This window comes from Ammospiza nelsoni, chromosome 4, assembly GCF_027579445.1.
Source record: "Ammospiza nelsoni isolate bAmmNel1 chromosome 4, bAmmNel1.pri, whole genome shotgun sequence".
In the NCBI taxonomy this organism is placed as follows: Eukaryota; Metazoa; Chordata; class Aves; order Passeriformes; family Passerellidae; genus Ammospiza; species Ammospiza nelsoni.
This window is the reverse complement of record NC_080636.1, coordinates 51315024-51454912: the sequence shown is the minus strand read 5'-3', so window position 1 is coordinate 51454912 and position 139889 is coordinate 51315024. Positions and strand designations below refer to the sequence as shown.

Genomic DNA, 139889 nt, shown 5'->3' with positions numbered 1-139889 from the left:
AACATGACCCAACTTGTCATGAAATGAAGTGACCTTTATGTTAGTAAGGCTAGTTCTGTGATAAAATGGCATTATGCCTTGAAGTTCCATTGTGTTGTATAATTGAAATTCGTGGTGGCTTGGTTCATAAGGGCTGTAGAGCCATTGCCACTAATCCCTCAGGTATTTTCTGCCAGCTAATACAGTGTCTAGTGTCTCTGGTGCTTCATGCTATGGATCACAGTAAATAATTTTCCAGGCTGTGCTGTTACACTGAGACACACAATTTTGAGGAAGCCACTCAGATTTTTTTTATTTCTTTTCCAGTCCTGGCCTCTTCTTTCCACCTTTGCAATGCAGCTTTTGCACCACCTACTCAGTTATTTCACCACCGGTGTCCTAGAGTCAGATTATAAAATGGACCCCCTCAAATAAGAATCACACTAAAAGCAAAATGACCAGCCCTGAAATGAAAGAAGTTTGTCTACAATGACAAGCACTCCAGAAATTTCAGCACATCCTATTCCCAGGTCTCAAAGTCAGTTCCAAAAGTCCTCCACTGAAAATCCACTGTGACTGCATATTAAGGAGAACCACTATTCCTTTCTAGATTAATCTGTTGAAACATAGTAAAACAGCACAATAGATGTATATTGGGAACTATCTTTGATTCAGAGAAGAAATAAAGACAAGCAAATAAAGGAGGACTCCAAGGAGCTCTCAATGTGTAACATAATTTCCCTTAAAGCTCTGCTTAAAGAATAAAATGTGATTTTTGGTATCTTCAGAAGGGAGGCAATCAGTTGCCTGAACTTCTGCCACTTGGCTTATGTTTCCTACTGTCAAAAAATCACATAAGTACTCAAAAAATGTGTTTAAAAATCAAATTGCTTTGCTCTTATGCCTTCTGCTCCAGACACATGCTTTTCATCTGCATTTTCTTTTGGTAAATGATTACCATTATGTTTGGCATTTCCTTTTGGAATAGGCTGTGAAAAGGATAGGACATGCAGTGGCTTATAAAGGATTGCAAGGATTACTTTCAGAGTGCTCTGGGATGAGTTCAGACCATGACACACAACTTTGTAAACAGGGATCACAAAACACCCAATCCAGAAAGTGCATGATAAAAAATTCTACTGTGACAAAGAGCTTTGGACAGGATCTGACTGTCCATCATGGCAAGATTGTTTACACCAGGACAACAAGGAATACAGCAGCTTTTTCATTCTGAGTGTGCATTTCAGGGTTTTGAAGGTGGATAAATGGAGCCTATCTTGAAAATGGACATAAAAGACAAAAAATTTTAATGAGGATGAACAGACACACTCCAGAGTTCATTTTCTGCTTCCTGTCCAATTCTGTACCTTGAAACTGAAGCTTTATTACTTGAAGTTTATAATAAGTTTACTGCAAGCTGAAGTGTGATCTGTAGCTATTTCCCACACCTCTATAATGTACTTCAGGAACTTGTGTGAAAGGTGAACAGTGACGTTTAAGCCAACAAGTGAACATCCTGCTCATCTTGCAACATAAGCTGGAAGGAAATTGTTTTCAAACTTTAGTTAAGTAACTGTTCTTTGATCAAAACCACTGTCACATAACTCTTACTAAAGTGCAAACCAAATCCTGATGTACCAATAATTATGCACCACCACTGCTACAGGCCTGGTAATTGCTGTTTATGACACTATTGCCTGAAAACTCTTTGTGTCCCAGCTGTAGGAGCTTCCTAGACCTGCTATGCTCGTGCCGACTTTTGTCACTTATCACACTCCACATGCAATCAGCAACCAAGGTGCACCCACCTATTGTTACAAGAGTAACAATAAAGCCCCTGTGCAGTAGGAGAAGAGTTGGAGCCACTGTGTCAATGTGCTGTGAGAGAATTAGTGGATTTGATGGGACAGAACTTGGCTAAATGGCTCAAGTAGAACAGTAAAACTAGAATACATGGGGAAAACCTTTTCAGGAAAGAATCTTTAAAACCTTACATAAGCCAAAAAGTAGATGAAGCATGAAGTCTAACCAAGAAGAACTGCTCCTAGGTGTTATGAATTTCATATTTACTCTCTGACAGTCTGTGAGAAACTCTTCTGGAGGATATCTTACCAGCCAAGGAGTTTCTGTCCTCTAAGGCTGCTGAAATAATGGGGGTTTTTCAGGAGATACAGAAATGTTCTCTGAAGAATATGTGTGATTGGTGGCATGAACCATATGAAAGGCTGCCAGCTGGCATGCAGTCACGCATGCCACTTCAGAAATGAAAATGATAAAACAGTGGCTGGCATCAAAGCCCATAATGACTCCTAGCAGTTTCCAAGCTCTCTGGTGGTTATTGCACTTCAGAGGAATGGGGAAGGGATATGGTTTTCTATTGGGTGAGTAAACATTCGGCTCTGTGCCCTGTGCTCATAATGGATAGTTTCCTGATTAATTGTGCTGGGATTGGATACCTCAGCTGGTTGGACCTAACAAACAGGTATTGTCAGACCTCCGGGAAAAAGGTGCTGGGGAAAATCAAACTGCCTGCTGCGGGTTGATATCCGTGATCTACATTAGATATTCAGATGTCTGAGTTTGGTATTGACTACTGATGTTCTGTCATACAGCAATGCAGGTCTTCATGCTAAATAAAAGTGGGTTAATTCCTGACTTCTAATCACATTCCTTCATCTAAGGAAATTAACTCAGGCCTGAAAGTAGGAGAAACAGTGGCATACAAGAGTAATTTCCACATTCCATTGAATCCAAATGACAAATACTTTTCCTAAAATGAAGAGGAGGATATGCCTTTAGTGCAAAGAGAATCCAAGCCCAGAAATAACAAACACTCAGCCCCAATACTGAAGAGAGGGTAGGTTGGGAATAGCAGAAGGACAGTAGAACTTTTCCAAGTTCAGAACAAACCTTAGGAATTGCTAAAGGTATAAACACATTTGGAGTTCTAACAGTGAGTGTCCAAGCCAGCTGAGATCTTGGCTGATGGTGGTTAGGCAAACATCAGGTCCAGGGACATGAGTCGGACATACAGAGAAAGGATCTTCCTCTGAGGAAGAAGATTGATCTGGGTGGGAAGTGATTACAAATCACTACTTCAAAATGTCCAGTCACTTTCTTCTGAAGAGTTAAAGATTAGCTTCATCCTTTTCTCCCAAAGCACCAGGGTGAATTGCAAGCACACTAGGAAGTTAGTGTGCAGAGGAGATATGATTCAGTGTATAAATATCAAGAGAGTTAGGCAGAGATTTACACTCCTGAACAATGGTATTTTAAATGTTAAGTCCACAAAATCCAAGATGCTTTATACCCGTATTGTATTGCTTTCCAAAAGTGCTGTAATTCTTTAGGCAAGCTACAGAGGCTTAAAACAATATGAATTCTGTCTTTGTACCACAGGGTCTTTAAAAATCTAGAGAGCTACTTGTGAGTGCTTGAAAAAATCCAAGGTGCAAGTTCCCAAACTCTCCCTGTCACACAAGTATTCTGATTTGCTGTTACATATCTGTGAGGAATGGGAGAGGGCAAACAGGCCATACCTGAAGCATTTGTTTGACCAGCTGCTAACTCATGATTAGTGTTACAAACTTCACTGGAGTTAAAGGAAGTTCTCTATGGCAGGAATTCCCAACAAATCAATATAATGTAAATTATTCCCTTTCCATTTCACATGGGAATGAAACAATGAAGGAAAGAAGAGAAAAATCCAGTGACAAGAAAAATCAGTTTGATTTCCCTATAAATCATTACCTTCCAGCACAGTGTTCCCAAGCAGGGAAAGCAGATGCTGGAATTTGAGGCCAATGCACCCACTTTGTCTCCTCATAGCTGTTGTGCTTTGCACCATCTCAGTGCCTCCAAGTTCAGGACCTTGTTCTCTTTAGATCTACATCCAGTGCTGAGGTGTGACTCCATTGATTTTAATTTATTCCCGATTTACACCAGTAGGGGGGTGATTAGAACTGCAATGCCCATGGAGTGTGCCATAGGGTTGCTAATTCTTCTTCACTTCAATTCTTGAAAAGATGATATCTTTGGGAAAGCTGTCATTATTTTATCCTTCCCTCCAAAGCAGGTAAACCCTAGAACACAAGCTTCTAGATTTGGGACAACTGAGGGGATACAGGCTGCTAAAGAGGAGGGGGTAAGGAAGGGAGCATAAGCAAGTGCTATACCCAAAGATCTTCTCCAGTCCTTTCCCTATTCTCAACTACTCTTCCTGCTCAGTCCTGGAAGTCTTGGCTTTGTCACACTGAATAAAATACTTTTCTGAGTAACTCTTGTTCATGCATTGTAATAGGTTTTCAGTTACATATGATGATTAATGAAAAAAGGTACCTATCTAATAGGAAAGACAATACATGGTGATACCATGTATTGCAATACTGCAATACTGGAAAGTCCCTGAGTAATCCTACTGCAATTGGTTTTTTCCTTAAAAATGCACTTAATGCAATTAAAATGGTCTCGTCTGTTCTTTGAAAAAGTTGCTGAGTAGCCTGAATACCCTGACAGTGTTTCAGGCACCATCCTGTCCATTTCTTCTTTTTCTTTTTTTTTTCCCCCAGTACTACTTCCCCTTCTGGAGATGATTTCATTTCCTATGCAGTTACTACATACATGGGGAAAACCCAGGAATACACAGATATTTTCCATCAAACTTGATCAGTAAATGGCTTTTGTTGTATTGTGAATCTGCCAAAGGGCACAGAAAGGAAGAACTGCAATTTTGGAGTCCTTCAAAGCTCTGAAAAATGTGAATCAAGTTCTGAGTCAACCACAAATACTCTGCTGGAAGCTCAGGGAGTGCTGAAATAGGGCTCAGCATCTCCATTAGTGAATTTTAGATGTGCAGCTGCAAGCGTGGAGTATTAAATGCATAGCACCAGGACCTAGAAGAGCCAGCAGGATTAACACTGGGAAATCAAGCTGGCTGACAGAAAATTCAGGAGAGAGAGAGAGAAGTGCTAGCAATGACTTTAAGTGTGTGATATGATTGTGTATTCCTGGAGCAGCTGCGTGTGCTGCAGGGACATCCACGTTCCGTGTGCTCTTGAGACAGAGATCTCATCAGCAGGGCAGGTGGAAAAAACCATTCACCAGCTGAGATGTTGCAACTGCGCTTCTCTGCAGCACGAATCACGGGCTGCACGGAAAATACAGGAATAGGGATCATCATCTCCTGTGCTCTGAGGAAGTAGTGCTGTGGTCCAGCAGAGCTCTGCCTCTCATCCTTGTTCTCAGAAGTCTGTGCAATTTTATGACTAATTAATACTCCTTCCTTAAATCACTTGCACAGTGACCTTTGTAACACCTGCCCAGTGCAGGACTTATTTGACAAAGACCCTTCACTCCATGCCCAGCACTTCTGGAAGTGAACAATTACTATTTCCATTTTTTAAAAATGAAGGTAAATATCAAACACAAGCAGTTTCAGGAAGTGGGGAGGCAGCCACAGAAATTTCAGCGAGCCTCTCCTGAGATGGAGGGCTCAGCAAAACAAATTTGGCTTGCAGAATTGCACATTAACTAAACAAAAGAGAATTAATATTTTTGCACAGGACTGATCAGACATTGCAGAAGCTCATAGGAGACAGATACTGAAAGTGAATCTCATGGTTACATTTCTAATTAGCCCTTTATTCTATATTTTTCATGTAAAAGTCATTCAGTGAGAAAGCTGGCAAATTTAAAATCTTGTGGAGTTTGCTGATGCCTAATTAAGGAATAGTAGTGGGGAAAGACATAGAGTTATGGCATTTGTAACTATAATTAATTCTTTGTTTGGCCCTCTCAAGTCTGTCAAGGAAAGGTTCACAGTAGAGACCATCTCACTGCTAAAACACACATGAAACTAAAGATCCCAAATGCCAGGAAAAAAACCACAAAGATGTTGAAGTATTTTCCTACTGCAGATCAAAAATATGAGGAGATTTTGCATACAGGGTCACAGAAGCGTAAGAAATTAAGAGGAAGAGTTTGCCTAAAGGAAATGTAAAGCAAAAGAGGACTACCCTTTCCTGTGGAACCTAACACTCTTTCAAAAAAACCCCATCAGGTCACAGGGACTGACTCAGCTGCTCAGCAATTTTAAAATCATCTTTTACATGTTTGGATGTAAAATTCCAGGCATGAGGCAGAATTACTAAAGATAGTAGTGAACAGTCATTAAGGGAAATGAGGACAGGGCACTGCAAGGATCCCCCCAGGGGAAAGAAATTCCTCACTGTTCATGTGGGCATAAGGAAATGTAAATTTCCTGGGCACTCAACCCACAGAAAATTATCTGAGAACTGCAGTATTTTCACTTGGGTATCTCAGCCTCTCTCCTGCCCTTTGTTTTCTATAGTATAACTGATGTGGAAGCCTTGATTAGTGGAATTACTGAATCCTATGCCTACTGTAGCACCTCCAGGTTGATCTGAACTAACCCTACATGTACCAGTTTGCCATGTGATTTGGAAAGGGACTGTTGGACCACACACCCGTGTCAGAAGTTGACACAGGACAGCCTGTGTGTCATATACTGCTGATAAGCATCAGTACTGAGAAATCTTATCACTTGGTAGCTGTTAAGGCACTCTCCTGCCAAGAAAGTAGAAGCTTGTCAATAACTGTATTCATGACCCTTACAACAAAAAGGTGTTTATACAGCTGGAGGATATCAGATATCATTTATGACACCCATATTTAAGGCTTAGCAATGGCTCTTTTCAGTCAGAGTGTGTGTGAACTAGATTCCAGCAGCTCTTAATTCACCCACCTCACATCTCCAAAACAAGATCCTTGAAATCAATTGGAACAGCATCCGCTTTCTTTGGACCAAATCACATGGTTTACAATAAAATGTGTAACCTTTTCATTCAGAGTTTATCTCTTCTGACTTCTCTCCGTAATCACAAGAGAGATTTTATCTTTGTGGACTGTGAGTTTTTGCAGGCCACTCCTGAGCACTCTGCTCCCTACATCATAGCTTACAAGTCAAAGCACAGCCTCCAGTGCTCAGTTGTCCCACTGCTCCATGTCAAGATTTGTTATGCTGTAACCATGATGTTGTCTCTGATAGATGTAAAACACCTAAGCCCTTTCTTTATATTTGAGTAAAATACACAGAGCCACAAACATCTGCTCTGTCTGGACCAAGAAAGCAGAAATGGCATTTCCTTAAAACCAAACAGGCAGAAGGTTTTGCACAAAGAGCATGAAGGATAAAAGCTTCATTGCATATAGAGTCCAGAAAGAATATCTTCTTACTTGGGATACAGAAAATAATTTGTGAAATTAAAGAGGAATAATAGTTTGTTGGAAATACTTGGGAAAAAAATCCACACTCCTTAGGCCCTGCAATTCATCCTCCCATTTTCCATTGATGCTCTAGCTTGCATTTCTGTAAACAGCTTGCTCTGCATGGAATTGGAGTGTGAGAGGAAAATAAAAAGTCCAGAGATAGGAACAAACGATCCAGTCTGTTGGACAGGACAACACTTGGTAAAAAGAGGTTAACCTGGAGACATGATAAAGCCTACAGAAGTATGAAGCTAGTGGAAATCAATGATAAGGATCAATATCTACTTCTTGTAATCCTGTAAAAGAATCAGGAGGCAGCAAACGAAACCAGAATCAGACTGCTAGGGATAAGTCTCAAAGACACTTAGTATTTTCTTACACAAGACACCTGCTGATTGCCATGGTTGAAGAGGACAATCCCCAGGCAGACCTCAGGTCAGACAAGCAAGGGCTGTGATGAGGGGTTTTTCTGTTTATCTCTTAACTAATCCAGCTGTATTCTGCACGTTGTAAAGTGACAAGGAAACCAGGTGCTTAATTCCATAGCTTCTGGAATAGCTACTGTTCAGATGATGTGCTCTAAGGCAATTTATAAACTACAGACAGTGATAGATATGGTAATAGGAACTGGAATTCAGTCTGGCATATGTAAATCTCTGAGACCTTCATGATCAGTCAGAGAAAAATAACCTGCATTCATTCATATTTGGCCCTATGTTTTGTTCCTTTGACTTCTCCATTATGTGGCAGAGGAACAGTAATGAGAGCCCTTATTGTTTAACCCAAATAAGGCCTAGTTGTATTATAGTATTTGTGTCTACTGTTGAAAGAAATGGTTGAACACCTCTGACATTGTCAGAATAATCCTTCTTCATGATCCCATCTTCAGTTTTCTTTATTTCCATCATAATCAGAAGAAATCTTCTCTTTACAGGGTCAAATTTAAATTCACAAAAGTGCCTCACTTTTTTCAGAAGCAGAATTCTACAGCAGCTTTTAGAATTTTCCTTTGCCCAAATTCAAAGCAGCAAAAAACTAAGAAGTTTTTGCTTCAGAAGAAGCAGTCATTCTCAAAAAACAAAATCTACCTTAGGTTAGACAAAGGAATTCATTGCATCATATTTATATATTCTGTGTGTTCTCAATGATTCTACAGAGTCTCAGTGGTACTATTGCTTATTTCAGTGAAACTAGATTTGAATTCATCAAAAGAATACTGTAAATATTTCTGGTAAAGTTATCTCAGCATACAAAACAGTTTTTTAAAAGGTACATGAATACAAGGACATGGAGAGCTACTATCTATAATTTCTAGAATTATTGGCTCCTACTTCTGTCATGTCTTAGAACAGAAAAAAATAAAAGTGAAGTCCAAAGACACAGAGATAGAAAATCACAGAGCAAATGCCTTTGAGCTGTGGTAGAAAGTCACAAGGAGGACACAAGTACACATAAAAATTATTCCAAGAAGAAATTACAAACTCTCTACAGACTGCAGGGCAACTCTACATGTCTTTACTTCATAAAGTGCTTTCTATGAGTGAGAAGCAGCTTTGTGGTTACCAAGGGAAAGGGGCTTACCCACTCACCTGTGACTCAGGGCTCAGCAGCATCTCGCAGGTTCGGAGTTTCCCGGGTATGACCCCCCCTCCCCGTGATGCCAGAGTGCCCAGCTGGCCAGGCAGGATATAAACACAGCCTGCCCCAGAACACAGGCACTTGTCACCCTGGGATCTGCCAGAGCTCACTCCACCACACAACCAGGCCCAGGCCACACCAGGAAGACACTCTCTTGCATCATGATTGGCAAGACTGCGGCTGCTGTGCTGATCCTGCTCCTGATATCAGCACTTGGAGCACAAGGTAAAGAAACCTTTCCTCGAGCTCTGCTGACTAGTGGCCAGAGGAAATGCTGGAGGGGAGACACTGTGCTGTCTTACCGGTGCAGCAAAGGGCTCTCCCAGTGCTGTCAGCAAAAACCCCCAAGCTGTGCTTCCTGTGAAAATAGTGAACCACTCCACTGCTTTTTTTTTCCAGGTGAGGCGGTGCCACGCTCAGCCATCGAACTCCGGTGCCAGTGCATAAGCACCCATTCCAAGTTCATCCATCCCAAGTTCATCCAAAACGTGAACCTCACCCCCAGCGGACCTCACTGCAAGAATGTTGAAGTCATGTAAGTGTTTTGCAAAACCTTCCTGATTACTTAACAAGAAGGAAGCAGATTTTGCTCTTGATAGGGTGCAAGAGTTCTGCGAGCAGTGTGAGCAGTCTGTCGAAGCAGCTGCTTAGAAAGCAGGACAGCAACATTCCCCGCTCCTACAATGTGCTACATGTTGGGAACTGAGTGTTGTTTTGCCAATCTCTACTTGTTGAACGCGTGCAATATTTTGACCTAAATTCGCAGTAATCAGGCAGCAAATAGCTTTCTAAAACTCTGAATTTCACTGGCTTGTGAAAATGCATGGAGCCATGCTGAGCAAGAGATAAAAATATACTTTTTAAGGACTAGGTCAAAAAAATGATCACACTTCTGCTCAAGTCTATGAAAAAAACTACCATTGGCATTCAAATCGTTCCAGTTACATTCCAGAACTTTTTCTGTAAGTAAACAAGTTCCTATGGACTGGTAGTTCCTTTGGACTGGGCAGTACAATTTCTGAATCAAGATGGAAAGATTTAACTCTTCAGTGAAAGACTGACACCAAGCCAGTTGGGGGAAAAAAACAGTTTTGAAGAGAGGGAGAGCCCTGCAGATGGTTTACTGCATCAAATAGATATGAGAATATACTAAACCAGTGAAAATGATCCCTTTATGTTAGGCTACAGCCTCAGTTTATACTGCCTAAAGTGGAACATGTCAGTGTATGCCTAGAATGATGTTATTATGAGAGAAAGGAGACATTGCCTTGGATTTCACTGAACAGCCCTTTTCCCTTCCTTTCTTCCCTGTTGCAGAGCTACCCTGAGAAATGGCAGAGAAGTGTGCCTGGAGCCCAGTGCTCCCTGGGTGAAGCTGATCATCAAGGCAATTCTGGACAAGTGAGTAATTTCTCCTCAATAAGCACAGCTTATTGAAAACCGGTATTTTAATTGAACTACCAAACACAGACGGGTGTGAAGGGCTCCAAAATTCTGTCTCCTCAGGCAGTTATTACCTTTGTGTTCACTAATTGTAACAAACACTGTGATTGCTTTGAGCCTTAATTACAGCATTAGCTATTGAAGCCTTACTGTGCCACACATCTCTGGAAAGGTTACCTTCCTCTCCCTTAAGGCAGAAGCATTTTGGAAACCTGCAGCACAAGTACTCAGAGAATCTGAGCATTAACTGACTGGTTTTCTCATGCTTGCAGTGGCAGAAAGCAGCAATCAGTTTTTCAAACTACTGGCACATAGATAAGTGGAGGGAAAAACAGGCTCCAGTTGTCAAGTGAAGCATCAAATGATGGAAATGCACTACTGTTGAATCATTTTGGGAATGTTATGACTTACCAGTGTCCATTGGGTTCTGTCATAGCTTTTCAGGGTCTTGGGTACAGAAGCAGAGAGTGGTGGATTTCAGCTGACGCCAGCAAGTCTTACCTGTTGTATGGTTGTTTTTAATAGCTTCCCTTTCCATCTTCTTTCTTTCTAGGGCCAACACCAACCCTGAGACAGAGTCCTAAAACACAGAAGAAAAATGTCCTGACTTCTCCAGCAAGGCAAAATAGGGAAGACACTCACCCAGCTTCTGACAGTTCACCTCCTCCTGCCTCCTACATTCACAATGTCACATCATTTAGAATATGGATTCCCTGGTCTGTAGTTAGTTGCCAACCATACTTTTAGTCTTTTAAATTGGTCTCATTATGCAGGAAAGAAACCACTGCCACCTCAACAAGAAGGCAGGAAAAATGTCTCGTGAAGGAATATGGAGATGATTCTGGAATAATTTTTGCTAGACACAGCTGTAACAGTGCAGTGCATGCTCAGTGGAACTTCCACTAAATGACTCATTCCCTTTGTGCTAACAGTTTAGAAAAAGACCAGAAACAATTTCTCCCCAGCAAAGCATGGACAAGTAACTTCAACTGCACCTGGGTCACTGGCACTCGCAGTGGGCTGCTGGCTGAAGAGGGGAGTTCCACAAATAACACATCAAAATTCTTGTACATTGGGTTTTGTGTCATAATTATTTATTGTGAATGAGTGTTGTGAAGGCATAAATATATATTTTAATGTCATCTTTTGGCCAGAAAAAAATATTATTTATTTATAGAATATTTATTTATTTATTTATTTATTTATTTATTTATTTATTTATTTACTTGTCTAAGATTTTTATGTTTACCTATCTAATAAACACTTGTTGAAATGTTTTTCCTTCAATTTTGTTTGTTATTAATTTCCTTGTTGGAACAGAGAACTGAAAAAAAGAGGAAGCCTTTTCTTTCCGTTTGTATCACATAAGGGGTTCCAAGAAGGGCAAAGGGAGGATCTGATTTGTGGGAGCCAGCAAACTGAAACAGCATATTGCTGCCTCTGTAAGGTGTAGATAATGAGAGGAATTATGAAAGTTATCTACTGTCTTCCTCTTTCCTGTCTGTGTTTCCAGAAGTCTGGATGATAAAATACCCAGATAGTAATGACCACATACTGGTTAGTCACAGAAATCACAAGGCCATAGCAGTGTGGTGCTCTGACAGCACAGCACCTGAGAACATGGCAGTGAACAAGGGGCTTCACTAGCTTAAAGAAACAGGGAAATCTGATAAACATTAAAGAAATCACTGAGCATCCTCCCTAACTCCAGTTAGGGGGGAGGACTACATGAGGGGAAATCCTAAGAAACAGAGGTCCAATTCTATGGCCTTATATCTACCTGTAGCAGAGCAATTTATAGAGGAATGTTGAAATTCAAGCAGCAAACACTTGTGAAGTGGGAAAGCTGAGCAAATATTTTGATATTTGTTTAGGTTTAGTCTTTTCCAACAAGAAGCCACTCCATATTCTGCACAATCATCTTATGTTTGCTCATGGTGCAAGACATAAAAGGAGTTTTTGGCAGTGTTTGAGTAAGTTCTTGTGCAAGAGGACAACTATTCTGACCACATTTTCCTCCCTGTCCCCATATTTTCCCCTGTCCCACTGCACAGCTTTGTACAGGCTGCTATTCCTCAGAATGCGAAGGAGTCAAGGTTTCTCAAGGAGACAGGTTTTGTTCAGACTTGTCTTACAAGTCTAAGCCTTCCTGTAAATAATCCTGAGGGATTTTTATAAGATATCTCCTTTCAGAGATGTAATTTGGAGATAAGGATGTTGCAAGTATCAGCCAAGAATGGGGAGAGGTTGGGAAAGACCACTTGATCTGCACAGCCATAAAAATCTGGGTGTATCCTAAAGGATTGACATCAGTTTTAGTGTAGTGCAGATAGGCATAACCTCTGCCACCAGCAAAATCCCAGTCAGGTTTCTGGGAGCTGAACCACAGCTGAGAAAGGGCTTTTCTCATCAGTTCTTCTGTCCAAAATGTCAGCAATGGCTGCACTTGTAGGACCCTGGGCAGAGCATCTGCACCTTCCTCTGTAGGCTCATTGGTGAGACGCTATTCCAAGGGTAAAAATTCCAACATATCACATCTCTGTTATGTGTGCAGTCGCAGAATACCTTCCTTGGAAGCACAACAACCACTCTCATGCTTCCAAAAATGTGTTTTGGTGCTCTTGGAGACTGCTAAGTGAAGCACTGTGGCTCTTCTGACTTGGTGTCTACCTTCACCAGACTGGGCTGCTCTTCCTTGTCAGTAGAAGTCACTTATGACATGTGTTTATCTGCTGTCTTAAACACCTGTGATTATTCTAAAAGCATGAGGTTAGAAAGAAAAACAAGCAACTTCCTAAGTGTTTATTTTAACCAAGTATCATTACAGCCCTTACTGCCAGATACTTTCTCCTTTCATATTATGAACAGATTAAAGTTTCAGAAGAGCTTAAGTGACTTTGGTGATGATGCCTCAGTCATTTTAAGCTCATCATTTCCTCCTTAATGACTAGAGAGACTTCTCAGTACAGAATAAAGCATCTAAATCCCTTTAGCCAAACTGAAAAAGACAAAATCCTTTCAGAAAGCAGGAGAAACTAGTTGAGTCTTGTCTTCATAAAACACTGACCAAATAATTTCATCCAATTCATATCAAAATATAGTGTGCAAGATTGGGATGAAAAGTTCTTGTAATTATGCTGGGTAAATGTTTGTGCACAAGGCACTTTAGCATAATGCAAAGAGCTGAACAGAAGTTCTATATGCACAGAGGAGGGGAAAAGTCTCTTTATTTTGGCTCAGAGAGACGTCTGGTAATGTTGCACTGATTTCCAAGTGCAAGCTTAGCATTGTTGACTAATGTCAATATTCCATGAAGAAGTGAAAACAGAAAGTGATGGATAACAACAATTTAAAGAATAATTGAAAATATACAGCAGCAAAAGGCAGGAAAGTTTGAAGTGCCACTGAATGGACTGTACAGAAGTTTGGGTTTCTTATGCAACGCTCTCCTGTGTTAGGAAACCTGCATGTGCAGATCCCACCTCTCAGTGCTCAGGCTGCTGGGAGTGCACCTTTCAGGTATAAAACCTGATGGGAAACAGCACCAGAGCAGGACCTCTGTCAAGAAGAAAATCTGCACAGCAATGGATGGCAAATCTGTTGCTGTCACTTTGGTTCTCTGCTTGGTCTCAATGGCAGGGTCAGAAGGTAAGAAAATTATTTATTAAAAATCATGTAAGCAATTAATCATTATACACATGCAAATGCAAGTGGGCTTATGCTATGTCCATGATGACTTTTTGCAAGAGAAGTGCATCCTCGGTAAACTGTCGTTCAGAAGCAAAAAGGATCATTTGTACCTCTTAGGATGCTGTGGATGTTTCCAGGAGTAAAATATGCTTCTGTCTGCAAATGGATTTATTCCTGTGCTACAATATATGCTTGTCTCTAGATTTTAATAAGTGCTTGAATTAAAATAGGACCTTTTCCCCTAAATATGTCAATAAAGGTCTTCCTTTACAATTGACAATTCTATCCTTTTTGCAATTTTATTCTTAGTAGGCAGGTTGATGACAGAGCAAGAATTATCCTGTTTGCAAGAAAGAATAAGGAATATCTTATTCTTATCTGCTATGATCAGATGATCATGGCAGAACCTTAGCAATCCAAGTTTAAATTCAAATGCACCTGCACATCAACAGCTCTGAAAACGCAGCTGCTGTGTTGTGCAGATGCAATTACTTTTATCTTAGCACGCAGCAAATCTGAGTGTCTGAGAAACAAGAATGAGGCTACAGGAGAGAATGCAGTTTGCTTTACAGGGGGGCAAATAAAAACACTGTTCATGTACCCAGAGATAACAGAATTTTGTTCCACAGGTAAGGCCCTGGAGAAGACAGATGAAAGAGGCTCCCAATGCCAGTGCATAAGCACTCATTCCAAGTTCATCCCTCCCAAGACTATTCAGGATGTGAGATTAAGCCAAAGAGGACCTCACTGCAAACATGTGGAAATCATGTGAGCACTTTTCCTCAACAGCACCTTGCTTCCTACAGGAGGAACCAACCCGGCATTTCTCCTCCTTTTTACTCAAGTACTTTGAGTGGCAGGATGTTTCCCTAGCAAGCCTCAGAGACATCAGGTATCAGGAATGAGGCCTTATGTCCAAAGGAATAAGCTATTTCCCAGCCAGTGTTACAAGCAGCTTCCAGACAGTATTTTAATTCTCTTTCTGTCATCTTACTTATGAAGAACATCAGAGGGGAGAATCAGATTCCACAACACAGAGCACAATTAATAACTTAGACATTGAAGAATCAAAGATACAAGCTTGATCCTCTTGACATGAATTAAAATGGTTTCCTCTGCATGTGGCAAAGTTTGAAAGGCCCCAAGTTATTTCTTGTGTCAGAATTTCATATGGAGCATTTCCCTGTTTGAGGAGTGGGGAATTTGGATTATACTCCATGTGGGTACGAAACAAAAGATACAGTAAGCTTCATTTAAAACCACTCCTGGAACTATTCACAGGAACCAGAGCAGTGCAGTCAGCAAACAGAAAGGCTCTGTCAGGCTTTTATACTTTCACTACGGTTTCTTAAGCAAATAATGGTTATACAATTATACCCTCTGTGCAGCACTGCATGGCATCCTGTTCCACCTCACTAGGCATTGGTAATTTAAGCCAGGCTTGGTTAAAAGAAATACTTTTAAAGGTAATTAAGTTCCCGAAAGATCTGCTAAAGAGTGGCCAGATAGAGAACTGAAACCAAATAGAAAATTCATTAGGTTCATCATAAGATTATAGCATAAACACCTGTACTGACATAATTCATTAAAAACCCCCAAACACATAAGACAAAACCAAACAAGTCCTTCATCTACTGGCTAAGAGAAATTTGCAGCCCTTAGCAGAAGTGTGAGGGACACACCTGGCCCTAACTCCTGTGCTCCTTTCCTGGCAGAGCTACGCTGAGAGATGGCAGGGAAGTGTGCGTGGAGCCCGCTGCGTCCTGGATCCAGCTCGCTGTAAAGACTCTGCTGGCCAGGTGAGCTGTTCCCTTTCCTGGAACACCTGCACCTAAAAGCTCATTTTAGAAGGCTACTTAAATTCTTGGCATGCAAATGTTCACCCTCTTCAGGCATAGGTAATTCTTTCCATCAGTTCTCTCTAAAGCAATATTTCTACATGCCTGAGGAGCGAAACAGTTTCCTTTGATATCTTCCTGGTGTGTTAAACAACCCAAAAGGCCATGGCTATGAAGGCCCTAAACATCTGCTGACAGACAGTACATTTTGTGTGTTTGATACCTCCAAAAACCAAGGTCTCAAAAACTCACTTCCTCTTTCTGGGTATAATTCAGACAGACAGCTGGCATTTCCAAGATCTTTCACTGCTGAAGACAGGGATAATCAAATCCCTACTTTGCACACAGGCAGATGAAAGTTCTTTCTGTGGGAGCGGTTCATGCAGGAACAGTTTTGGTTTTGGTTTTTTTTTTTTCTTTGCACAAATGTCCATTGGTTGGCACAGTAAAAATGAGTAACTAAAGATTGGTGAGCACTTACTGCTCTCCCTTAGCTTGTATTAATATTAATTGTTTCTTTAATTTCTGAATTTACTTTATACTTAATCTAATTACAGGGCCAGGGACAATGTTGAGTCACCAGTCAAAGAAAAGTCAAGGAAGAATAAACCTTGGATTTCTCCAAGGATGTGGAATGAGAGAAAGCATTGCTGCTGAGAATGCCATAATTTCTGATGAGAATGCCCCCTCTGCTAATAATCACTACAGTTGATTATTTTTCTTTCCCTGAGATGGTTGCTGATTCATGCTATTTTCTTTGCTGTCACTCTCTCTTAACTTCTGTCTGTGATAGATCAAGAAGCTCAAGGTTAATGAAAGTGTTTAAGTGTTGTAAGGATGAGAATAACAAGATGAAGTTAGTTACCCCTAAATGGTCTGACTGAAACAGAAACAGAATGGATACAATTTGCAAACACATGAATAAACACATAATAAAGAAGCATCTCTGTAGCTTTGAAGGAAATCATCTCTCACACACTTGTTGCAGTTTGAAGATGAAAACAAGACAGTATGGACAGATGTGAGAGGTCTCACAGGCAGAGCCAAACTGCCTTTCTGAAATGCTTTCACAGCCCTCACTAAACATTGGAAATAATGAGGCAAAGAAACATGTCTTGGAAATGGATAAGTAACAGATGAATACATGGAGATGAAGGGCAGAATGAAAAGATCAATTTATCAATTTTCACTGATGAAGGGACATCACCCATGGATTCTTATACCACATTGTGTGGGGTCCTGGTAGGTTTGGCCATCCCACACAGGAACTGGGAAGGTCATTTGCCATGAGCTGAAGTACTCTGGTGATGCTAAATGATGATGTGAAAACAAGGCTTATCTATGAAGAACTGCAGAAGGACCTTGGGAGAGTCACTGATTAGGCAACAAACTACTAGGAGAAATTCCCTGCAGGAAGTAGCCAAAGTGATTGACACAGGAAAAAAATTAGAACTCCTACAGAAGTAAAACATTCTAGGCTGACCTTCAGCACACAGGAGAGAGATCTCAGGGGATGCTGGGTGCACGATAGGAATACCAGATCAGGAATGAAGAGTGTTTGTAAGTGACTAAATGGGATATGACTGGGTGTAAGGAAGGTGCAAGCAAGCGTGGGCTGATACCTGAAATACCTCCTGTCTCATCAACAGTTCCAAGTCACTGTAAGCCTCAGGGTAAAGACTGCGAGCTCAGGGCTTTCAGAAGGGAGCAGCTAAAAATAGAGACACTACATAAAACTCTTGTTACTTCTGTTTGTTGTGCTGCAGTTTTCACTCACAGACAGGAAGATGCAGGCAGAAAGACACACATACACATATATACCAAGAGAAGTTTAGAAGTCATCTTTCCAAAGAAAAAACCCACATTATTTACTTCAATATAACAGAAAATATTAGGTCAATATTTTTCTCTCATGTTAGTTCACAGATTAGTCTGAGTTGGAAGGAACCCAGAAGGATCATCAAGTCCAGCTCTTATGTGAAAGTCCAATATGGGGATTGAACCAGTGACCTTAGCATCATGTTCTATCTGACACCCTAACAGACCACATTTTTTGTTATATAAAAGGATTTTGCAGCTTACATATTTATTCTGTGGTGCTTTTCCAGGGTCACGGTGAATGGTTATATGGCTTAACATTAATGTTGATGTGTCAATTCCCATTGATTTATTGTTAATTTTTTCTACAGTCAAAAAGATGTTTTGTCTTAGTGACTTGCTTCACACTGTTTATGGCTGGCCATATAAATCTGATTTCTGAGGTAGAAAGCGCTGAAGTGCAGATTCTAGCAGCGTTCATCAGACTAGGCACACATGGTGAGAGTGATGGAGGACTCAAAAATGCCATGAGTGCCCTGTGGGGGTCAGTTTTGTTAGCCCCAGGGTGGGCGGTGGGGTTTGAAGTTTGACCCCCAGCAGCCCCCTTGTGGAAGCAGCTTAGGACTCAGATGTGAATCCATGAGCTGACTGAACACCTCCACTGTTCCTTCCTGCAGCTGCACCACCAGGCTTTGGTGAGCAGCAAGGTTTTACCTGTCCATCAGCCTGAGATCCATTGGATCATCAAAGTTACATATTACAGCTTTTACACCAAACAGATCTCAGTAATGAGAGTCAGAGATGAGGGTGTGATGTGTGTTATGGCCACTGACCACCTCTAATTTAATCAAAAGTTCCTGGCACAAACTTCTTCAAGCTCACCATGTGTTTCCTCCTGCCACTTCCCGGTCCTACTTGCAGGGTCAGAAAATGCCTCTGGCCAAGCTGATGAGGGGCAGATGCAAGATAAGCAATAAATGCAGCCTTATAGGGCAGGTAAAGCCCAGGTGGTGGTGCCTAACAATTCTCTAGGTGGACTTAGTATCTCTTCTGTTCATAGCACATAGATAAATTTTATTTGTAGTAGGTATATTTGTTAATATTTTCTAGTATTTTATGTTAACACTACAGGTGATACTAATGCATCCTTTTCTTGTATTACTTTACACCTTATATTAATATTTTCAATGCATTTTCATGTTGAGTTAGAGCAAATGAAGCGTTTCATGGAATGCACAACAATTTTTTAAGTGGAAGTTACAATACAGAATTGAATCTTTTCAAGCACAGCTGAAACACATATCAAAAATGAATATGCAGTAACATACTACTGTTTTTATAAATACATACATTAAAAGGCAAATCAACCTAAAAGCTGTGCTGCTACTTTGTGATTCCAGAGCTATTCAGGAAAGTCCAGCACTTGCTGTGATCTGACTAAGGCTACATAACCATCTATATTTAAACATTTAAGTTTGAAAAAACTCCACAAGCTGTCCTAAACCTTTCTCCTTTCCTTGCTATCACTTCCCCCATAGCAATTCTGATGTCTAGCAGATATTTTGCTTTTTGGGTGTCTGTTCCCTAACCATTGCCTCATTGCAGACTTCCACAAGTGTTTGCACAACACTGGGCACAGCTTCTGAGCAGCGGAAGCGATTGTTTCCCAGCTCCTGTATTTGTCCCTTCAACCCTCTGCAGCTCAAGTAGAATGGCAGCTGAATGCCAAGGCCCTTGAGGACAAAGGAGGTAGTTTCAGAGGCCAGAGTGAGATTTTCCCTGGGTACAAGTGTAGCTGGAACAGAGGACACACAGGAGGCAGGAGTTGACAGACCAGCTGAAACCTCATTGCAGCAAAAGCTTGGCTCCTGGGCCTCTGGGTCTGTTTGCACAACTTCTCAAGGGAGAGGATGGAATTTGCCTAAAACAAGACAGACTCTTAACTTTCTCAGGGCAAATTTATCAGCTCAGGAGCTGGAGCATTCCTCTGGACCTGGAGCAACTCAAACAGTTATGGACTGAAGCTCAGCCTCAGTACACCAGAATCCCCCTTAGTGTGTCCCTTGTGCAGGGGCATCCTTTGCTACATGCAAAGACTAACGGGTCCCAGTCAAGATCCTAAAGATGCCCTTTTGACTTTTGTGCTTATTAGATAAGCTGATGAGTCACAACAAACCACTAGTTTCCATCCTGCAACATGGGGAACACAAGCTATATCCTGCCTTAGTACATAGGCACGGGAGGTATTTGCTTCCTTTTCAGCAGTCTTTCAGTAGTCAGACTGTTGTGTAAGCGCTGTTTTGTTCCCTGCCAGCGTGGTTTTTCAGGGTTTAGCCTGGAAGGAAGGTTTCTGCTCACGGCAGTATCAGCTCACTCAGTGACGCCATCCTTCCAAAGGAGCAGCAATTCCATTTGCACAAGTCATCTCTGATGGCTGGCAGGGAAATGAGCTGCCACAATCCCATAATGGATTTGCAGTTGCCATGACAAAAGCCTGGATGAGATCCTGGGCACAGTGCTGAAGGGATGTAGGGAGAGCTTGGGCAAAACATGGCACTCCCAGAAACACAGCCTAGGAGTGCCTGGCCTTTGGGCTCGATCTCATGCCTCAACGTTTTCATACCTCAGATTGTCTCTCTTACTCCCCCTTCACACAGTCCCAGTGAAACTGCAACTTTGGTGAAAAAGTGCAGGGATTTATATTCCATTACAAACATCTTGCTCTTTTAGACAGACACTCACTCTTAGTTCAGGGCAGGGCTTATCATAGGTGGAGCAGGCTCTTGGCTTCAGTTCTGCCCTGGGGATTTCTGCAGATCCGTTACTGCCACATGCAGGAAATAGCTGAGCCTGGTGGTCATGAGCACAAGCACTCACTGATTTCACTTGGGGATTTGAAGGGGAATTCTCTTTCATTTCCTCAGATATTGATAACATTTCAGCACACATCAAAATTATATAATAAGGCTGCAAGTAGTAACTAAGAAAAGTGTGATCTCAAATCAAATGTTAATTTAACCTCTGTGTGTGTGCATACATATGTGGAGACGCAGAGAGAACTCAAAGAAAAAAAAAACAGCAAAACCTTCCAAGTAAACTGGTTAAAACTCCAACATCTACAATCTGGCACCAGTGAAACCACACAACATATACATCATAACAACATCAGCAATAAAATACAACCCTAAGTTCCTAGCAAAACACTCTCCTGATTCACATCTTCAGAGAAGTAAATGTATTTTTCATTGAAGTTGTCTAAGAGACACAGCTAAGGAGCAGCACTATCAGGAGTCAGTATCTTTTGTCAACTTAATAGTCAGTAAGAGTTAGGAGAGACAAAGATGCTGGATCTTTTTCTGGCATAGCCCATGCAGTGATCGGAAACAAATTAATTTTTTATTACAAAGTTCCTCTTATCAAGTTAATGATAAGTGGTACTGGAAACTACAATAAATTATGGGCAAACAAACATTCTTACTGTAAATAAACTGCAATGCTTTACATGCTAAAGACGATTGAGTTTTTATGACGGCCCCGGATCTGGGGAGAAGTGCCTCATTCAATCCACAGATCCCAAAACCACAAAGCTTTGAGTCTTAAGACTACAAGCAGCAAAAGTCATCATGTCAAAAGGACGGTGTTTTTACTGCACGGAAACAGAAGGCTTTCTCCCAATCACACACATTCCAACTGGGTTTGAAAATACAGATCTTAATACAAGTAAAAGCTCAGCATTTGACCCCATCCTCCCTTGGAATTGTCTCCCTTGCAAACTATTATCCCCAGCCACAGCAAAGAGAAGCTCAGCATTCATACAACAAGGATCCCCAACAGAAAACTCTGTACAGTGTCATAGCTCTCACTCTTGTGTCCCTTTACTAGGACCTAGGGTTGCTGTCACTGAAAAGATTTCAGAAAATACTTATTAAATATGTCTGGAATTATGGAGGAAACAAAATCAGCTGTGTTCAGCAGGTCATGCTGTTTAGCTTGCATATAAAACTTCCTCTGTTTATCATCCATTAACACATGTAACAGGAAAAGTAGAGGCATGATTTTCAAATCCATTCAGAATTGAGCATCTGCTTCCAGCAGAAAGCTTTGAATACTGCAGCATTTATTAGACACAAAGAATTAGTGATAAATTTACTTTGAACCATGCCCCTTGAACAGAGGAAGAAAATAACTAAAATATTTTATGTCAAAATAGTGTTGAGGTAAAATCATGACTCAGTAAAGAGCTTCTCAGTAATTTCAGCACTGCCTGAATTCCACTCTGGTGGCTTGTATCAGGTAAGCAGAAGCTGTCACCATAAGTGGGAATAAGAAATTCAGTATCTCAAGTATAGACCTGATACATCTACAAAGAACAGTTATAACCCAGAAGAAAATAATAATAAGTGACAATCTATTATTATTATATTATATATTATAATATTATTTTGATAAATGTAACTGAAACCATTCTAAAGTTGCATTATTAAAGAAGGATATGCTTTAGAAAAAGCACAAAGTTTACAAGTCTACCAAAATAATTGGAATGTGTGACTATCATAGACATATTTTAATAAATTAATGTATTGTATTAATTGTATTTGCAGAATAATTCCTCGTCATCTAGGAAGAAGTTTCACAATAGTCATGTGACTCATTTTTACTGCATTTGGGAAATTCCTCTAACGCAATCTCTGTGCCAGCAGAGTACAGAGGCTGGGCACAAAACGGTATATAAGCAGGAATCAACAGTCCCCACACACAGCAGGAATCAACAACCCTTTGGGACTCCAGCTCGCAGAACCAGACCTAAACAGGCCAGCAAAAAGCTCCTGTCCAACCATGAACAGCAAACTCGTAGCTGTCCTGGCTCTTTTCCTGATCTCAGCAGCTGTGTCTCAAGGTAAGTAAAGCTTCCCAAAGTTCCCCTGGCTGCAGTTTTGCCGAGGCATCGACTGAGATGCTTGTCCTTGCAGGGTACCTTTCTATTTGTCTCACTAAGTTAGTCTCTTTTGAGAGATTTTCAGCACCTCTCTTCAGTCAGAAATCTACCATGTAGACCTCAGACTGAAGAGTTACTGACATCTTGTGGGAAATATATTAAGGGTGCAACTTGCATTTGCTTTATTTCTGTTTCTATTGAAGTGTATAACCTAGAGACAGGTTCTTCTGTGGCTAGAGACAGATTTTTGTTCTGGAGTGCTTTAATGTTTCTCTCCCTTCCCACACAAATAACAGTTTATCATCTCATATTTGTTGCTTAGTGACCATGCTGCCTCAAGCAAGTAATACATAGTTGGAAAGGGAGAGCAAACGATTTGAACATAGAACATGGGAAAACCTCCAAGTAATGACCAAATCTAGGGCTCTGTCTTCTGCAGAGTGGCCAAGATTTTTTATCCAGATATTAAAACAATGCAATTAACCATACTGTGCAGTCAGTATGGTTAGTAACTGCAAAATATGTGGGTTCATTCTTAAAAGATTAATTAATTTAGTTTCCAATGTAGTTGGGCATCAGTTCCCCTGGAACCCAAGTAACCCTCCCCATAAGATGAGGATTTAGGCAGCTTGGACAAATGCAGTGTTTTAACTGAGAATGTTGTTACAATAGAGCAGCTGTGCTTTACGTCTGATACATGGACCATAGGAGCACCTGCCAAACCCCAATGTGCCTTTTGTGCTCACAGGGAGGACCCTGGCAAGGATGGGAACCGAGCTGCGGTGCCAGTGCATAGCCACTCATTCCGGGTTAATTCCCCCAAAGTCCATCCAGGATGTGAAGCTGACACAGAGCGGCCCCCACTGCAAGAACGTTGAAGTCATGTAAGTAGCTCTGCAAGAGGTTCCCTCCCCTTCCCCTGCACTGCTGCCACTGCTGCTGGGCTTTCAGGCTTCACAGGCACCACAGTCAGCATGCTGACCTCATGCAGCCAGACTTGGCTTTTATTTTGGGAGGGATAGTTTTAAGTGAAACACCCTGTTTTTCACCATCACTATGACCTTACATATTGCTGAACTGACCATTGTTCAGCTGTCAGGGACATATGAAATATTTCTAGTAGTAGAATGTGAATTCCATGGACTTGTCAGCTCTTAGTATACAAGGTAATGATGTAGTTTGAATCCTGCATTTATTAGGCAGGCAGACTCAAGGAGAAAAACTGAATTCCAGTAAGCAGATTTAGGGAAACAGTGAACCAGCCTAACCTGGTCTGAACAGCGCAAAGGAACTAAAATGTTAAAATTTTTATTCTGCTCAAACAAACCTTTTCACCACTGGAGGTTTCAATAATTGTGTAAGAAAGCTTTAGTAACATAAATACATCTGAAACAGGTATTCATATATAGAGGGAAAGATTTTTGGGAATGCGTGTCTGCTTTGAGAGCAGACACAGAGACTCACAGCTCTGGATGGTTCTGGTCTCTTCAGTTGTATAAAGCAAAACAGCCAAATCTAACCTGGAGTAGCTGGGATTAATTGATACTATCTGATCTAAAAATGCAAGATTACATTCTGTGAGTAAAATAAATCCATATAGTAATTTCCTGACTTTTCTTTATTCCCTGTTTTGCAGAGCTACTCTGAAAAATGGCAAAGAGGTGTGCTTGGAGCCCACTGCTCCCTGGGTGCAGCTGATTGTAAAGGCAATAATGGCCAGGTAAGTCCCATTACCTTTCTGTCTGGGTAGCTGAGTGGCAAACCTCCCAGAAAACGCCAGTTTGTAGGATTCTATGGTGATACTTCCCATTCTTTCTTAACCAGATTTAAAGAACAGAGAAGCTTCCTGCTTAACTATAGAATCAGTCTTAGTTTTTCTGGCTGTGCTTCAGGGTCCTTGCTCAAGCTGATATGTCAGTACTAAACCTCTGACTACCAGCAACTCTGTCTGCAGGGAAGCACAGAAGTGTTTTTCTCCCTTTGAAAAAATAAGGCTTAAAAAAAGTCATCTTCCCCTTACTTAGTTGCTATTTTTAAGCTAGTGAGGTTCTTGCTGTCAGGAACTCCAGAAGCTTGTGCTGCAGAGCTTTCCCAGGTGTACACCAGGCATGCACACAGTGGGATTTCAGTAGTTGCTTTCGAAACATCAACTTTATTCTCCCTGTGCTTCAAGATAGCACAAAGAATGGGAAAGAGACTCCGCACCCTAAACTGTTTGTGCTATGCTAAGCAGTGGTAACTTGAACCTTCTTTTAAATTATCCTCTTCTCTCACCTCTTAACAGGGCTCAAAAAAATTCTGACTCTCCTCTCTAAGAAACGCCAGCACAGAAAAAATCTGGGAACTGCTTCTGCTCCTTAGTCAAGAGAAATATTTGGGAAGAGCGTCATTGAAGCAGTGTACAATCTTCCACATGCTGCACCCGTGTTATGATGTCAATGCTGGATGGTTTTATTTATTTATCTATTTATTTAACTGTGTGTATTTAAGGAAGTCTCACTTTGGTCAGTGTTGTCCATGGGACATGCTGCCCTGACACTGAAGGAAAAGTGGTTTGCTGAAGGACATGGAGAACCCTCGGCAGCCACTTGAGCCAAACATATGCAGTGAGGTGCAATGCACCTGCAGCACAGCTTACTCACACTAAGCCTGATCATTTTGCTATTTCACCAGCAAACTGATGAATCCTCCTGCTCCCCTGGAGCGCACCAGTATGTTGTGTCAACAACAGCTTCCTGAACCACAGTCAGCCTGTGGCCAGACTGTGAACTGTAATGTCTCACTTGAAAAACCTAACATACAGAATGTGTAACGCTCTATTTGGTATTTATGGATTGTGATTTCCGTGGTATTTATAAATGTATTTATTGAGCAGTTTCTATATAAGAAAGAGAAGTTATAATTTATTTAATTTTTACTGGATTTTTCATTCCTGCTATCTGTTTGTGGAGAAATATTCACAATCTCATTACTCTGTACTTGATTATATGTCTAATTAGCTACTCCATCAGCTAATGGAAAAAACTGTATTTTACATACCTAGAGTTTGATTATGAGAGTGTAATTATTCCCAAAAATGTACTATTAAAAGTTTTAAATAAAAAAAAAATTGGTTTTCTGCTTGATCTTTTAAATCTTCATTTGCTTTATTTGAAAATTCTACTTTATTTTTGCCAGCCTGATTTCTGAAACTTAAATGAAAATTTTTAAGTCCATGGTGCCATAACTTTCCCTGTTATGGAAGCCTAGCACTCCTGACTACACTAACACAGACTCTTAAGGTGGGCTAAGTAGCTCACTCTCCTCTCTTCAGGCTGTTCCCAATCCATGGGGACTAGTGGGCTCTAGGGCAAGGCCCCTTCTTTAATTCCCTTGCAGATAAAAGTTTTACTCCCAGATGCCTAAACACCACTAAGTGTCCACTTCAACCTCACACTTGTAACTACTACAACAAAAGGCCCCTATCTGACCATCAAAACAGGGATTTGCCACCTTTACTTTGGGTATACAAAGAGCAAGCACTTGTCCTGGTGTAACAACTGCTTCCTGTTCTGGTCCCTGATATGCAGTGTGCTGAGCACGTGACTCTTCCCTCTCTTAAAAACTTCCCAGAAGGAAACAGGGAATAAGAGAGAAAGGGCATAAGTTTAAAGACTATTGTTTATAACTAGAGTATAACTGGTTTTTTTGAGGGATGTACACTCTTATCTCACTTTTATCTATAATCTAGATAGTAGTAAAACAGCAGAGAGATTTTTGCTGGGTAACTTTGTGATCATAAAATAAGACAGCTGTCTCTGGCTTGTTTTTTCTTGAAGACCCTTCTCAGTAAGCTTGATGCCAGTCCTCTCCTTCACCATTGTTATTTTGGCATCAGCCAGAAGAGTTCTGCCACTTTAAACAATGTGTCCTGTGGCCCTCCAGCTATCAGGCCATGCCGAAGCCACGGGGGAGAAGTGCACACTTTGGAGACATGCAGAGCCTTCAATCAGTGTCTGTCTGGGTACATGTGCATGTGTAACACAGCAGGCAGCTGGCCAGCAGGTGATTAAGGGTCAGATGTTTGCACCACAGGGAATGGATGGACCATTTCCCTGCAGCTAACTACATGCTCTTGTCCATCTCCTCCTTTTCCCAATCCCATGAAAGTTTCTGCTCCCCTCGGTCACTTCATTTAGCATTTAACTGTCTTTCTACAAGACTGTCAGAAGACCATTCCACTTTCCAGCTGCTGTGTGCATTCATCACCTCCCTTTCATTTCAGTGCCTTCCATGTCATGAAATGTAGCAGAGGTGTTTACATATCCTTTCTGTCCTCTGCTATTCTCTTGGCCCCTTTACTTCACCTTCCCTTCAAACCACTTTTATTTTCTTCTTGCACCAACAGGTTAATTTGGGGGGTAAGAGAAGTGGCAACTATCAACTGACCAAGCCATGACCTCCTGTCATTTCTCTTTCCTCAAACTCCCCTTCCAATGCCTGGTTGCTGGAGGTCTGCTCTTGTATGAAGAAGTGCAATTTGTCCCCTTAAGTGTCTATGATTGCTGTCCTTGCAATAATGGAAGTATATTTCTCTCAAATGTATAAACACTGCAAACTATAGAGGAAGTCATGAGAAGAAATACTGGAAAGTCCCTGAAAAATACTCCTAACTCTTCCTTAGAAGTACAGAGAATGCAAACATGAGTTTCTCGGCCCCAATGTCTCTGTCTGTGCTGAATATTGGCTAACATAAACATAATGTTGGCTAACATAAACATCCTGGTTTTGTGTTAGGTGACAAATGTGCTTAACTTGCTTTTGGTTATGGACTGCTTCCCATTCTAAAATGATTGTTTTTCTTATGCTCTTATCACTTAACAAGGGAAAAACCCATTTTTCCAGGAAAATTATGCATAGGATGGACTTAAATTGCAGATTTGTTTCAGGAATTTATTCTTGTTTATGACAAGATATCATGAGCAACTCTACAGGAAATGGATCCTTTGGAAATTACACAAACTGCCATGGAAACTTTGGGATCAGCAAATAGGCATTTTGTTTCTGAGTGCACAGGTGAAACAAGAATTTTGCCACCTATAAAAATAAGCCTGAGATCTCTGCTGTTGGAAAATGTCATGAAAAATGACTTTTATATTACCTGCAGTTAAATTACTTTTAGTAACAATCATTGGTGTCAGTCAGTGCAAAGACTACTTCACAATCCCTGTGGAATTCTGGAGAGGGAGACTCTGTGGAAGAATCAGGAAGGTTATAGGTATAACCAGGCTCACTGATACTGTTTCTTGTGCCCTTTCATGAAACAGGCAGCAGTGTGACGTCTCTACAAGCTTCTGTGGGCAGATTTCAACATAGCTATGCTGAATAACTTTTCATCACTAACAAATGTCATTTATTTTAACAAGCATCAACCTCTGATACACCCAATTATCTTATTCCATGGAATTTCAAATTCATGAGGTACGTGATCAACACTTTTTTGAAAGAAAAGGGTTGCACTAGGTTTCCCAGAACCCATCTCCACTGACTCAGCCAAGAACTCTAGCAGAAAAGTGAAGCTAAGACTGCACCACCCAAAGTGCACATTGGCAACTCCAGTATCAGTCTGTCCATTTCTCCTATTCCTTACTAGAGGACAGGTGAACTTGGGAAAATTTTAATATTTTTTATCTTTTGCAGAAAACTTCTTGATACATAGACACCTTATAAAAATCTGTGGAAATAAGTTCTTAGGCAAGTGGCTTGAGAACATATTCGAATCAACTTACCTGCAAAAGAGCCTTCAGTTTTCGAGAAGGAGAGTTAAGCAGCTTTTCTGACTCAGCTAAATACAAAAATAATTTTTAAGCATGAAGTAACATTCTTGCCGCACTCCTAAGATTCAAAATTTCTAGCTTTTTCCTTGAAATAATTTTCCAGAATGATGAAAGTTTCATAGCTCATAAGAGAAGCAAATTAATAAGTCCACTCTCTTAGCCTGATTGTTTTATTAAAGACATATATAATGTTTGCACTGAGATAAGGAGACTTCTAAAATACTGACAATTCTTTTCCTCTTCTGTTTTCAAGGTCACACTTTTTACAAGTTTGCAATCAGACAGGAGAATCAGAATTCAGCTGTTGTGCTAAAGCCAAAATGTTAATAAAATTGCAAAAGCTTAAGGCACCATTTCTGTGTGAAGTGTGTCAAAGCATCAGCGGCAGATTTTATGAAGAGTGAGACAGGACATGTGAATGAGAGCATGGACCACATGGGCTTCTTTTTTACTTGACGCAGAACTTCTTGAAGGAATGAGAATGTGTGCAAAAAGTACAGGAGAAGCAAGATATACTAAGCCCAGAAAAGGACCAATGAGCTGAACTTGGAACACCCCCCGCATTTTCTTGCTATTACTGAAAAGTAAGAGTTTGTCCATGCAGGTGTCAGACCTTTGTGTGAAAGGAACTTAGTAACTCAATACAAACAGTGAAGAGCAAATGACTTGTCAAAAATCCTGACTCTGAAAGCTTTGTGTTTGACTTATCAATAACCAATGAAGGAATGCACAGCCACCCAGCTCGTTCATTGCTGAGCCAGACATTGCCAGTAATAAAGCAAATAAATCTAGATTTGCTGACTTACTGCACCCCTGTAGTCAAAAATTCCATCAGTTCCTCATTTTCTGCTTTCTTCTCTGTTTGGTGCTTGCCTCTGAGAGCAAAGCCCATGATCCTGCAAAGGAGAAGCAATTGACGTAAGCACTGCTCACCCTGAGCACAATCTCAATGAGAAGAGCCAAAGAAAACAGGCTCTGCTGTAGCTGGTTCGTGTTCAACACTGCAGCTTCACCCACTCCTTGTTACCACCAAGCAAAACCCAAGAGGTTTTTGCATACACCAGTCTCACCAAGGTCAGCAGGAGACTCAGCTGAGGAAGGAACATGGGAAAGAGCTGTCAATCCACCTGCACACACCTGACCTGTTGGCGAGCCAAATGCTGCAGTCATTTGCATGTTGAAAAGTTCTCACAATACTATTCCTGCTTAGAGGAAAGGATGAGGGAGAGCATGCAAGGTCTTCTGATACTAAAATAACCATTAAAAAAAGAAGAAAATGCATGAAAAGTACCCTGTGTGGTTTGTTTCAAATGGTGTGTACCAGGAATACAAGCCAGGGCATCCAGATGGAAAGGCTGCTGGTGGAACAGTGCTCCCTTAGAAAAATGAAGATTTGAACAAACCAAAAAAACCTCATTAGAAGGCAATGATTTTGTCAAATTCAAGCTTGTTTTCAAGAGCTAAGGGCAAAGTTCATCTAAATTAAACTAATCTTAGCTCACATCAAAATAATATTTGAAGCTAAGCGAAATTAGTATTTTCAGTCAATGTCTTGATCAATTTCATTTTATGGGGACTTTCACTGTCTAGAAGAAAACCAAAGGTAAAGATGCTGCATTTCAATGAAATCAAATGTTGCTTTTTTTCAGTAGCCAGTTTTTCATGGAATGCTCCTAGCTTGCTTATTCTCTTGCCACCTCAGTTTACTCCTGACAGCAGCACTCACTAGCAATTTTAATTTCTTACTTCTTAAGAAAGAAAAAATGCTTTCCTCATGTTTGTTGCCACAGCTTTTAGCACAATGTCTCGGCATAGTCCTGTACCCTGCATGTACTGAAGCAATTCGGAATCACACTATCTGGAAATTTTAAAAAAGGAAGGGAAAAAAGAAAGAAAGACAAGATAATGGGGAAGAAAACCATTGACAGTAAACTCAGTGGTGATCACATTTACCAAGAATGTTACCTGTGTGTTTCCTCCAAACATCTCCTTCTCTAAACACCTCCCTATAACAAGCTGAAAGGATGCATGTCCCTCTTGCTGCTTTGTAGGCCATTTTGGATAATTCAGTAACAATTAAGCAAATTCATTGGTATTATTTTTCCTTCCTTCCAACAAATAGCAGCCATTTTTTGTTGCCAGGAACAATCTAATTCATTTTACTACAGAGTCCAAGTACTCTGGAGACTAAACCTGCACATGGCACCCAAAGGGCTGTAAGGAAGCATTCCCTGAGATGGCAGCTTCAGTGTCACCTAGGGTGCAAGTCAAGTATGACTTCTTCATTTTTCCTTCATTGCAACACAAGCATCGAAAGTAACAGACAGGACTGAAGTCTGAGGGTCATGAGAGAAGACTTCAAATATTTTGTGATTATTCCAAAGAGTGTTCCCATTTTCTTGTGGTCAGATGTCTCGTGTCACTGTTTTCCCAAGTGATGCCATCACTTTAACCAAAAGACCACAACTATTCAAAGCACACTCCCAAAAATTACTCAGCTCCACTGAGTCCAAAAACTGAAATTGCCTCAAGCCATGTTGGGGGGAATGTTGATTCTGGGACCATGGATTGGGGTTTTTTGGGTTGAATAGCTCATTTTTTAAGCGACTCATACTTTCTTTACTTGCAACTCTCTGCAGATGGAGCAAATTTTATTGTATTTATTTCCAAACAGATAATTTCTAAGTTGACTGAAATCTTTGTTATGAAGTTCACACAGATCCAAGGACAAAAGCCTGCAGGCAATTCGTAGGATGAAGAGCGTTTTCTGCTCCAGGTAAGGCCAAGAGGAGCTCTTTCTGTCTTTCAGAAGCTGTGATGACCTCAAAGGCTTATCAACTGAACAACTCTGTGGGGATGGAAGGAGTCACACAGTTGTAATCTTTGTCCAGGATCATGCCTGCCACTAAAAAGCCAGGAGATTTTTCCCCCTCAGCAGAGGTAAGATCAAATTGCCTAAAGAGTTGGATCCCAAACTCAAAATAAAGCCCCTCTTGTCTCCTTATATGTTAGGTGTAAAATACCAGAACCAGCGAATCCACCACCAGTCACTCACTTTTTGGGAATTGTTGTGTGTCCAGGAGTCCCACTTAGTAAGGTGACAGTGAAACCACAGTCTCTGCAGTCCCATCAATGATCTCAGAAAAGGTCAGCTGGCACCTGAAACTGAAAAACAGAAATGATGGCCAAACACATGGATTTCAGAGCCAACAGGTTCTGTTTGCCAAGGTAATGCCTGAGTAATACAAACACATTCCTTTCAGCTAGCAACAGTGTGTGTGTGTGTGTATGTTCACGCTCTGATTCCCAGCAGTGGGCACAGGTGAAAAATCTCTAACTCTGGTGAAGGGAAAAAAACCCCTGAGGGCTCCTGAATGTTAAATATAGGTGAAGATGCAGGAAGGCAGGCAGGAAGATACTGAGCATCATTTGCTATAGATAATTTTTTCAAATGTGAATTTTCACATCTCAAAAGGTATTACAGAAAGGAGCACACAAAAACATGTGATGTGGGCCCCAATGCAGCTGGCAAAATGGAGCTGGGGTTATCCATGACACAAGGTGAACACCAGGACACTTCTATCTCTTACATCTTCTGGTATTATTTTCAAGGGCCTATGGACTGGAAACATTTCAAAACTTGAGAAACACACAGGGAAATTGAAGGAAATAAAACATCTGATAGATATAAAACTTACCTTGCACAAAACTGTAGCTTGAAATTTGGTTTCTGCCTCCAGCAAATATGTTTGTACTTCATGACAGAGCTGGATTCACAGGAGGAGTTATAGGTGCTAGGGTGCAGCACCTCATATAGACAGGGAATACTATGAAACATACTGCTATAGGTAAAAAAGGTAACATAATGAAGATGAGAGGATATCAGCAGTCCATACCCTCTGACTTCAGTCTGTACTAGGTAGCAGTGACTCGACATTTTACAGATCAGAACATTTTGTTATTCCTAATAAAAACCTTGGAGGAAATAAGACTGCTCCTTCAGAGATTGGCCATGTTAAATGGTTTCTAGGCCATGATCAAAGTTGACCTTAGTCTTATATCTGGGACACCTCCTCCAAGGTAATTCTCGTGCACTTAGGAGAAGTTCTCACTTGTTGAAGTGAGACATCTCTTGTTTAATTGTCTTGTAGCTCTCCTGGGCCTCCTGCCAGTGAATGGCTCCCACTACAGGTGCCAATCCAAATAAATACCTGCTGTGGAAAGGCACACAGCCAAAGTCTGAAACAAAGGAGTCAAATCATTTCCTGCATGTAATGAATTAAGGACTGGATAACGTGAAGGCAATTGAGCCATAAGGTTTATTGTCTTTATGTACCTATTCAGGGCTTGCCTGAGCTGGGAGTGCTTTCTGTGTCCCAGTAACCCCAAGACCCAGGATAAGAACACTGAGAGATTTCACAGAATCACAGAATCCTGGCGTATCTTCACACAGCAGCTTCTGCTAAAGAGCTGGGTGAGTTGAACGGGAACTTCAGTGAGGCAAATACAAACCTTGTGGTGAGCTCTGTCCCAGCTACACTGACACCACAACTTAAAATAACTAATTTAAACTTAATCCAAAATTACCTTCAAGGTCTCTTTCCAATTCAAGCCATTTCATGACTCTATTTGTTCCACCTGCACTCAGTGCATGGCAAACATCTATAATGAAAGAGGGCAGCAGGCAGGGAAAAACTCAGCTTTCTGAAGTGATGCTGTCTGTTCCCTATCTTTTCTGTACTTGCTAAAGGCATTTTGTCAAAGGTGGTGAAGGGAAACAGGGCAAAGGTTACAATTGAAGAGAATTACTCTGCAGCTCAGCTTTGTTGCTGCTGTCATCTAGACTGAAGAGATCTTACTCACATTTCCCCACAGAAGGGAGCTAGAAGCAATCTGAAGTCTGCAGGTACAAAGCCTTGCTCAGGCAGATGGTCTTGCATGTTGAAATAGCTCCAGAGACACCCATTTCCCTTGTTCCAGGCCTGTTTGTGCAAGCCCTGAGTCAGAGGACCAGGCTCTGTACCATCTGCTGCACCACAGCATGTCCATGACTTGACTGCTGCTCTCAGGGAGAGCTGGCTGCAGAGTTTCACACATTGCTGCCCTGTGTCTAAAAACAGCTTCACACTCCAGACCCCAGGAGACATCTGGAATTTCCTCAGCAGTAACCACTGTGGAATGAGGCTGATGGGTCAGTTCTTGTTAGCAGTCATGCAAGCATAAAGCCAAGTGCTGTCACGTAAGCTGTCCTTACTCGTGTACTGTCCAAGAGCAGTGTGTAATCTGACTGCGCACGAGTGACAATGAGGGATCTGGATCTGCCAAGGATAATTGCAATGACCCGGAGCAGATTGTGCCCCTTCCTACGTGCTTGTTGCCTCAGTTTGCTGCAGCTGGGCAAATCCTTCTTGCTGCAAAGAACATGGCACTTCCTTGGGACAACCATATGGGGAACTCCCAGTCCAAGGCTTGTGTGGCTGTAACCTGGAGGGAATGATGATTCCACCTCCATCATCTCAAGGGATCTCAGTGAAGGTTTCTAATTAGTGGCTGCCCCTAAGCTGACCATGTAGCTTCCTTTTAAGACCAAGCTAAAAGCCAGATGCTCCCAAGGATGTCGTTACCAAACTGCATCTGGATAGGGGTCCAAACTAGTCATTAGATATTTCCTGATAACATGGGTCAATCACCATTTGCTTGTGACATAAAATCTTCCTGCAGGGCTGATCTCCTGAGGGACTAAGCCAGTAGCTGTATGAAACAGCTGAGCTGTAGATCATGGAGCCCAGGAATGAGAGTCTTTGTGTCCCATCAGCTTGCTATCTCCTTAATCCCTTTTCAGGACTGCTTTATACACTGTATCTTATCTGGTTTGGGTCCTGACTTGGTTTTGTTCTCAGACAGTTCATCTAATCTAAGGCATTCAGGCAAATGGGGCAAGACACACGGCTGCCTGATCCTGGAACAAATTGATTTGCTGAACCCCACTCATGCTCACAAAAGTCTGTGCAAGAAAACAGATTTGCTAAAAAAAAAAATCATCCAAAACCAAACCAACCCAAAACCAAGACAAATAAAGTGCAATATTCTATTTTGTACTAAAACTTATTACAAAAGAAAGTGTGCTTACCATAACTGATCTAAACCTGTGTGTAAATAAAATGTAGAAAACCTGTATCTCGTTTTCATTAAAAGCTCATAGGAAACTATCATTTTGCTTCTTTATAACTGAACTCAGCAAAATGCCTTGACAGGAATGAAGATAGTGACCTCTGTATGTGAAGGAGTGGAACAGAAGGCTGTCAGTAGTAGAGTGTATATATGGAAATCCGAGGAAAAAAGGGTTTTCAAAAACTAGGTGAATGAAGGGGTGCTCAGGAGAACAATGCCCACTGAGTAAGAGTGCGTGGTTGCACATGGTTCGGCAGCAAGGCAACCTCCAGAACCCAAATTCCCCTTTGGCGCAGCACCCTGCACCCTGCAAGCTAACGGAGAGCCCCCACAAAAAGCCGCCGCTCCTTTCGGAGAATGGGGTCCCAGCAGACGCTGGGCTGTTCTCGGGACGGTGCAGTGCCACACTTCCCTCGCTCCCGGACCTAAAGCAGCCGCTGTGCCGGGAACGGCCGCTCTTCTCTCTCCGCCCTGCTCCTTTAGCTGCACACACCCACCGGTGGAAAGGGGCCAACGGGGCACTGCCCTCTGGCTACACTCCGGGAAATTCCCCGGCAGCTCCCGGCCGGGAATAAAAGCACGGGAGTGAAAGGGGGCCGCCTCGCCGGCTCCTGCACCCTCTCCGCCGCCAGCACCAGCCATGAACCCGCACCTCTCTCTCCTCCTCCTCCTGGCCGCCGCCGCTCTGTGCCAGGGTAAGCGACCGAGCCGCGGTTACCCATCTGTCCGCGGCCGGGCCTCGGCAGGGGTGCGCGGGGGGCCGGGCCCGTCCGGGGGCCGGGGGTTTCGGGGGACCCCGGAGCCGAGGCTCAGAAGGCTCCTCTCGCCTGCCAGGTGCGCCGCTGGCCGGGGAGCTGCGCTGCCGCTGCGTGCGGACCGTGTCCGAGATGATCCCGCCGCGGCGCCTGGCCCGCCTGGAGTTCCTCGCCGAGGGGCCGCACTGCGCAGTGCCCGAGGTCATGTAAGTGCCCGGCCCCGACCCCGACCCCGGCCCCGGCCCCGGCCCCGGCCCCGGCCCCGGCCCCGGCCCCGGCCTCACCCCCTCCCTGTCTCGCCCGCAGAGCCACGACGAAGCAGGGACTGACGATCTGTCTGGACCCCGTTGCTCCCTGGGTCAAGCTCCTGGTCACCAGGATCCTCCGTAGGTACGTGCCGGGCCAGCTGTCACCAGAGCTTGGGACCAAACTTACCTTCTTAAACACAAGAATAACGAGCCACATTCTGTTATTGATTCCTGTAAGGAAATCTGGTTAGTTACTCCAAAAATGTGTCCAGAAAGTGGCTTCTGTGCTGGGGAAGAGACAACCCAGCAGGCTGTCAGGGAGAGTATCCACAACAAATGCCTGATTAATTGCAAATCTAGCCACAGTGCGTTCCATCATCACCATCAGGCATCTTTTCCACACATCCTATGGGATTTATTATCTGGTGTATGCAAAAAAAAACTTATGGAAAAACTTCCTGGCGGGTTTTACAATTTGAATTCTGCCTATTGCAGTTCAGCCAACAAGCTGTGAGTGAGGAAAGGAACACCTCGGAATGAAGTTACCTGTTTGCCACAAGATCCCAGGAAACAGATGCTGTGAGGACACAATAGCTCAACTCTCTAGTTTTGATGGATTTGTAGATCAGATGTTCTATGTTTCATTCCCTCTCCTCATAGTTGTTATTGCCTAATCCTCTGTATGGTTTTATTGACTGAGACAAAATGATTGAATCCATTTGATAAGACAGTGGAAGCTTTGCTGGACACCTCTCAGCAGCCTTCTCAGAACTTGCTCCACCTTTGTGCAAACTCCTTCTTACCAAATTCTGTTTGCCAATAAATTCCTATAAAATATTAATATCTGAAAAGAAGATGAATGCATCATGAAGATGATTTTGTAAACGTCTGCAGAGAGTGTGACAGGAGAGGTTTGAATGGATTGTGCTGATATCCTTGCATCAGGAATAACAAGAGTGCTGGCTGGCACTTAACATTGCAGTGCCTGTCCAGGATTACATGGGAATAAAACCTGGTTCAGGCAAGAATGTTTTGCTGAATCTCTTTTTCCTACTCCAACTCTCCAGCCTCTAATACAGAATGCCTTGGACCTTTTTGCACAATGTGCTGTCTAATGAAATCACAAATTTTGCCCCTGAAGTCTTTTTCCCCTATTCAATACTTAGAAGGATTTAATAATTTCTATGAAATTGTGGGGGTTTGTGCCATGACTGGTTTGGGTTTTAACCAGATAATGTTGAGGTTGGTTAGCTGGTTTGTTTTTAAATGAGTTTACATTACAATATTTGGTATTTATTTACAAGATCTAAAGGAACAGTAAATGTTCTGGAGAGACTTAGACATTTTATGTCTACTTGTATGACACAGTGTCATGACTCATAAAGAATAACTAATATTCATTATTCTGCTTTGGAAAATTGTATGTAAAGAGGTGGATTTCTCATGATAATGTAGTGAAATATATAATGCAATAAAAATGTTTTCCTGTTGAAAAACATCCCGGGTTTTTGTGAATTCCATGTTAACTGGAGCTGTGTACCTGTGTCAGTTGGGCCAGTGGGATGCAGGGAAGCAGCAACCTCTGTGTACCCTGGGATTCCTGGACACACCTGCAGACCAGCTCTCTCTGAAGTGTCAGGGGCACTTTGTGCCAAGCAAACGTGTTTCTATATTCAGGGGCACATTACTTGAACCCTCTGATGTGAAGCTGATCTGAACTGCTGGTATGAAGAGACATTAACCCCAGGATGGATGGATGGAACCCAGGCACACCCCTGCAATCTGCAGGAATTTCCATTCTTGCTATTCTCCAGCCCACCTTGAAGTGGGCTGTGTTTAAAGTTAAACGCATTTTGCTGGGTGGGAAGGAGTTAACAGTGTTTGCTATGGTAGGAAACAGTAAAAGTTTGCAACAGTAAATTTGTTTCCAGAAGAGAAATGGTTCGGGTCCCAGCTGTAACAAGGATCTCTGGCTCTTCTGAAAGCCAAGAATCCCCTTGTCTGGATTCCTCAGTGCACATTTCCAGGACAAACAATCTCTTCTGTCACTAGGTACATGGTACTTGTTTAGTGACAAATCTAGTGAAATGAAATGAAATGAAATGAAATGAAATGAAATGAAATCCACATGAAATCCACATGAAATTCGACAAAACCTTATCTGAAAGCACACCCACATCGTGGCCTTGCTGACATGGGGCAGTCATGAGTGTTCTCCTGTGACACCTGAGGAAAGCTGGCTCATCCCCAGAACACGGGACAGACAAATGAAGGTAATGGAAATCTGTCTCCTTTACACACCTATGAGTGGAGAGCATGAAATGTTCTTCTGTTTCCTTGTGAATTTCCTTGCACATTTTTTTCCTTGCAAAAATAAAAAGGTGATTTTTTTCCCCTGCCATTTAAAGGTGACCTGAGACTGTTGCTCCCTCTTCAGAACCTTGAGAAAGTCCTGCCTGCCCTGGCCACCTCTCAGCAAACTCCAGTGTGTCTGCACACATGATGGCTTTCCCCCAGGGAATGGTGTCTGTCTGAAATGACCACATTGCCCTGTTACACCATGTCTGTCTCAGGAACAGCCCGGACAGCTTCACTTTACCAGAGCAGCAGACATTTGACAAAATCCCAGGGCAGATTTTTCACCTTCCCTGCCTAGTACACACCAAAGACCGTGACTAAAATACTAACAATAACCAGATTCTTTCAAAAACTGAAAAGTATAATTTACCAGCAGCAATAGATGCCTATTTAATATGCTCTTTTTGAAAGCCATGGCTCAGTAAAAACTTCTATACTTCTTCCCTTGTGCTCTGTGTCATATGTTTTTCTTCAGATGCAAGTTAATCAACTAAAACAGCAATGGAAGTATCTTGTGCAACTCTGGAATGTACTTTCAGCAGGAAAGTACATTGCCCAAGAAAAAATGCTAGTAAAACAGGACACATCAAAAGCCTCCCAGGTTTTTAAAGTCCTCATGAGGTCCGAGAATTGTTATCATCCGTTCTTTGAAATTGTCAAGATGGTAAGCATGAATAAAGTTAATCTTCACAGCACCCTAAGGCATTCACATAAGTGCCTGTAGATAAGTCAAATGTACAAAGTCACAGTAAGCCTATCATTGCAACTTAAAACTATGTTTTACACTTGAAATTGTTTGGGTTTTTGTTTTGTTTTTGTTTTGGTTGGCTGGTTTGGGTTTTTTGGTTGTTTGTATGTTTTTCGTCCTGGAATTGAAAAGAGAGTTTGGTTTCCATGTAAATTTCCAGCTTTGAGTAAATAGCATATTTTGTACTAACTGGTAATGAGCTTGATGAACTGAAAACACTTATAAAATATTTGAAGGAATGACTAGAAAATTACTTAGTTCTCAATAGCTGCAGACCATAGAGCCAAATGCTTTCTTGGAGAAAATAAACATGCTTACTCTGCAAGGGTAAAATTATGAAAATCAAAAATTATGATTGTCACCATCTGAATAACATGTCAGTCGTTTGTAAAGACCTCTCTAGGAAGGCAGGAAAAGTCCTTGAAAAGTATATTCCATTTAACATCAAAAATAGAGGAACACTTCTGCAAAAACCCAGCCAAACACCTTGTTCCGTGGACCTGAGCTCACTATTCTCTTCCATACAAAAACAGCACACTCAGAAGCTATCACCCTCCAAGACAGCAACAATTATTATAGAGCTTGGGGGTTTTCACCACTACTATTTGATTAAAGCGGCTGAACACATTTCAAATGAAGGCGCTACACTTAAAGGGTTTCAACAGAAATAAAAAGCAGATTCTTCTGCCCTCTGCAGAAACGGCTTGTCACGAAAAGGAAATAGCAGACAGGTTTTCTCAAAGCTCCCCTACGGACTGCGGAGATTTACCTTAAGGATGAGCTTCTCCCGCCCTCAGCTCCGCCCACCCCTCAGCCCCGCCCGTCCCTCAGCATCTCCCGTCCCTCAGCCGCCACCTGGATCTCTCGGTCTGTCCCCAAGCGACGTCGCTTCCACCTGTGGGGTCCGGCCGACATGGCTGCGGCCTCCTCAGGGCTCCTCATCCCGCTCCACGCTGCTGCTCCCGGCCTGGGCGCCGCTGAGGGGCTGGCGAACCTTCCTTCGCCTTCCTCCCGGCGCCCCGGGCCGGCTGCAGCGCCAGCAGCGCCCCTCGCAGCGCCGCCAGGTACGCGGCGCCCACCGGGGAGGTTTCCTGCTCGCTCCTTCCTCCTCACCCTCCTCGTCCCCCTCACGCTGAGGCGGAAAGCGCGCGGCGGGCAAAAAGGGCGGGAAACGCCTGAGGGGACGGCGAGGAGCATTTGATCAGCGTTTGGTGAGGGGACCGAACGTGGCACAAATGTCCTGGTTTTACTTTCAGAAGACGCAAAAGTTCAACCAGGGAAAAGTAGAGACTTTCAAATTTCAGGCACAAACTTTGTGCTGTTAAAAAAACCCCCAAAACCAAAACCGAAAAAACCAACCAGATTCAAAGAGTCGGTAGCTCTGCAGGTGTGGGACATTAATGCTACAGCGTGTCTAATTCCCACGAAGAATATGGTAATATTGCGAAGGTATAGAAGGGAATACCAACAATATGTGCATAACTCTTTGGAGTTTATGCAACTTTCAAGAGGCTTTGGAAAAATACACTTTCAATAAGGAAAATGCCACGATCTTAGAGAGGCTTATATAGGTGACATCAGCAATGCAACACGTTTGCTGAACTTTTAATATGAAAAGCACATTGAAAATTGTGACCTGACATAAATTTTCTGGGGCTTTTTTTAGTTATGTGACTGACATGGAGAGAAGTTAGTTTCTGGGATTGTCTACAAATGAGTGTTATCCCAAATCTTTAAATCATCTGGTGAGTGATCTATCAGAACCAAAGTCAGTTGAAGAATGGTTTGGCAAGTGACAAGAGGACAGACATAACAGGTATGGGGATTGCTGTGAACTTCGGTGTGGGTTTGATTTGTTTTAAATTCACAAAGACATCTTTTGTTGACTTCAGTAGCAGCGCTAATTTCATCTGCATACCCAAGTAAAAAAAAAAAATAAAGTGTTGGGTTTGTTTTGATGATTTGTTATCAGAGAAAAAGAACTTTAATGTGTGATTTTCTTCCCCCTCCCCCCCTTTAATAGAATAAGCTTTAAGGTGAGATCCTCATGAAGATCCCCTTACCACACAGAATTTGTAATGCATGCTTAGACTACACACTAGAATTCTTGGCAACATCTGTAATTCTTAATCATTCTTATAGAATAACCCAAAAGACAAGTTAAACCAAGTTATGTCAATCCAGCTTAAGAGAAGCTGAAAATCCCTGTTCTCTTGCCTAATGATGAAAACCAGTGAAAAAGTCAAAATAGCACACACTTCTGCAAATATCTGACAGAATTTGGAGACTGTCACTATATAGAAAGAATTGTTACTACTTCTAGTAGGAATAGTTATTATTGTCTATCACTTATTTTGTAATATGGAAACTGCTATTTCAGATAAATCGTATTGTTTCTACTTGAAAACAAGCATGAAAAATGGGTCTAAATGATCCAGTAATATTTGTGAATGGCATTATTAATGTTTATCGCTGTTTTTTCTGTTATTACTTTCTAAAATTATTGCTTTTCTAATGCTATTTTCACTGTTATTACTTTGTAAAAGCAGTACCAGAACCTTTGTGCCGCGTTCGGTCCCCTCACCAAACGCTGATCAAATGCTCCTCGCCGTCCCCTCAGGCGTTTCCCGCCCTTTTTGCCCGCCGCGCGCTTTCCGCCTCAGCGTGAGGGGGACGAGGAGGGTGAGGAGGAAGGAGCGAGCAGGAAACCTCCCCGGTGGGCGCCGCGTACCTGGCGGCGCTGCGAGGGGCGCTGCTGGCGCTGCAGCCGGCCCGGGGCGCCGGGAGGAAGGCGAAGGAAGGTTCGCCAGCCCCTCAGCGGCGCCCAGGCCGGGAGCAGCAGCGTGGAGCGGGATGAGGAGCCCTGAGGAGGCCGCAGCCATGTCGGCCGGACCCCACAGGTGGAAGCGGGGTCGCAACCGCGGGACGAGGGGAAGGGCCGGGACAAGCAGCCGAAGCGGGTGAGCGGTGGACGGGAGATGCTGAGGGACGGGCGGTGCTGAGGGGTGGGCGGACAATGGCGTGTTTTTATCCAGGGTATAATTTGATAAGAATAATATTTTAGAAAGGGCAAGCCATTAAAACCCAGCATGCACATTGTCTGTGGAAGCACCTGAGCCACAATGCTTTTGGAAACATTTAACTTGTCAGAATCCTTGCCAGGACCATAGCAGAATATGAAGCCTCACTAAGTTGACACATCCTTCCAAAGCTTTTCCCAGCTTTATAAAGGAATTTTCCCGCTGTCAGTAAGCTGGTGGGAGTGCTGTTATTTTGGCATGCTTTTTAAATGCTATTTCAGATCTTGGTTTGTTTGCTCCTTCCGCTCTGCACAGGCGATTTTTTTACTATAAAATCTGCCATTGAACATGACAGAAGTCACCAATATGCAAGCTGCAAGCGATTCCCTGAGTTTTCCCCTCAGAAAACACGGGGGTGCGGGGAATAACTATAAGGGGCAGCAGCGATGCGTGTCCGTGGAGCTCTGTGTCTACCCAACCCAAATTGCGACGGGAACAGCAGCTCACGGGAGCCAAAGGCTGCAGCCAAGCCCATGTTTGGGGCATCTTTTGCGCGGCTGCTGCTGTACCCTGAGGCTCCAAATCCCTGTCACGCAGATTCCTCAGCTCCCGCCGTCCCCGAGCTCCGCCCGCTCTGGCCGCGATCCCGGTGCCGGCGGTGGCCCCGCCTGCCGTCGCTTGGTTGCGGCGCCGCTTCCGTCGGTGGGGACCGACCGAAATGGCGGCGGCCGCCACAGCCTTGTCCCTCTCCTCCACCTCCTCTGCCGCGCTGCTGCGCCCGGGCTGGGCACCCCTGAGGCGGTGGCGAGCCCTCGCTCGCAGCGCCAGCAGCTTTCCCCGCAGCGCCGCCAGGTACCTTGCACCGATCGGGTCTTTTCCTCGTCATTCTCCTTCCTCCCTCTTTCTCATCCTCCTCATCCTCGTACCCCTCATGGCGCGGCGGGTCCAAAGGGCGGGAAACGCCTGAGGGATCAGCGGGCTCGGGCCCCCCGCGAACGCCCTTCGGGACGGATGCCCTCCGATCCCCGCTGAGTTCCGCGGTTCTTCCCGGGGAAACGGGGAAGAAGCAGCGGGAGAGCGGGGGGCGAGCGGGCCGTGGCCCTGGCCTTGGTGATACATTGGGGATTTAAGCGGTGCCCTTGAACTTGAAGAAACCCCTCGCGATGTGACCTTCCTGCCCCCTCCCTGAGGGGAGTCTGCGAGTTTGCTTGCTCCTGATACCTTAAAGAGCCTGTCAGGGGATTTATACAGAATTGCCGTGTATATTCATCATTTAGTGGCAAACAGGGCATGCTTTGTAGCACTGGGGATCGGTGTCCTGACAACACTCACCCCCTGCATTTAATTTATTGTGCTGTCTGCAAATGGATTCTGGTGTTGGTTTTGCAGCACTGCAGCTCTGAGCTCTTGCCTGGGTCTGCGTGGGAGGGTCTGTTTGAGCTCCTGCTTATGAACCTTTTCATGAACATGTAATTGTGTTAAGAACTGTCTGAAAACTGACTAGAGGTTCAGCACGTCACAAGTGCCAATGCTGAGAGCACTGTCTTTGTGATTTCAAGAATGAAAAGATCAGTGAGCTGAACAGCCATTGAAATAAGCATCTGACCCTTGAATGTTCTGTGTATTGAGTATTGATTCTGTCAGTTTTGGGAGAAACAGCTGTATTTCTGGACCAGTGCATATTCTACTTCTGTGCTACGTTGCTAGGAACTGTTTTTTCCAGTTCTGCAAAACGTAGATGTCCCTGCACTAATAATTTTCCACAGGTTTTTATGGGGTGTGGGACATGTCCTGTTGTGATGCTAGATGCGATCTCAGGCTTCTGGAGTACAAATTGATCTAAAATAGCAGTGCAGATCTTAGTTTGTGTCATGGCCTGCAAGTCACCGGGTTCATAAACAAGAAGAATTTTCTGTGGTAAATCCATGGTGGGTTCAGAGTAAGAGCATCCCTGGGTGGATGGGATAACAGTGGGACAGGATGGTGCAGTGACACATATTAAGTCTGTCATTTTAACTTGGTCATGAAATCTGTCACAAATCTATATTAAACCTGTCATTTGCCAACACCTGGTCAATGTTTTAATGTGTGTAAAATTTACAATAATAATTATTCATGACTTAGTTTCAATGTCTTGAATAGCCTGCTGCAGTGTAAGCTTTCTGTACAGGCAGTGATTTATTTGTTCATGCAGTTCTTGTGTGATATAGCCATCAAAGGACTTATCTAGGTTCTAAACCTAAGAAGCATCAACATATTTCAGTATTTGCTATTTTTATATTTTACAGATGTGAGAAGTGCTATGTACTGACTCCTTTCCCATCAGCTATGAAGTATGAGAACTACATCTTTGAGGCTTGGACAAAAAATTGTGAAAATAATGCTACGTCAAATCAATTTTTAGGGAAATTTGAGGAGGGAAATGGGTAAAGTAAAACTTAAGGGAGTAAGACCATCCTCATATTTTATTCCAAAACGCAGGAATTCATGTACATTTATATGGCTGGCTCTGTGTGTTGGGAAATGAGTTGTGGATGGTGAGCTTCTCTTCCAAGTGCACTGATGGCACATCCACACTCTTCAGGTAAGAGAGTGGATGTGGGCACACAGTTTGTGGAATTGGGAGTGGGGCTGTGGCTGAGCCTCATCCCCAATGGGCTCCAGCTGTGAGCAGCAGGTGATGGTAACGAGCCATGGAGTGCCCAGGGGCACTGACCAATCACCACAGGGAGCAGAGGGCACACAGGTGCAGTGCATAAACAAGAGGGTGTAAAAGGTTGAACAAGAAAGAGCAGAGGCTTGCAGCCTTCTGGAGTTGTGTGCTGTTACTCTGTGTAGGTAAGGGCATGGAGTCATCTGAAGAACTATGGTGTCACTGTGTATGGATGAGTGCTGAAAGCCTTCTGAAATTGTATGGTGATACTTTGTGTGTTGTGGTCATCTCAACTGTGACAAGTGGGAAAGCACTTCTTGTCCCGGGTAGGTTTGTAGTGTTTTAGTGTTTTTGAAGTAATAATTGAAGTACCACTACATGAATCAAAACATTTGGGAGTGTTGAAAATGGTAGAGTACACACTTGAATGTGCCTTCTTCCTGATGCAATTTTAGCCCTAAGTACTGTGTACCTTTTTATCTTTGTAGTGATGAAGCAGCTGTTATCTCAGGGACGAGGCTTGCACACCAGGTTTTGAAAGAAGTTCGAAGGGACGTGGAAATGTGGATATCTGCTGGCAACCAGAGGCCTCACCTCACTGTCATATTGGTAGGAGACAATCCAGCCAGTCACATCTATGTCAGGAACAAGATAAAGGCAGCTGCAGCTGTGGGTATGTCATATGAGTGTTCCTTTAGTAAGCTTTAAAGAGAAAAAAATAAAGCAGGAGGAATCCCCTTAGTGTCTTAATTTTGCACCAATTTCTTCCACATGTTTTCTGATGCACCTAAGGAATTGCATGGATGTATGGAGAAAGTAGTTTTAATGTGATTTGAATGGGTGCTGAAAGTTTCATTTTGTGTTTGGAGACAGTTCTTAAGAATCAGACTGATTTTTGGACTAAATGACTAAGCTGATCACTCTGTATTCTTATTCTGATGTGTCCTCTGTCTTTTGTTTTTATCAGGCATTTCTAGTGAGATCATACTGAGGCCTAAAGACATTTCACAGGAAGAGCTCTTGGATATGACAGCAAAACTCAACAAGGATTCCAGAGTTAGTGGCTTATTAGTTCAGCTGCCTCTCCCAGGTGTGTGACATCTTTGTCCCACTCCTCATATTACATAGTCCATTTAAGAGGAAAGAGTTGAATAGTTTTGGGTTGCAAGTGTACCTTAGGGCCATAAGAAAGTCTTGAAAGAGGATCTGCATAAGGAAGGGTAGGGTGAGGTGTTTTTTGTTGAGTATGCAGCTCATTTTAAAGAAAATACTGCCATATGCAATACTTGTCTTTTTTTAATGATCTATCACAGGGGTGTTTCAAGGCATTTCACTTAATTTATCCAGTTTAATCTTCTTTATTTTTTTGCGATTGTTGCACTGATTTGCCTTGAATTTTATGCTTTCATTCTCTATATCATGCAGCATTATGATATATAGCAGGTGATGCTATAGCCTTTCTCATAGCGATTCCAGGTTTTGCCTTAAACATTCAACATTTGTTTTCATTGTTGGCCCTAATGTTCCAGGTGAGCATTGTGCTAAAAAGCCTTGACTAAATTTTTGGGGTTTTATTTACCTTCTTTTAATTTATAATAAAATATCACTGAAATATCCCTGGGGAGTAGTTGGCCAAGTGGTATTTTTGCAGGGATGAAACTTGCAGAGAAATAAAGAACTAAACTGAAAATGTTTTTTATCTATAAAACAGCCAAACTGAGTGTTATGAAGGAAAAAATGCTTTGGCTGTATTTGTAATAAACAGCAGTGCTCATGGTGAGGAGGGTTTGCACTTGGCGGTACACGAAAGCTGCCCAAAATGCGCCATGTAGTGAAATAAGTTCGCCACAAGGTGGGAGAATAACACAAATCAGGAGCCACGTCCTGGCCTTCAAGGTAGGAGCTGATGGAATGTGGACAGTTTCCTTTGGAGGAGCATCTTTCCCAGTGACAGAGATTTGCAGCAGCAGGTGATGTATTTACCAGAGTTTAATTGCAGCCATGAGAACTGTAGAAGATGAAGCACCAGCAGCTTGGGGATGGGATTCATCCTGTCTGATGCCTGTAGCAAAGGAAGCAGGCTTGTACACTGGACTCCCAGTGTTCCCTAAAAATGAGAGGTGTCATGTGTCTTGCTGGTGAGGGTACTCAGGGGAATGGCTAGGTACCACTCATAGAAATGCATTTATCAGGAGAATCAGGTTGCTAAAGTCTGCTTTCATCAGTGCACAGTTCAGAACTTCTTTTAGTCTCAAAATATAGTGAGTTTAAACCTGGTCAATGTGAGGAAAGAAAAAAGCATGATGATAATTCTAGCTGTGTCAGTTGAACTGTTTGATGCTTCTGTGCTGAAATGCTCAAGTCCTTAAGTAAGGATTAATCCTAAAATTGTTTGGAGATTCCTGCCCAGTGACACAATAACTACATGAAGATTAATTAGCCTCCCTCCAACCTATCACACAGGCATAGCTGTTGCTTGTGGTAGGAAAAGCTTTAGAACAATTTAATCCATAGCAGAACTTTGTCAATATTGCAGTGTCTGTATAGTAAAGTAAAATGTGCAATTTGTCATGAACTGGAAATATTCAGTAAGCTCTTGCTGTGTTAAGTAGTTTTTTTTTTTCTTGAAGGAACTTAATAAACTAAAGGGTTAAAAGCTAAGTTAGCTCGTTTTCCAAATTTTATCTTTATAGTGACTAAGATGTAATGGAAGGAGACAATGCTCAGAAGTTGTGAAACTGTCAGTGGAGGCTGCTTATTCCAGAACTGAGGTTGTGGTGTGGGGTTTGGGACTTTTTTGCAATAAACTACATAAGGTGTGGCTTTTGATCAATTTTGGGTTAAAAAAGGAATCAGAAATAGCTTTGTTCTGTTGCACTATTGTAAGCTGGGGCAATTTAACTTTGAGGATTGTAATCTTTGCCTCAGGAGAAATTCTTTTCTGTGCACTTTTGAGTGCATTTCTTGTGATAGTTTTCTAGAAATTTTCCTTTTTTATTGGTTTGAGTTGCCTGGGAGAGGGCCACAAAATATTAATGTATTTGGGACAGAAGATGAAAATCCATGCAGTATTTTTTTCAAATGCCTTTTGTGCTATGTTATTATTTTCAATACTCTTCCCTTTTGAAAAGCAGCCTTTATTTTCCATGTCCTAGCACCAGAGGCAGTTGTTGTGTAAATAGGAGTTTCTCTGTGGGCAAATGCTTGGCCAGTGATGCCCAGTGTAGTCCTGCAAGTTCAGCCAAAAAGGGAGAGGAGGAGTGCAGGGAGTAACTTGGCATGGGGAGTGGCTTGTAATGACAGCAAGGAAATTTGTATGGGTATCAGCTCATGTTTTATGAGACTGACAGTAAGATAATTAAGAAATTATTTTGTTCCTCTGGAAATTAAGGCATGTGGGAGCTTCTTCTCTGGCTCACAGCTCACTTGTCCCCAGCTGTGCAGCAGCATTTCCTCCCAGTACTGTAAACCCTGTTCTGGAATTCTGCAAATCAATTTTGAGTGTTGAAAATATCCATGTAAGGCATGATTTTTTTTTTTTCCTTTAACATAATTGTGTCCATTACCTGTCAGGTTTTGGGAAGCTAAAGACAGACTGTGTGGAGGAGGTGTTTTTCAGAGCAGTGTTCTGCTCATCCTAGGCACAAGGAAAAAGCATGGCTGCCAAGTTTGTGTTGGAAAAACAACTGACTTGCTTAAGGGTAACAAGTTCTTTTGCAAAAGTCATTTAATAGGTTACTCCAAGTTTCTTCCTTGGTTTTGTTTTCCTTTTTAATTCCCAAGTTGACATGAAAACAGGGTTATGGTTGCTTTCAGTCTCTGTGAGGCAAGTTTCAGTTCTGGGAGACTCTTTCATCAATGTACTTAATATCTTAATTTCTGCAGTCTTTTCTCATTAGGATTCAAAAGCAAACTTGCTCTCATCATAAAGTGGAGAATTAAACTGTAAATCTTAGCAGCCTGGTTTATCTGTGGGGGTTTTCTAATTGGAAATCTTACAACAGGAGATTAGTATGGTTTAAGTTCTACAGCATGCTTATCTTTTAATTATCTACCTCCTTTTAATGGAAAACCACAAAACCCTACTAAATTAAAACATCCTGTTTAGGTCTTTAAAATATTTTACTGGCAACATCTGAATTTCCTTGTTGATGCTTATTTTCCTTTATTTGGTTTTTTTAAACCTCCTGTAGTGCGCTCTGACTTGGACACTGGGACATTTTGCCACACAGTTGCAGGATTCTGTTCAGGTTGTGAGTCATGTAAGGGATGCAAAAAGCAATTGCTCTGAGATGGAAATGATAAACCCTCAGCCTACTTGTCAGGTTTAGGGGAAAGTACTTTGGTTCACTCTTGCTGGTGCTGGGGAGGAACAACCAAATTCCCAGGAGGTTCAGTAACAAACTGGTCATTAACTCATAGAGGGTCAGTGGCTCTTGCCCCATCTACCTGCTCTGGGGTTCAGCTTGCCTTTCTCCCCGACAAAAGCTTTCAGCAGGTCTGGGTTACTGCAGGCCCTGGGTCAGTCAGTGCCATTATGGGGCTCTCAGCAGGCCTTGGGTCAGTCATTAAGCCCAGTTTGCTTTTTGGATTAGTATGGGATGTTTTGTGGAGCTGTTCCTCTGTGGTGTTATGTATTCCAGGTTTATGCTTGGGTTTGTAACTCTGCAGGAAGAGCTCTGGCAAACACTTTTTTTCCATAATCAGTACTAATGTTTATGCTGTGTAAGCTTTAAGCAGTTACAGAACTGTCTTGTATCAGTGCAAATGAAAAATATTTAGTATGAGTACATATGAATACAAAATTTGTGCAGGCAATGCCATTTAAGCCATATTTAATGTTTTGAGATCACCAATATCAAACAGTTTGGTGTCTTCTTGGTTTTTTTCATGAAGTACACTATGTTTTGGTCCTACTGATGAACAGTTGACTAAAAAAAAGCATTGTTGGAATAGGAAAGCTAGACCTTCAAAGTTCTTCAGCTTGAGATTTCCATTGATTTGTTTAAAAATTAGCTCATGTGTCCTCTGTGGGCTTAGAAACCAGAAAAATGCATGTAACTGTTCTCCTGTGGTTTGCTGGGTATTGTACTCATATTGCTGTTATTATATTTCTAGAGTCCCATACCTTATGAGCAGTTCTTCTCAGCAGTGTTGTTTGTTCCTTCACAGTCAGGGCTCCTCCAAGGCTCTCCCTGATTGGAAAGCCCACCCCCTTTTATCCCAGTTGCCTTCATGAGCCACAGCTGCTGCCCAGTTAAGGACATCACAGCTGTAGCTCATTTAGAACAACTAGGATTGGGGCACAGCCACTTACATAGTACATATATTTTACAAGGACTCCTACTACAGTTGGACTTTTTGAGTCATTCCATGTTTTAAGAATTCTATGTTGCAGAAATGACTTCCTTGAATATTTCCTCTAATAGTTACTGTCCTCATTCTCAGCTGCATACTGGGTCTGTTGTATCAACACTGTAACAAATGGCTTAACCTAATCTTCAGTAAAGTGTTTGTTTGAAAAGGTAAAGCTGCCTTTAGGGGCAGTGTAGCTGGTTCAATCAAGAGCAGTAATTGATTACCCTGGCCAGGTTCTGGGCTGTGATGATGCATTGATGGCACCTGACAAGGGAAGGAGCTGTAGCTGAGGGCTGTGTGTCTCCTAGATCACATAGATGAGCGGACAGTCTGCAATGCCATCGCCCCTGAGAAGGATGTGGATGGGTTCCATATCATGAACATTGGGCGGCTGTGTCTGGATCAGCCTTCCATAATCCCTGCCACCGCTGCTGCTGTCTGGGAGATCATCAAACGGACAGGTAAGAGACTCTCCTCTCCTGGAACTCTTCTTGTCCTGGGAGGTGACCAAGGGATCAACTCAGGTGTGAGCTAAAAGGTCAGGGTTCTCTAAATGCGTTGGGCTGATTGAAGAACGAACATTTAGAGTATTAATCTGAATAAGGAGCTGCCAAGTAGATGGCAACTTGTGCCATTAGCACAGCTATTATTTAAGTGTAGACAGTAGTATTTGGTGGAACACTTCAGTAACTTTCTGGGTTTTGTAGTTTTGCAGGAAATTTTTGGTGCTGTTGTTGTTCTATTTGTCAAATAAAAGATGGGATGTGTAAGCTCTTGTAGAGAAAGGAGAAAAACAAGAACCAAAAATGGGAGCACTTAATTCAGTACTGGAAGGGGGAAAAATGCATATGTTTTCAATAGTTGTAATTTTTTATTTACAATGTACATGTCCTTACTGGTAGACATTCTGTTGTGGCTGGACTGAGGAAATTAAGTCCTTGCTAAGGGTGATTCAGGTACCCTGAATGAGCTCTCAGTTTTCTTTCTCTGAGGTGAAAGCTGAAAGTTTTGTGGATTCATCCCTCAAATTCAGCCTTGTGGATTTTCAAGTCGTGTTGATGTCAGCAATCCACAACCATAAATAATTCTGTTGTGGGGATTGAGAAGAAGGGTTTAGATATATCAAAATACTGGAAAATAATTTTTTACTCTTTTTTCCCCTGCAAGGAATACAAACATTTGGAAAAAATGTTCTTGTAGCTGGAAGATCCAAAAATGTTGGAATGCCTATTTCAATGCTTTTACATACTGATGGAGAGCATGAAAGGCCTGGAGGTAAGTCCAGGAATGTTATCCCAATGTTTTCATTTGTGAAGTCCTGAAAATAAAGCTGGCTAGAGGACTCAGATTTAAGAGCAAGCTTTCCACACTTTTGAATACTTTTGACCAGACCAAGAAAATAAATTTGCTCACACATTTCCTGCCTTATTCTCAGGAGAGCAGTTTCTGGACTTGACTTTTTCTGGTGTTAAGTTATCACTTCTTCCTCCATTTGAAACAGCTACTATTTCAAGTGATCCTTGAGCGAAGCCTTGAAGAGCTGCAGAGGCTCCCGTGATGTTTTTACAATGTAGCTGTTTATATGCTTTACCCTCATGCTTGTTCAATATTGATTTTGTTGGTCATGCACCAGTGAGCACACATGTACACATATGCCTACATGTACACACACAGATTTAAGTATGAATAAACAAAAAATTGTGGCATGACCCTTGAGTTGTGCTATGTCAGTGAGGTGTTGCTTATAAAAGTACCTGAATGACCAACCAAGGAACTCTACAGCGTGAGTACCATGATTACTTGTTGGCCTGGGGGATGTTTCTGCAGTGCAGTTTATATCGCCCTGGAAATTGAGTGCTGTGGTGGAAATATTTTTAAGGAATCCTAATTACAGAAGCCTACATGTGCTGCTATAATGGTGCTGTAGAAATTAAAACAAATATAGCTTAGATAGAATGCTGCCCTTTTGCTGCTTCATTTTGATGTTAGAAACTGCTGTGGTGGTATCCACAAATGAGGTGAACGTGGACATTTAATTCCAGGCCTGTTTAATTGGAGCGGAGTGAAATCTGTTATTAATATAATAAAACACTAAAAGCTTTATACTAATCATAGAGTTGTTTTTTCCATTCAGCCTCTGTGGGAAAGTTGCTATTTGGAACTTCTCTCAGTGCCTGGATTGTAATTACCATTGCTGCATAGTTCTGGTCTCATCCTCATTCCCACGGAAATTAGTAGCATTTTTGCCATTTGCTGCAAATATTGGGTGACATTTGTTCTTGGCAGTGCAGCTGATGTTTGAAGTAGGCTTGGTAGAACACAAGGTCATGTTACGAACTACTTACACATTTCCCACCTGGAAATGAGGGGACCTAGTGACCTGTGATGCTTTCAGCAGCTTGTTGCAAAACCCTCAGCAGCTGCATGGGCAGTTTCTAGCTGTAACTAAATACTGTTTGCAGCTTCCAGCTTTTGAGTGGATTGGATCCACGGCTCAGTTTTGTTGTCTTGTATCCTGGCTTTCTAGTTCCTGTTTGACTGTCTGGTAGTGCAGCTTGTTTTGGGGGGTCAGTCCATGAGATTTTTGTGGTGCTTCATGGTCTTCTGCCAAAGTTGTGGTTCCTGATATGTCAGAAGACTTTGATTGAAACCCTGCTTGTGGGCATTGCCAGTGGTTCTAGATGTGTCACATATTTGGTGCAGGGACAGAAGAATCTTCATAGTCCCTTGCTGACACTGGAGCCTGGATACAGAAAGCGTTAACTCATGGAAGTTCTTTGCCTAATCTGAAGAAATGGATTTATTTCTCAGGTAGTTTCATAGTTTTCCAGTCTGCTGAGTGCTGGCACACAATATAGAACAGCTGGCAATGAGAAAACAAAAGAATGTGTATTCCTCTGATAATGAGCTGGCATTAAGTGTCTATGTGCTGTGTATATGATGGTAAATAATTCTGTATTTGGGGTAATCTGGTGGAGTTTTCCTCCCTGACTCACAGATGGGGCTCTCCTTGAAGTTCATCTTCTGCATTTGGGTTTAATTTCTGCTTTGAGCAGTGAGAAATTGGCCTGGATGGCATGTGAAAAGGAAGGGGGGGCCAGGCCATGGTTTCAGCTTTTTTTCCTTTTTTGAAACTCGGGAGGATAGGGACCAGAGAAGAACTACAGTAAGATGCTGAAAAAACTTTCTCAGGTTATCAGTCAAGAAAGAGGTTTTTTCATCAACTGGGCTGATTTGATTAATTTTTTTACAATTAAGAAATGATGCAAGGGGTGGGTATACATGGTACTACTTTTTGTTGTGCATTTTGGCTGGTTTTCTTTCTAGATTATGAACAAAAATTACAAGTTGGGGACTGTCATAATTTGTGACGTTTCATATGTAGATGCACTCATGTCCTGCAGGTGGCAATATCTGATCAGATGGAAAAGCTATGTGAACCCTTTCCAAAATAGATACTGTTCTGTGTAGGCAGGTCAAGAGACTATCTCTGTTTTGTAAGCTAGGGAATTGGCTTGGGAGTATGATGTGGAATCTTAATTGTTAAATATATTCCTCTTCTTTCAGCAGAAGTAGCAGTGTAAAAGTAGTTGTTTATTTTCTGTTTGGGCATGATCACAAATAAATGGAAAACCTCCCCTTTCTGAGGTGTCTGTAAGCTTCTGGACTGCTATTCTCAAGGTAGGGGCTTTTTTTTCCCCCCCCCTTTTTTCTCCTTTCATTTTTGGTAGTGAAGGCAGTTGCTTGGTTTCAGGAGCTGACTACAGACACATTAAAACTTTACAGACAAATTAGCACCAATTTTATTCCTCAGAGATAACCTTGTAACTTTGGCTTTTATCCATTGGTTTTTCTCAACCTTTATGCTGAGTCATGATTGTGGTTTTGGGTGAGACATACTACTTTTGCTTAAAGCAGATATTGGAAGACTTCTCTATTTTTTTCAGCCTGTACTTTTCTGTTTTTGTCATCTGCAAATATTTTGATCTGCTTGTCTTTGAGGAGATAATGTGCACTGCAGAGCCTGAAGAAGAGGCATAAAAAATGAGGGGAGAGAGCAGTGAAGCCAGGGCACAGAAAGGTTGAAGATGAGATGCCTGAGAGAGATAATGAGAGGCACAGACTAGACCAGTCAGACACATTCCAAAGGAAGCAGATGTGATGGTCATGTCTGAGAAGGCAAAAGGTTTCAGTTTAATTGCAAATAACATAACCTAGGTGTCTGTGATGAGTGGAAGGCAGAGATTGGGGGTATGTAACACCTGAACACTGCAGTAAAAATAATTACAGAAAGGGTTGGCAGCAGTCTTCTTGGAGAGCTGTTCTCTCTGCTGCTTGCTTGGGCAGCCTTCAAGGGAATACCACACTGCTGTTGGATGCAGTATGAGCCTTTGGACCCTCTCCCTGTGACTGCTGATGTTGTGGTCTCTCCTCAGTGTCTCCATCAAACATCACAAGGGTTTTCATGTCTTAGCAGGAGAGTTTATTATGTGTGCTTCTTGTCCTTCTACTGATGGTCTTGTGTTGAAGTTTTTGTGTGTGGCAAACAGCTGAGGCATGTGGCACCCTCTACACACTGACCTTGGTAAAACACACTGGCTTCTGTGCTGGGTTTGTTTTGTGGAGTTCCACTGAATGTAACAAAGCCATGGAAGGTTTTCCCTTCCCATGGAAGGGAGTTGAGCCCACAGTATATAAATGAATTCATCCTGTGAGACCTTTTAAGAACAAATGTTTTTTCATATGTGTGAGCAGCAAGTCTTGTGAGTGTTCTGCCTATGCTGATATAAAAGTCACATCCCAAGACAAATCTGATCTGTTCTGTTGTTAATGTACCAAAGTAAATAATTTGCGCCTGAGGGTAAATGCTGTGCTTTTTATAGTATTTTACATCTGACAATTCATTGCTTTTCTCTTCTGTTTCAGGTGATGCTACAGTGACCATTACTCACAGATACACCCCAAAAGAGCAGCTCAAGATCCATACACAGCTTGCTGACATAGTAATAGTTGCTGCAGGTAATGCTGGTTGGTGCTGATGCTCCAATTGCAGTATTTCAAACCTTCCGAAAAGAGGACTTTGCAGTCTGTGTCTGTGGCACTGGCTGTTTCACACTTCACTGAATAATCAGTGCTTGCTGAGGGTGTTGCAGTAGGTAGGATTTCTCCCTGTAGGAAGAGCAAGTGATTTGGCTCTTTGTTCTTGCCCTTCACATTTGCAGACTCATAAACTGCTTCTTGTCACATGTGACACCTTTCCCTTAGGGAGACTTTGGAGTGAACTCAACATTGGGAACCAGTCAGTGCATAGTTTATACAGGTGTAATTATGTAAATTAAAACATTCTCTGTGCCATGGAAAAATCATGAGTCATTTAAATTTTGACAGGAGGGTTTCTTTAAATCAGCTGGAGCCTGCATTCATAAACCCACAGTATCATTCCACCACTGTTAGAATTAAGGCCAACCTTGCCAAATTAACTGGAGGTTTGGGTAAATGTTAGTAATGGCTGGGGCTTTTTTTTCTTTTACAATTATCATGTCAAGAGAAAGACAATGGTAATTGCCTAGAGGAAGGGGACTGAAAGAGCAGTGTCTGTACTCTTAAAGCAACATAAACTGAAATACTTGGGGTTTAACTAATCTGTCCCAAAGAAACAAAAGGAACTCTGCTTCTAAGTGGCCTTTATTTGTTTACAGGTATTTGAAGTAGAATACAAATTAATTTAAAAAAAATCAAGTGACCCAACTTAGTATGACCTTGGTAAAATTCTGGGTCCCTTTGCAGCTCAGGGGTATTATCCTTCTCTTGTACTGTTTTGTTGGACTACAAGAGGATTGTCTTTCCTCTTTTCTGCTCCCTTTCCCCCTCTTTCTCATCCTGAAGACCCAAGACTTCCTTATGTATTTTCTAGATGAAAATAGATGGACAGGTACCTGTCTAAAGCTTGTCACTTCATGTTGAAGTGAGATGCCCTTGCCTTCAGGATTTAACTTCGCTGGCAGGCCAGGATCAAGAAACAACTTATTTATCCCACATCTAATTGTTCAACTGTGGGCCTGACCAGAATTCACCACTGTGAATAAAAGACAGCAATGGTGTGCTAACTGGAAATAAACCAGTGGCATTTCATCCAAATTCAATGCTTCCAGTTTAATCATTGCTTCTGATTTCTGTGCTGAACATGGTTTGTCATTGTTTATGCTTGGAGTTAAATGGTCTGGTAGCCATTCAGCCACGTTTACCTTTCACATTATTTTCCTTCTATAATTTGTAACAGGAGCATGATACAACACTCATTACACAACTTGAGATATACTTGGAATGATGAAAAAACCTGGGGCTAGGTTGTGCAAACAGGACTCAGCCCTCCCTGGTGTGTGCTCTGGGGAAAGTTGTGTTTTAGAAAGGTGGAATCACTTCAAGCTTCCTTTTATTACATGAGAACTGTGCACATTTTACCTCTGGGATCACACACTCCCTGGAAATGGGTGATCTGTTGAGTAAGTGTTACCTTTCTTGCAACTTGTACCTTGCCAGGTTGGAACAGCTGCTTTTACAGGCCACTGCAGAATATGTGCAGAAGAAGAGAGCTTTTTTTGTGTGTGCCTGCATTGGAAGACCAAGGTTCCTTTTCCTGTGTGGTACTTTTGCAAGAGCCATCTGCATCCTGGCTCCTGATTGGTGACTTGTTGCAGTGAGTCCCTTCCGATCTGGTGCTCCACATCTGAGTGCTTTCGTGTTCACTTGCATTCATGGTTTTGGTGGTACTTCAAATCAGGTGCTTCTTTTCTCTTACTCCTGAAAGTAAGAAGATCTGGCTCTGTGTGCTGTCTCATTTGCCCCCAGGCTTGGGGCACCAATTTTCCTGATTTGGATTGTAACTATCCATGCAGTTGATTCCTTCTTATTCCTACCCAACTCCTTGCATCTTAAATTCCAACAGGCGGCTCTTGTCCAGCCTGCCCCTCCCTAAAATTTCTTTCAATACCACACAGCTTTTGGATTTCTATCTAAGGCATTGTTTCCTGTTAAGCACACCTGACACTTTGTATCTCGCCACAGGTGTTACCTCTCTTGGCCTGCACTCCCTGCCTGTACAGACATCCCATGGTATCTGTTCTTTTTGCCATCAGCCCAGCCCCATGGCAGCAGTGCAAGTGCAGCTTTACCCAGCAGCACTCCTAGAGCCACCTCAGGACAGGCAAGGCTGTGATGGAAGCAGCAGGACTCTGGAGCCAGTCAGCTTGCTGCTCCTGCTCTCTGGGCTTTCCAGTCTGCTGAGAGAAACAGGGCTCATCTGCCTGCCACGTTTTGGAGGGGGGATAAACAGGGAAAGTAGTGACTGTGTCAAATTCCAGATGAACTTCTGCTTGGACTGCTTGTGCTGTCCCTCAGGACATGATCTGTGGTCTTCTTGTGTCAGAAGTGCTGGTTGATCAGACCTTTTATTCTGGGCAGCTTCCTTGGAAATTCACAGTTCTTGCACCTAAACTCAGATTAGGTAGGGCCTTGTTTTTCCTTTGTTTAAAATGTGATTCATCATTTTCTGCAAAAATTGCCAATGAAAAGTTTTTCCATATTCTTCAGTGAGTGCATTTTAGGAAAACCTACCCTAATGTTTATCCTTTCCTACTTGGTATGTAAAGCAGGCTTAAGTAGCTAGATATGCTCATTTGGTTTGGGGGTTAGTTCATTTGTTGCTATTAAGTATTTGGCTTATTATCAAACCATTTTACAAAGCATGTAACTGTGCAGCTTCCATTAATATACTTGCAGCCCTATCACACACAGATCATTTACCCCCATAAGGCTGAAGCATTATCCAATTACCAGCCAGGTTACCATGGATTACATCAGATTGGGATGAAGGAGATGCAGTCAGATGTTATCAAACAGGGTAGGAAAGAGTTTGAGATCTTGGCTTGCTCAACATGAGAAGCAGAGTTTCAAGCAAGTATCTTATGGGGGAGTGAGAAATGGAGAGCAAGGAGTGTCCTGGTACTGTCTGTATCCAAATGACTGTGTCAGTGCTTCAGCACTGCACATGGAGCCAGAGCCTTGTACACCAGCCCTTCCCTCCAAAAAACTGCAGTTTCAACCTATATGGATTTGATTTCTTTTCCTTTTTGCCTTCTCCCCACCTGAGAGAAAGCTGCTTTGATGGGGAGAGGGGAGTTCAGACTCTCTTTTTGGAGGTAGTTTAACATTGCTTTCAGAACAAAAAGCTGATGGCATTGCTCAAGAAGCAAGGTGAGTTGTAATATTTAGTTTGGAAATTCCCACTACTGAAAGTTGGAGGTTGCACGGTAGGGAAGAAATTCCTGACAGGAGTCATAGGGCCATGGATATATTTCATTAGCTAGACTTTGAAGTGACCTTTTAGGTTTTCTGGGTCCCCACTGAAGCACATATTTGTGATGAATATCAAGAAGCTTCACATTTAAATGTGCTGGAGAAATATGGTGCATATGAAAAAAGATGAGGTGGTTTGTTGTGGCTCTTTCAGGTGGAATTTTTCAATAGCCAAATACTCCTACTCCAGGACCCCACACAGAGATGAAGAAGCCCATAAAGTTTGCAGTGCCCAGGGTGGGTCTCCCAGGACAAGTGCAGAAGCCTCCCAAATTGCTGTAAAGAGCAAGAAATGGTCTGTTGTCCCTGTGGAAGATCAGTGTTGTCTGCTGGGATTACTGTAACAGTTGAAATTGCCTACTGATTGAGTGTGTTTCTTGACCCAAAACAAATCCCATGGCACAACTTCTGATGGGATGTTTTTTGTGGGTTTTTTTTCCTCTTTACTCTAGTAGTAGTTACAAACAGTGTGCAATTGATAAATAGTTGTGTTCAGTGTGGGGTGTACCAAGAAATATTCAGTGTTGTAGATTTCTATTCTGTGCATGCATAGCTGTGCATGCACACCCCTTGATATCATTCAAAAGTGATAACTTCAGGTTGCCTGGCCAGGGTAGTGAAATGTGTGTTTATGATTCCAGGTATCTCAAAGTTGATTACAGCTGATATGGTCAAAGAAGGTGCAACTGTGATTGATGTAGGCATCAACCATATCCATGATCCTCTTACAGGAAAAACCAAATTAGTTGGTGATGTGGACTTTGAAGGTTAGTGAAACACACTTTATATAAATCCATTGGATAAATATATTGAAGCTCATAGCATTCACTCATGGTAAATTTTTGGACTAGGCAGTGTTTCATATAAGACTGTTTTCAGGAATTTTTTTATAATGTGTTTACTTAAATAAGAACAAAAATCTATCTGCTATTAAGAAATTGCTTGTTAGTTAGGAGACAAAGTGTCACTTTTAATTACAGGTACTAGCAACCCCTAAGAGACACAGATGAGCTCTTTGACACTGGTGTAGAAGGTGCTTGTGTCCAGTTCCTTTAATCTTTTGAGTTTGTGGAATGTTTGAAAAGTAATCAATGAAAACAATTTCTGCTCTTTTTCAAGCATAGGGTCTCCTGCTGTTCATAGCAACTGTTATTAAACCACAGCTTCTTAAAGCCTCCTTTTGTTCTCCTCCTCTACACTTGTCTGTGAAAATGATAACTTGGCTTTAGAAATATGCTTTATGCTAAAGTTTAATGTGTGCTCGTCTAAAGTGCTTAACATCTTAGTCCAGGCAAGCCTAACAGATAAATTGTTGTTACATATTGATCTTTTTATGTTTAACTTGTTGCAGAGCAAGTTCACAATGTAACTTGATTAAATATCTCTGCTCTGGAGGAGCTCCAGACTGGAATAGCAGGATTGTTGTACTTATTGGCGGGGTTGAGTGTGGGAAGCTTAGACAGCATTTACCCACATTATTAATGGTTCTCAACAGTTCCTTGTTTTGATAAGTATGAAAATCACCACAGGTTTTTTTCCACAGTTATTAACATCTTGGCTGGCATAATGTTTCAAAGCTTAATTATATTCAGAATGGTTTTAGCCAGCTGTGTGTATTTCTAATTACATCGCTCCCTTAGTTCCCTGCTGCTTTTATTCATCATGCATGTTACCTGTCTGTTAAAGTCTGTGAAATTACCTGCATGAGTATAGCTGAGCGACTGTCTTGGAATGTGTTTGGAAATGTGTAACTGGATGTGTGCAACAGGGCTCCAGGAAAAAAAGCCTTTTGGAGGACAGCTTGAAAAAAAAAATTCCCCCTTATCCTGCCTGGATTTCTGGTATCACAAAGAAAAGGTTCTATTTTCTGTTTTCAGAGCTGAACTAAAGTACAGACAGTTTCCAGGTATTTGGTTAGCTTTAGCAGGTAGGGGAGTACAAAAGCTGTAACTTTGGGAACGTTTCACGTGAACCTGCATCCTTCTTGTTTATCTTTCTTCAAACACGGGACCTTGTGCCTGCAATAAAGGTGTAGATTCAGTGGCAAGGCCATGATTCAGAGTTTCAGCAATGTGCTGTATCTGTCTCATCATGTCTGCTGTGGGTTGTTCTTGAGATTTCACCTGGGGGGAGGGAAGATCCAAAAAAGAGGGAGGAACTTCAGCTTGGATTATGCCACTGCAGTTACAAGTAGCATTTCTCTGTGCATTGCCAAAGGGAAGCTGTTGTTGGTTCATTGGTATCGGTGAAAGTTTCACTGAATCTTTAACAACAACAAAAATCATCCCAGTGTATACAGTTCTGAAGACTAGCAAGTACTTGATCTGGCAGTTAGGAAATGGAACAAGCCAGCAAGTTTGTGTAGCAAATAATTTTATCCTTTTCCCCTGTTTGATCACTTGGCTGGAACTCTATTTAAGCCTGAGTGGAAATGGATTTTGCAGGTTGAGGCTAGGCACATAAATGGCTGTATTGAGATGTGGCCCCTGTGTAACATCACATAGCCCACCAGTATGTATTGTCTCTTCATCCACTTCAGGAGAAAAATCCAGCTGTGGAGAGAGAGAGAGGTTTAAGTGGGCAATCAGAGTTCAAACTTCGTTTACAAAAACTAGAGGGAAATGTCTTCCTTCACCAGGTCATCTGGCTGAAATGTTCCTGTAGTGGAAATTAATTTTCTTAGGTGGGTGGAAGGTGTTTTGATTCAGTTGCTTATCTTGCAAGTACTTGGATCCCATCTTCTAATCTCTGCAAGGTAGGTGAGAGAGTTAAGTTTATTTTTATCTTTTTAACAACAAAAGGATGCATTTAATTTCTTTTCTGTGTCTTTCATTGTTAAATTCAATGTACACATTTGTGAAATTAACAGAATGCCTTTAGTAAGCAGTATTTGTGATTTCCTATTTTCCCACGTGTCCTCTTTATTTTGACACTCCAAACTGTGTGCACATCAAAAACCAGTTGTTGTTTGGTCCAGAATAGTTTACTGTGCAGTTCCCAGGTATCTAAAAGAGCAAGACAGAAGAACACTGTGCATGTGGAGGTCAGATGCAAAGCACTGAGATATCCAGCCTGATACTGCAGGGATAAATGGAACTGCATGTGCTACTCTTCATGTAAAACTACCACAGCGTATGGAGAATCCCTGCTTATGTTAAGAATTCTATGCTCTGGGGAGTGGCTGTCCTCCCTTGTGGAGGCATCAGGAAGAAGAGTGAAGTGCCAGGAATGAGGAGAAGCAATGGCATTTTAGCTGCTTTTGGGCAGCAAGTTTCAGTTACAGAAAGGGAGATCTGTTTCTCTGAGCAGCCTAGTGCATGTGTGGGTGCACTTGGCCCTGTTTTATACGCTTTTGTTGCCACAACTATAATGCCAAGGGAGGAGGAGGGCTACAAGGACCAGGAACATGAAATAAAGCAACAACTTACCCAGAAGATTTAGCTGAAACAGCTCTTTTGGGTGGAGCATCATTTCCAGGAGTAACTGGTAGAGCAGGCTACTAACACGCTGCAGTAGTGGTTCACCTTTGCAAGTGGAACTGGAAATACCAATGAAACTGAAGATGCTTGTATTTCTTTACAATTCCTTCCAGATTTTTGACAAACAGCAGTGCTGATTGTTAGGTCTTGATTAGATGCCTATGTAGAAAAGGTATCCTTTGTGTGAGATTTTTTTTAGGTGATGCAGTTGTGATGTGAGTGGAGGGCTTTACACATGAGAACTGGTTTTTCTGACTGGACAGTGTGAAAGATTGTGGAGAATTGGTCCCACCATGAGCAGGGAGGGATTGCCAGTGCTGAAGAGCAGAAGAGGGAGCTCCAACAGGTGATTGATGTGGTCTGAGGTGATGGGCCTATATTATGCGTTTTCCCTGAATAGGATTACCCACCATAATCTTCAAATCCAATTAATTGGTGGAAGTGGTGGTCCTCAGGTGTGCCTTGGCAGCAGTATGCAGGAAACCTGGCCTCTGTGACAGCCACTGCATCTGACGGTGTTTGCTGCCTCTCCGCGTTCATTGCAGTACCTGCCTGGCTACAGGCTGCTCCTGACTCCTTGAATCTTTTCCAAACTAGCTCCCTGTGCAGCTTTCCCAAACAGTGGTCACGGAAACAGAATGTGCATGTTCCAGGTGCTTTTGCTGTAACTTTAGTTAGTTCCTTTCTCAGTTGATTTCAAAGATCTGGCATTTATTTTGCCATGGAGAAGAGCCCAGTCTGTGTGATCACATCACCACATCGCTGCCCTGCAGACCTTAGGGGACCCGTTGCCTGTTTTGCTCCATGACTGCAAGGAATGAATCAGAAGGTTGGTGTTAGGCTGTGACAGAAGCCAGAAGGCTGCTGGCTAACTGGGGTCAGTGAGCTGCTGCATGGCCTGTCAAGGTTCTCCTGCACAGAAGAGGGTCTTGTTCAGCAGTGTCACTGACACACACTGTTGGAATTCCAGCACTGCACCGGAATTCCTTAGTTTTCCTTTATATTGCAGTTAAAATAGCTACAATAAGAGAAACAAGGATGAGAAAAAGCAGGAACTCTGAGAAATGGGGTAGATGCTCGCTGGTTGGTGTCCCACAGTGCATAGTGAGAAGAATCCCAGAACATGTGGAGCAGAACATGGGATATCTAGTGTGGCTGCTGAGCATGTGATTTCACACTTGGGCAGTGCTGCAGGGATCTGGTGTAGCTTTACAGGGACTCGTAAAGCCGTGTGGAAACAGTGCTTAGGCAGGAATTACTCTGCATCACTTAATGCAGATGCACAGGACCCAGAACTGCCTTCAGGTTGAGACTTGCCATTGGTTTGTGTGATTAACCCTATTAGGTGTCTGATGTCCTCAGCTTTAAAGGAACCTAGGAATGAAGGGCTGTCTCCAAAGCAGTGGATCCTGTTTTTCAAGGAAACAATCTACATTTCATTTCTTCTGAAGAATCAAAGGAAGATTTCAAGGTTCTACAGAAGCTGCAAAACAGCAGCTCCTCCCCCATAGGTGTCTAATTTGCGTTTTCCAGATTGTCAGGGGAAGGCCTGGGAGACCAGGGCCCATCTGGAGAAAGCAGGAGAAAAGCTGTGGACTTTTTTACTTTGAAGTAACTGAAAGTTACTTCATTCCTGAGAAGCAGAAGCAGGACCTGATGGAACTGACAGCACACTAGCTTGCCTGCCTACATGAGATCAGTCACACATTTACGTGGTGTCTGAGAACTGTGCTTGGGCCTATTTCACTTGACCAGGAAAGTCTATTGACGTTTTTGAGGCCAAGCTATCTTCCCCCTTTGGTTGCTGGCATTCATCTGGAAAATTGCACTCACCATATCTGTATTTACTCTTACCAATGGAAACTCATCAGATGGCAATTTCCCCAGCACAGACACCTGTGTGTTCCAAAATCTGGATCAGCTTTTGTGCATGAGCTATCTGGGTGGTTTTATGCTAACTGACAAGAAATTTGGCTTCTGCCACGCCCCTCCACAAGGATTTCCATAATGGTATAATATGGGCAGAGGAATTCCCCAACAACTTGGGAAAACAGTGCACTGTGTGTTTCCTGCTGGGTAGGGTTACTAACACCACAGGCAATGTGTGCTGTACCTGATAGGCTTTCAATGCCTGTCAGGTCACTTTCTTGAGGAAAGACAAGGTCTGGTTGTGGGTTGTCCTCTTTGTAGGTCAGGTGGGAGTAGTTTGAATAACACCACAAAAAAGGGTAGGTAACATTGCCATGAAAACCGTCATATTTCAGTTTAAAGTGCCTACAGTATTTTCTGTGTGAATGGCTGTGTTTTCTTCAGATGCAGGTACATTTCAATAATTATGACATTAATCTGAAAACTCATAGTAACTGTATTAACTCTAAGCACCATTCTGAAATGGTATGTACTTCAAAATAGTATTACTATTAAAAAGGTTAATTGTTTGTGTTTGAGAATATTGAGAAGTAACTGTCATATGATATCTTAATTAAATTTGTTGAATTTTACATCTGAAGAAAAACCACATTGTAGCCTGATTGCCTTTCCATATATTTTAAGAGTATATCTGGTGGTGCCAGTCAACAGGGCAATTAAAACCTTCCTGATTGTATTTACCGGCTCTCCTCAATGAGGGTTGATCTTCTGTTCTTTAATTCAGTGAGATATTTGCTGTTAACTTGGCAAATGCTCTCAGGAGTTCCCTGCCATAGGGGACGTTCAGACAGCATTTTATTAATTTCATTTATGTCTGGCTCCTCAAATCTAGTGAATATCATTTCCCAAAACCCCCAGTGTCCAATTTTTCAAATTCTTTTGTAATATTTTTTGAGACCTTATTCCTGACAGTTGAGCACCACATAGATTCCAGAGATTCAAGATAAATGCACTAAAAGCAGTAGCAAGTGATCTTGTTTGTTCCAAAGCCAGGTGCCTAGTTTTCAGTCTCTTATCTTCTGATAGGCAGGCAGAGTCTGGTCTGTAGGGACTTCAGTGAAATTGAATGTGTTTCTGTCAGTTATGCTGGTTTAGGTGTCTCCTGTGTGTGAGTCTTTGAAAAAGCAAAGCTTCTCTAAGTGGGGAATGATTTACCAAGAACTTATTACTAAGCAAGCCAATAAAGCCCCAAACTAACAAACAAAAAACCTCTCATGGTGGTGCCCTAAAAAAACCCTGACTCTCAGTATTAACAAGGTGAGCTCCTACAAAGTTGAGCAGAATTCCATTGCCAACAGCCTGTAATTCTGATCAATGGCATTTTGCACAGTAGATAAGAAGATCAAGCCAGGATTTATTCCTGTGTTGTATGAATTCCTCATACAAACAGGTTAACTTAAATGTACTCAAAGTGTACACTGAATTTCAATAGTCTAACATGACTAATGGTTGGAGCTACTTCGGTAAGATTTTCCTTTGTGATACTTCACAAAAAACCTGCTCCTTTGCATCCTGGTTTAACCTAGGCACCCTAGTAAAACTGATCTTTAAAAATGTCTTTTCTGGAGGAACTGAGTGTTTATGGCTGAAATTGCAATGGGAATTCTGCCACTAGAATTTTTTTTTTCTTGAAGTAAACTCTTGTCCTTGTCTATAGTGTGAATCAGAAAAACAAATCAAACAGAAAATTGTACACTCTCTCTCTCCAGTTTTCTTTCCATGATCTCAGGGTGTCTTTATAGCTTGTGGTGTAGGAGAACAGATTATGGGACTGAGGGAGTGGGGCTGTGGCTGAGCCTCATCCCTAATGGGGTGCAGCTGTGTAAAACAGGTGAACATCATTAAAGGAAAATGAGCAGGGAATGCTGAGGTGCATTGACCAATCAAAAAGGAGTAAAAGGCCACACAGGTGTTGTACATGTGAGAAGCAGGGTAGAAAAGGTTGTACTGGGGAGTTTAAAAATGCTGATGCTTGAAACCATTTGTGGTGTTGGTTGTGTGCCCTCTGTCACGTGGGGGACAGAGGCTGACTAGGTGACTTGGCTGCTGCTCTGCTGTGGATGGCAGTAGTTCCAGCAATCTCCTGCTCTGCGTGCTGCTCCTCAGGAACACAGAGTTGGGGGGGGGGGTCACCTCCTTACCTACAGAATGGCGTCCCCAGCTTCCATAGCCCTCCTGGATATTGGAGGTGCGGTGTCCCAGCTGACAGATGGGGGTGATGCACATCCATGCTGCTCTCCTGGGCTCATCCTGACCACCTGTCACACAGATGTTCCTGGGACAGCTGGTCAGCTGTGTCACATGGGCAGAAATTGCCCCTTACCAAAAGAATTCCTTGGGATTAACGTTCCATCTGTCTGAGCACAGGCTGTGTGAGTGCCTGTGCTGCCATGGGGAGAGGGCAAGGTGCTGCAGGTAGATCAGCTGGAACAGGTTGTGCAGCCCTGGCCCAGAACTAGCCCTGGGTGATACATTCGCATTAGGAGAAGAACCTTGCAGCCCCGATGCTGGCCCCGTTCCATCCCTGCCTTGGCTGCAGTCAAGCTTCTGCCCTGGCTGGTCCCTTCCCTTCAGTACCTGCCAGTCACAGCCCTTCCTGCATATGTGGGAAAAAAGGTTTGGAAGTGTTCTTAGTCAATGCCTTTTTCTCTTTTCTCTTAGAAGTGAAGAAGAAGGCTGCCTTTATCACTCCGGTGCCGGGAGGGGTAGGACCTATGACTGTTGCAATGCTTCTGAAGAACACACTCCTGGTCGCTAAAAAGCTCATTTACTAGAGCAAATGGGTTACCTTGGAAGAAGAATCTGGGTTGTTCTATTTATTGATACACAAAACACTTATTTTTTACTATAAATATATTTATTTCTACCTTGTATTTATTTTTACATGTCAGGTATGTTAAATCTGATGGTTTATAAAATGTTCAGATACTTTGTCTTTCCTCCTACTGACTTATTGTGAGCAAAATCGACTTGGAGAATGCAGCCTACATGGGTATGTTGGTGGTGGTGGCCAATTATGTGTTGGAGAATGAAGAATGAAGCATAAATTACAACTTCACCTATGTATTGGGGCAGTTATCAAGGTCCTATAAGGTTCAAACAATATAAAAACTAAGACATGCTAAATATCTTTCAAATACATGGTTTGGGTTCTGAGGTCACTAAGCACTCTGGATGTAGTTCAGGGTCTTTAAATACTTTTTTTGAACGAGTAGAGCCAGCAGTGGCCAGGCAGTAATGTTGACATGAATGCAAATGTTCAGTAAATGTTTTAAAAGAGTCAAGCTTGAATGCTGGTGAAATTCTGACTTGAAACATCTGCAAGAGGTAAGCGTGAATAAGTAGCTAGAATTGAGACTGGAGTTATTTTTTTTCTATGTCTGGGCAAATTGCTTTGGTGCCTAATACTGCCATCTCATAAAAACCCCTCAAACCTGGCCAGTTGATTGGGCTGAATTTGATTGAAATTGAACGGAATGGAATGAAATTTATTGGAATTGAATGGAATGTAGTTAAAACTTCTCTACATGTACAACATATATGTGTGGCAGGAGATGAAGAGGAGGAGAAAACCAAAGCTTTATCCCTCATGAAATATTTGTGTTAGAACTTTAAGCCATTTAATTATTCTCTTATTTTTCAAAACTGCATAAAGAGGGCTTTTTTTAAATCCAGGTTGTAAGCCTTGCCTTCAATGGCCACAGTATTTTGCTGGTTAGAGAAGAGCACATGGGATGAGATCAGCGTGCCTCTATTCCCAAAGCTGTTTCTTGGATGGATCTAGAACAGTTACTGCTGAGATGCCAGTTCAGCTGAATGTGTGCATGGTGACGTTCCCACTGAAGGCACTGGTAGACAGTTAGGATGTCTACATCTGCACCAGGATTACTGATTTATTTTCATCAGGAGCCATAGGTGTTTGCTATTGGGCTATAGTTAACTTGGAAGGGGAAGGAAAAAGACTGTGGTTAAGTTCCCTTGCTGTTAAAGGGGAAAATGCCTTTACTGTGATAAGTCAAGGTGGAGCATCCTTTCCATGCTCACTGTTCTTGTGATGGATGTTGAGTTTGCTCTAGCACAGTGTTTGCACATGTTTGACAGGATTATTGCTAAATATACAATGCCAATTCAGATGCTTGTCTTTTTAAATGTAGGTGGTAATATAAATTTATGTGGTAATGTAAGTGGTAGGAGGATGAAGGCACTTATGGAGACTGTACTTGGACTCATCAACCCATGTCTGAAAGATGGAATAAAACTTGTTTACTGTTACCTTGGTCTTGCTGGAGGCTGTTGATGTGGTTTGGGGCATGGTTGTGTTCTTCCTTTGTTTATTGTGTTCAATCATTGCTGTGTCCATCTGTTTGCACTGCTGTTTGTTTTCTTCGGTTTAACTGTGATCATCTCTGTGATTTTTGTCAGAGTAGCCATTTAAGGCATGGTGCTTGTATTCCTTGAGTGAGCCTGCCTGTGTCATGCCCTCCAAGCAGGTCACTGTGCATGGTAAGCCTTTCCCTTGATCCCATGGGAGCTGGATTAGCATTACAGCACAGCCTGTGGGGCCTGGGCTTGGCTCCACTACATGCTGTCTGCAGAGCTGCTGGAGGCTTCCATGAGAGTGCTCTCTGCTGGGAGAACATCCAGAGGGAAGGGCCCATTAGACAACCCAGAAAGCAGGCTGGTGTGCCTGACCTGGTCAAGGTTTGTCCAAGGACAAGCACCCTGCGGCAGGACGGAGCACAGCCTTGCCCATTGCAGCCTTGTCCCAGGCCTACCGCACCCGCTGTGCTGCCTCATGACAAAGCCTGCCCTTGGATTCAGGTCAGATTAAGCTGCCATTGTGCAGCTGAATGTTGAAAGCAAGGCTCACCAACCTCATCCCTGCTTCGGACTGATAGTAGAGGTTATCCAGGTAGGCATAAACACTCCTGTCCGTCCAGGGAGTGTGCAAGTCGCACTCAATCAGTGTGCAGGCATGCAGTAATTCAGGATAGCAAAGGAAGGGAAAAACCTCCTGGAATGCAGTCCATGAGCAGGAAAGGGCATAATTAAAATATGCATAACTAGCTTGTGTTTTTCCCTGAACATGTGAAGTGGTTGGATGTAGTCCTACAGATCACTGAGGAGAATGCCATGGAGAGGGAGGATGTGAGCTGATTGGAGTTACCAAGGCACTTATTAAAAGGCTTTGGGTTTTAAAATCTAAAAATTGTGAAATGTCTTTGCTGCTTGGAGCTCACAGTTGAGGAAGTGAGAGTTGTTGCTGAGGTGAGCTATGTACCGCTCCTTTGGTCAGTCAGGTTGTGGATGTCTCAGTGTGTTACTGAACTGGGATTTTCCAATTAACTGCTCTAGTCTGGGCACATCAGTACCCTTCACAGAGACCAGTCCTACTTGTCCCAATCTGCCTGTGACCAAGGAAGCTGTACAGTGTTTGGAGTTGTGGAGAGTGGTTTAGTACAAGAAGCATGTTTGACAGTTCTGTTCTAGAGACCCTGCAAACACTATGTAACAAGTATGAGTGTTTGCATTAAGCACAGTCACTTCTTGGGGAGGTGGAGATGGGCTTTTGTGGCAGAAATGAAGGGCTCTGCTGCTATGGGAGGCAGCAGTTTACCTGCTCTTTCAGCCTGTGTCGCTGCTTGTGCCTGGCCAGGTCTGGACTTGTGCCCTGCAGCTCTAGCCAGCAATCCCAGGCCTGGCACCGGCCAGTGGGCTGCCTGGCTTCCCGGGCTGTGCACAGCCAGGCTGAGTGGAAAGTGATTAGCACAGCCCTCGGGCTTGCAGGGCCTGGGATCAAAGGCCTCCCGCTGGCAGCCACTGATGAAGAACACCATCCATTATCTTTGTGCCTGATCGCTTCCTAATCTCGGCACTAGCTGTTCCCGCAGTTCCTCTTCTGGATGGCAGGGACTGAGAGATGGGAGGAACAGGGGAGCAGAGCAGGGACTGGTGTCTGCACTTGAATTCCAGTGTAGCATCCTGAGGGTGAATATCCTTCTGGAAGTAATAAAAGACCTGTATTATGAGGAGAAAAAACCACCACACTTGCAGTTGTGTTTTGTTTGGCTCACCTTTGGCTGTTTTTTTTGTTCTTCTGCACTGTCAGATTCTGGGTCTCGCTCTAAAACTGCACCTTTATGCCCACAGGTAATAGGAAACCAGGGTTTCAAAAGAAAATCTGATGCCATTGCAAGATAATAGCAGTTTCCTAAATAAATGTGTGGTTGCCCTGGGGGTTAGGTTGTTACCAGATGCACCTTTTCTTGATTGGTGAGAACAGGAGATGACGCTTCCTGGAGTATAAGTGCAAGAGAAAACACGGGAGCACAGATAAGCACAGCAAGCAAGCCACCTGGAAAGAAGACCTGAGAAGGTGTTAAAGCAGCTGCCATGGCGTTTGGAATGCTAATCTATATTTTGCTGAAAGGTAGGTTTGGAAGAGGCTTTTCTGTGTTGTGAGGTGCCAGGGTTTGTTAAACAGAAACAAAGCCTTTCTCCTTCTGAGATAGGTGGTGGGGTGGGAGGTGTGCAGAGATGTAGGAAGCAGAGCTACTTCAGCCATTTGAAACCTGGATGAAATTTTAACTGATGGGGTGTAATTTAGACTCTGAAAATAAGCTGCTTGAACTGGTAAATAGGTGTAAGGTTGTACTATGCTACATGTATCTATGCTGTAAATTGTGCAGGATAATAGAATGGAAAATAGGATGAATTTGTGTTTTGGGACATTTGCAAGCCATCATTTGTTGTCCCACAATCATAATTATGCTGTGTTAAAAGGAAGTTTGAGGCAAGAGTGTTTTAAATGAATTGTTATTATATTGCTGCCTTCTCTGGGGTTTGTATGAAGTGCTTTCTGGGTGAAATGAACCTTGAATAGATACACTGAGTTTTCTGTTCCAGTAAGCATCTATTTGCATTACACAGCAATGGGGGCACTGAGTGAAGAGTCCGCTATTACTGCTTCATCCCTCAGCACGGACTTACGGATTAATTGGACAAAAAACAATGCTGAAGGTATTCGTTTTTTGTTCTGTTTGTCTCTGTTAATCTGTCAACTGGGGGAAAAACCCAACCAACAAAATAAAACTTCCACCAAAATCTGTGATGCTCCATCCCTTGGACACTGTGGGATTTGTGAGACAAGCTGATTTCTTCATGGAGCCTTTGAAGCCTCTCTGGAGTAAGGGCTGCCACCCAGCTGGGATAGGCTCAGCAATGAGCAGCTGAAGGATCATTGAACTCAAGTTTAGTCATGATTTGAAGGATACATTTTAAGGCTGATGTCCAATTTCTGTTACTTTCGCCTGGTGCTTGGTTTCTGTCTGTCCTCAGCACGCACCTGAATGCGCGGAAGTGAGAAGGAACAGGCACAACGTCAAGCAATGCCTGTCATGAGTTGTTACTCAGTAGTTTCTGTCTTTGTTGCAGTTTTGCTTTTGGCTGTCTGGGCTTTCACAGCTCTCATCTGAGTGCTGGCTCTCTCTTCTTCCTTTCTCTTTCCTGACTGAAATGTGAACTCAGGCTCTTTTACCTGCCAACCTCTGAGAGCAGAGCAGTGTTTATCCTGCCAGCTGCATTGATGTTACCTGAGATGCTGGTGATGTCATTGCTTTTGGAGAGCTGTGCCACCTGGGAATGAGGTTTTGGCAGGTCAGTAAAGGAGGAGAGGAATCTAACTGCGATACTTTTTAGTGTCTCTGTACTTTGAAAGGCATATAAACCTGCATACAAATAATCTGTCAATTCTAAGTCATCACAGGACGTCTTCCAAGCCTTTTTTAGTAGATCCATAAGCTTTTTATTATGTTCTCATAACAAGTCCAGCTGTTTTGTTTTCATTTCTGATCTCTTGTAGTGGCAGAGTGTGACATATACATTCATCCACACACATACTTTGTGTGGGTTCCTTATACATATGCACATAAAATATGGATACACACACTTGTATGCATGTGAAATAGGTAAGGTGTTGGTTTTTGACCACAGTACTTTGGTTTATCAGTGCAGCACTGTGGTCTGGTTTAGTCTGTGACATGATTCTTGCTGAGCTGCCTACAGCAAACAGGAGGATAATGAAGTGGAAATACCCTGTGGCTTGTTAAGTGCCCTGTTAGTGTTGTTTCTAGAAAGCAGGAGCAATGGGTCATGTTTCAACAAAGAGGAGGCATATTTACAGGGTCACAGCCATGTCTGCAGTAGTCTGTGAACCTTTGTTGCAGCTGGAGCTGTGGTAGTCAACTGGACACCGGCATTTTCCTTTAAGAGAATTCCACTCAAATGTAGTAAAGGAGGCTCTGGAGCTGGGACTGAGCCCTTCCCTGCCTCCTCCTTCCCACTGCCTTTCCTCCCTGATGCACCATACTTGTGGACTGAGCTGTCATGGTCTAACTGGCTGACTCCTTTTGTTGCCAGTCTGTTAGTTTTGGCAAGCCCAGGCTTCCAAGTACCTGTAACCCTGATTTCATGTCAGGTCTTGCCAGGTGCATCTCTTTGAATGACTCAGTTGCAGGCAGCTGTCAAGTGCTTACATGGCATGTTTCTCTCTCCTCATGTGACATGAAAGGGCACATGGACCTGTTTATTCAACAGCTTGTTTAGGATCTAGGCGGGCAGTATGATAGGAATTAACATAATGCTCTGGGGCAGGCTAGGAAATCATCCTTTTTGTTTTTGAGACTCGTTCTTTCAGAGGTAATTTGTGCTTTTGCAATGTCAAAATAATTAGCTCACGGAATTTTTGTGTGTAGACTTAATAGGTGATGTTACCCACAATGGACCAAGCTGTTCCTCCTGACAGCGAAGAAGGAATGTGCTGGTCTGTGGCAAGTGCTTTCTAGGCAGGCTGCTGCTCTGGGCTGACCTGGCTTTCTAATGACACTGGCACTCAGGGAAAGGGGTTCCTGTGCCTGTGCAAAGCCAGGTTTCCTGCAGGTGTGGGTAGGTGGAAGTCTGCCACCTCTCGGCAGAGCTAGCATGAGCAAGGAGAGATTTTGGGATGTGGCAATCCATCTGGTCAAAGTTGGGGTAGAGGTGGCTGGGGATTTTGTGCCTCTGGGGTGTGAATTTGTACCTTCCTCATGTTTATTTTCTTTCTTCCCCTCGTGGAAGAAATGGAAATGAAAGGCTAAACCTGTGCAAAAGACACCTTCTCAGGGCCTAGGAGAAGAGCAGTACTTTGGGCAGTGGGAAATGCTGGCTGAAGTCTCCCATTGAAGGATATTTTTAGTGGTTTTCCAGTGCACTTTGTGCTGAAATGGTGATTCAAAACAGTTGGTGCCTGAGTGTTTGAGGAGGCTCCTGGAAAAAGCGTGCATGCGCCATTGTCTGTTTTCTGAAACTCTTCTGTGGAGCTTAGGTAGCTGTTCTGCAGGTACTTTAGACCTAACCAGAGTGGGCTGTTGAGAGTCTCTGGCACCCTGGATCTCCTTGGCATGCTGAGCCCTGCAGCTCTGCTGCCCACATGCTTTCCTTTGTGCTTTCCTCATCAGAGAGCAGTGTACAGTTCTCCTGTGCAGCCAGTAGGGTCATCCATCTCTTGCCCCAAAATATATCTTTTCATCCTGAAAACTGCCGTTTCTTAACTCCTTCCTTAAGTCTGTCCCACTAAGGCCTGGTCCTTGGCTGACTCTGCTCTTAGCCAACAAGCCTGTCTCCAGAGATTGTCAGCAGCCTTCCCAGAAGCAGCCCAAAAAGACCCAGAGCTGGACACTAAACTCCTGTTTAGCCAGCACCAACTTTCTCACTTGCATTGTGTGAAGAGAAACTTGGGGGTAACTTTTTCTCTGTGGAAGGATGGCTAAGATGCCCTTTTCTCAGCCATTAGAAGTTCATTCTGAAACAAGGGATGCTTCTCCCACCTCTGTAGCTTTTCTGAGGAAGTGCAGTGAGCCAAGGTGTCATTTTTTCAAGCAGATCTGAATTGTCACTTGTTCTCTCTAGGTCTCATGCTAAGCTGGGAGTCTGGTTGCTCTCTCAGCTTTGAGAGACACTGTTCTCAAAGGAATTGTTAGATCTGAGTGTCAGTGATAGCATCATGCCTTTTGGGTGTCCAAAGCACATCATTCACAGCTCAAGCTGAGCTGCTCTAGTGAGAACAGCTGTTTGCCATTGCTTGTCGCCTCGGATAAAGCTGCAGAGAGGAGAAAGGAAAAAAACCTCAAAAACTACTTAGAGGAGCACACAAAGGAGGTTCCTGCAGTTAGATGGTTCAGACTGGAATTTGGGAATTTAGGGGATTGGTGCTGTTAATCCTGAAAAGTGTGTGGTGGGCTCACAAGTTGTCCTCAAGGAGGCTTAAGGCTTGTGTGTGTGGCAATGATTCCATGATTGTACCATCTTCAGACCCTGATTCCGCGCTTAGTCAGAAAGGAAGGGTTCTGCTTGCTGTACCTTTGAGTCACCTTTGTTGGGTAGACCTTGTCACCTTGCTGCAAGATGTTATTTTTGTTGTGGTTGTAACTGAAAGCTGCTGTTGACATGCCCTCTGTTAGGAAATCACCTTCAGCTGTCACTGATGCAGTCCCCTGAAATAGCAAGTCATTGCTTGGACACCCCACCCCACTAGTGATTCCTGGAACTGGGTAGAGAGACCAGTTGGAACAGATGCCTGCAGTGATGGCAAAGCTTTGGAGCTTTCTCCTCACCTGCTGCACCCCTGTTCCTGTGACTTCTTTATTCCCATTTGAACCACTGTGAATAAGGAAATAAGATAGTGTTTTCTGTGTGAGAAGTGTGCTTGCTGACCCAGTTGTGTAGAATTCAGCACAAGTTCACAACCTTGCTGGCCATGGACTGTGCTTTTGCACAGCTAAACCAACCAGGCAGTCTTGGCACCTTAAAACTATCCTGGGACACTCAGCTAACATTGAACCATGGAGAAGGGAGGGGAGGGAGGAGTCCCACCATTCATCTTCACCCAGAGCTGATAGGCAGGAGCACCAGAAGTGCAATAGTTTGTCTTGGGACAAGGAAAAATTAGCTATTAATTGAATCCAGCCTGGGAAGGATACTGAGAGTAATTCAGTGCTCTCCTTGTGTCCTAAACCCCTGTTATTACTGGGGAAGTTTTTCTGATTGCATTGCAGATTGGATAGTGCTGATGTTACCCTGTGTGAATCTCCCATAGTAATTTCTGTACATGTTGCTCAAGAGCAGATGATTTATTTGCAGTTAGTGCTTTCTCAAAGCTGTGCTGGACTGTCTGGGAAGCTTGCTCTGTTCAGTGCTTGACTGAACCAGCTCACGGGACACCACACAGTAAATTGACATACGAAGTGTTTGCTGCACGTTGTCTGTTCTGCTCCGGGTGTGAAAATATGTTCAAACAATATTCTGTCCTAAAAGTAACATGACTTTGTTCTGTTTCACAGTAGATTATTCAGAGCAGCCAAAGCTCTTGAAGCTGATGCAGACCTGCCTTGAGGAGCACCACAGCTATTGTATCAATGGGCTCTGCGCCTTCCACAGTGAGCTGAGGAAGCCCATATGCAAGTAAGGAATGCTACCTGTTATACCCTTCTTCAAAAATGGCACTGGTATTGATTATTCATGTGCTGCATGTGCAGCTTCACAGTGCCAGTCAGATATTTGCAGGATTAAACTTTGTCACAGACCTGAGTGCTGTGGTGTTTCAGGACTGCAAACAAGGCTGCAGTACTGTGCTAGTGGAAAACTGAGGAAGGGAGAGGGGGAATTCACAGCTTTGTAGGTCACTGCAATGGTGGCATCTCAAATCACAGCTGATACTGGAATTAGTAGTAGAGGAATCAATAGATGTTCACAGTGAGTATTAAGAAGGGAACAGCACCTTCCAACATATCAGCTCTAACTGCCTTATTCCACAGCTCCATACCAACCAGAACCATGATGTCCTTATAGTTCTCTAGGATGCTTAGTGCGCAGCCTTGGCCTCTAGAGACATAACAGCAGCTGAGGATCTGCAGAGCACCGTGCTCTTGGTCTGCACCCTGCACAACCAGGGGATGTTTAGACTGTGTTGCTGCTGTGACTGCGGTACTCAAGTGAGCTTTAACCTAGATAAACTGGGACAACTGGTAGTCTTGGTGGAGGCAAGAGGTTCTTAGTGAGCAGCAGGTTCAGCCCCTCCTTGTTTAGACTTTTTGTGATATGTTAGAAACTGATGGAAACTAATGTTTCATTTTCTATTTCAAATACACAAGCTCTGAATGATTTTTGCGTGATGTATTTATTTTGTAGGTGCCTTGCTGGTTATAATGGAGAGAGGTGTGAACATTTAACACTAAATTCATATGCACATAATTCTTATGAGCGCTACATTGCTGTGGGAATTGGGATTGGAATACTGACCAGTGGAATACTCGCCATCATCTACTGCTATGTAAGAAAGAGGTATGGGAAATCTGGAGTCTTCTGATTACATTGATCTGAATTTCAGTGGGCAGAGTTTTAGGGGCACTGGGATTGTGTCCTCACCTGCTACTAATCTGTGGTGTGATTTTCAAGGTACTAACTCTCTATACTTCTGATTTCTGATCTACCAGTGGTGCAGTTGTCTGAACTGTGGGGCTCCTCTGGGCTACCCAAGTGAGTTAGGGGACTAGATTTTGCTTCTGTGCAGGCTGCTGCAGTTTCAGGTTTGGCTGATGCAAATCACATGCTGGTATCTGCTTCAGATGCAGGAAACTGCAATCCCCCTACAAGGTGTGTGTGGGTGAGACGGCGCTGTGAAGCCCTATGCTGGAACTCTCACCGGTTTGCCTGCTGAGGAGGAAGGCCCCCGCGCCATGGGACAGGTGCCCCAGCCTTGCTGAGGAGATGAGCCCGAGGAAACGGCAGAGGAGCGTGCCAAGGGAACTCCTGCAGCACTGACAGGCTCTGGGTGTGGTTGAAGAAAGACTTCCTCTCTTGGGTGAGGGTGGATGGTCCCCAGGCCCAAGCAGCTGAGGACACTGCAGGCATCTCAGCACTGTCCTGTGCCTAGTGTTTGCTCTGGGGGAAGGACTGGTTGGTTTTAGCTGTTTTCAGTCATTTCAAGCACTCGTACAGTGTTCTGCTTTGGTCTTTCGTGTGTTCTGTTTGGTTTTGTTTTCTTATTTTTTCTCCTCTGGAGGATAAGCACCACCTCCCTCATAGTGGAGCTGTATTCTGGACATCATGTGCTGACCACTAACCATTTGGGTTCTGATTTTGTTGTCTGCTGGCTGTGTGTGGATAAACAGTCCTCTCCCAACCCAATGGTTACCCTTGGTGGGCTGGGCCACGTATGGGCTTCTGGTGCCATAAAGGACAACAAATGTTTTGGACTGAGGAAAGTGTCTGGTTCTCAAAACCATTCTTAAATTAAAATATAGAGACTAGGCCATTCTCCTGGAAAATCAGACCATGACACCTCTGGGCATGGCATGTTCTTATTGTTTTCATAAGCAAAGCAACAGGATGCCTTTCTCAAAATGGATTGTGGAGTGTGATTGTGACAAAGAACTGTCTGCTTCCCAAACATCCTACAGCAGGTCCTCAGTTCTGTGGAATTTCAGGCAGAACGTTGCCTTGCCGCACCCTAATTCCTGCACAAGACTTGAATTCCTAGAGAAGCTGGAATTTTGATATGAAACTTCACTACAGTTTTTCCCAGGAAACAGACTTTCTCCATTCCATTTGCACATTATGGGGACATTGTAACCACTCAAATAAAAAATTATTTTAGGGATTCAGTTCCACCCTGGACTAACAGATTGCATATCGGATGCTTGGTTCTATTCATCTTATCTACAAAGAGTTGGTAAGGTACAAAGATTTGGTTCAAGGAAAAGGGAAGAAAATTGGTTCTGAAGATGATGGCACTAACTGGGATGTCTCACAGACAGCTGGAGTGTTTGCCGTGCTGATGTGACTAGAGATGGCTTTCAGACATTTTCATTTCAGCTGTTGCACATTGTAGACTCATCTGCTGTGCTCAGCCATCTACCAGCGAAAGGCAATTGGTACTTTGAAGTCTTGTGGAGTCATATTGGCTCCAAAATTCAGGTGCCCTGCTGAAAGCTCAGCTTTTTGGTTATGTGAGTTAATTTTTACAAGAGGGATGCATGTTTTTGGTTGAAAAAACCTGTGTATTTGTGAGACTACAGTGACAATGCGGAAATGTGTATGAAAGGTGGGGTTTGAAAGGGTAAAGGTGCGTGTGGCTTGTCAACGGTCTGAAGTTCAGGGGCTTCTCATGTAGGCATCCTCATCAGTAGCTGAGCCATCTTGGCTCTGTGATACCAGTGAATAAAACAGCACATCACACACTGCTTGGAATCCCGTGTAACAGAGGGAGCAAGCAGCATATGCACACACAAAAAGGATTGCTGGTGAGAAGTGGATGGACACCACTCCTCTGCACATTGACACCATTGTATTCATCCCTCAGCCTTTTTGTCTTCATCTCCAGTCAAATCTTCAAATCTTTGCACTGCTTCCTTTTTTCCATTCTTCTAACCTTTTCTTAGGTTCCACTGCTGGGTAACTTGTGCTCGTGACTATCTTCAAGTCAGCTTTTGGTAGTGGCCCTATCATTTTGTGTCACACATATGTGGTGAGAGGACAATTAGGTATAAATTAGTCTGCACATCCTCACAAATGAAAACACCCTTCACCCATCTCACATGGAAATGGAAGATGTGCATGTCATTAGGAAAACACAGGTGAGAGATCCTGCTTGTTGGTCTCAGGAGAAAATGGTGGATATTTTCTCAGCTGAATATCCAAAGGATGAAAAGCCTCAAGGTTTTTGTCACATGAGTGAATCTGCCTCTCCCCAGTGAGTTGTCTCTTGTGCTCACACTGCTGGTGTTGGATTCACTTCCCAAGGACCAACCCCTCTCCTTTGCAGAGGCTGTCTTGGAGCAGACACGCACCCTACAGAACTGCCTCAGGGGGTCTGTGCACTTGGCACACAAGTTCTAAGGGCATGAGTTGGAACATCTGGACTTCACCTTGCCCAAGGAGTACGTACTGTTGGAGAGATGCATTTTGATTGCACGTTCTCTTACTGATGTTTGTTACACCTTTTGTGTACCAGAGGCCATGCAGGTGCCCTGCAATATGTGCAAGTGCCTTTTCACTGGTTTTACTCATTGCAGTGAGCCATTTTGTACCTACAGCAACATCCTCTGATTTTTTTCAGGTTTGGTTACTCGTAAGTGAAAAGGAAGGTCTACTTAAGGGCCACAATTCAGCAGGAGACTACATAGTGAAATGTTTTTCTAGTTGTCTTTCAGGCCCAAGGAGGCTTTGGAAGTGAGAGTTTGCTGGTATTTTTTTGCCAGTGGAAGGTGAAGCACCAGGTAAGCCTGTGCTATGCAAAATGAGACTTGGTGTCAGGACAGCATGAGAATAAAATAGAAAGATGATGATGGGAAGAAGGCAAGGCAGGAAGGAAAAGAAGGTGCTTGCTTTATTTTAGTTCTCTTTTTTCCAAGTGGAGTCATGGCTTCCAGCAGAGTGTTCCTCACCCCCTGGGTGCTGTGTGCCCACCCTGCAGAAGCACAGCCTCAGAGCAGGCCCCAGCTGTGTGTGAGGCATGGCTGCCTGACTGACTCACGGTGCACTTGGGCTGAGGGAATCTGCATGGCCTCACATTGCTGCAGGGAGTCAGCCCTGCTGAGCCCTTCCTTGATAAGTGACAGATGCTGCCAGCCTGGAATGGTATGCTGCTGCTTACGGTGCTGAATTTCCTGCAGAACTGGCCTGTCAGAGGATCAGGATCATCTTTCCTAGCTCATTTATCAGGCTCACTTCTCTTTGTGTAGTGGCATAATTAAGAGAGTCATAAGCTTCTTCTTCCCTTTCCAGCTGCACGTGCCAAAAACTGTCATTTCAAGAGGAGCTTCTGCTTTATGTGACTTTTAGGTAGGGCTGCTTCAGCTGTGGGAGGCAGCAGCTTAGCAGGGGCGGCAAACTAGAGACATCAAAGACCAGGATATTCCTTTCTCAAGGACAGAGCACTTGCCCTGTGAATGATCCAGGCTGGTGGAACCACACTGGCTTTTGCTGCAGCATATCTCTCACGCTGGGTTGCCCTTAAGCTACCCAGCCCTGAACCTGCTCCACTGGCATCTGCAGCCACTGTGCAGGTGTGCTGGGCTGCCACTGGAACATCTTCCCTGCTTTCAGCTCCCATTTTCTGCTCAGCTGTGTGGGTGGCCTACAAGTTTCCCTGATTCCAGCAAGGTCTGTTGCAAACACTGAGATGTAAGCCTGGGGACAAGATGGCTTTAAAGACATTTGATTTGGTTTTGGAGGGAAGTGTAAGGAGTTGAATTGATGCTCTGAGTGCACAGTGTCCCTGTCCCTCCTGCTGGCTGGGGCACGCTGGTGGCTGGCACACAGGTAAGAGACAGTTTTCCTTGGAGGTTTTCTGTTATTCTTAGTAGCCCACAGTATATTTGGAAAATGACACACCAGGGTTTGTTCTCCATCCCACTTACAGTAAAAGTACAAATCTCATTGGTGCTGCTGCAGCAGTGCAACCCTGTACTAAGAACCAGCTGTGAAACTAATCGCTTCTAAGTGACTCTCAACTTCATGCAAAAAAAACCCAAAACAAGACTGAACCCTCCCCCAAAGAACTCACTCCAACTCTCCCCTCCACCTCCAACAAAACCCCAAAACCAAAATCAAACCCAAAAAATCATATTCCTCTTGGCAGAAGAGCTTTGTAATTCTTTGTACCTGTTATATGTTTTGTTTCATTTCTGGTCCATGAAATACACTGTAGCATCCCACAAGGAGAAGGCTAATTTGGTAAGGCAATTGATTTCATAATTAAGTTCAGAATAACTCCTGTCACCCCCGAAGGTTGCAGTTCTTAATGGATTGCCTTTAGACCATCCCTAGGAAGCAAGGCTTTGAGAATGATGTTCATTATTCTTCTGTGAGTTCTTTTAAGAAATGGTGCTTGGGTAGATCAGTAACACAGTAAGTGTTAAGAGACAGGAAAGATGGGTCAGATTTGGTAACATGCAAGTTTGAGGGCAAACAGCTAGAATTTCTTTCTGAATATTCATTTCAGTTCTCTCTTGTGTGATATGAGTGCAGATTTACTATTTGTGTTTTAACTTTTAGAGCTATCCTGAAAAGTATCATGGCAAAGTGTGTTAGAGAGCAGACAATGTGCATGATAAATAATCTGAAGGATTCCGATTCAGTCAGCTCCAGCCTTGTCAGAGGCAGGGTCTTCATAGCCCTGCTGATTTCAGTGAATGCTGGCACGGAACCCAGAGCTGGCTGCTCCCTGGTCTGTGTGTCACAGAGCTCTGGTGTGGCTGCTCTTACCTGTCCTGAGCCTTGCTTGGAGAAGGGAAACGCCTGTAGAGGTCCCTATTGTACTGCAAATCCAGGAAACCGCTTGGGACTCCTCCTTTATGACCCAGTTGAGGAACAAAGGCAAAAAAGTGCAGGTACTCATTAAAATCTCAGTGTAAGTAGTCATTAATTATCATGACAGCAATAAAATCTTGTACTGTGACTAGACTTGGGGCTGCTCCTACTCTCCCTGAACTGAGTGGAAGGGAGAGCAGGTTCTGTGAGCAGCAGACCTGGCTGAGCTGGAGGAGGTGTGGATGAGAGGGGACTGTTCACTGGGCTGCTCTGCGAGCTCTGCTACTCCGGGCCCTTTGGCTCTTGGCTGTGCAGGGAAGAGCTCCCTCCCTCTCTGTGGCTGCCAGGGTTGGGAGCTGGGGCACAGGCTGGGTTTGGTTGAGAGCAGGGTTTGACTTGGTATAAAGCCCATGGCCTGTGGGTAAGCAAACCTCTAAATGAGAGGTTGCTTGAGTCAAATTAAAATTCTAATTCCGTTTTTCATAAGTATAAACATAAAAATAGCCCATGAGACACAGTTTCAACAGACAAATTAGGGTTAAAACTGCTCTAAATGCTTATTCTCTGGAGCAGTTTGGGATGAGCTGAACTTGGTAGTTGAGGTATGTCTTGCATAGCCATTCTGGGGGAATTTTCCATTTGATGATTTGGGGGTTTTGCCCCATTGTGGAATTAGGGCCATCTGTGAATGGTCACCTGCCTTAGCTCTGGGCTCAGTTTTCTAGTTCATAAAAAGGTTAAAGGTACCCAAAGGCGAGGTTTTGATTCCATGTCTAAGGCCAAGTCACTTAAATGCTAATTTTTAATCAAAACTTCTTGTTGAATTTATCTGGTTGGTATTGGCAAGGAAGTTTCCTTGTATAGATTCCCCAGTGCCATTTCTTTGCCTTTCTATGAAGGTGTTTTGTCCTTTAATAAGCAGAAACACAGTTTACTGCATTTTCAATACCTGATATTCAAATGCCAGCTGTGTTTCCTGGCTAGGACTGAGCAAAATGTGGCATGGCAGCATTGCCCCTGTTATGCTCTTTGCATAAATCTGTTATGCTCTTTGCCCTTTTTATAATTGTTATTCAGGGTTTTTGGGGGGCACAGGGAATGCAAGAACCTTCCTTTTTCCTCCTTCTCCAAGGCTGTTGTGCAGAGAGGCCTCTCCACAGCTCCCTCTGGCAAACAGCACAGCCAGGCTCGAGACACCAGAGGACAGGGCTGAGCTTTGCAGGAATGTCTGAGTAACTTGGGCAAAGCTAATTTGTTTGACATCACTTCAGTACGTAAGGCTGTCTGTTTGTGTCCCATTGTTATGGCAAATCCCGCGATGGATGGAATTTTATTGACTCGTGCTGGCTGCTCGGCAGAGCCCGGCAGCGGGTTTGGCCGGAAGCACTGTTCCAGGAGCTGCCTTAATAGGTGCCAACACTGAATTCAGGGGCTGTGTGGCAATGTAGGGGGATAGAATATAAGAAAATAAAAATAGGGTAGAAAGTAATTTTACCCCTAAGGAGTTGCAGCTGGGCTAATTAGCAAAGACCAGGAGCAGGCCTGACTTTAACAGGCCACAGCTGTAACCAGTGAGAAGAAGAGTCTATAAAAGAGTGGGGTGGCTGGTTGAGAAGGGAATTGCAGTAAGGTGGTCACTTTGTGAAGAAGAAAGAGTCAGTGCTCTGAGGAGCAGCCCATGAGAAAGCACCAAGAAGGTCTGAAACTTTTGTGATAAGGAGACAACAGTATGGAACCCCTGCAGTAAGATGACCACACAGCCACAGCGGGGCCTCGCAGGGAGCTGTGGCAGCCTCGCCACAGGGAGGACCCGAGCGCTTCTCCTGAGTGCATCCCTGGTCTGCCGCCTCTGGGCAGGATGAGTCAGGAACACGGGCTGGGAGAGGGACCTTCGCTTATAGGCCGTGCCAGAACATGCAAGATGGGGCTGACAATTTTCTGCTTTTCCTCATATTTTTAAGTGGCTAGGGCATTGCATGTTCATGGGCGTTTCTTGGAGGGATGCTCTTCCGACAGGCAAACTCAATGAGGGCCTCCAAGTGACCTTGTCTGTGTGATTCTTGGAAACTCAGCATCTCAGGTACCAAGTTTTTGGGTGCAAGTCTATGTAGTTCTGACACAGTAGTTCAGGAGCTTAATCTGCCTTGTGTCTCAGGATGGATGACTGCTACACTGCCCTTTCAGGTCGTCCAGGTTTGCCAAAGCAAACCAATGCCCCGGAACACAGGCAGGACTCCCAAGGAGCTGAAAGAGGAAATTCTTCTGCCCTTTCCCCTTGCCTTGTTAATGCTTCTCTTGACTTTGGTGTCGTGTTCACAACATGTCTTGTGCAAATAGATATGAAAGTTCTCCCTCAGGCACTTCTCAGCCGTCTCCTGAATTCCTTTCTCCATCACTAACAACGTTTTCCATCAAGATTACAGCAGGAAAAAAATGTTCTCTATGGGCTAGGTGCTCCCCTTTGCATGAAAAGTGTGTGCAGGAGCCAAGAAACACCCGGAGTTTCTTCCTGATTGTTCCCAGAAAGAATGGAGAGTGACGCAGTGGAAGGGCACGACCTTACACCAACACACACACTCCAAGACCTGCACAGAAGTGTCCATGACCTCAGCACGACAGTGAGGAATTTGGGGTGCCCTGACCCAGTTGGGTGTCCCCTTGCATTCCTCCCTGACCTTTTCCTTCTGGCCCAGCAGAGTTCCTTTCAGGATCATCCTTCCTGGTCTACCCAAAAGAGGTGCCTCCCAGGCAGGAGGAGGTGTCCTTGTGTAATTCAGGTGCCACATCCAAACTTGCAGCCTGAAAGGACTTCAAAAGGTTTGTAAAGGTGATTCCTAGTAAGGGTTGGTTTGATTCCTTTTTAAACAATGAAGCATTTGTGAAATGTACTGGTGGAATGGCTCCACTGAAGGCTTTTCAAGACAATCATAAAGTAGGGCTCTGTGATTTTCCCAGTCAGTTCTGGCCTAACTCCAAGCCCTGCTGCAGGCTGTAATAAAGCATTTGTTGCCTTCAGAGGGTGCAGACTCAGGCTACTTGCACTGCCTTCAGTCTACAGGTATTTAGGTGTTTATGACTTTTGAGTGCTGTGGGATTCTTAAAAATTCCTATTTGTTTGTGGTGATTTCTTGAGTGAGAAGCACCATGATAATCAAGAACAAGGTGAGAGATACAAGCCAAGGTGACAACAGTAAGACAACAGTAACAGCATGTACTCTGAATGCTACTTGAAGGTTAGAAACCCTGGGTGCGGGAGGAAACTCAGGGGCACTTGGTCCCAGTGTGTGTGTGTACATAGGCACATTTTGGGTAAAGCCTCTTCAAGTCCTGGTCTGCCACGAGGTTTCTGGGGACTGTGCATTGTCCATAATTTCAGTGAATTGAAGTGAGACTGTTTCTGTCAATACAAGTAGTCCTGTGTATGTGCATTGAAAGAAAACATGACACAGATGGGAAACTAGTTCCCTTTGTCTTCCAAACATTGGAGTACATTTGTTTAGGATTGTGCATTGCTTCATTATTTGCACATCCTTCCTTCAGCACTTAAGCTGTGTGCTGAATTCCTATTATGCCAAAGGATATTTTCTGTGATCAGTGTCCAGGTGACATGGAAAAGCATGGTCAAATATTGACCGGAAGTGCTCTCTATGTGTCTGATAAAAAATCTCAGACTTTAATGTGCATACCATACCTTGTGCTGATGAGGAGCTGAGGCTCTGCCCTAGTAGATATCAGGTGCTTCTGTAATGTTGAACAACAAGTTAGTCTTTATTTCTCATAAGAATAATCTTTGTTGACCCAGAGCTTGGGTTCATGCAGATCAGTACATATGCAGAAAGCCCTGCAGAAAGCATTCCGTTATCCTTCAAAGAACTCAGGGAAACCCAAATCCCACCACTGTGGGGTAGAGTTGGAGCCCCTGTGCCCCCTGCCCTGTCCTTCCTGTGGCCCATGGAAGGTTTGGAGTGGGGGCTCTGCCCTGGCACAGGGGGCAGGTCTGTATGCAAAAGGTGCAGATCAGGGCCTGCTCAATCTTCTTATTCTGCACCAGAGCTTTTGTCCAGCCCTATCCACACTGAAATTCCCCTAGGGTCTATGGTCCTGTGCAGAATGCAAAAATGATAATTGATAGAAATTACAATTAATATAAATAAGACAAATTACACTTCCATGTGATTTAATGCAAGCCACTGCCAGAGAAGTACAAGCAGAGCTTTCCACATATCACCAAGAGTGAGATGGTGCAAAAGCAGCTTGATCTGCTTCAGGTGGCCTGTTAGTTCAGAGGCTGGACTGAATGTGGTTCCTATCTCTTGTAAAGCAAGAAGCTAGCTGGGCACCAGGTAGGAGCAAACACGGATTTAGCCAGTGCTAAGGGTGAGCAAAGGGAATAGCATGGATTGCTGGGCTGAGCCTGCCGTGCAGAGGTTCTGACCTGTTCTGGAGGAAGGACACCCAGGGGACAGCAGTCATGGCATGAGAATATAATGACCTGATGGTTTTCCACACCTGAATTTCTCTCTGTGGTCACATTTAACTTTGCCTTCTGCAGTATGGATCAGGACTGCAGCATCAGCAAGAGGAGCCTGGGAGGCAGCAGTGCTGCTCTGGCTCAGCATCCACAGAAGAAGTGATCCATGAGAAGGGCAGGAGTGGAGCACAGGGACAGAGGTAGGAGTCCCTACCTCTGCACGTGTTAGATAAGTTGCAGACCCTGTGCTTGCCTCCCTGCTGCCATCACACAAATATCCAGATAACTACAAGGATGCCACGGGGATGAAAGTGTTACAGCCTTTGGAGGTAGTTCAGAGATGCTGGGGCATGGTAAACCAGCACTTAGTCCATACCTAACATTTTGCATCTGTAGATGAAAATGCAGCTTTGCTCCCAGTGTGACCTCTGGGGGAAGCAGACAATGTTGCAGTAGCCAGCTGAAATTATCCAGCTGAAATGATCCAAAGCCTCCCTCGGCCTGTCACGCCACAGAGAAAGCAGAGCCTTCTCTGCCTCTGCTTTTGCTCCTTGCCTCTTTCAGCCCTGCCATCCATAAACAACTGGGGGGAGTTTCGGGTGTTACTAATTTTAATAAAGTGGTTTTAGGAATGTTTTGCCTCTCCAGAGCTTTCATAACATACAGTAATAGAGGCTTTTGGCAGGAGCAGTAAAGCCAATTGCTCCCACCCTCCCTTAGCATGTGGTAAGCTGTGTGTGTCCTGGCAGCCACGTGACTGAAAGTCGGAGCACAGTGCAGCACCTGGGAAACTGGGAATGCCCTTGTGGAACACACAGGCTGCCTGTCCTGCACACAAGCACCAACCTGTGCTCTCCTACACTTGCTGGGCCCACGACCTCTGCCAACTGGCGCACTTCTCTGGAACTGCTTATTTTGGAGATGATGGGGACTGTTCTGTCACTGGGGATGCACATCCTTGCACCATGTTTTACTCTAAGCCTTAATTTTCTTTGCTTTTGAGGGCTTGCATCAGACTGTCAGGCACTATTGAACAGAGGCATTTGTGTTTATCTGCCTACCTGGTGAGGGGAAGGTAAGCAATCTTTATGCTTCAAATGCCTCTCATATCTCCCCAAGGGCATTTAGTTATCTGGCTCCTTGGCTGTAGGTACACTTGTAGTGGGTGCAAGTTACAGCTTCCTCCTGCTCTATCTGCAAAGCAATCTGGATCCCAGCTGAGTTCATAGTGCAGTATGAAGTGATATACCTTAGAACAAGTGGGGTCAGGACTTGACATTGCTTCCTTTGCCCCTTGTTTTAAATAAAACCAGTTCCTGATGATTTCCTTTCCAGTGAACGTCTATTGCAGGTGCGGCTGTTGCTGTCCCAGTGGTGCTAATGATGGGTTAAAGGGGTGTAACACAGGCCTGACATTTGCAGGTGACAGTAGGGATGTCACCAGAGCAGTCTGTGCCACTCACAGGAGCAGAGGAGAAGAAAATGGTGTCCCTCTGGGAAGGTTTTGGGAACGCCACTGAGGTTATGCTGGGAATCAGACTGAAATGAGACTGGTTCTGGTTTTTTCTGGCTTGTGGCATAGCATTAAAAGTCTTGTCCTTTTAGCCAAAGTCAGGGGGAAGTAGCTGAATGCTTTGCTGGCATCTGATCTGATGCTACCATGATTGTAGCCTGGAGTTACAGTTCTTCAAGGTGCTTGTTTTTGTAGCTGGGGATGTCCTGTCAGACTTCTTGGCATCAGCATACTCCCAGTAGTGGGTTGTTCACATGTGAATGAGTGGTGACTAAACTTGGTGCTTCTGCTTCTACACCAAGAGTTCAAGTAGTTCTTGCTCTTCTGTTTTCTTCCAAGCTGGAGCTTCCCTCTGCATGAAAGCAATTCCTCCATCCCTCAGAGCTGGCTACCCAGTTTGTCAAATATGAGCCAACCAGGAGAGGTGTGCCTTGCTTTTAATAAAGTATTTGACTGACAGGGAACTTTGAGCTTCTCTCTAGCTCTGCTAGGAGGTTCTGTCCTGAGATGCACTGCCAAAACAAAAGAGTTAGGTGTTATGATTCTTTTTGAAAGCTATATTTGGATTTACTGCAGAAAATTTACAGATTAGAGACAGGTATCTAATTATTGACCATCAAAAAACCCATTTTGCAACACTGAAGAAACTCACAAGAAAATTTAGGTTTTTCTCTGTGTGTCACTTTCTTTGTTTAGCTGGAATGGATTGTTTATATGAAAGAAAAAGAACCCCTACCTTGAGGTAAAATGTAGCAGCAAGCATTCCACCAGTGTAACTCCTGGCTTTCTCTACCTGAGTGAGAGCTACACAGCATAAGCCTGTGGGAAATAATGCCAACAGTAATGTATCATTCCTTTGACTTAAAATTCCCCAGAAAGCGCTCTCCAAGTGCACCAGCTCTACAAACAACTTGTAGAAGCCACGAGGTAGAAGTCCTGGTATGTACCATGAGAGGCAATGCGTGGTCAGTAGGGGTTGTGCAACGTTACCAGTGAAGCCATAGGGGAGAGAGGCAGACTCGCTGCAGACAGGCATGCATCAGCAGCTGAGGGGCTTCTGACAGGATATTTACAAATGGGTGATATCCTGTTTATGGGAGCCATGTAAACAATCGAAGGCCGTTGCCCAGGGGCTCCACTGTTACTCAGACGTGCGTAAAAGGCAGTTCTGACATGAGCAGCGCAGCGGGTGCTGCGATGGTGTGGCACGGCCATCAAAGCTGCTGTGCTGTAATTAAACATGCTCAGCAATGCACAGCACGTTGCATAAGGTGCAGTGTGAGATGCTGGGAAAGGGCTTGCAGAGAGACCTCTGGTTTAGTTTAGTTAACCTGTGCGCCCTTTAAAGTGGCTGCTTTGGAAAGATGGGTAATGAGCTTTGTGTACTGTAGCTCTTCCTGGAAATCTCTCTCCTGGTTCACAAAGGGGACTGTTATGGGAACAAAACGAGGGGGAAGGGTTGAGGAGGCAGGGTGGAGACAGAAGAGCAGAGCTGTGTTCTGGACAGGCTCTCAGGTCTGGCATGTTTCACCTGAGACAGACCTTCTGTGCTGGCTTAATGGGCTTCAGGCTGATGTCAGGCTGCTTGTGTGATGGATTTGGAGGTTTGGACAGGGAGGCTTAATCTGGGTGTGGAGCTGGAAAGGGAGTGTGTGATGCTTGAGGGGGTGACCTCGGCTGTAGGCACGCTGCAACTCAGAGGCCAAAAGTGTCTCATCCTGAGCATCTGATGTGCAGCCTCACAAAAAAGGGGTTCTCAGGGATGTCTGTTGAAAATCCTCTAGAGGAACTATTGTTGTTCAGAAGCTTAATGAGGTTCAGAGACCAAATTTGTGGTTGGCAGCCTTGGCCAATTCATCCTTCTTCCCTAGCCCTTCATTTCCTCTCTGAAGGACACAGACCCTGCCTGCAGGAGAATCAATCAAGAACTGCCAGCCATAGCTCAGTGCTGTTGCTAATTTAATAGCATCACTGATCTAATTGAGCCCAGCCCTGGCCTTTGTCCTGTCCCACTTGATTTACACGCATGCGCTCCCGGTGTCATAAAGGAAATCTCCTGCCTCTCTTAAATAACACTAAGCTGCAGGAACGAGGACGAGGGGGTGGATGTGTAGATACCACATCAAGGAGTTATGTGGGAAGTGGCACAGTCAACCACTGCCACCTCCCCCCCAGGACATCCCATGGCAGATTCCTGCCTTGTCCTATCTCCTACTTGCACCTCAAACAACCAGCACCCCCTGTACGCGTGGATGGAGAGACAGACAAGTTCCCTGGGGCTGGGGCCTTCGCCTCCACTTGGCCTTTGGGCAAACCCAGAGCTCCTTGCTGAGAGAGCAGAGAAACATGCAGGCACTGAACACCTTTTATTTTGCTTTTTGGTGTGGGAGGAATCCAGGCTGCACTCTTGAGATAGGTTGGAAAACAGCCAGCTCTGACCAGAGAACTGGGGTCTGTCTCCTTTCCTGGTAGCTGACAGCAGCCTGACCTGCATAAATGAGAGAAAAAATCAGCACTGTAGGCAGATGTTTCCACCTGTGCAGGAGCTCTCCCTGCCCTTCTCAGCCCCACAGAGGCCTACAGTCCTTCCCTGTGGCTTCCAGTCAGTACCCAGTTGGTTAATCCGTTTCTTCTGTGTGTAACCTAGGAACGGTGTCCAGGGAGACTTGGATACCTGAGATGATGTTCAGACCATTGATGGGAGGAGAGGGTGACTAGATGATTTCACGTAGTCTTGGTCATTCCCAAACCAAACCCCAGAGGTTTCCACATACCATGTGACTCCTGGACTCTCAAGAGTTGGTGGTATTGAATTCATTGGAGATCAAAGAATATGGATTTTATAGCAGTTTGAGCCCAGTGAGGGAAAACACCGAATGGAAATGTCTTGTTGGGTGTTGCTATGTCAAGGTATTCCTGATCAGCTTCTTTCCCTTCTACCTGCATCTGCCCGCAGGCAGAGAGCATAATATCCAGCCTGGCTCCCAGCTGATGTGAGCTGGAGGGATTATTTTTGCTGGAGTTGTAGGAGATCTTCATTGGGGGCCACAGTGTCCTAGTTTGAAACATGACTACAGCAATGATTTGGGCACCTGTGTTTATGGGCTCCCTAGGGCAGATTGTCTCATCACCTCTGCATGACAACAGCCGGCACAATAAAGGCCTGATCCTCACAGCCTTTTTTTTTTTTCCTTTTTGTTTTTTTTTTTTTTTTTTTGTCACTTCAGTAACAGTAATGATTAACAGTAATTATCAGAACAGTAGTGGGAGTGTCCCATAATGCTAGTGGATGGGGGAATTCCAATAAGTGCATCTGCTACAGTGCTTAGTGCTGGTTACCAGGCCAAACAAATACACCAGAGACCTGTGGCTCTTTCCTAGATTTGGTTTCTGGAACATGTGCTGGCTGAGCTGGTTTCAGGTGGATTGCTATTTACTCCATCATCCTTAATGACACATTGCTTCTGCCAGGGTGCCCCAGCTCCCGTGTGCATGGCTGGCGTGCAGGTGACAGTCACTGCTGTGCTGCAGCCAAAACGTGGAGTCTGTGGACAGCTGAAGTGCCAGTGGTGGAGCAGGGCCTGGGGTGAGTCACAGCTCGGTGCTGCTTTGGATTCAGCAGGCCCAGCGCAGGCAGGGAACAGCCTGCTAGTCAGCCCTTCCTCTGCTCATATATGCTTGAGGTCTAACAGCAAAATATTTATCAAGGGCCAAAATAAACTTGCCAAAGGGATTGAAGCCAATGCAGCTGAGGCCTGTGACAGCCAGGCTTCCCAGATGGAGCAGTGAAGAGTCAGGGTCTCTACTTATGGTGTGTGTGCAGCACATATTGCTCAGGCTTTAGCACAGGCCTTAGAGGCTGGTGCTGTGTTTCAGCAGGTGTGCGCTTCTCATTGACAGTGTCTTCCTCTTGTCTTCCCCAGGCTGGCACCAGCTGTCCTGATAGGAGGTGCAGGAAAGGCATGGAAGGTCGAGATGGAGAGCCCACAGCTAGGAGAGACTGCTGTGCAGATAACCTGAGAGCAGCTGGTGAGTTCCCTGTTGCAGTGGGCTTGCTATCATTTCACTGTCCTGAGGGGGATGTCCGTCTCTGGGCAGAGCCATCGGGTGGGTGGGCCATGTGGTCATCCACCAGGGGCATCCTGCCATGTAGGAATTTCAGTTCTACTGGCCACTGATCAGAGGCATGAATGATGCTCCCCTGTGTGCACATGGTGACTTGTCAGAGAAGGCAGTCTTCACCTCTGCATGTGTTCTGCCTCTCAGTGGTTAATCCTTGTCCTGGAGAACAAGAAATTCTGTGGAAGAGATGACTTAATAAACTCAAAAGAGCTGCTGATGGACAGAACAGTACACAGGACTCATGGGTAAGGGGCTGGTGTTCTCCCAGCTTGCTTGCAACCTACTACATGCTGTGGGGAAATCCCCTTTGTTTCAGGCTTTGTTCTTCTATTATTCTGTTCTATGTAATTGTTGTAAACAGTTCAGCCAAAACAAGGAGAAACAATTAATATATATAGGGACAGTGATATGGGGGGGACTTGGCTTGATACCACTCTCAGCAAGGGCATGGGTTTGTTTATCACCAAGTAAAGGCAGAAACCATGGAAAGACTCCACAAATTAGAAAGGCTTCAACCCCTCAGAGGCTAAGAAATCACTCAGCATGGAGCACTGGGCTGTAATTAGGAAAGGGAAATCACCAGCTGAGCATTAAGAAGCTCTTGCTGTCCGTGAGATGTGTTGAGGCATTTAGGATTTGCCCAGGGGAGAGTAATGGCAAAGTCATACAAGCCAGGAGAATGAAGTTTTAAAAACTGCCCTTTAGGGAGGAATGCAGCATGAACTGGGAGACCTGTCTCCCTTTTCAATGCCATCTTCTGAGATGGATGAGAATTAGCTGCTTGGGTGTTTTTTTTCCTTTCTTTTTTAAATTGCTGGTTAATGCTGACCCAAGAAGTTGGTAAAGAAGTCAGTGAATTTGGGGAATTGTTCTTTATTTTTAATAGCACAACATCTTAGTTGTCCAGTAACTTTGACCTTGTGCTGTGTTTACAGGAAGAGGCATTGGCCACTTTCAGCCCTGGGTGCAGAATTTGAACTCTCATAGTTTATAGGAGAGAGTGGTTGTTTAATTCATCCCTTGCATTCACGGCAAATTTGAATCTGACCTTTAAACGGAGTAATTTGGCTCAAGGTTTTTCTCTACTCCATTTCCTCCAGCCAGTTGCGTCTACGTATTCCAGTTAAAAATACTTTCCCTTCTTAGGGCATTTGTCCTAAGGGCATGTTCCCATGAGTCTCGAGATTTTTACCATTTATGATTTTCACAAAATCATGGAACCTTTTGGGTTGGAAAGGCTCTCTAAGATCACTGAGTCCAACCATTCCCCCCAGCACTGCAGAGCTCACCGCTGAAGAGTGATTTCAATTGCACATCTACTTGCCTTTTATATCCCTTTGGGAACTTTATATTAACCTTGTATAGTTCAAATGAAAGTGCTGTCAAGATTGAAGTGCATTCCAGTTGATGTCTGACCTTCTGAGAGTATTTCTTGAGCATCTCTCATTTTGTGCAATGAAAGCTTGCTCTATGTAAGTCTGCTAACAGATGTACTGACATGTGCACTCATGCTGTTTGAAAAATTCTGGATGATTTTCCCAAGAATTTACAAAATTGCTGCTCTTTGTTACTTTGTGTGGAACAGTGGTGAGTGCATCAGTGCAAGGCTAGGAATGATTTTCTTTCCATTGCAAAAGTACTTTCTAGCAAGAAAATATGTTGATTCTGCAAATTTGTCTTGTTTTCAGGAGATGAAACCGAGGCAGATCCATGCCCACAGCAGCAATGCATAAAACCAGGTACAAACCCTACAGAAGGCAGCTAAAGTAAGTGGTACAGACACTCACCATGTATGGTTTTAAGTATGTAAAAACGCACAGATAAAGTTTTTACATTTTAAATTGCTGTGAACACATGTATTCTTCTACAGCGAGTCACCACAGAAAAATATACATTTCATCTGTGTTTTTTCCTCTTTAAATCAAAAAGGGCATGTTGTTCATAGAAAGCGCAGTGCCTCATCACTGATGGATACACTGACAGACAACGCTCAGTCAGTACCCGGGAAATGATCACTGCTGTGAATCTGCTGCTCTGTCCCAGAGGGGGAGGTGAATGCTTGAGACATAGCAAGAACTGAGACAAGCTGGAACAAGGACTTCAGCTGAGCCTCTGTACTTTGTAAAGAGAGATTTCTTTTAAAGGTGGTTATTAAGGCAGTGCAAGGTAATAAAAGCAAGCAACTCTTTCGCACAAATTCTTGAGGTACTTCCTCATATCCTTGTTACACTTGGTAAAGAAAAAAATCCCCAAATGTCAAAGCATTCAGGGGTGGTGAATGCACCCCACACTGGTGGGGTGCCAAAGGGCACAGATCCTGGGGTGCCTTGCCCTGGGTGTGGCAGTTCACCCCGGCAGGAATCGAGGCCAGCATCAGCGGCGATGCACCCGTGATGCTCTGTTGCCCAACCAGCGCTGCCTCCCAGCATTGCACAGACTTGTCGCTCCTACTGGCACCTGTGGGATGCAACGAGCCTGCCTTACAATGACCCCATTGATGCTGCAAGGCCTCTTGGAAAACTGGCTCTTAAGGTGCGTGCCAGCCTTACCCCAGGAGGCATCCTCCACGAGGAGGAGGGGAAAGCCGCACGCGGGGATGCTGGATGCGAAATCAGGCGCTGTGAAACAAAGCACATTACAGAAAGGTGGGACAAAGATGTGTCCGTGATACTTGTTTTCCACATATTCAGATCTGAAAGAGGAAATTCCAATGAATTGCTCCAATTGTGTCAGCGTTACTTGGTATCTGGGTACCGGTACAGGACTATAATTAAATGTTGTCCTTCAGAGGATAAATCATGCAGGAATTTAAGGGTAAAATTAATTATAAAGTGGAAGTTCTTCGGTGATGCTGCTTTTTAAGACATCTGTAAGCCCACACACAGAAACAGGTTGCTAATAATTGCAATTCCTTCCTTTACTCATTATGATCCCTGAAAGAGCAGACAATAAAATCCTTAATAAGGGGGAACAGCACAAATTAAGGAAGCAACAAAAACAGTCATGCGGCATCAAAAAAGACACCATCTACATGGCATGACTCATTAGAGGGGAAAAAAGGGGACTTAGAAAAAGATTCCAACTGTATCATGAACCACTTGCTGGGGAGGGCATCCTTCTAAATGCTACTTTCACACTGAGCTTTATTACTTTATCTTGCCAACTCTCATACCACTTAGGTAATTAATAAGTGGTGCTGACACACAATTCTGTAGCAACACACTGCCTTTTTTCACTTCAGCATCTCCATGCCACTGTAGACCTAAGAAAATGATCCGAAAATAAGGAGTATTATTAGTTAGTACCAGATCTATTGCAACCCCCTGAATGAATGTCTTCACTCCTTAGAACTGCATTCTGAACACAGAGTTGTGAAATATGGAATTCTGCAGTGTCCAGTATGTCTGGATTCTGCAGTATCTGCAGTATATCTTCTACAGTTACCTCTCTTCAATACTAGTATCAATAACTGCTTATAAAACAGAGAAACTAGGGACACTTGAGTTACCAGCTGGTGCAGTGCAGCCCAGTGTCAATTCTCGGATTCCTTTCAATGTGAGATAGGCTTATCAGTGCCACAATAAACTGGGTATCGATGTGCCTTTATGGAGAGCGGTAAGGCAGGGAAAGATGATTTCTCCTTTAAAAGGAAAAGGAGTAAACCATCATTGCTCTCAGCAGCTTGTTGAGATGAAACACACTTCACATTTTAGGCAAATGCATGCAGTAGGGATTTGGTGGATGGGATCCCTCGCTCATCTGATGGTGGGATGTAACTGCTGAATGAGGTTTTGCCTAATATAGCAACAGAGTGTGTGGGCTTCAACAGGATGCTTGAAAGGAATTTTTTAAAAAGTAGCTGTTGGCTGCTCTTTCAAGGATCTTATAACTGATAGAGATGTTGCTTCCAGGAACTGCCTGGGCTGTGGTGAGCCAGGGGCTTGAGGGGGAACATGGCATACACATCCCCTGAGCTCAAGACCATTGTGGCCAGCCCAGGTGCCAGGTGAGGTGCTGGCATTCCTGGTACCTGTGCTGTAACCTAATAAGCCATTTCTGCCCCTAGCTCCAGGATTCCCTGGCAGCTGCTGAGGGTCACTTCAGAAATGCCAGGAGGTGGGAGATTCGCCCAGCAAGTTCCCAGCTGCCCACCCTGGGGTGTTTCCCAACCCTTGGTTTAGGCACAGGTGCTGTTCATGGCAATGCAATGGCCCAGTGGTCCCTTGTGTGCTGGCAGGGGCTACCTGGGCAGCTGGCTCTGGGTCTGCAGGGCCTCTTTCCATTGAACATCACGTGGATGGATGCTTTGAAAGCAAGCAGAGGCAGCGGTCCCGAGGTTGTGCCGTAGGCATCCACAGCCCCGGGAAGTCAGCGCATGGGCTAGACTGCTCAGAGGGCTCGGGTAATTTTACGGCCCCAGGTACTATTTGCAGTGCTACTTGCTGGAACCAGGGACACCTAATGTACCCGGGCACCAGCCGACGGCTGGAGTGGGCAGAGCTGCCCCCTGCTCCGGGCAAATGGCTGGGACAAACCGGGCCGGGGGTGCTGTCGCTGCCCACTGTCGGGGCACGGCCCGCGGGCAGAACAGGGGGCGGCCGGGGGCGGGGGGCAGGAAGCGCTGAGGCCGAGCCGAGCCGCCGGGCCCCGCCTCTGCGTGGGCACATAAAACTGCTGCCGGCCGGTCGGGCGATTGCACACCGCTGCGCCGCTCCTGCCGCCGCCGCCTCCTTTCCTGCCGCCTTCTTTCCTGCCGCCTCCTCTGCTCCCCGGGCACCGAGGGCGATGGACGCCGGCTGCCTGTGGGCCCGCAGCCTGCTGCTCTTCCTCGGTAAGCGGCGAGGTCCCCGTTCCCGCGGGCAAGGGCTGGGAGGGCATCGGGTGCTGCGTCCTGGGGCATTCTCTGGCTGCTGGAATATCTGCGTCAGAACATAACGTTCAGGTTGCCTTCAGGTGAGGCTGATGGGTTTCTCTCCGAGATGAAGTCCCGGGCGCTGACAGGTGTACCCGGGTGGATTGTATGAGCTGAGGAGTGGAGCACACAGCACACTTCGTGGTGTGTTCTTACAGGATGTTTTGTTGCTTATGCGATGCCCAGGTGTGTCCTGTGACTGAGTGAAGGTGGACATTCTTTCCCTTCTCACCAGCTCTGCTCTCAGTGCAGTCTTTTCCCTTTCACCTTAACCTGTCCTGTTTGTAGCCTGGTCCTGCTGCCTTCTCCCGGGCCATGCTCTGGGTGAGTTCAGTGGGTGAATCCTCACAGCAGCAGAGACTTCCTGATCATAACAAAACAGGTTGTGGCCTCCTTCTGCTTGACACTTCTCCACCTCCTCGCTGTGAGTGTGTTACTCCATTGTATGACATAAGCTACCTGAAAGTCTTAAGTGAACACGTGTATCCTTAGAGCATCAAGAGTCCTGGGGCCTGGGTGTGCTGTGATGCAAGAGCTGATCCTTGTCACACACCTTCATGGGGTGCTGGCAGTGACAGGTGATGACTGCTGAGAGCTGACCCTGCTGGGCAACTTGAGCTCTGTGGGCAGCAGGTCCTGAGACCTGGCACACTCACACCTTGCTTTAATAACAAAGCATGTTCTTGCATTCAGGATGTTGGGCTCGAGGTCATAGTTGATGGACAAACTCAGTTCTCAACACTTCTCTTTTGGGACAGATGTTTTCCTCACCTTCTGAGCCCACTGCAGTATGAGCTTGTGTCTTTCCTCTTAGCTGGGTCTTTCCATAACAATTGATGGAGCGGGTGCTGCACAGCATCTCACTTGTCAGGACAGCAGGCTAAACGTCTTGTAGTCTGTGAGTCAGCCGTGCTTTGCACAAAAATGACACTGGTAGGAACTGGTATGTCTTCATGGATCTATATATGAATTTCTTTGTTTCCGGGGCAGGCACAACATCTAATAGTAAGGGATGGGTTAGTCATAGCTAGGTGCCATCATAACAACTGCTATGAGCACTTTACTGCCTTCCCCTCCCAGGGCAGGACTGTAAGCAGAACTTGATGCTTCTGGGAAGACTGGAACTGGTGTTATGCCAGACTGGAGGAGGTTCCCTGCTGAATGGCTGAAGCCCTACTGAAGTGACAGTCTCCTTGCCAGGTTCATTTCCTGGCTATTGTGGGCTTGGAGACAGCAGCAAGGGAGTGGTGAGATAGAGATGTCTCTCACTCCTGAGGGGACACGGTGCTATGCCAGCCACATGTGGATGTGGTGATGGTGGGGACAAGCTGGGGACCTGCCTTTTGTGGGACTTGTTGCAGGAGCCTCGGCACTGATCCCCTTGTGCTCCCTGTAATGCCCACTCAGAGGGGAAGGCAGGAGTTGGACCTCGGACTCACTGGACAGTTCCAGGACCTGCTGTCCTTATGTTTTCCTGTGTCACATTCTTCTGGCTCTCAGCAAACTGGCTCAGCATAAAGACTGCTGCATCTGATGATTGGGCAAGTGTTAGTGGCCGATGTGTCTGGCTGAAAGTCATAAGGGATTGCTGCTTTTGTGACATAGGGACCTCACCCCCATGCAGGAGTTGGGAAGCAGTGTGGCTGAGGCACAGGGGCAGCACCTGAGTAAGATCAGTGGTGTGCAGGTCTCCAGAGGGATGGGAGCACTACTGGGATGATGGGGTGCACATGACTGCATTATCTCTGCCCAAGGGTAAGTCCTGGCATGATGCTGAAGATGATCCTGTGGGCCTGTAGCAGTTTTGGAGCACCAGTCTTCCCATGATAGACTGGTGTTTCCAGGGCTGCCTTAGAGCTGCTGTGACCTGATCCTGGACATCCACAGCTGTGAGTCTGTGGCTCTGGAATTAAACAGTGGTAGTAGGGATGCTCACAAAGCCAGTGGGACAGACTGGGTAGCTTCCATGTTCCCGCTTAGTTTGCCCTAAGAAGACAGAAGACAGTTAAGACATCCCCTGGATGTCCAAAATCAAGTGGTAGGGATGCAGCTTGGTCTGTCTTTGCAGTTAAAAAGGGCTGAGATCTTTCAGGTGTGTGTCGCCTGGGCACCTCTGCTTTGGAAGTGCAGCCCATGGGGAGGGTATAGGTGCTGCTGCTGTGGCAGAGAGACCATAGAGATGCCAAATGGGAGGTAGCACCATTCAGGTGAATTAGTACAGGACTGGCAATCTTAGTGACAGACAAAGACAACTCAAATAATGATTGAGCTCTCAGAAACTTGACAGTTCCCCAAGTGTAAATCCTCCACAGAGCAGTCCTCAGTTGAGTGTATCTTGCCTGTGCATCCTTCATCCTTAGCAGTCATCCTGCCACTGGAAACTACAGCTGGCTCACAGTGGGCAAACTGATGATTAAGCCTTGTAGGTAATCTCTGATGGAGGTTGCAGGAAGTGAAGGCATTTGGTCACTGGCCCTTATTTTCCTTTCTTCCCTCATGGAAGGACAAGTAAGCAGCAGCATTATTCCTGTTCCAGTGAGTGCTGTCAGTGTGAACCTTGCAGGAATACCTGTGAAGCTGGATGGGATTATGATGTAGGAATACAACTTGTAACACTCACATTACTGCAAGACACAGATGAAAATCCACCACCTAATTACTCTTATCTTGTACCCTGTGTTTACTTAATGAACAGTGAAGGAATAAAAATATAACCTCTCCCAGGTGCTGTGTTTAGTATGCATCATCTGATAAATATCCTGGGAAAGGCTCTCCTTTGCCAGTGCTGTGTGCGGATCCCTTATCCTCCCAGTGATGTCAGAGGGGAAATATGTGCATGGGGGAAAGGGCAAAACAGAGCAGTGCAGAACAGGAAGAACTTTGCCCAAAAGCAGCAAATACTGCTGGGTGTCAGCAAATATCCACACCTGCAGTCCAGCCTTTCCGGCCCTGGAGTCTGCAGTCAGGTGAAGGAGGCACCTGCACATGGCTGGGACTGGGAAAGCCCTTGGGCAGTGTTGGAGGAGGAGGTTATTTTTAATTTGTGCCCCATAGATGTCTGAGTTGTAGCCTTTAACTGGAAAGCCATGCTCCTTTCTGGAGCCAAGAGGAGAACTAACCTGTCTCTTCCATGGATCTTTTGGTTGGAGTTTTCTTAGATATGAAAGCCAGGTTCTGCTAAGTCTCCAACTGAGAACTCCAGCTTAAAAAGCAGATGCTGGGGTTATGCCCAGGTCAAGGAAGCGAGCAAACTGTGACAGAAATGTGTAGGCTGCATGAGATCCTCAGCTGGCTTAATCCATCTGCTTGACAAGTGGGTATCTCAGATACCTCTGGCAGGTGTAGCCTTGACTTTTTTTCATTTCTGTCCTTAATTCTTTCTGTGACATGATGTGTCCTTAGTCGGACACTGCTGTCTTGTACCATAGCTCCTCCCTTACAAGGGAGCAGCTTAGTCCATGGAGCACTCCTCAAATGTCCCCCTAGTCCCTGGGAAGAAGAACTGGCTCGCTAAATCTTTTTCCAGCATCTTTTGGGACCCCACATCCCTGGGCTGCCTGTCTGATAGCTGGTGACTCTCCTTTCACACACTTGAACTTATGTTTTAGCAACTCAGATGGGCCTCACAGAAATGTTAAACTGCTGCTGCTGAGGCAATCTACACCGAGCACACTGCTACTTAAAAAAAGAAAATCCCACCCTGAAAGTAAACTTGCATGTCCTGCCCCATTGGAGGGAAAGGCAGGTCCTGCTGAGTCATGCCAGTAGGCATAGGAGTCTCCAGCTGGTATAGGTGCTGGCATCATGGACCTGTTACTGTTGCTCTGGCTCTGAGGGACCTGGGCTTTGTTCTTTCTTCTAGAGTTTGGTGGAAATCTGATTTATTAACTTTGCAGAGGGAGGTAAGAAGGCGGAATGATGTTTTTAAAAATGCAAACACAGGAAGAAGCCCCATCCCTCTTAGATATTCCTGCTGCTTTGGTGTGTAGCTGGAATGAAGGATAAAGGAAGCCTACCTATCACCCAGAAGTAGATGAGGTGCCGGAAACCCATAAATTACCACTGCTAGATTTAACCCTGAGATGTAATGACACTTTCTAATAACTGGAGTTGAATTAGAATGATCGGGAAATTATGGAGGCACACTCCCTCCATTAGACATGCATGACCTGACAAGTTAATAGAGGCAAACAGCCCAAAGACACAAATTACAGACTTCCGTGGAATGGGGCTGATGACTAAGCAGTTCATGAGCAGGTTAATTTGTGACCACAGCAGGAGTTTTAGCCAGGTGGATTTCATGGCCAGCCGGGTCAGACATTCACTATTCCTCATGGACTCACTGTAAAACTACAGGCACCTGGGCTGGCTTTCCAATCCTGCTTGCAAATGTTTATTTAACTACTGGAATAGCTGAAAGCTGTGCCTGTTTCTTCTGGTGTTCTGCTAGGTAACAGTGGCCCAGGGTCATAAAGTGGTCAGTAACCTCTCCAAGCCCATGGGCAGATGAGGAGTGTTTGGTATCTCATGTTAGTGGCTTTGCAAGCGGGCCTTTCAGCAAGGAACTTGCAAAGGAGTGTCAGTGCAGGAACTGTCCAGCCCTTCAGCTGTCTTCAGCAAGGAGAGGGCTGAGCAAGTTATTTGCTGGTAAAGAGCAGCTTTTGTGTTAAGCCTGCCCGGAGCAGTTTGTGGTCTCTGAAGCCAGTGGTGGGGTGCTGAGCCTGGCTCAGCACTGACCTGGTGTGCTGAGTCACCAGCTGCACTGACTTGCAGATTCCTAGGAAATTCTCTTCCTGTGGGCTGTTGTGAGTCAAGGATATCTTGATTTTGATCAGCAAAAGGACTCCTCCTGTGATGAGTGCTGGACTGTCATGCCTAATTGTGGAAGCCTGGCTATTGCCCTTGCACAGGTGGCATGCCAGACCAGTCAGAAACCTAACACAATCATCAAATGGCCTAATTCCTGCCTCTCCCCATAATCTCTCCAAGCCTGTTCCTGCCCAATTTCACTCACAGTGTGGGCGAGAGGTGGTCACAGACACCAGGTTTCTGTTGAATCTTTTTGTTCTGCCTTATAAGTTTGCATTTAAGAGATGTTTCTTTTGGCTGCTTTATATAATGTAGGCAGCACATCACTCAGACCTGTAGTTTTTCAGCTTTCAACTACAGGTCTTTCCTACCATGATGAGAAGCTTCTGTTCTTCTTGCATTAATTACTACAGCAGCTTAAACAATTAACTGAAAATGCATCTAGTTTTGACTGTTGTTTTTATTGTCTTTTAGGTTACCTATTGCAAGCAGTCCTGGGCACAACAGTGATCCCGTTATGTGGGCCTGGTGAAATGGAGAACTGCACAACAGCACTCAGTAAGTACTTCACAGCTCTGTGTAAATACCAGGCCTTTGGTTCCCATCTTCCTTGGGCTGGCAGCCTCACTGAGGTGCCCTTGGGAGTCATTTTTCTCTGAGCAGCATTGCCCACATCCTGAGGCGCTAACGAAATATCTTTGCAGTCCAGACAGAGAACAGCCCACGTGTGGCCCAAGTTGGGATAACAAGATGCAAGCCTGAAATGAAGGACTACTGCTTCCATGGGCAGTGTGTGTACATCATGGACTTGGATGAGCACTACTGCAGGTATGGACAGGCCCCACTCATCCTGCAGGTCTCCCTGGGGTGGGCTTTGAGGTGGACTTTGCTCTGGCTGCCATTGACACTTAGCTGAAACAGCAATCCAGCCAAGTATTAAATGCTCACAAGAAAGTGAAGAGGAGCACCACGTCTGTAATGCTCAGCTGCATTTAAAGCAGTGTTAAGCACATGTGCTGCCTCCAGTGATCTCTGTGAGAGTCTCAGACACCTGAAATTAGTGACCAACCCAGCTTAGACTTGGGACATTCTTTCTGATGTGCTTCCCTGTCCATTTGTATTTATACTAGTATGAGATCCAGAGCTCAGGCACAGCACCAAGGTCTCTCCTTTGATCCAACCTATGAAATAAAGATGCTTTAGGCATTTTTAGGGGTATTGCTCATTTACCTGAACAATTTGCAGTCGTCTCTAGGGCCACGTGGCCTTGAGTTACATCAGTTTAAGTGTTTGGTCCCTGAGGAAACAGCTGGCCAGCAACCTGGGATGCTCTGTGAGCTGCTGAGGTGTAACTCCTGTGCCACATGTGTGACTATGCCTCTGTCCCCTCAGGTGTGACGTGGGTTTCTCAGGGGTGCGCTGTGTGCACTCGGAGCTGGTGCGGCAGCCCCTCAGCAAGGAGTACGTGGCGCTGACCGTCATCGTGGTCCTGCTCTTCCTCGGTGCCCTCTCCCTCGCCGCCTACTACGTCTGCAGAAGGTGAGACTCGTGCTCCTGGTGGCTCAGGAGGCTGGCTAGCTGGGGGTGGCAGGCATCCTCTGAGCCCCCCGTGTAGCCTGGAGCAGCTCACTCTCTGGGCAGTTGCGCTCAGGGCAGGCAGCGTGCTGGCAGTGTGGCACAGGCCAGGCTGCAGGCCAGGCAGCAGCACTCCCAGTGCCTGTTCACCCTCACTCTGGGGCTCTGTAGGCTGGTTCCTATCTGGCTTAGAGAGTGTGTTGAGCTCAAGGAGAGAGCAGACAGGGAGTAGGGAAATTCTAGTTCTTTCATTGGTAATGCCATTCCCTCAGACATCAGGGGCAGAAGAGCAGTTGAATTTCTATTAGCTGATTTGTTGATCTGGTAGGTTATTGTGAGTGTGACATCATGAGCACTATCTTATCAGCTTTACTATGGGGGACAATACTCTTCTCCATGAACAGATCCAAAGCAGCAAGAATCCTTCTCCAGCCTAAAAACTAATGGTAAGCATTTGTCAGAGAGCTGAGGAGATGGAACAAGTCCAGAAGGAGAGCTCAGCTTCCCAGATCTGGTAGGCAGCTAGATGGTAACCAGCAGGATTTCTCAAAGACAAGCCTAGTACCAGCAGGAAGACTTTAATGCAGATGCGGAATTGTCAGTGAAGAGTTGAGAAAGGAGACTGCATTTAAGTGAAGTCAGACCTGGAAATGAGCACAGACAGAGAGAGCCCAGCTGCTAGAGATTTTAAACAAATGTGAGGAGCTGGTACAGCTTTTTTCCTTTGCCCCTACTCCCCATCACTCCCCAAAAGCAACTGGCTTTCCAGAACTGACATTTCTGTCTTCTACTCCAGGTACCGCAGCAAGAGGAGACAGACAAACGCCAGTGAATACAAGGAAGTTGGTGCCCTATAGGAGAAGCTGTGGCTTCCTGCAGTGTTCAGTTCATCTGGATGGACTCACCACCTACACGTCTATTTAAATGTTATTTTTGTTAATAATATTTACAATATTTATAACCTTTAAAAAATTTCAATTGTTTGATGATTCAATAAGCATAGGTCAAGCATTTTATGTTCAGTGTTTTATTTTTTTATTAAATATTTCCTAAAGGGAATCCCACCTAGGTGGTTCTTTGGGATAGAGATATATTTTTATAAAAACTCATCTTCTTGCTCTGGAGAGAAGAATTTTATATTTATTCTTGTGAATATACTCAAAACAATTGTATTCCTTGAAATAAAACTTCTAGACAAAGCCAAAATGTCTGCTGATTCCAGCGAGTGGTGGTGGATGGAGTTACTTCTAGCTGGCTGACCCTTGCTGGGCATGTTCCCCAGGGCTCAGTCCTGGGACCGGTCCTGTTCCGTATCTTCATCAACAAATCCTCATGAAAGGAAGGATATTGAGAGCCTGGAGCATATCCAGGGAAGGGAGGTGGGGAAGGGTCTGGAGCACACTTCTGGGGAAGAGCAGCTGAAGGAGCTGGGGGAGCTAAGCCTGGAGAAAAGGAGGCTCTGGAGGGAACCTTCCATCTCTCCACAACTCCCTGGCAGCAGGGGTGGGTCAGGGGATCTGTTTCCAGGGAACAGGGACAGGACAAAAGAAAATGGCCTGGGGAGGTACTGATTTACCCCAATATCCAATCAGTACCTCTCCAAGCTCTGCCTGGGGAGGTAGTGATTGGATATTGGGGTAAATTTCTTCTCTCTAAGAGCTGTCCAGTCCTGGCAGAGACTGCACAGGGCAGTGGTGGAGGCCCCATCCCTGGAGAGGTTTAACAGACACAGTGATGTGGCTCCTGGGGAGATGGGTTATTTGGTGGGTTTGGCAATGCTGGATTAATGCTTGGACCCTGTGATGTCAGAGTGAAACCCAGCGTGGCTTGACTGAGCAGTGTCTTAGAGGCCTCAGCAGTTATTCTTGGAGAGAGAAACCACAGTGCTATTAATGATTGTGTCAATTCACCTTAGTTCCAATGGATAGTTTTAACTGGCACAGCTGTAGGAAGTCTCAGAGGACAGCTCCTAGTGCAGCATATCCAACATGGACTGCATGACAGCAGCAGGGATCTTGTCTCATCCATACCCTCAGGAAGGGTGTGCTGTCTGCATTTTGGATTTCAGCAGGGAGGCACAAGCCTGATGAGTAGCACAGTAGCACAAGCTGATAAGCCTCTGTAGCTGAGCACATGAACATGTGGCAGCTCAGGGTGTGAGTGTAGCTACAGCAGGACACCTGCTTTGGAACCAGCATAAGTCCTCTCCATAGAGTTTCTGCCACAGCATCCATTGTACAGCTTGGAGCAGGGCAAGGAAAATTTTTGAGTTTGGCCATAAATATTTTGTTGGCCTAAAACAGTAATCAAGTAGCCTGCTGAGGTTTAGCTGAAGAACCCTAGGTGTTGGCTCTCTGTGAACAGGAAGGATTCTTGCAGCACCTGAATCATCCCTGCTAATCCCATCCCTTCTCACACTTTCAGAAGATGTGAGAAAAAGCCCAACCTTTACATCATTCCTGGTCACTGCCAGACATCCGGGCAGGCTGTTTTGGTGGGTGTGAGATGGGTGATCCCTTGGTTTATGCAACAGTGGGTTATCCTGTAGGGATTATGCTCGCCCTGCTGGGTCTGTGCAGGTAGCCTGTGGCTACCTTCTGCCACCTCCTGAGGTGACCTAAGTGCTCATTGTTGGTGGTGCTACAGGGCTGTCTTGGCCCAGCCCAGTCCAGGTCAGTCAGTGGTTAAGATGAGTTTGGTTTGTGCAAAGTTTTCCCTGCTCCTTCTAGACCCTCAGCATTGAACTAGAAGAGGATTGTTGGTCATTCCCGGTTAACTGGGTTAACTCACAGGGCCCTCATTAGCTGCCCTTCAGCTTTTCACTTCCTCTCTCCTTCTCCTGTAATCCAGTTGTGACACAGGAACCTGTTCTACTGCCTAACTGGTGACAGCTAATGGCAATCCCGGCCACAGCCTCGTTGTTACACAGCCTTTCCCAGTGGGAAGATGCGGCAAAAATCGATTCTTGGAGCCTCCTTCCATTCTTGCTGTGACCCAGTTAGGATATGTGGTGACACATCCTTTCCCCTTGAGGCTTCCCTGCCTGCCTGTGAACTACTCTGGCCTGTCCCTGTTGATCCTCCAGAAACTTTTCCTGGACTCCTGGAGAGGCTCAGCCCAGAGGCCTGGCCCCCAAACACTGACCTTTTTGCTCCTCTGCTCCACTTGGCAGGAGAATCCCAGAAGGGGACCTGAGCAGCCCCTGGAGCTGCAAATCAATCTTTCTCAAACCCACACACCCCTTGCTGCTCTTGCAGAAGGTTACAAGTGCAGTAACAGCAGCAGCCTGGCATTTATTGTGCCCTATACTTTCGTCAGACACATCTAACAGGAGCAGTGATGTGGGATCTCATCACCTCAGGACTGATGTGCAGAGTGACCGAGACCACCCTTGGGGGGCTCGGGAGTCCTGGAATATTGACAGAAGTGTCTGGTGGCTGGACTCTGATCCTACACGGGAGACGACACCTGTATGAGGATGGGAGGATTTCACTGGGGTAAATGGTGAAGGGATAAGTTAATTAGAGTGTAAGACACAGGGTTTAGGATTTCTGTACAGGGGGGTCTAAAGAAGTAAGATGGAGGAATTGGGGCGTGTCCTGTCCTTCTTCTTCTTCTTCTTGGCCTCCATCTTCTGTGGTGATGTTGGCACTTTGGGATTGGTTATTACTAAAAGTGCACTGGTTAATAAGGGTAAAAGGTATTGGGGAAAATTGATAAATATTGTATACGTAATTTTGAGTATAAAGATAGGTGACCGCCCCGGGGGCTCGCAGTGTGCTCATGGCTGGCTGCTGTGCAGATCTCTGTTGGGCCGAGAGAAAATCTTTTAGATAAACAACTAATAAACACCGAGACCGAGAAAAAAAAACCTGAAGCCTCTTCTCGTCCTTTGAAGCACGGGCTGTCCAAGGCCACCCCGGGCCTTTCCAGGTTATTTAAACAGCCGAGAAACCGACAAGTGGCTCGACAAGTGGCTCGAACCGACAAGTGGCTGGGTGGGCTCGAACCACCAACCTTTCGGTTAATTTCAGGCCTGTGTAGGATTTGTTTGGAGTTTTTTATCTGTCATGACTTTCAGCTGACTGTCCTGATCTGGCTTGGGCTTTCTCCACCTATCCTATTGTTCATCCGACTCCCAGCCCCTAGCAGCCCTTCCAGTACCTGTGTTTTTCTCACTCCTGCACATGATTGAGAAACTGCAGAACTTAGGGCCACATACCTGCTTGCCACCTCAACAGCTTGTGCTGGCTGGACGGAGATTGCCGGTCCAGCAACCACACAGCCGGGTCCTGGGGACACACCCCAAATAATTTGCCTCTGAGAATGAACCTCCCTCATTCTTTCCATGGTTTCTGCTGGCACCACCTCTGTCCCTCTGGTGCAGCTCTTCCTCACCTGCACCACCCACTGTCAGAGTCACCTTTGGCTGCCTCTTTCCTGCAGTGAGAGCACCCGTGGTGTGTCTCCCGGGTGGCCCTGCCAAAGCCTTCCTGACACAATGGCTTTGCCTGCTGCATGAGTATTACAGGCCAGGCCAGTTTTTCCCTGCCTGTGACAAACTAATTCACAGCACAGGGAGTGTGGGAGGGTGGAAAGGGACTAGAGGCTGGTGCTGGAGAAACCCAGCTGATGACCTATCATCACACAGGTGGGTGACAGGTGGCCATCAGCCTGTCCTCAGGGTCACCAGCAAGTCACTGTGCAGGGTTTCTGCCCAGGACATTTGTTCTGGCAGCTCTCTGGAAGACTGAGCAACCACAGCTCCCATAGCTGCAGGGGGGCTCCATTTGACATCTCCCATCCTTTTCAAACCTGTCTCATCCCAGATTTGCCCTCTTTGTAACCCTGCCCTGGGATTCCTGCCCACAAGACTGTATGTTTTATCTGAAACTCATTCCAGCCTCTTGGGATTCAGGCAAATGCCAGCTGATGCTTGTTTTCAGGCCTGGGGCTGTCTGACCTAGAAAGCAACAGCAGCAACTCCTTCCTGGTGTCCTGTGGAAGGATTGTGCTCGTGTGAAGGCTCACTGTAAACCCTCCAAAATGCTCTGGCTTTGTGCAGATGTCACTGGTGTTGCTTCCCCTGGTCACCACATGGCTGACTTGTTTTAAGAGAGCATTAGAGGAAAGACCTTTCCAAAAGCAGCCACCAACCACAGAACTGCAGAGATCAGAGTGTGAGTCCTCACAGCAACGTAAGCCGCCCACCACCTCATCACTTCTTGAGGGACAAACGCTTGCAGTGCCTGTGCCGTGCCGAGGCACCAGAGGTGGAACTGCCATTGGCACGGTGTCTCTGGCTGCTCGAGCGTTCCAAAGCCCCCCTGCAGGGCTCTGTGCAGCTGCAGCCCACGGGGCAGAGCTGTGCTCAGCTCCAGAGCCGAGCCTGCTGCCTCCAAGGCTGCTGCCCTGGCGTGCCTGCCGGCTTGGGCAATCCCGCAGCGGCTCTCCTGGGAGTGCGTCAGCCGCGGAGCTCAGGAAGCCTCGCTGAGTGTCCCGCTTACATCACACAGGCGGGGGGCGCTCGGACAAATGGTCCTTGCCCTCGCTGAGGCAAGCCTGGGATTGCACAGCGCATCTGGCACCTCGTCCCGGGGCTGCTCGTGAGAAGGGCAGGGATGGGGCTCAGGGAGGAGAGAGGAGCTTAAGTGGGCTGGGAAGACTCACGGGTCATGTACTCATCGCATATCTGACCCGGGTCAGTGGCAGTCATCCTTTGTGTCTGCACTGAAGAAAGGATGGGTGGATAGACCAATGAACGGATGGGAGAAGGGAAGAAAGGACGGACGTAAGGAAGGATAGATGGAAGGTGTTTCATCAGTAAATGTAGAACTTTAGTCTTGCACAAATAGACATCATTATTTTAATAAAGCCAGTGCCAAACCTAAATTACCCCAACACTCCCATGATATAATCCCATCCTATATGATTAAAAGATTTCCCAGCAAACTTGGAGATTAAGAAAGCTGATCAAAAAATATTGAGAAATCTCTGTGCCCTACCCTGATGGCTGCTAGTCTGATCCTTCTGACCCTGTCACCAGAGGGCTTCAGCCTCTTGAAAATTCAGCTAGAATTTAGGAAATGAGATACGGTAGTGAACAGACACCAGGCAGAATTTGGAACCCCCGTTTGTCCATGGATATTTGTTCCCAATGGTCCTGTGACAGTGGCTCTTTCTGGTCTGGTTTGTTGGGCTTGTTATTGATGGCCTTCATTATAATGGGAAGCTGAGGAAGTTCGAAAAGCCACATGAAGAGGAAGAGACATCAGTTCAGTTGCCTCTCCCAGAGCTGCTGGCATTTGTGCGGTACAGGGAAATGGAGGCTAATTTAGGAAAGAAAACTGGCTGATGGGAGTGGATATCCAGATTCACACAACAACAGGGGAATAAGCCTTCAGATCACTGCTGAGAGGGGGACAATGGAAACCTGAATGAGGAGTTGTAATAAGAGGACAGAAAATCAGAGAATAGAGTTGCAGTGAGAGCAAGAAAGGATGGTGAGGGTTTTGACAGCAAAAAGGATATAGAAGCCAAGTCTGGAGGAACCAGGACTCAGTACATCACAAAATCAGAGCACCTGTGACCTCCCAGACACATGGAGCTCACTGGGGGTCAGCTCCTCCAGCCCCTGGGAATGCTCAGCAGGAGGAGTGGACCATTTAAAGGGGGAAGGGCAAATATCAGAAATCAATCTAGTAATCAGTTTCAGGGTTGTTTCTTCTCCCAGCACATTCACCTATTGATTTAGATTTCCTTTCTGCTGTGATAACTGAGCTTGGGTATTTCATTCCAGCTGCTTCATCACCGGTCAAAACTTGGTTTTTCCCAACTCGGCCAGGTTGTTTTGTTTCAGTGAATTCGTATCAAACAGACGAGGAAAAAAATCTGTCTATCCGCTGGTGTTCCTGACAGGTTCGGCGTCCTGTGGCGTTCCTAGCGCTGCTTTCGTTCCCATCTAGTGGCCACCTGGAAGATTACACTCCCTGATCCCCAGCTCTTGGCGGGAGCGTCATCCCTTGCTGGCCGCCGTGGGGCTCGGGCATCGGGACGGAGGAAGGTGGGGGCACAGCCTCCCTGCCTTGTTTTATGGCAGGCCATGGGAGAGTAAGCTGGGAAATTTCCTGGAGAAAAGCAGTGGTTTATTTTCATCCTAAAAAAGGCAGAGAACGTTCTGAGATTAGGAATACTGATATTTTTGTGTGCATCCACAAAAGGGTGGAAATAAGGGAAATTATGGTGGAAATCATTTGCATTTTCTTAATGCAAAATTTGGAGCACCTCCACCCCCAACATGGATAAAATAATAATATTTCTAGCATAATGGGTTTTGGATTAGAAATGGAAGCTGGAAAACCACACTTCCCAAAGGGGCACATGCATGGCCTTGGTCAGTCCTGGTCTTAAATGCAGAGTTTCTTTGGAAAGTTGTCACCTGTACCTGGAGTGATTAAGCACTAATGCAAGTCTCAGTTTCCTGACATTTTTGGCAAAGTGTCCCTATCTTTGCAAAGCAAAGGTGAGCATCAGCTGTCTCAGAGCTGTGCAGCCACCGAGAGCATTTGTCAGCCTCATCCCTGACTTCTGCAGGAGTCCTGAGCTCAGCCTGCCTTTGGCAGAGGCTGGAAGCCATGCCGAGGTCTGTGATGGATTTTATTCACCCCACAGCTGCCCTTCCTGCAAATTCATCACCTTCCAAAGAAGCTGCTCAGGCTCACGGTCTGAGAATGCAGAGTCACCACCATGCCCTGCCAGGGTTTGGGCAGTGAGCTCAGCCAGCCTTGACACACTGAGCCCACCGACGGACACCTGGATCTCTGACTGCCACAGTGCTCGTCTGGCAGTTGTGGTGGCAAGGAAATGCAGCTTGTGTCTCTCCTGGCAAGGAAATGCATCTTGTGTCTCTCCTGGCATGGGCTTTGACCCAGCTCAGAGAAGGCTGGCCCCTGGCCTCCCCTCTCTGATGCTTTGTCTGTCTGTCTCCTTTGCAGGTTTCTGCCCCTGGCACAGCATGGAGCAGAGGTCAGGAGCTGAGGAGAAGCTGCCTTTGTGTCCCACTTGCCACACCAGAGGTCTGGGATGGCCTGGTGGGAACCAGCCAGTCTGGCAGTGCCACAGAGCACAGCAGCAGTGAGGTGGGTACAGCCCACAGGCACAGTCCTTCAGGCTGAAAAACCTCTGGGAGCCTGCACTGGCTTCTGAGGAAGGGCTGCAGGGATACCCCCAGGGCTATGGGCACAGGCACGCTGGGAGGATAAGGACCCTGTGCTCGGCAGTGGGACTGGGACAGAGCCAGCATACCTCCCTTTTGTGGAGGCATTTTAAGATTGAGCATAGGGCTGCTTTTTGAAGGCCAAGAGAGCCCTCAGCAGCTCTCCTCCTCTCAGTTTCTTCCAAACCAAAGTGTTTACTTCCTCTGTGGCTTCACATGTAGTGCCTAACACCTATGAAATGAAGAATTTGCCATTCACAGGGATCAGGATAATTGAAATGTGATTCTTATGTTGTCACTGTAGGACCACTTCTGAATTTTCGTACAGTCTTATGCATTTTTTTCAGTTCAGCTCCTTTTAAGGGGTTTTATTTTATTTGCCACCACTCTGCTAATGGGAGGGAAAAATGGCTGTCTGGCTGCAATGCTTATTTTGTGCATGTTAAGATAATTTGTCTTTAAATCCTGGGCTCTGGTCCAGAGGGGCAGAATGTGCCTCCTGCAGTCGGGCTTGGGCGGACCCAAACATGCCAGGATGGCATCATGGCGTGCCAGTGTAACCTGGGCCCTGTCCAAGGCCTTCAAGAATAGGGTTTTTCCTGCATGGAGGCAAACCCACCTACAGGAGGAAATGAGCCTGTGCCTAGGAAACCTCCTTGGCAACATGAGTGTGCAATCTTTATGCAAATGAGCCCTTACTCACGCGGTGTCTCAGCAGCCCCATCCTGGGAACACGCTGGCCCCACGCTGCCAGGACACACGTGACACACGGGCGACATGGGGATCAGGTGACACGTGGAGAAAGGGGGCACCAGGTGCTCTCCCTGCTCATGTTCTGCTGACAAAGGGAAGTAGTTTCCAAAGCCCTCACTGAGCTGCCATGAACACTCCAGCTGCCAGGACTGACTGATTCCAGCAGCACCTTTCTCCTTTGCCAAGTTTCATGCCCCTCTGCTGGCACCCTGGCACGGTTCAAGGCAGCTGGAGTCATGAGGGCACAGCACTGGCAAACGCAGGCACCACCAGCAAACAATGGGATTTCCAAGGGAGCATAACTAACATGCCTGTGAAATGGAGTGTTCTCCTGAGCTTCTTTGCTTGCTCATGGCCTGTGAAAAAAATCAAAATCCAGAGTGATCTACGTAATCCTTGTTGTGCGTAGGAAGCCTTGCCTGGCCTTTGTGCTAGGGAAAAAACTTAGCTATGGCAAAGGTGAGAGGAAAGGAGTTGCTAATTGCTGTAGGCTTCTCCTGTGATTCATTCTTTCTCCACATACCAAATGACTTCAAATAGGTGAAGAAAAGTCACCACCTGATGCACCCAGTGGGAAGGCACTAGGAAGATCTCAAAGCAAAAAGGCTAAGACTGAAGCTGCACTTCCAGGAGAAAATTCCCAAACAATCCTCACATGTCCTTTATTTCTCTGCTGCTCTGGACATAACTGGAAATAATGTGCAATGCAGGGGGAAAACATCACAGCCTCTGTCATGTGCTCCCAGTCCTTACGTGGGGTTGCATTCCCCAAAACAGGCAGTACTCTATAATTTGCTCACAGGGTCTGTGCTCTCAAATGAGCTGTGATAGACATCTCCCAGGTGACTTCATACCCCAAGGTGAGGAAAGGGACATAACAAACTCAGTCAGAATCCCTGCTGCAGCCCCCATCAGCACCAACACGCTTTAAGTCAGCCAGAGTTCCACGGCCAAGACCCTTAAAGGCAGGCCCAGGTTGTTGCCACTCCATCTCTACCACCAGACAGTGGCAGTTTGCTTTGGGGAGGCTTCTCTTAATTTGGAGGTTTGTGCTCTGACTCTTTTTCAGCTCAGTCTCTAAGACACTGGGCCAGACCACCTCTATTTTCCCAAGTATAGGCATCATTTTTCAAGCAGCCACCCTGCCCACATAACTACACTTGGTCTCCAAGTCAGTGCATCCTGGGATTGAGCTGGGAGATCTCCCAACTCAATGAACAGTTGTCACACAGCTTCTGCTACCTTGAACACGCTTCACATTTTAACACATTTTTCTCTTCTTTTTAGAATGGGGACCTCTTGAGCCCGTGCAGAGTGATCCAGTGGTTCCATGCACCTTTGGGAGGTGCTGAGCTGGGTGCTCTCCTCTGCCAGGCACTGTTCTGTGCTGCAGTGTGGAGATGTTAGAGACATGACTGGATGATTTTCCTCATCTAACAATGGTGTGGTAAGCTGAATATGTACAATAATGTGCACTGCAGGTGGAGCACTATCATTCTGAAGGTGAAGGGCTACAGTAATGTTGTCAGGTAAATGCGTGTAGGCACTGGCCACAGCAGCTGAGCCTCTGTGTCCTTAGAGATTCCTATCTAAAGCACCTTGCCCCTTCTGTCCAGGGGTGCCAGCAGGGTGGCTTTGCCCTGGGGTACCACTGGGGAGCCTGGCTTGGGCTGCATGTGGGGATAGCCACGAGCCTGCCCTCTTCAGAGAGTCCTGGGACAATCCTGCCAATTGCCTCAGGGAAATAGAAGGAAGGGCAGCAATTTTCAGTGCAGCATGGCAGGATGTGGTATTTTAGAGAAGAAGATTGCTAGCTGAGGGGCAGCTCCCCATTCTAGTGTAAATCCAGTATTGCCTCATCCATGTCCCGGCTTCAGGCCCTTAAAATTACTGCTGGGGTCAGGATGTGCCCCCAAGCATTTACAGGCTGAGCTATTGCACAAAAACGAGTGGGTGAGTGCTGGAGGATGTGTTTGGTCAAAGGAGAGCTGTTCAGTGCACACTGTGTGAAAAACAGCAGCTGAAGCCCAGGACAGTGTGCTAACAGCAGACAACTTCCCAAAAATCTTCCTAGCAGGCATCGGGATGGCTGTCCTGGGCAGGCTTGCAGCACCCCTGAAGCAAAACCACGCTGGGCATGTCCTGCTGAACTCTGCCTAGTGCCAGTGAGAGGCAGTGACTGCAGCCACAGCATGGCACAGGGCATTTTGCAAATGATCAGGCTGTGCTCCCCACTGCCTGCCTTTCAGGAAAGCCTGTGGAAAGCAAGTGTAAAGCCCCACTGCTGTCATTTGGTAGCATCACACTCCTTAGCACTGCTGCGTGTTTCATCAGATTAAGCAGGGGTGCTCTGGGTCCCTGGAGTTGATGTTGTCTGCCTGATTTTCAGGAGGGACCTGAAAAAGGCACCATTTTTCCATTTGTATTAATATAAGTGACAGAAAATTCCACAAAATCTTGTCTTCATAGGGCCAGCAGATTCTGTTCTTTTTGTTTTTTCTTCTTAGACATGCTCCAAAAGACATGCTCAAATGTGAAGGAAAATACAGAGCACTGGGCAGACTTTCCTGGGAGAACAGTGCATAAATTCTCCCCTTTCTGGACATGTTTTGCAACCCCTGCTTCAGTCAGGTCTCCAGGGAAGGAGGGGAGCACAGGGAGAAGTCACCATCTTAGGAATAGGATTCTTTGCTGAGAGCTTTCTCGGCAGGGAGGCACAGCCACCTCAACGCCTGCATGTCTCAGAGGTCAACAAACTCCACCAATATCCAGAAAGGCAATATCCAGGCCTTTCCCTCCCTTCCTCCCCAACACCCTGGCTATGCACTTGCATGCTCTTTATTAGAGCAATCTTGATTTACATCAGCAGGAGCCGGAGTCACACATGCCTCACTTCAAAGCTCCCTCCCTGCCTGTGAGGGAGCTGCTGATAGCAGCAGATAGTGGTGTCTGCAGCTCACAAGTGAAGTGAAAGTCTGGTGAGCTTCCCAGACAGACACCACTCTGGTTTGAGTCATTACCCTTTTCCACCTGTTCTCAGCTGGATGGATGAGAAAGGATAACTCATGTTCAAATACCAAGTCAGCTCTGCCCACCCCTGCAAAATAAACATTTGATGTCAGTGAAGAACATTAATGGGATGGTATTTCAGGTACTCCCTTTCCCTTCACGCATTTCTCAGGGGTTTTATCAAAAGTAAAGAGAGTGAATAAGATCCCAGCAGGCACTCAGACTCTCCTGGAAGCAATGATATGCCAAGGACAAGGCCCAGCAGCTGTCAGCATGGGCGGCACTGCTCCTCCACAAGCCCATGCCTATGCCCTGGATTATCATGGCACAGCTGGGAAGTGATGGCTGTGTGCTGGCACCCCCTGTTCCACAAACAAGGACAGGGATCCGAGGGACAAAGAGATGTCACCACCAATGTCACCTGCACTGGGTGCTGCCAGGTGCTGTCTGAGCCCAATCAGTGCTGAAAGTCTTCAAAATGATTGTCAAGGCCCAGGGAGGACTGGCCAGGCTCCTGAGCCCATCTTGTCTCCCTTCACTGCCAGCCTATGGAAAACCAGGTCTGGCTCAGGGCAGGTGCCAAGAACTGTGCTGAACATGCAGCCCCTTGCATAGATTCCCTGCTCATCTGTAAGCTGAACCCACTGGGGCTCACCAGCCTTTGGGGCAGCTCTCTGTCCCCTGGGACGAGCCCCATGGAACAGCCAGGGCAAGGACTCTCTGAGCAGCAGCTCCAGCCTGGGTGTCCTGCCAGAGAACCCCTGGTGCTGCCGGGAGCGAGCGGTGGCTCAGTAGGTGGCACTCTGCATCCACAGGAAACCAGCGCCTTCCCAAAGGGGAGCCCTGCCCTTGCAGCCCCAGCAACTCAGCCCCAGGCCCTGCTGCAGTGGGGCAGCCCAGGGGGCTTGCCCACTGCAGCCCCCTTAAGGCTTCTCCTCCTTGCACCATGCCTGGCGATACCTTCTGGAAGTTCATCCTGGGGACAGAATCCAAATGTCCTTCCAGCCCTGGAAGAGAGCAGTGGCCAGGCTTAGTGCCTTTTTCCTCACAGCACACAGAAAAGCTGGGGCTTGTGGCAGATCCCATCCAGAATGTCCTGAAATGTGTGGCTCTGGAGGATGTTCTCTCCAAGAAACAGCCAAGCAGGGCTTGGCCAGGCAGCTGCCATTTGGGAAGTGCTCCCCTGATGTCCCTACCAGAACCTCTCCATGAGTAACTGGGTGCCCATCACCATCTTGCTGCACTTTCTGGACTCTGAGGAGTTGTGCTGGTTGATGCCAGGCCGCCCCTTCTTCTTCAAGGTCACAGGGAGGACTAGCAGGAGGAAGCTGATGAAATGACCAATTCAAATCATGGCAAGCCAAATTCCTGGCTGCTGGCCGTCAGTGAGATAGAGCTATCAGCTGGAGACTGGAGAAGAGAGAGAACATGGTGAGTCAGCTGCTGGATATGCAGTGTTTGGTCTCTAAACAGAGCAGGTAACACGGGCAATTGCACTTGGGATGGGACGTGCAACCTTTCCCCCCCCTCCCCACTAAGCCTCCTCCAATTGCTCAGCAATTTGCCAAGTGCAGCAAACGGGGCAGGAGTGTTCAGTGCTCAGTATATTTCTCAGACTGGACTTAAAAAAATTATTTAAATGTTTCCAGTGAACCTCTGATTTAAAAAAAATGGGAGAAATATTTTGTTTTAACAGCTGAAGAAAAGAAAAATTTGTGGGGGGAGCTGTGGTGCCTGGCTGAGGAAGCCAGCCTTGAGCAGAGCAGGAGGGAGGATTCCTGGCTGACAAACCTTTCTTTTGCCATTCTCAAATCACCAACCCCATGTTTCATCAGAAGAAACTCCAAACCTCAAAGTCTCTGCCTCTGGAGAAACTCCCCTCACATGCAAAAGATCACAGAGTGAACTCCAGGCACTGAGACTTACGGAGGTCTTGCAGGAAGGGAACTCCAGTCCAAGGGGGAAAGGAGGAGCCCTCTGAAGCCCCTGGCTGTCCCCCAAATAGCCCAGGACCTGCTTGTTGACTGCCTGCAGAGCTCTCTGACATGGGGTTGCAGTAATGAGTGGGATTTGTCTTTTCTCTGCTGTCCCTCTGAGGACAGGCAGCGAAGGGGAAACATGACAAAACCCCCAGAAGTAAAGCTGTCAGCTCCTGCTCACTGTTTCAGACAGTTTCAATTGCACAAAAGGGCTGTCAAAGGTTTGCTGGAGCTATCTGTGTCAGCATAACATCTGAGTGACTGATTCAGCATCTTCTTTTCCAGACCTCTTGCGCATTGCTTCTCAGGATTGGCATGACATGGCAAAAACACCAGGAGCCACATATCATGTGTGCCCATCGAAGAAGGGAAAAGGTTCAGTGACTGAACCACTTTGACCCCTGCCACCTTGAGCAAAGGCTCCATCAGCTTCCTGAGCCGTGAGTAACATGCTGTCCTCTTTCAGTTAAAAGTCCAAATCCTCCTTTCCCAGTGGAGCATTGCCACCAGCTGCCCTCCTAGCTTGCTGTGCTGTGGGACCGGAGCAGGGGGACACCACTCCCTTCATCCTCGACCCTCTGGGCTTCTCTGGGTTCTCATGCTGTCCCAGTTCTTCTCCTCTCAAAGCAGCAGCTCCCGCTACAACTACCTGAAAGGAGGTCGTAGTGATGTGGAGCACCCAGTCTCTTCTGCTGTGCCTGCAGTGAGAGTACGAGAGGAAATGGCCTTAAGAGGAGACAAGGGAGATTCGGATTAGATACTAGAAAAATGTTTTTTTGCTGTTTGGGTGCTCAGGCACTGGGATAGGTTGCCCAGGGATATGGTGGACTCACCATCCCTGGAGGTGTTCAAGACGCATCTGGATCTGGTGCTGGGCAATGTGGTTCAGGGTTTTAGGGGTTACAGTGGCAGTGCTGCATTGAGGTTGGACTCGGTGGTCTTACAGGTGTCTTCCAACCTTGATAATTCTGGGATTCTTCAGCAGGTGCTACAACAGCCCGGAGAGGTGGCCATGAGGAGGTGCCCTCCAGGGAGCTCTCCGAGGCAGCCGTGAGTCGCAGTGCCCCCGAGGAGCACATTTGTCCCTGCCCGGTGGGTGCCACCGCTTACTCAGCCCTTACTCATCCCCGCTCAGGGAGACGTAGCTAGCTAGGCGGAGAGGGGGGGGAAGGGGGGGGGGGTTGATGACCGGGTTTATCGCTGGAAAACACTCCTGTGGGAGATGCGGGGACAGCAAGGAGCAGACAGGTGTGTCCGCAATAACCCGGCTCGCTCCCGACTCGCGGGATCCAGGTTGCCCAGGGAGGCTGCGGGTACCCGATCCCTAGAGGTGTTCCAGGCCAGGCTGGTTGGACGGGGCTTGGAGCAACATGGTCTTTTAGAAGATCCCCTTGTCCATGGCAGGGGGTGGAACGAGGTGGTACTCAATGTCCCTTGCAACGAAAAAGCATTGGGAGATTGTATGCTTCTATCGCTCTGGGACTCCGTCATTCTGTGATTCTGGGATTCCACGATCCCGCCCCGCTCGGCCCCGCCCCTCTTACGTCGCTCACGTCCGCGCCCCCAGCTCCAGGCGCCCATAAAGTGGACGGCGGCGGCAGGCGGCTCCTCATGGAGAGCTGCGCGCCGCCGGCACCTGTTGTGCTACGGCGACTCCTTTTGCCCCGTTCTCTCTGTATCTCTGTCGCCTCCCGCCGCGAGTACGGACGATGAGGGCCCTGGTGCTGATGGCCGCGCTGGCCGTGCTGGCAGGTGCGTGAGGGACGGGACGGGGGAGATCGGGACTCGGCCGAGCCCGCGCTCGCGCCTGAGGCGGGGGACTCGCGCCGCGGCCGTGGGCGGGAAAGCGCTGAGTCGAGTGAGGGACTCCGCGCTCGGTGGCGACCCCTCTGCCCCCCTGCTCACTGCGCTGTTTGCCCTCCTTCAAAAGCGAACCGTGCGGCCGCCGGGTCGTCGCCCAACGCCACGGAGCCGCAGCGGCACGAGGAGCGGGAGGCCGGGAGCCGTGAGGGCGAGCCCGTGCCGGGTCCTGACTATGAGGAGGATGAGGAGGAGTATGAGGAGGCGCCGCCCGTTCACCAGTACATCGTGGACGACTTGATCCGAGGTGAGTCGGCGGCTCTGGGATCTTGCAACTTGCGAGTCCCAACTTACGCCTTTTCTTTCCTGTACGCACTGGTGTGCTTAGCTCGTGGAGTATGGAGCAAAAACGTGCTTGTGCTTGAAGCTGCTGCTTTAGAAATAGCTGTCGGGGTGGAAACCTAGCTTGAATGTGCCCAGGGTGAGTGGAAGCTGCAGGCCAGCCGGTAGCTTACTGTGCATAGCTTTATTTCCTGATAAACCTCACAGGATGACTGGGGTCAGATGGTGACCACCTCCTTAGTGTAGAACTATCAGTGGAGATTTAGGTGCTGTTTGGCCCTAAAGGTTTGTTTTACATCAAGTTGTTGGTCTTGCTGCAAGAATTTTTCTGGATAATTTCTGATGGTGGCCTATTTGGGTTGGAGTCAACTGAAATTTCGTTGGGAAAGCAGGCACTTAAATCCTTTAAGTAGCCACAGGAAAGTTTGCTAAACATCTTTAGGCCAGTGCTTCACTGTCAATAGGTATTGGGTGTATTTATTGTAATTTGCCTGCTTGCTGAGCTGTGAGGAGATCTGAACAGTCTGCCTTACTGTGGGAACGGGAGCATTTTGTTGGTTCTGGGCTGAGTGTAGTTGCAGTACAAGCCAGGTATCTGCAAGTGATTTGAACCTCAGTAGGTGTGAGTAGGCTGGTCCTGTTGCCTCCGGGGTGGATCTGACTACTGATTTTCCTGCAGAAGCACCCTGAGACTTGAATGTGACTAAAGGACCTATTAAATTAGGTGGGACCATGCTCATTGTGGTCACTTGAGGGAACTGGTGGACTTGTGCTTAAGTTTCCTGTGAAGATCTCTGGGGGAAACGCGCCTGTCGGTGTTGTCAAGCAGTTTAGCCTGTCAAACTACTGGCTTGATGACTGAAGTGCTGTCTTAACTGCACAGAAACTAGACTTGTTACCTAAGGTGGTTGGTTTGTAGACCAGCTCTTCTGCTTGGCGTGAGGTTTATCTGTGGCTAAACCTTGAAGCTGTTATGATTCAGCTGCGGATGGCTTTCCTGGCCGTGCAGCCTGCAGACAGGGACACCGAGATCGAGCTGACAAGCTGAGCCTGGGAGAGGGAGGGAGGGAAGTGGCCTCAATTATGAAAGCGCGAACCTAAAGATCAAGTCAGACGGGACAGAACAGGGGCCTTTGACTGTCAGCAGTGAGCTCACACTGCCAGGCACAGGAAACCTTGCTGCAGGAGCTGTGTACCTCGTTTACATATTAATATAGCTCATACGGTTTTAATCAGACTTCTGGTTGCTGAAGGCATTTTTGCTTTTAAGTAACTTCAAGCCAGGCTTGTTGCTCTAGAAGTGAAAATGATCAGCTGTCTAGACAACAGTGAGCTACACCTTGTTTCTTTGAATGGGCTCTCAGCACCAGAAATACAGGGTTAGGAAGTAGTTAGATCCAGTTGTGCCCTATTGTGGTGATTGCCTGTATGCATAGAACTGTGGGTAAAATATTAATCGCCCAAAAATGATTTTCATCAGGTCTTCAGAGCACAAGAGCAAAACTGGAGCTTGTTGTAAATAGCTTTGCTGTTTCCTAGGGCCTATTTAAATCCCTGGGGTAACTGTTACTCCTGAGCAGCAGTGTTGCGCTGCCAGGGCCGCTTTAGGGCTAGCAGTGCAGGGGGCGGGCTCTTGCTGCGCCAAGTTATTTCAAACTAGTGCTGTTGAACTCGGATTGCTGCATGGGGCTGCTCTGGAGCTTCTGATCCTCAGTCAGTGGCTGGTCTGCTCTCCTCAGTGAAAGGAACCTGTTTGCCCTTGCCTCAATTCAAGGGCTACTAAGTCACCAGGATTTTAAACCACACTCTTCTAGAGGTTTGTGTTAATTGAGATAATGAGGGGCAGCAGTAAGCGGCAGAGTAAATAGGCTGAGTGTCGCGGACTCTGGCCTTCACTCCTTCCCTGCGCTCAGCATCTCTCCCAAAGCAGGAGAACTGGAAAGGAGTGCTCTCCTTCTGAAGACAGCACTGCAGGTTGTTTAGGAGAAACAAGTATGCCAACCGGGACTGCAAGCTGCTTTGCCTCGGCAAGTGCCCAGGACTATGTAGCGAGTTCCAGTGCCTTTCATCACCGATGCAAATGGAGAGTTTAGAGAAATGGAGCTATTAACCTTGTACCTGTGCCCATGTAACACTAGAGCATGGCTGGGCTCAGCATGAACTCCCTGTTCTTTACAGGCCTTTGCTTGAAACTGTGCTGTTACTCTCAAGTGTCTTATGCTATGAAATGCTGCAGTCCTGCATCTCTGCTGCTCTTCATCTTTGGTGGCTCTTGGCTCATCTGCTTCTTCTGGCTCTGGTCTGCATGGCACAGGACTTAAGTGTAGCAGAGTTGTGCTTCAATGTGCTGCTGAGCTTGCTGCCTTTGTGCTGGGTGTGAGATGCCCAGCAGCATTCTCGCTTGCATCCTGTGCTTCCTGGTCACAGATTCTCCTGTGGTGGTGGTCCTCCTGGCTCTCATCAAATTCTTTAATTCAATTTTCTCAGAATTGTGCTTTCTAGCACTTTTACACCAAGGCGTCATGTCCTTTTTTCAGTGGAACCTGTGGTTAAACCCAAGCCAGCAAAGAGGGGGGGAGAGAAGAATGCTGGCAAATCAAGAAGGAAGAAGAACAGAGGGAAAAACAAGAAGAAAGGGACTCCCTGTGAAATGGAATACAAAAACTTTTGCATCCATGGAGAATGCATTTACCTAGAACATCTCCAGATGGTGACCTGCAAGTAAGTTACTTATAGCTTGTGAGTTAGGTGTCAGTGCCATGAGCCAGTGGCATCCGAGGGCTCAGAGGAAAAATCAGGTATCAGTTTGGTATAGGTCCATCTCCTGCAGTATTTTGACTGAGAATCCTTCTGCCATGTAGATTAAGTGATGATGGAATCTGAGATGCATAACAAGCCACTGAACTCATCAGTTGGTCATAAACTCAAACCAAAAGAATGAAAAGGCGTGTCTTTCTGGAACATCACACCCAAACTAATCTCGACTTGTTGAAATGCTGACAAACCTTGTGCTAGAGCAGTGACTGCATTTCACGAACCTGCTCTGAAGTGAGCACCTTGAGATTCATGGGAAACTCAGAAGATGTCTAAGTCAGGTTTGAGTATGTGTGGGTGTCCTTAGCTCTAGACAGCACAGGAGCTGATAAGAACTTGTGTTAATATTTACTTGCAGGTGTCATCAGGATTTTTTTGGTGAGCGCTGTGGTGAGCAGTTCATGAAGACTCAAAGGAAGAATGATGTGGCAGACTACTCAAAGACTGTGCTGGTAGTGGTAGCTGTGCTGCTCTCGAGCATCAGCTTCATTACTGTACTTATCATTGTGATAGTGCAGTAAGTATTATCCTCTTTGGTGTCTGTCTTCCTTAAGTGTGAGCAGGGCCTGTGCCCAATAACACCTGAATGTGCATGGCTCATCCGAGTTACCTCTGTGAAAAGCAGCTGGAAAGGATGGGTTCTTATCCCAGCTTGGGTATGTCTGGAGGGTAGAAGCAAGGTCTGTGACCCTTACATTGTAAACCAAGAGCCTTCCTGCTCTTGCTACAGCCAGGGTAGTTAGAGTGCTGCAGAGCAACAGCAGGAAGCCCAGGAGGAACATTAATGCTGACACAGGACTGCGTTCCCTAATCCTGGTGGAGAAACCTGCAAGCAGCCATGTGATAGCCTAGTGCATGGCTGTTAGCCAACAGCTGCATGCACAGGTGGAGGGTACGAGATGGTGCTCTGAGAGTCCATTTGTTAATGGATGTTGCTGGGCTTAAATGCCGGCACTTGGAGGGGAAGCAAGTGGGGAGGCAAATGCTGCTGGTCCCAAATTCTGCTTGCTGTTAATAGGAAGGAAGCACTATTTCAGCTGAACCAGCCCCTGCAGTTCAGTGTGGTGGGTTGTCATAATCTGGAGTCCTGATGAGAATTAATTCAAAGAGCTTTTCTTGGTACCTGTTTCAAACCATATAACAAACAGAAATACTGAAACAGTCCTGCAGTTCTCTTACTGCTGCTCCAGCACTGTTAGGGCCTGGGATGTTATAGTAACTCCAAGGTTCAGTCTAATTTTAGATCTAGATGAAGCACATTATCTGAGTTGGGTACGTGCTGTACCTTTTTCTGCAACTCAGGAAACGAGGTATGCTTTGTCATTTCAGTGTTGCTTCATATTTAACTCTGAACTGGAGGAATGCTGGGATGAACACTTGTTCTCTGAACACTGCCCCATTCCTTGCTGCTAGGAGAGGTAACCAGTTCTGTAGTGCTCTAAGAGCAAATGATTATTGGTAGTTGATGAAGTGCATTTGCTTCATGTTCTGAACTCTCACAAGGTGAATGCACGCTAATCTGTACCCTCATCCAGAGAAGCTGCTGGGAGTAGTCACTAAAAAACACTGGAGAAATCAGTAAGGGACTTCCTTATTATGTATTCAAGAGACAGGGACTAGATTTGAAGCCTGCAGGGCTCTGCTGTGGAGTGGAGGAAGGCAGTGTGGTCTCTGCAGATATAAGTTCAAGCCACTAGGAAATCTGTCACCCAGAATGTCTCCTGTTGCTTTGCTCAGTCCCAGCAATAACCTCTCTTCATCTTGCTCCCTAATCTGGTTTAAGTCAAGAAGCTCAGTCTCTGTGAGGCACAAGTGTTGACATCTAGTTCAGAGATTCTGTGATTTTACCAGCAGATACTGCTTAATGCTGAATGCTTAAAAACTTGTCTTGCTTGAAACTCCCTGGTGCCAAGGAGTTGCTTGAGGACTCACAGAACATGAGTCCAAATGCTGCAGAGGATAGGGAAGCTGGTGACAACCGGATGTGCATCAGGGTTCAAAATTATCTCTAACATGCCATAATTCCACAGGGTCAGGAAAAAGTGTCCTCAGTATGAAGAGAAAGAAGAAAGGAAAAAACTGCGACAAGAAAACAGAAATGGCAATGTTGGTGTGTAAATGGGGAGAAAGCAGGTATGAATGCTGACTTCAAACACCTCTCAGTCCTTCCAGGCTGTATGGGAATTGCATGCTTGTTTTGCAAAGCTAGTGTTTGCTTTTCGTGCTCCAAGTGTCTTGAAACACATAAGTTACATGTGAGCAGCTGGCTTGGTTTTCTGGTTTCTCAAAACCACCTTGAATTGTACAAGTTGTTCAACAGCTCTGTTAAATTTCTGGCCGTGTTAAAGACCAAGTGAGGATGGGAAGCTGTACTGAGATAAGTGGAGCTATGAAGAGGAAGTCCTGAGTATCTGGAAAGAGGCAGATGTAGTGCAGGAAACAGTGGTAGACTTCAGTCATGGAAGATGGTACTAGAGCATCATCACCTCTTAGAAGAAAAGTACTGAGCATTTTCATATCTTTCCTGCAAGGAGAGTTTCAGGAAGTTTCTGGTGCTCAGAAGCTGTGGACCAAAAGGAAGCTGCGAGTTCTGTGAGCACCACAGCCTCTCAGTCAAGTTGCATACTGTCACAGCAACTGAGGCCCAAAGCTCCTTGGCATGTCTGGATTGCTTCTGGGAGTGATCTAGTGGATTTTACTGGGCAGGCAAGTTGGTCTTTTCTGAGGCCAGGCGTAAGTAACAGCAGACTCAAGGACCATTACTGGAAAGGAGTTACACTATGAGCTGAGGAGGAAGCCTTACAAGATAGTCCTGCAAAATTCCAGCCGACTTGTCAAGTTTTGCTTTGCCACATGTCGGCTAGCTTTGTCCAGTGACAGTTGGAGGGTTTTGCTCAAAGCTTTCTTGAAGCTGAAGAGTATCTGGCAGTGCCCTCAGGCGTGGGCACATCCTTAGCTGCCTGCTTTGCTTGGTGGTTTGCCATGGTGCTAGCACAGGGTGCTTGTGTCTCGGGTGCTGATTAATGTGCCTGGTCTGCCTGTTACAGAGCAATTCTGAAGTGGCCATGGCCAAGCTGCGGGGTACCTCTGGCTACCTGTCACATCCACCTGGACACTGTGGGCTGGAGCTGTTGCCACTAAGCCCTGATTCATCCAGAGAGAGGCTGCTGCCAGGAGATGTCAACAGGCCACTTGCTGCTGAATCACTTGCTGAGGACACCAGTTATTACTGCATCTTGGCACAACGATGTGGAAGGAGCTGGCTTGTTGGGGGACAGTACCTGCTGTCAAGACCTGCTGGAGACTACTGCTACTAAGCCTCCTCTCTCCATGCTAGAGCTCCAGTCTTGGCTGTTGTGTGGATGGACTTTGTTCTCTTAGCAATTCTCCTTTGGCAGCTCTAACTCTAAGGGGGAGAACCTGTTGCTGCTTTCAGGACTGGATGGAAGGGAGGATATTCCCTTCCTTCCCTCTACAAAAGTGAGAAAGGGAAAGAGGTTGGGATGGCTTTTCTCCCTAGACCTCAGTGGATGAAAAACCTAATTCTGTTGTCACTGTGCTCCCTGTCCATATTGGCTTCCAAGAGCTTCATCTGTAGTTGTGACTTGCAGGGCGTTGGTGACAGATCTTTGTCAGCCACACCTGGGCTCTGTTGCTGTGTGTGTGGAAGTAATCCCTCCGAGCTGTGTGGGACTCATGGTGTGAGTGGAGCTATCCATTTGCGTGTGTGCTAGCCCGAGTTCAGATTTGTCTCCTAGGATGCTGAGACAGTGGATGCAAGACCTGAAGGTTTGCATCTAAAGGAAAAGATCTGTGCTCCAACCAACTGATAAGGCTGGATCCATCTCTTCTAAACACAAAGCTACTTCTGTTAAACAGATACTTGTTGCTGCTTTAAGCAGTGCTTAAATATAAAAGACATCAGATCTCATCAGTTTAACTTGACTACTAAGAACCCTTTCCTTTGAAGAATTTAATTCAGGCACTGATGCTTTGCAAGCAGTTGTCTCTTGTGCTCTACGTTCAGGTGTGAAGAACTCATCTTACCTCAGTCTTTTCTGACCCAGGTGTCCTTGGTTTCTTAACTGTCCATGCAGTTTTGAGCACAGAATATTATTTGAGTTCAGTTTCTTCTTGGAAGAGTGTTTGTGTTCTGTATAAACAGAGCAGAAATCTTCTGGTAGCAGAGAAACAGCATTAATTGTCAAGTTGTATCTGTAAATGTGTAAATATTTATTATTGTATTTAATATTTAATGTTTCCATAACAAACTTATTTATTTTATAATTAAACTTTTTACATAACCTAATCATGGTAAGATTTTTTTTCTTGCTCTCAGGAATACATGTAAACACTTGAAATTAGAGCTTGGTTTCTCCTCAAAGCAAGAATTTCAACACTTGGGAGCACAAAGTACTGCTGTGAGGAACTGCAGCCATGTGTCAGGCATGGGCTTGGTGCCCTTACAAGAGTGCAAACTGTTTGTAAACAAAATGTACAAATGCAAGTACCTGTTTGGGTAAGAAATCCATTTCATTCAGCTACAAGGGATCTTCTAGTTCCTGAATTATTGTGAGGCTAAGTCAGCTGTCTCCTTGGCAGCCAAACTTCAAACTGACATTTGAGCAGATGTAGCCCTTTGCACTTGAGTCAAGAGCTGGAATATTGAATGGCAAGAGCCTTTCATCTCTGCAGAGAGAATTTGGACAGCAGCTTGAAACCTGGTCTTAAATGAGGAAAAGCAGCATAGCCTCAGGCCAGTTACTCCCTGAGCAGAAAGGGAGCCTTGGCCTCCACTGTCCGCTTGGAATTTCTTCTCTTCCTTGGTGTTTATTAGTCCAGCTATGTATTAATGTTCCCTCTAAGCACTTGTAGCAGTGAGCTGGGGTCTTAAGTTCAGAGTTGCCTAAATAAAAAGTTTCAAGGAGGAGAGTTTGGCTTTATACAGTTAAAAAGAAGGGGATGGAGAAGATGGTTTTGGGGCCCTTTTTTCATAAGCATCTTCAACAGGTGTTGATGGCTGGGACTTAGCTCTGCTTCAAGTTGAAGAAAAGCCCCAGCCATCAGTTTTAATTAGGATGCAGGTGGTGTATCCAGGATAGGACTAGGGCTCAGTCCTGCCTGGAGTTGCTGAGGTGCCTTGGCCTTCTGAGCTCACCAGGGAGTTCTCAGGCTCTGAGAGCAGCCTGTTTGGTATGTAGCTGAGGTACAGGTAAGGTATTGCAACACCTCTTGGGAAGATTGCAAGACTTTGTTCCAGGGAACTTGCTTCATTACCAAAGTAAACAGCATTTCTCCAAGTGGCTTTTCCACAGACATTTGCTATTAGAGCTCTGGCAAGAAAAGGTGTTTCTGTCAGTCATGCCAAGATTTTTTTGCTTTGGAGTAAACAAGCTTGATCTCAGTGGTAACCAAGCCATGGCCTAGTGAGACTGGGGATGGATAACTCCCTTTTAAGAGCCATTAGACTCTTTTCTAGAAACTTTTCTCTCTCTGGTCACCATTTTGGGGAAAGTTAGAAGCTTTTTACTTGTTAAGCTATATTAGCACTAGTGTGGGAAACAGCTGTTCTCCCTCTTTCCTGCCCAGCTTCTAAGCCTGACAGGAGTGAAGCTACCAGTGTAAGTTGTAGATTCCATCTGTTGTGTATTTTTAATACCCTGATTACTGAGTGGGCTGAAGAGTATTTTCTGAAAGTAAGGAGCTGGGAACTGGAGAGGCAACAGCAGAGGTCAGACTTCATAGAAGACTTTATCCTCTAAGGATTTAGGTTACAGGTTTTCTGGGAGGTTGTGCAGCCAGCAACTCTACTGTAGAGTTCTTGTTTGTGCTTTGCCCTTGGTCAGTCTCATCCAGCACTGCTGTAGCTCTTGCTAGCAGAGCTTTGCTGTGCCTGAGAGATGATGCTGTCTCATGCAGGGCAGGGAGCTGCCAATGTTCCCTGTGGTGGCTTGTTGAGCACTCAGAACTGCTTTCTGTGTTTGGAGAACTGAGGGCAATCTCACTGTCCATGGATGGCATGGGTAATTATAAATCCAGAACTGACGTATGTAAGAAAGTAAAAATTCCCTTCATTATGCTTTAATCAATTACAAGTTCTGGCCAGCAACTATGTGTTTTTTCTACTATGGCCCTGGCTAATAACAGCCTGCTACAAGCTTCTGAATAGAAGTGTGATGCACAAGCACCATCCAGACCTGCAGTGTCCAGTGGGTTGGTTACTTAAAAGAACCCACGATAAATGGGTGGAGCTGTGTGTCTGGAAGTCTCTTGCTGTCCAAGGATGCTGTACTTGTGTGACAAGAATATCTGATTTGCTCCAAGGCAAGGGCAAAGATAATTTTTACTGTTGATCCTGCACAGCCAGGTCTAGTCTTCAGGACATACATCATCTGGCTTTTGACCTCCTCCCCTCACTGTGGAGTTACCTTGGTTTCACTGAGAATGCATGGATTTCTGGTCGCTCGTCTTATTAATAAGTAATGCCTCCAGGTTTTTCTTGGCCTTCCATTGACAATGCTTCTTTGAGAGGAGCACATCTGTGTCCTTCTCACTTGTAGCTGCTTCAGGTAGGACCTGAGGGAGGAGCCTGATGTGCTTGCACAATTTTCTGCACACAGGGCTGATTTGGCAAGGTATTTTTGATATCCAGATCAGTATCCAGGGATAATGTGATGGTCATGCCTTGTTGCACAATTGCTTTGTCTCTCCTGAACGTTTTGTTCTCTGTGACTATTGTAGAAAGAACGATAGCTTATCAGGGTGTTATCTATTGTGTACTTAATGGAGCTTTTGAATATTTGCAGTTGTCTCTGACCAGGGAGCTTCCTGTCTGCTTCTGGACTTGGCTTCCCTCCTCCCGCCCACCTCCCAAGATGCCCCTTTTCTCTCAGAGCAGTAGCAGGGGTTAGTATGAACTTAAGAAGTTTTCCTTGGTAAATTCAGATGTACATGGACGTCTGAAAAGGTGTTTGGACTGTCAGTAATGCCAGGTAGCTGTGCAGTGGTTTGCTTCACCCACATTTGAGTTGTTTGATGCCATTTCCAATAACTGTTGTAAAGGTTTGAGCCCTTAAAAGACTTGGAGTGTTCTTGTAGTAAGTATATTGCTACAAGTATAGGACTACTGATGCCTCAGTAAACTCCCTGAGCAAGCACGCCTGAAAGCAAAGCTGTGAGCTGGGACAGGTGCTTGTCTGTCTTTGGAGGGGATTTTTGATGTGCTAACAGTGTGTTGTGCTTCAGAGAACAGTGCTGCACTCACCTGGCTCTTGAGGCGTTCTTGGATAGGGAGCCATGGCTGTGTGTCCTTGGTGACTGCTGCATGCAGAGAGTGAGCATGTGCAAGGAGCATGTGCAAGGAGCAAGGGCTGCTTTTTGCTGTTGCTCTTGGACTGTTCACATGGGACAGATCAGTGGGCAGAAGGGTCAGACAGTCCTTAGTAAGCAAACCTAGCTGCCTTCTCATTTTGTGAGTAAAGATGTGCATACCTATCGTTCCTCTGCTGGTTACACCTTTCCTGAGCCAGTAATCCTCGTTTCCTGCAGGTCTGGCTTTGTCTGTGACTTGGGAGTTGCTCAGCTGAGGCAGCTACACCTGAGAGATTCAGAGGGAAACAACTTTTGTTTGCTTTCTCTAGAGGCCCACAGCCAAGCAAGCAGGATTTGTACCTTCTTCAGCCAAAGAAGACCTCAGAGGTAGCACATTCTAAGTCCTAAGTAGGGAAATTATTTCAAAGTGCCTTTTCCTAGTAAGGACTGTCAGTGCATCTTTTTTGAGGAAGAACAGTTTTCATTTATAGTTTTTTGTGTCATTAAGGTGTATCTTTTTGCATATGGTTCAGAAAACCAGTTGTCAGCTCAGCATTTTTTGACTGAAATAATGCAGTCTGCTCTCTTTGTATATTGGGACAAAAAGCAAAGCTAAATAGCCTGGGAGTCTGATCTAATCCAGCATTTCCAATATGTCTTAACCCAGATATGATACCCTCATTCCAGCACCATGCACCCAAAGTCAGACTGTCATCACTTCTAACTGCATTTGAGTTCCTGCCTTTTGATGCTTTGTTCCAGACCTTGGAAAATAGTTTCCTTCTTTGGGTGCTTTTTCCTTACACTGCTGCAGTGAATTTGTATTTGGGCATCAGACGGCAGTCGGAGGCTGGATTGGTTTGTGGGTGGTGCTGGAAACCTGCTGTTCTTGCAGAGGATAAAAAAGTGCTGCTGATGTTGTGCCATTAGTTAGATTCTTTTTGCTTAGGAAAGGAAATATTTTCAGCACTGCAGGTAACAAGCTTAAAAAAAACCCAGAAACAGAAATTACTTTTAGAAGTTTAAAGTGAGGAATATATTTTAAAATGTTTCTGTTACAGCATCCACAGCTCTTGTCAGTGCAGGGTCATGTGGGGGGATAGAGTGTAAGAAAATATTGCAGAAGGTAGTCTCACACCTGAGGAGTTGCAGCTGTACTAACCACCAAACATTAGGAACTGGCCTGCCCTTAATAGGCCACAGCTGTGTCCAGTAAGAAGACAAGTGCTACAAAAGATGGGTTAGCTGGTTGTGAAGTGAGTTGGAGTTTGTTGGCTGTGCTGTGAAGAAGAAGGAGTCAGTGCTGTGGGAAGCTGCCTGTGAGAAATCACCAAGAAGGTATGGGAGCTTTGCAATATGATGACAACGGGGTCATAGCATCTCAGCAAAATCTCAGACAGGCCAATGTCTTGTCAGGTCTCCCTTCCTCTCCTTGCATCCCTGCTGGGGATGGTAATGTGAATTGTTGGTGGTTGAATAGGGGCTGAACCTGGTAGCTGTCCCAGGTTAAACACATAAGACCACCCTTTTCTTGCCTTGTTTGCCCTCATGTTTCTAAGTAGTGTCATTTGTGTTCAGAAATTATTGGAGGTGCACACAGCAAATGCAGGTAAAGAGTTTCAGACGAAACTTGTAAGTGTAATTTAGGTAGGTACAGTGTTCGTGTGGCTCCCATTGATACTTGTCTGCATTGCTTTCAGACTGTATCTGGCTCCTTGCAGTTAAAAGGCACTTGCCTACCTCATGCCTGGGGATGATTACTGTTGGGGATGAAAGGCAGACACCTCCTGGGTGGAGCAGAGCACAGCCAAACCAAACCAGGGCTTAGGGCAACAAATGTTCTGTCAGGTCTTGGTCCCCCTCATTTATGATGAAAGCTTTTCAAAGACACGCGCAGTAGTGACGTGTGTCGGTCCTGTGGTGTTCCAGGGAAGTACTATAGCATGTTGCCTGGTAAAGACAGCAGCAGTTGGGATTTCAGCTGGTAAGAGGAGTGAGGTGGAAGGATAGGGTAGCAGGGTCGAGCAAAGTGGGCCAGAATCGGGACAGGGTTTGAGCCCCTTCTCTCCTACCACAGGCATAGCAAGGAACACTAAGGAGGCTATTGAGGCGTATTAAGGAATGACCCCTGTGCTAAGTGCACATCAAAGTGCCAGGGCATAGCAGTTCCAGGGCCTTTGGCAGGCTCAGCAGGAAGCCTCTCTTCCCTTTCTGCACCAGGGGAGAGACTAGAGGGAAAGCTGATACAGTGCTGTGTCAGGGATCAAGCCAGAAACCATTCACAGACCTTTGGGGAGGTTGCCTTAGCAGCAACAGGAAGAAAATGATCCCCTTAGCTTGCCCGCACACTCATTTTTCTCGGTCACATTTACAGTCTTACAAGGTTATGAGACCTGACATAGCAAAGATGTGGTGCTGTTAGCTATGTAGCCATGCCTTTACAAGATAAAATTAAGATTTGAAAGAAGACATGATGTCCGTAGACAAAAATGCTCATTGGTTTTTCAAGCCTCTAATTAGGTACCCAGAAACTGCTTTTGTAGGTGCAGGCTTGGTGACAGTATCTGCAAAAAGATAGATGGTGGAATTTTGTATTTGGGAAGGTCTTTCTGCTTATAGTGGAAGACAGGCAATGACTGATTTTATGCTTGGTCCTTGGTTTTCTATTAAAAAAGAAAAAGGAAAAGAGAACATTAGCACTTCTCATCTGTTCTGTGTCCATCCCAGCAATGCAGACTGGAATTGAACTGGTTTTTCTCTGGGCTGACACAATTTACATAAGAAATCACTTACTGCAATGCTAATGAGCAACTAGTGCAAGACTCAACAATGCTGTCTGTTAGCAAAACTGTCACAGGAGCAGTGGGTACAGGGGTTGAACAGTGATGGTGGGGTGCTTGGTCATCGTCAGCCCTATCTCACCTGGGTCCTAGGAACATCAGCTGGGTTTTGTCATGGATTTAGTGGGAACTAAAGGAAAACAGCATGTTCAGAGGATCCCATCTTTTTGCTGGGGTCTGAAAAGTTCTGCTTTAAGACATGACTAAAGCATTTCATAATTCTTTTTGTTGAGATGATCTTGGCTTGTGCCAAAAGGATTTTTCATTCAGAAGGAATCCATAGGTAACTGAGACCTTGTTGGTGCCTCGAGAATATTGTTTGAGCACATGGCTTGAGTTTGCATCCTTCTCTCTGCTGAAACCTCATTTCTGGTTTTATCTGGTTCTGTGTGTACTAAACAGTGTTCACTGTTAAGCTGTTTCATCTTCAGGATGTGTTTCAGTCCCTGTTCTGGTGCAGAGCATGTGACATAAAGCTGTTATACATTGAATCCTGAGTGGGAGTAGAGTGAGTGTTGCCACTGAAATAACTCTGCTTTTCTGTCTCACGCCAGTGTTGCACAAGAGTCTCCAAACGAATCCCACTCAGACATCCCAAGCAATTGCACTATGGTTCAACACTATGATTCAACATCCATGGCCTTGCTGGTGCTGGGGAGATGCTCCACAGAATGGTAAACGCACAGCAGAACAAGGCAGCCTTCTTGGGAGGAGACAATTAATAACAACATGATCTTCATCAAGTGTTCCCACCTTTAATGAAGGTGGAAAGCCTCTTGTCCCCTTGCTCACATTTCATCACAGCCATCCCCTGGGCTCGGTGTGCAAGCCAGTCTGGAGGGAGCTCTTTGGAAAGCAGCCAGCTGGTCCGCCAGGAGATTGGATCCATTGCATCAGCATGGGAGCAGGAATGCTCCCAGGGCTGGCAGCACCTGGCCTAACTGGTTTTCCAAAGCTCCTCCCATAAGAGCTCCTGCAAGGACATCTACTTACCTCACCAAAACCTGGATGATCTGACCATTGTGGAAGTAGAGCAGCTGTTACCTGGCAAAAGCAGAGAAGGTGAACCTTTCCCTGGGCTCCCAAGCTGAGGACAGCATGAAGTGATAAGTGAAACAGCACAAAAGGGCTGTCAAGCCGTACTGCCTTAACTGTAGACTGTCACAGACTAGTATCTATCAAAACAAGGATGAGCCAGGCCCTTGTTTAGTAGAAGATTAGATCAATTGGTCTGTGGTGATTAACAGCTGATGCTGCAGATAATTTTATGGAAAGCACTCCAGCCTTTTAGAAGGGCTGTCTCGGACCGACTGCTTTGTGCGGGGTTATCAGTGCTCGTGACTTTACTGTGAACCTTTCTATCAGCCATGGTGCTTCAGTGAGGAAACAGTTGTAGCTTTTGGTCTTTTATATGAACAATGTTTTGGTGTGAAGCTTTGTGGTAGCTTGAAGTTTTGGGTTTTTTTACTTGTCCTTGTGCATGTCAGGTCTGAGTGTGTACAGTTGCCTGGTATTGTGAGGCGCTCCCTTCAGGGGCCAGTCCCTGAGATGCTTTTTTACACAAAGGACTGGCTTATTTACACAAAGGACATGGAGGCATGGCCTGGGAACCTGAAGTTTCATGTACCTCTTTGGAGCAAGGGCATTGATGGCCCCTAGGACCAGCAGGGATGGAGGTGATGGAGTTCAGTGTATGACCTAAATATTATTATAAAGACTTCAGAAAATAGCAAGACTTAACTTTATTTCCTCTCCTAATTTTGAGTCAGTGTCATGATTTGGGGGATCTGTCTGCCAGCTGTAGTGTGGCTTAAGCTGGGAACCAGGGATCATGAGTGAGAAGTCAGCAACAGCAGCAAAGTTTCCGTCTCTCATCTAGGCAGCACAGGAGCAGGATATGGGCTGACATTCCAGCCCAGCTGATATCTTGTGCTTTGAAGGAAGTAGGACAGGCAGCAGACAAACCCTCAGGCCTGTTTATGAAATATTCCTGTACAGTAGCTCCCAAAGTGAGGTGCAGGGAGACTCACAGTTACCAGGGGAGAGGGGAGCAGGAAGCAGGGCTTGAGGGGAGGCTCTTAACTAAAGCCACGACCTATGCAAAAAGAAGCCTGACAATTCCTTGTTCACCCCCCTACCTCACTAATGACTGCTGGAAATGCTCACTCCAATGCAAAGCATCTGGGATGACTTTGTAGCACTGTAGAGAGCAGTGATTAAACAGATGGTATCACCCACAAGCATGGCTGAGCGTGGCTTGTACATGTCTTGGGGAGAAACAGGATATGCCACACAAGAGAGTGCTTTGCATTGGCTTGCTGTGCCCACACACCTTCTGCATGACCTGGTGTGGCGTGTCTGCCGGGCTCACATGGCTCACTGCAGCACAGAGGCATGACTACTGCCACTGGGGGCACCAAGCATGGAGACACTGGGCATGAAAGATGCACTGGAGGTGGTTTTCTCTCTGCTGGGAAGGTTTCAGCCTGCTTAGATTGTAGCCTCCTGGTATCTCTTGTTCTTCTTTCTGTCTCTCTCTGTGGACACTGTGTGTATGTATAGCTGTTCCCCCCAATACACGTGCCCTGTGTTTCCTAAGGAACCCTGACCTTCTGCTTTCTCTTCCCTAAGAAGCTGAGATTGTTGATACTTGACACTTCTAATGATTCTTTTTCTCAGCACCCCTGGTCAGATCTATGAAGTGTGCTATACTCTCCCAGAGAATCAGAGCAGCTGAGTGGGGAATTCATCCTTGACACAAAGACCTGATGCTTGCAGGATATCTCATGAGCCTCAGGTCTGTTAGCACGTTTCTAACTGCCGTGATTAATTTGTGGCCATTGAGAGTCCTGTTAGTGTAACAGCACTGCTCTCATGTCCTGGCTCAACTGCAATGGGGTGATGATGCCTCTCCAGGACCTCTTTACTGTCTCCTTCAGGATAGTGCTCTCTAAGCTATTCCTGGCTTTTTATCCAAAGCTGTGTGCTTTTGGATGTTGTGGTGAGGCATGTTTGGCTGGAGGTCCCAGCAAGGTGTAGGCAGTGTCTTGCGGTGTCTGAGACTTCTCCCCGTGGAGCCTTTCTTGAAGAGGTTGAGCAACCAAGACCTGCAACAGGAGTGCTTTGTGACCTCCTTTCAAAGCTGTAGGAAACCAGCAGCAGGGCAATGACCATTGCCTCGTGCTTCTGTCAGTCTGCATGGCTCCATGGTGCTCATGGAATTTATAACTTCCAGTGCATAAACCAGTACTAATCTCTCCCCTCTAAGCAGTATTAGGCTGATCAACTATTGAGGCTTAAAGGTTTTTCCAACAGAATCAGAAAATACTAGGAGTACAGGAGTTTGTCTGGAGATTTGACCCTGCTCTGCATAGCCTCCCAGAAAGGTTTCTATCTTCTTTTGGCCAGGTGAGAGCCATATTCTCTGTTAGTGACATGCCTTCCATGCAGAACTGTTCCTTCTCCACCTCCCAGCAGATGAGGTGTGAGCTGCAGTGTACAAAGGAGGCACTGAGCCAGGCTTGGGAAGCCGACCTCCCTGTTCGTATTGTCTTCCTGATGCAATCCTTCCTCCCAGTGCTGCTGCAACCAGAGTATGGCTGCCTGCTGGTCTGAGCTGTATTCATTACAAAGGCCCAGCTGCCTGAGTTGAGTCCCCAGAAGAGAGAGCCCAGGTGAAGGTCTCAGTCAGCTCTCCTGCAGCCCTGTGGGATTTTTGGTGAGTCACTGGAAAATGGGAGGTAAAGGGAATTTGCTCTGAGAAATGCCATGCAGTCATCTATTCCTAGCCTGCCGCTGTGGGTTTGTTTCTCTCTGTGCTACCAGGACAATGTGTTGAGGCTCTGCAACTGGTTCGCACCCATCCACTATTTCAGGATCTAGGTGTATCTACTTAGTAGCAAAAATTTATATAGGTTAATTCCCACACTCCCAATGAATGAATCATTAAGGGAACAAAGAAAGGTGCCTCCTTTAAAGTATCACTGCCACCTGCATTATGAACATACGCCCAGGTTTGCCTGTATGTGTTTAACCCCTTATCAGAGCAAGTAAGTGACAGTCAGCTCTGGCACTGGCTGCACCCCTGTCATAGATGGCCAGGAGGAAACCTGTTCTTGCACTTGGAAGTGATGTGCAAAATGCAAAAGAAAGCTGAAAAAAATCCTCAAACGCCCATGTAGGGATGTTTGAGTATGAAACTACACCTGCCCAGAGATATGTCCCACCTCCTGAATGCTTTCCAGACATACTGAGGAGGAGGGGGGATACCCTGCATCTGCTTAGCATCTGCTGAAACTGAGCTGGAAATTTGTCCCTCCCACTAGGAAAGTCTGAAAGCCTCCTTGATAGTAACTGATGAGTACTTGCAGGGGTGTAGCTGATGGTCCATGCCAAAGGATGCAGTAGCTTCCCAGTAGAGCAAATTGTTTCCTCCTGGATGCAAGTAAGAACAGCATCCCTTTCAGCTGAGAGCTGCATTTTGGCTCGAGCTGCAAGGGGGAGGAAGGGGGACTGCTCTATCTCCTGTCTGTTTTTCCCACTTGGTTGGGTTGTCAGTGTACAGTCTGAAAGAGGTGTGCCCCAAGGATTCGAAAGGAGATAAGCCACTGAACTCTATTAGCACATGAAAGAAAAAACGGTGGGAGCTTCCAAAGGATGGCAAAGATTCAAAACTTGCTCACAGAAGCAAATAGTTGTGGATGATTAGTGCAGCACACTCCTCCAGCTGGAGGCGTGGCAGTGTAGCATGAAATGAGAACGGAGAACAAAGTGATTAATGCTACTGCCATTCTTAGTAAGGAATCCTATTTTTAAGACGGATTGGCTTGGAATATGCATGGCTTTAAAATCAAAGAGCCACTGAAAGGAGAACTCCAGAAAAAGGCACCAGCTGCAGGGATCAAAGTACGGATGACCCTGAGACACACAATGGCAGATGCTGAATGGTGTAGGCCCTTTGGTCCAGTGCTCTGTACTGGTGCTGTGCCATTCCCCTTCCTTTCAGGCACTATTAGGGGTGGGATCCTGGGCTTCTCTTTTGGCCTCAGTATTGTGCTTCTAAGGGACTCCAGCACTCAAATGAGAGCCACATAAATAAAACAGGTACTGTCTCTCACAGTGACTCAGAAACTGATAGTTTGGCTGATGGTTTGTATGTGTGTTGCAGACATGGCTGTGATTTCTGAAGAACTAGTGCCCTGACTCACCTGTAGGACATCTAGAAATCCTGGGCAAATATCCAGACACCTGAAATTCTGCGTGGACACCATTTTGCAGCAGAAGAGGAGGAACAAACTGGAAACCCTGGGAATCAGTGGCACCTACTGTGCTCTAGCTGCTCGGACTGTTTCACTTTGCTTCAGTTAATCTAGAAGTGACTTTTCCTCTTCTGCTTTTCATAGTCCTTTAGCATAAATAACAACAAAAAAAATCTCTTTCCAATGTCATATTGAAGCATGTCTGAGATCCAAGGCACCTCTCAGAATGGCCTTTGCTGCAAGAGCCTCTGTTTGGATGTTGAAGGTAGGGGGATCTCAGAGGTGGTTGGGTATCACTCTGGAAAGTCTGTGGTGGAAAGGGATGGGCTTGGGGTCTTCTTGTTTGGTTTTCCCTTTGCTGTACAATATTAGCAGTACCATTTGGGTTTTCTCTTCTTTTCCAGTTTTGGGACATGGCACAAAATTAGAAATGGCAGCTACAAGACCTGTAGGGAGCAGAGCCGGTGTGCTGTGCTGCTCAGGGTTAGCAGCAAGGACCCCAAGTGACCTCCCTGCTGTCAGCACACGTGGCTGAGGGAGACAGTGAAGTTCACGTGAGAAGGTTCAGGTATGTGAAACAATGGGTGTGATCTGAAGGCTTCTGTGTTTGTTTTGAGGCATAATGTTTGTGTTGTTTGTCTTTTATGATTAGCACATAATCTCACATGGGGAGACTGCAGGGGAAATTCTGCCCTAGGATCAGCAGTGAGGGTTATTGGTAAAGTACCCGGTTTAGTAAAGTAACCGTGGCTGCTGGTCTGACTGTGATTACAGGTGAGAGGCTTTTTGGGAACCATGCTGCTTTCCTTTCATCTGATCACAATGGCTGTCTAGCACATCTGGGAAGTTAGTCCAGGGAAAAAGAAATGTTGCAGTAAGGTCTAATTTCAGTCTTTTCAATACTAAATCTTGTAATTATTTTTTAAATTATCAGGTTTTAAATGTTATTTTTCATTTCCTGTAAATGGAAAAAACAATCAGTCACAGAGTTATTTGTTCTGAACAAAAGATAACATTTTGTTTGACCTGGAGTTTTGTGTTTGGAAGTGTTTTCACTTGGCTGAGGTCACAAGAGAATAACTACTGTGAGATGAGAGTTCTCCAGGATGCCTGGTGGGGACAGGGAATCCATGTATGTGTATGCAGGTTCCTGCCTGCTTGGCCTCTGCTCTGCAAATTAATGAAGATATCTTTGTTTGCAGTGAGGTGACTTAGGTGCCTGGCTTTGTCCTTGCTGCTTACCCACCCAAACACACCTCAAAGTACAATGCAAGGGACTATAAATAGTTTGGGATCCTTTAAGGCAAAATACAGGTGCAGCGTAACCACTTTGTTTGGTCCAAGTTTCATGGATGACAGCAGGAGTCCTACTGAAATCTACACTTGGTTTTCCAAAGCCAGGAACACACCCTGAAGTCACTAATTGTAGTGTTTCCCCATTGATCTCCACAGGGCAGAGTTGGGCCCATGCTGAAGACTTCTGAAAATGCTGCTCTGCAGTTGTGGATCTGGTGCCATCACCTCCTGTGAACTCACTGATGTCTCACCACTGTAAGAGACAGCAAGATCTGGCAGCTCTGCTCACCTCCAGTGTAAGTGCTTAACAGATACCCATTGGAAACAAGTGTTCAGCATGGCTGCAGAAGGGGCCCCATGCTCTTACTAACAAATATTGGCAACATTTCATGAAGTCCTTGTTCTCTGTGGGGGATGGAGGGGAATACAGGTAGTTAACTGCACTCACATTTGGACACTTTGCAGCCTACTGCAGCCTCATGTTTGTTTGTTCTTTGTTTCCCCTGTGGTGTGTCTGTGTGCAAATCCCTGGGGTTTTATGATGTACTCCAGGAATGTGGAGAGTGAGAGGACCAAGCCCAGCTAGGAGGACCAGAGCAGTTTGTAATGAGCTCTTGGTTTCAGCAGGAGACAGTGAGGACCTGCCATGAGTTTGGGTGTGGAGGAAATATACAAGACTCTGAGCCAGGGCTGGGTGCCACTGAAAAGTAGGGAAAGCAGAAGTAGAGTTGGTATGGTCTTGGTGAAGCCACCTGACGAGTCCATCTGAGGTGGAGCAAAAACAAGCATTGTAAGGCCAGCCCACAGAAAAGGAAGGAGTAAGGTAGTGGAGAGGTGGAGATGGCAGAGATGGGCAGAGTTAGGAATGATGCCTCTGACTGCCAGTGCAAGGCTGCTCTCGTGCAGCCCAGAAGCTGGGCTTTTGTGCTGGCTTGAACTTAGGAAGTGGAAGGAGAAGGTGTTTTGTGCACAAGCAAGCTCCATCTGTATATGCCAAAGCATTCAGTTTATGCTGTACTAACCTGGATATGTCAATGTTGCTGAGGTGCTGCCTGACCGTCCTCTGCTCTAAGGGTTAAACTATGCAGCCAGGCTTTTTTTGACAGTACTGCAAACAGACAGCTGTGAGTGGTCTGAATGTCTTGCAAGAAGGACATCAAAGGCTCTGTGTCAGCCCAGCTTCAGGTGGAAATAAGGCCTTGGTCCTGGTTAAGCAAAGCCATTTGATTGGGCTCAAACTAACCCCAAACAAATATTCTGGGAACATTAACATATTGTGAGGCAGTGAAGCAGTTGTTTGACTTCCTTTTCTTCTCTCCCTCCCTTGTCTATATGCAAAAGAAGATCTTACTCAGAAGAAAGGAATGAGGAAAGTGTAAGCCAGGATCTCCTAATATTAATGACAGGGCCCATCGTATAGAAAGACTCATGCTTTTCCATTGGAGAGGTTGTGTGGGTCTTGGAAGAATGAGTTAGTAATTGGGGCTGGGGCTAGGCAAAGAATGAGCTGTGAAACCCTCAGCCCCTTTGCACGTGAATGGGAAGAACCCAAAACTTTTCCTAAGTTATTGAAATGTGTTGTGAAGTGAGAGGCCATTCAGAGTGTGGGTGATGGAGCAGGCAGGCTGTGGAATCCTGTTTAAATGCAAGTCTGTGTACAGGAATTTGGCTCCCTGGGACCTACCTGAGCTGTGCAGGTAGGTACACTTTGCTGAAGTTACTTGCAAGTAATGTGTGGGTTTTGTTGCTGTTTTACTTTCCCAATCCCAGTAGATTCTGTGTTGGCCAAGGACTCTGCAGTTGTCCAGGTTTTAGGCTATTTTCTCTTTCTGAATCTGAAATCTGTCTGCAAGGAATTTGCATGCAGTAGCACCTCTGTATCTCAGGATGCCTGCATGCACTCTCCCTCACCTATCTGCACACATGGCTTGTCTGTGTCACAAGCTGAACCTGGGGATGGAAAGGCCCTGTGTGTCCTGTAACAGCATGGACACTTTCCTGCCCT

At 45.3% G+C, this 139889-nt stretch overlaps 7 protein-coding genes across 10 annotated transcripts; all 7 read left to right on the top strand.

Moving 5' to 3' along the window:
• The first annotated feature begins 9059 nt into the window (after positions 1-9059).
• On the top strand, positions 9060-10931 carry LOC132072495 (interleukin-8-like). Its single transcript, XM_059470859.1, has 4 exons — positions 9060-9129; positions 9304-9439; positions 10222-10305; positions 10901-10931. Exons 1-4 carry the CDS (start codon positions 9066-9068, stop codon positions 10929-10931), a joined length of 315 nt encoding a protein of 104 aa, XP_059326842.1. The 5' UTR covers positions 9060-9065.
• A 2923-nt stretch (positions 10932-13854) lies between these two features.
• On the top strand, positions 13855-16815 carry LOC132072323 (interleukin-8-like). The gene is made up of 4 exons (XM_059470541.1): positions 13855-13995; positions 14667-14805; positions 15753-15836; positions 16433-16815. The coding sequence occupies exons 1-4, from the start codon at positions 13932-13934 to the stop codon at positions 16530-16532; spliced, it is 387 nt and encodes a 128-aa protein (XP_059326524.1). The 5' UTR covers positions 13855-13931; the 3' UTR covers positions 16533-16815.
• A 5617-nt stretch (positions 16816-22432) lies between these two features.
• On the top strand, positions 22433-25738 carry LOC132072297 (interleukin-8-like). The gene is made up of 4 exons (XM_059470485.1): positions 22433-22590; positions 23378-23513; positions 24266-24349; positions 24914-25738. Exons 1-4 carry the CDS (start codon positions 22530-22532, stop codon positions 24942-24944), a joined length of 312 nt encoding a protein of 103 aa, XP_059326468.1. The 5' UTR covers positions 22433-22529; the 3' UTR covers positions 24945-25738.
• Positions 25739-35243: 9505 nt separating this feature from the next.
• On the top strand, positions 35244-37117 carry LOC132072624 (interleukin-8-like). Its single transcript, XM_059471063.1, has 4 exons — positions 35244-35311; positions 35451-35577; positions 35678-35761; positions 36115-37117. The coding sequence occupies exons 1-4, from the start codon at positions 35257-35259 to the stop codon at positions 36131-36133; spliced, it is 285 nt and encodes a 94-aa protein (XP_059327046.1). The 5' UTR covers positions 35244-35256; the 3' UTR covers positions 36134-37117.
• A 5345-nt stretch (positions 37118-42462) lies between these two features.
• Positions 42463-77558, top strand: LOC132072633 (bifunctional methylenetetrahydrofolate dehydrogenase/cyclohydrolase 2, mitochondrial). 4 transcript variants are annotated; one of them, XM_059471080.1, is made up of 11 exons: positions 42463-42597; positions 44887-45071; positions 45366-45488; positions 50065-50217; positions 50924-51031; positions 54683-54775; positions 58753-58878; positions 70450-70539; positions 74895-75015; positions 75742-75894; positions 76179-77558. In XM_059471080.1, exons 1-11 carry the CDS (start codon positions 42464-42466, stop codon positions 76231-76233), a joined length of 1341 nt encoding a protein of 446 aa, XP_059327063.1. In that variant the 5' UTR covers position 42463; the 3' UTR covers positions 76234-77558. The 4 variants fall into 4 exon arrangements, with proteins under 4 accessions (XP_059327063.1, XP_059327059.1, XP_059327061.1 ...); XM_059471076.1 differs by lacking the exons at positions 70450-70539; positions 74895-75015; positions 75742-75894; positions 76179-77558 and adding an exon at positions 66181-67791; XM_059471078.1 differs by lacking the exons at positions 42463-42597; positions 70450-70539; positions 74895-75015; positions 75742-75894; positions 76179-77558 and adding exons at positions 44037-44329; positions 66181-67791.
• An 18127-nt stretch (positions 77559-95685) lies between these two features.
• EREG (epiregulin) lies at positions 95686-103473 on the top strand. The gene is made up of 5 exons (XM_059470860.1): positions 95686-95802; positions 101167-101250; positions 101397-101520; positions 102085-102231; positions 103064-103473. The coding sequence occupies exons 1-5, from the start codon at positions 95757-95759 to the stop codon at positions 103122-103124; spliced, it is 462 nt and encodes a 153-aa protein (XP_059326843.1). The 5' UTR covers positions 95686-95756; the 3' UTR covers positions 103125-103473.
• A 14372-nt stretch (positions 103474-117845) lies between these two features.
• AREG (amphiregulin) lies at positions 117846-125488 on the top strand. The gene is made up of 6 exons (XM_059470640.1): positions 117846-117975; positions 118154-118330; positions 120903-121086; positions 121538-121696; positions 123210-123312; positions 124227-125488. Exons 1-5 carry the CDS (start codon positions 117933-117935, stop codon positions 123295-123297), a joined length of 651 nt encoding a protein of 216 aa, XP_059326623.1. The 5' UTR covers positions 117846-117932; the 3' UTR covers positions 123298-123312; positions 124227-125488.
• Positions 125489-139889: the final 14401 nt, after the last annotated feature.

What these genes read in the sequence shown, in the direction of transcription:
- LOC132072323 (XM_059470541.1), top strand. Translation starts at nt 13,932, where the DNA reads ATGGATGGCAAATCTGTTGCTGTCACTTTGGTTCTCTGCTTGGTCTCA. An exon ending in CTCAATGGCAGGGTCAGAAG is followed by an intron (nt 13,996 to 14,666) that starts GTAAGAAAATTA and finishes TTTGTTCCACAG; the next exon opens with GTAAGGCCCTGGAGAAGACA. An exon ending in GTAAAGACTCTGCTGGCCAG is followed by an intron (nt 15,837 to 16,432) that starts GTGAGCTGTTCC and finishes ATCTAATTACAG; the next exon opens with GGCCAGGGACAATGTTGAGT.
- LOC132072633 (XM_059471080.1), top strand. Translation starts at nt 42,464, where the DNA reads ATGGCGGCGGCCGCCACAGCCTTGTCCCTCTCCTCCACCTCCTCTGCC. An exon ending in CATAGTAATAGTTGCTGCAG is followed by an intron (nt 54,776 to 58,752) that starts GTAATGCTGGTT and finishes TTATGATTCCAG; the next exon opens with GTATCTCAAAGTTGATTACA. An exon ending in GACAAAAAACAATGCTGAAG is followed by an intron (nt 70,540 to 74,894) that starts GTATTCGTTTTT and finishes TCTGTTTCACAG; the next exon opens with TAGATTATTCAGAGCAGCCA.
- AREG (XM_059470640.1), top strand. Translation starts at nt 117,933, where the DNA reads ATGAGGGCCCTGGTGCTGATGGCCGCGCTGGCCGTGCTGGCAG. An exon ending in CGCGCTGGCCGTGCTGGCAG is followed by an intron (nt 117,976 to 118,153) that starts GTGCGTGAGGGA and finishes CTCCTTCAAAAG; the next exon opens with CGAACCGTGCGGCCGCCGGG. An exon ending in CTCCAGATGGTGACCTGCAA is followed by an intron (nt 121,087 to 121,537) that starts GTAAGTTACTTA and finishes ATTTACTTGCAG; the next exon opens with GTGTCATCAGGATTTTTTTG.
- LOC132072297 (XM_059470485.1), top strand. Translation starts at nt 22,530, where the DNA reads ATGAACAGCAAACTCGTAGCTGTCCTGGCTCTTTTCCTGATCTCAGCA. An exon ending in TGCAAGAACGTTGAAGTCAT is followed by an intron (nt 23,514 to 24,265) that starts GTAAGTAGCTCT and finishes CCTGTTTTGCAG; the next exon opens with AGCTACTCTGAAAAATGGCA. An exon ending in GTAAAGGCAATAATGGCCAG is followed by an intron (nt 24,350 to 24,913) that starts GTAAGTCCCATT and finishes ACCTCTTAACAG; the next exon opens with GGCTCAAAAAAATTCTGACT.
- LOC132072495 (XM_059470859.1), top strand. Translation starts at nt 9,066, where the DNA reads ATGATTGGCAAGACTGCGGCTGCTGTGCTGATCCTGCTCCTGATATCA. An exon ending in ATCAGCACTTGGAGCACAAG is followed by an intron (nt 9,130 to 9,303) that starts GTAAAGAAACCT and finishes TTTTTTTTCCAG; the next exon opens with GTGAGGCGGTGCCACGCTCA. An exon ending in ATCAAGGCAATTCTGGACAA is followed by an intron (nt 10,306 to 10,900) that starts GTGAGTAATTTC and finishes CTTTCTTTCTAG; the next exon opens with GGCCAACACCAACCCTGAGA.
- EREG (XM_059470860.1), top strand. Translation starts at nt 95,757, where the DNA reads ATGGACGCCGGCTGCCTGTGGGCCCGCAGCCTGCTGCTCTTCCTCG. An exon ending in CAGCCTGCTGCTCTTCCTCG is followed by an intron (nt 95,803 to 101,166) that starts GTAAGCGGCGAG and finishes ATTGTCTTTTAG; the next exon opens with GTTACCTATTGCAAGCAGTC. An exon ending in TTGGATGAGCACTACTGCAG is followed by an intron (nt 101,521 to 102,084) that starts GTATGGACAGGC and finishes CTGTCCCCTCAG; the next exon opens with GTGTGACGTGGGTTTCTCAG.
- LOC132072624 (XM_059471063.1), top strand. Translation starts at nt 35,257, where the DNA reads ATGAACCCGCACCTCTCTCTCCTCCTCCTCCTGGCCGCCGCCGCTCTG. An exon ending in CGCCGCCGCTCTGTGCCAGG is followed by an intron (nt 35,312 to 35,450) that starts GTAAGCGACCGA and finishes CTCGCCTGCCAG; the next exon opens with GTGCGCCGCTGGCCGGGGAG. An exon ending in TGCGCAGTGCCCGAGGTCAT is followed by an intron (nt 35,578 to 35,677) that starts GTAAGTGCCCGG and finishes TCTCGCCCGCAG; the next exon opens with AGCCACGACGAAGCAGGGAC.